We start from the raw sequence: 112,882 nt of genomic DNA on the forward strand, positions 1-112,882 counted from the left end.
GTAGGAAAAAGCTACTTGTAGAGGGGGCAGTGACAGGGAACGGGCAGATCACCGAGGGCAGGACCAGCAGCTGGGACAGCAAAGCTTTGGGCTGCCCCTCTGCTGCCTCCCCCCTGCCCGGGGAGCTGGGGACCGGGGGGTCCCTCCGGCGGCGGGGAGCCTGCACAGACACGGCCTCCTGCCACGCTGCCTGCGGGACGTTCTCAGCTCAGCCAGCGGTTCCCTTCTGAGGCTTGAAAGAAAGTTTGTCTTTATTTGTCCATATTTTGTCATGCCAGACTGCAGAGAGGTTAGCATCTTCAACTGGTTTTGTCGACGCTGCCCCAGCCTGAGTGAAGCATGCCCATTAGCCACCCCAGACCTCGTTAGGGTCTGACCTGGAGGCTGGGGAGGGGGAAAATGCACAGCATCGCAGGGAACAACGGGAAATAAAAGCAGCAAACCCCCCCATTTTTTCTGCCTGGGGTGCCCTGCTGATGTCGCCTCAGATGATGGTGTGCAGCCAGCGTTTGGGTAAGGGGATGGGGTTACTCTGAGCCCCAGAAAGTGCGGCTGCCTGCTCTGCGCTTCATTAGCCCTCATCCTGCCAGACGTGCTCTGGGCGGCATGACTCGCACTCACTGGAAATTCCAGCTTTTTTCTTTTCCCTCTGCATCTTCCCCCCGTGCGCATAGTTTGCATGCCAGGGGATGAGCTGCTCTGCCCACACGCTTTTCTGATTGTTTGGTTTGCGGACATGAAAAGATTGAACAACTTGTGCCAATGTACCGTGAAATCTAATGAAATAATTGCTGCGGGAGCAGGTGATGTCTTGGACTTTGGTCTGGAAAATATACGTATGTGCATGTTCTGCTATGGCGTAGCATGCCCAGTATCGTGTCCTTTCCAGCAAGAAACGATGGAAGATCTATAGGATGCCTTTGTTTCATGCTGTTATGCAGACTGTGCACACTCTAGAAATGGATAGTTCCTGCTGTCAAAATAACACACATTTTGTATCCAAGAAAGAAACATTTTAGTCTGTTAAGGCTGGGTCAAACCCCTCTGCTGCCTGGTCATTTGGGTTCTGATGGCACTGGTGAAACTGTTTGAAATCTGAAGATACAGTCCGGTTGTGGGATGCTAAACCCAGATGTGAGATGTGCCACAATAAGATAAGAGGGAAATTACTATGCCATTGAGGACTGGACGGTTTTGTGTAGTAAACATGCTTTAAAAGCCAAACTTTGCTAATTTTATCCGTACTAGAAATCTATTGTGAAAAAAAAAAAGTGATATTAAATAGTTGAGACAGGCAGAATTTGGCCTGGAATCTGGATTTCACATCGGAGGTTTTCAAAATCAAAGGAACAGATACAGTAAGATAAAAAGCAGTCTTTTTAAACAAAGGAATAACACACAAAATTTTCTATTGGGTTCCTTCTAATACCAATTCAGGCTTCCACTTTTATCGACCCCTTTTCCCCCCTCAGTTTTCCTCAGTCACACTAGATACCCCCACTCTGGTCAAGGAGCTGCTCTCGTGACAGAAGTAAATGAGGCATCACAAACATGGCCAATTATCACAGAATTGGCAACATCACTTGGGCAAACTCCAGCACCTGCAGCCGAGTTGGCCTGGGCCTGTCTCCAGTGCTGATGAATGAGAGAAAATGGAGTGAAAACAAAAGCTAGGATGCCCAAAGGGCCACTGCATGCTATGGGTGCTGTTGTGGTGCAGAGGGGGAAGAGGGTGACCCCCACAGATACAGGTTGGGCAGATAATGGCTGGAGTGTGGCCCTGCTGAGAAGGACTTGGGGGTGTTGGTGGGTGAGAAGCTCAACACGCCCTGGCAATGTGCGCTGGCAGCCCAGAAACCCCCCGCAGCCTGGGCTGCATCCCCAGCAGCGTGGGCAGCAGGGCGAGGGGGGGGTTCTGCCCCACAGCTCCGCTCGGGGGAGACCCCCCTGCAGTGCTGCCTCCAGCGCTGGGGCACCAACAGCAGAAGGACACGGAGCTGTTGGAGCGGGGCCAGAGGAGGCCCCGGAGATGCTGGGAGGGCTGGAGCCCCTCTGCTGGGAGGACGGGCTGAGAGAGCTGGGGGGGTTCAGCCTGGAGAAGAGAAGGCTCCGGGGAGACCTTCCAGCCCCTTCCAGTCCCTCAAGGGGCTCCAGGAAAGCTGGGGAGGGACTCTGGATCAGGGAGGGGAGCCATGGGACAAGAAACAGTGGTTTTAAGGTAAAAAAGGGGAGATTTAGAGTGGATCTAAGGAACAAATTTTTTGCTGTGAGGGGGGTGAGCCCCTGGCCCAGGTTGCCCAGAGAAGTTGTGGCTGCCCCATCCCTGGAGGGGTTCAAGGGCAGCTTGGACGGGGCTTGGAGCAACCTGGGCTGGTGGGAGGTGTCCCTGCCCAGGGCAGGGGGTGGCACTGGGTGGGCTTTAAGGTCCCTTCCAACCCAAACCATTCCATGATTCTATGAGGACAGACCCAGCTCTGGGATTCCCAGCCAGGCCTTGCCTGTCACCCCAGTAACGCCATGGCAGGAGTGGCCGGGCCCTTCCCACGGACAAGCCTCCAGCTAATGAACCCCAACACCGCCACAGCCGCCGAGCGGTGGGTTGGTGGGAGAGCGGGGAGACCGCCCTGTGTCCCAGGCTGACACCCGCTGCTCCTGAGAGCAGCAAGAGGCCGGAGAAACCCGCGGGGTGCGTCCCCCCGGCCTCGGAGCGCCAGGCACGGGGACTTCAGGAGGTTTTCATTAAACTTAGTGTGCAGGAGTAAAACTGGAGAAGATTACACGTAGACCCAGTACTGCCCTGAGCAGCATCCTGACATGTTTCAAACTGAGCCTAAACTAACACGGGATCATACATGTGTTTTGAATGTTTTTGGCATTTCTTTAGCGTGCTCGCAGTGTTTGTACTACTAAACCACAGCTTCCTTCTTTGGGGAAAATAAGAAAGGTCAGAGGAATATCTAATAAACACAAGCAGAAAAAAAAGCGAGACGCGTTTCACATCCTGCTGGAATGTAACTGAAATGCTTAAGCTACCAGGAAAGCACAGTTTGAGGATTTGCTCCGGTAGCCGCATGGTTGCCCCCACAGGAGCCGAACACCCCTGGCTGCCCCCCGCAGCCCCCGGCTTTGCTGGCACCGACACGCAGCCAGAACCCATCCTCTCTCCATCCCTCCTACCCCCGCACGGGGCCACGCCGCAGCACGACGGCAGCTTCTGCGAGCAGGGACGGGGACGTTGGAGACCACCCTGTCTTATGGGAAAGCGGATTTTTGGAAAGTATTTCAGTTGGGCTTCAAACATGAACAATGAAGCTAAGTCTGTGAAGTTTCATACGTTAAAATCTGACACAGGAATTTTTAGTGTGTAGAAGAGAAAAGAAAAAACCCTCGGCCTCTACATTTTCATATGTTTTATCCTCAGAAAAGACGATCTGGACAATCTAGCTTGAGCTTTCGCTGTTGCTGATTTCTGCATTGATCGGGCTAAGGAGTGCTTGCACCGGGCGCACCTGTGCCTTGTCCGGAGTTAAAACCTCCACAGAAGGCAGCGTTTGCCCTGCCTTTGCTTATCTGCAGAAAAGCTTAATCGCTCTTACTACTAAAGATGAATGTTTTATTCCAGTTTTGTCTTCTTTCGGTGCGTTTGGTGTGTATTCGGCCTCCTAGCTCTGCAAGCCAGGTAGAAGTTGTTGAAACTTTGGTTTACTAGTTTGTTTTTCTTTTTTTTTTTTTTTGACGTGTTAAAACATTGTATCATTATATTAAAGTTACTGAAACAAAACATTCAGATTTTAACAAACCATTACTGTAAGTGAAATAAACAACCAGCTTTGCTTAAAATGCTGCAGCCATTTATGTTTTGCATTTTCTTGCATCCAATCTCGCTTTTACAGTTCTCCCTTTCCACTCTAGTGTAATGGCCTTGAATAAGAGAAAATAGATGCAAGCATAGCTGCTATTTCTCTAATTTTTAAAAGCAAGCAAACGACAGAAAAACGGTGTGTGTCCCCCCAGTTTTCCTCAGGGAAAAGGAAAGAAATGAGACAGAGTCCTCTCTCCACTTCCTTTTTCTAAATTTCTCTTCCCCTACTAAGAATCCAAAAAGAAGAAAACAAGTAAAAATACAGTGGGAAAAATGAAGGTTTTTCTACTTATTTTTAAAATGAGAGATTAATTCTTAATACAAATTTTGTAGTAAGAAAGCCCTATGACAAAATTTATTTTTCTACACCATATTACTTGAATGTAACATGACGCTCTTAAAAACCCAAGAACTTCATTTATTATGGCAAACGGTTAGATGGGAGGTTTTGGCTGAGTCTGACGCGGTTTCATTCCTAGCACAGAGCATCCTCTGCTGTAGAGCATCCACTCCTGTCTCTGAGCCCCGCCGCCCCCTACACACGCCATCGTGGTCCTTCCAGTCCCCGCCAGCGTGTGACAATCCCATGCCCGTCAATGGCACAGGATGGAAAGAGGGTGAAAAGCTGATTCAGGAGTAGGGAGCCGGCACACGAAGCCCTCACCAGGTGTTTCCTCTGGCACATGGGGTCTGCCCTCTCCTGCCATGCCCTGGAGCTGCCGGCTGCCCCGAGTGGGGCAGGGGAGCCATCCACCCCCAAAAGCCTCCCCCGCTGCAGCCCATCCTGCTCCGGCAGCAGGGCGGTCTCTCCTCCCCATCGCACGCGCCCCAGCTCTCCGCGGGCACGGCCGAGCGGTGCGTGCGTGTGGATGGTGCGGGGGTGGCAGAGGACCCCCCCATGCCCGGGGAAGGGTCCTGCTGTGCGGGCGCAGGGGAAGGTGTCCCCGCAGAGGGAGAGGGAAGGGGCAGCAGCCGGGCCAGCCCAGGCAAGGGGAGAGACACCCGTCCTGCCGAGATGGCGCTGGACGGGCACCTTCACTGCACGAGAAAGCAGCTTCGGTACAAGATACCGTGTCTCTCTCATTCCAGTACCATTGCAACCGCAAAAATCACACCTATGAAATTTTATATTAGATGGATTAAGAGGAATTCACTTCAGTAAAACTTCGTGGGAGCAAATCTGGCCATTTTATGGTGTTTAGGTGTGAATTTTCCGCTTTCTTGGAGATGACTTTTTCTTGTTCACAACCAAAGCTCAAGCTTGCGCTGAGCTGGCACACGACAGTGAAGAAATCCCTCACCAGCCTGTTGTGACAGGGCAGAAGACAACCCTGGGGCAGCTCGAGCCAGCAGAGAACATCACAGGTCCTCCAGGGAGGAAGAGCCCAATCCTCAAATGACCGGTTTCAATCTGCCTCATTCAAAAAGGCTCCCAACAAGGAAATCCAGAGCCTTCAGTTTTGGTTTTGTGCACCAAGCTAAAAATAAGCCCCCAAATTGAAAAGAACGGTCAGGTGAACTCAGGGAATTTTGCCTGGTTTCCATCCAAAACCTCAAAGCCACTCAGGTCGTACCAAAACTCACACAGGTTCACCAAGAGCTCACCTGGTTTCCCGTTTCATTGCCAAAGTTCTGCATAGCTTTACAGGAATCCCAATTAAATCCAGAGCGAATCCCTTGTGAAGCCCTAGGTATAGCACTTCTATATTCTGCCTTTTTTGTATGCCTATACCCAAATCACTGCCAAATCGAGGCATCTATAAGTATTGGAAACACTTCAATTATTTAAGACTACATGCACAGTGGAGAGTCAATTAAAATCACTGACGTGCTTTTTTTTGTGTTGTAAGTGTTTCCATTTGGAAGCAATTCAACGCGAATTCTAGCAAAGCCCTTCAGAGCATATTGAACTGATTTAAAGAGTTTGCATCCAAAAAATTTGAAATTTAAACAATGAAAAAAAAAGGTTAAAAGGCGCATTAATGGTTGTTTATAAATCATGCCCTCAAATGTTAAGAAAACACACTGCCTCCCTTGTGGGCAGGAGGGAAAAAAGAGCACGGAGCGGACGCGCAGATGTGGCAGGGGATTGGGTGAGGTTTCCCAGTGCCGTGGCCGAGGTGCCCAGGCCGAGGGCTGCCAGGGCGGGCGTGGGGCTGTGGGCTCTGGCCACCGCACCGGCCGGGCCGGAGCTGCGCAGCCGCTCTCCCTCAGAGGTGCCAGACCCCACTGTAACCTGCTGCCGTGTCCTTGCCGCTCCCTGCCGGGACCGCTGCAGCCTTGCCGTGCTGACAACCTGCCAGACCCACCTTCAGGGGACACTTTTTTAAAAACCAAAATTTCTTCTGCTATTCGTTTTTTACATCTGATTTTTAGACTAGCTGAGAGCAAGCTCCACCAAGACAGAGCCTGGATCCAAGGGGATAACATTAGCACACCTGAACTGCGCTTTTTTTTTCTTTTCCTTGCGTGCACTTACAAAAAATGAAAGGGATCTGCTTTCATCTGTCTGAAAACAACAATTTCCTATGAAAGATCTTTAGCCCTGAGGGTGCTGTGGGTGTCTCTGCCCCTCCCCATCAATATTCTTTTGCCTGCACAAATGGAAAAAATTGGGGCAGCCCCTAGGCTATTAATACTTCTCCAAAGGTTTCTCTCAAAATAAAACAAAAAACAAGAGCACAAAACCCCCCCTAGTGACTGCTGCAGATTGCGTACGGAAAATCCAGAGACTTCCCGGAATTGCTCCAAATTCAAAGTCCCCTGGGGAAATGGGCCTTGTTTTATAACGAGCCCAGGAGCCAGCGGCTCCAAAGGGGTGGAGGCAAAAAGTCACAGGAGGAGATGCGGTGTTGAGGGAATTCATCCACAGGCTGTGAAGCAGAGGGAGAAAAGTGGGGACACGGGGAACGATGACAGAGCGGCTCTAGAACACACGGCAAGCGATACCCACGCCTTCGCCTACGCCACTTCCCTGCACCCTCCAGCCAAGCGCCGCCCCCTGGCCCAAGGGGCTGTGCCATGGCCAGATGGGGCCAGCGCCCACCCTGGGAGCCAGAGCCCCACCGCTGCTGGAGAGCGGGATGTCGAGAGCTGCCCTTGCTCTTTGGAAACAGCAAACGCCCCCAGCCCAGCAGCCGTCTGGGTGCTCTCGCCCAAAGGCTGCGGTGCTGCTAGCATCACGGGGAACGGGGGTCCAAGAAGATCTTTCGGAGTCCCAAAACGCTACGTGCCAAAATTAGAGGCAGCTTGGAAAATGTGCCTAGGTTAGATAAGTAACTCCCCTGGCAAGCACGGCAAAACCTCCCTCTCCCGCCTGCGCCCTTCACGCAGTTTGCTCACACGCGTCCAGGCTGCTGCTGGGTGTTTCGCTGGCACGTTTGTCCATCCGTGTGTCCTGCAGAGCTGCATAATTACCATTTAACAAAAAGCACCCATGGAAACTTCAGCTCTCTCTCCATTTGTGCAACTACATTTCATTCCACACAAGGACGGACACACGAGGAATCACCTCTGCATGGGGAAAAGGAGCCCTGTTCCCTGCACACCCATCCATCCCCTCCGCTCCTCAGCAGCCCTGCGTGCTCCTGCCCTGGCAGGTCCCTGGTGGCGCTGATGGCTGGAGCAGGGACCCAGGCCAGTCTCTCCGGGCAAGACAGCTACTGCAGAGCTCACGGCAGGTACAGCCACTGTCCCCTCGGCTGTCCTCTCTCGCTCTGCCAGGTGCTGCTGGGCTCCTCCGCTGCTGCCTCCTCCCCGGAGCCCCGCAGGCTGTGGCTCCCATCACCCAGCTCCCCTCACTTGCCTGCAACCAAGACAAACAAGAGTTTCTTGTTGCCAAGGATTTATCAGCCCATCAAGTGCTTTCCTGCCTGGAAGCATGGTTTTGTGTGACAAGTGCAGCAAGCGCAGGCTTTAGAGGGTTATACTTCTTCACGATGCACTGAGCTGCACACAGCGAGAGCTGTTCTCCCCCAGCCCCTCACACCAGTAAGGACTGGATATCTCCACAGACGGGTGCTTGTAGCATTAGTGAAACAGCTGCCGAGATCTCAAAATCCCTCCTGCATGGAGAATGCCATTACCAGGGTGGCCAGGAGGCAGCTCGGCTGGGTCTGTCCAGCTACAGCCCTCCTCTTCCTTTCCATCGTGTTCCTTCCCTGTCTCTGTGCTTTTCTCACAGCTCAAGCGCTGGAGGAGCGAGTCCTCTCTCCATTCCCATCTCTTCCCCCGCGAGGGCACAAGGTCGGTCCCAGCATGTGTGCTCAGACAAAGCCTCCTGCCACCTCTCCTGGCTTCCCCCGAGTGCTGCTGGCTGCCCTGCGCTGGCGCTCACTGTGCTGTTAGCTTTTTGAATCGTTTACGGCCAGGAAGAGTTTACCCCCTGCATTCTGCCCCAGACTCCGCAGGCAGAGCTTGCAGGGATGCATGTCCGTTGGCTCCCGACGGGAGAGGCCCAGCTCGGAGACAGGCTGGGGCTCCCAGCGCTGTCGTGGTCCGTGCTCGCTGGTGAGAACGCTGTGCTTGCTGGTGAGAACGCTGTGCTCGCCAAACCGCAGGGAAAACCGGATTTCAGCGCAGGGCTCTGCCTGGCAGGCCGGGACCATATGCAGAGAGAAGCCATATAAAGCTGAAGTGGGTTCCTTGGTGCAGTTTAATGGCAAAGGGAGAGCACGCGGGGAAGAGCGGGATTAAGAGCAAAGCAGTGTTAGATACTTAATGCCCCTGTGACATTTTTGAGCGCCTATCTGTATGGTCGTCCTGCTGGCAGGAGGGCATCTGAGTCCAACCTCTCAGCAGCATAAACATTGCTGAAGAAAACTGAATGAAACTGATACAAAACCAGCAAAAAACGCATCAGTGCTGTATCCACATGGTCCTTCCTCAGGGATACCCTGGACAGACTGATGCTGCATACTGGGCGAGCGTAGCTTTCCCACACTGGTTCTTTGCCCCCATTTTCTCCTGTCCCTTACCTTTCTCTCTACTTATCAGCAAAAGAAGCAGGGAGATTTCGCCCCAAAATAATAAAACAGCAATTTGCAAACAGTGCAAATGAGGGTGCAGCGGGCTACAGGCACGTGTGTCCCACCAGCAGAGCCTCATCAGTGGGATGTTCTGCCTTGGGATGTCACGCACTGGGCTGAGCAAGCCGGGCTAGCTGGAACCAGGATTTGGCACACGCAAGACAGAGTTCCCCATGGTTTCTGTACTTCAGGTGAGTGTTTACTTTTGCGGGGCAGGATGACAATCCAGGGGCCAGGCACTTGCTAACAGCTCTGTTTACAAAGCAGTTGTGTCATGCCTGGGGTCAGCAAACCGCTGAGAATTCTGCAAGGGAGCGGACCTTGGGGTGGATTTCCAGGGAAAACACCGCAGTCTCTGAGCATCAGACGCCAAAGCTGAGCCCTGAAGCCCCCTGATTTGCCATGACGAACAGGGACAGCTACAGAACCCGTGTCGTGCCAGTGCTGGGTGATGGCTCTGTGTGTGTGTGACCCCACGAGACGCCGGGGCCGTGCTGCTGCGCGGGAGCAGCGAGCAAGCAGCGGGGCTGCGCAGATCTCGGCTCTTTAATCTGCTCCCCTCCTCCTCGCTGTTATTTATGACTGTTTAAAGCACCTATTGAGCCCTGTCTGTAAAAGGCCTGGGTGCTTTTTGATCATGCCATGAATCTTTTCCTCGCAGACTTCTCCTGGACCTACGCAGTTTTCCTGAGGAGCTGCACACTCTTCTGTTCCTTTCAGAGGAGGAGTCCCAAGCGGGGATTACGGAGCTATAAAAGCGGAAGCGGACTGCTTGGCAGAGCATTCCTTGAGATTTGCCAGCCTAAGCACACAGATGTTTCTCAGATGGGTGAATTTGGAAATGAAGATCTACGTGGCATCTGTCAAAGGCCTAGTGTTTCTGATCTGTGACAAACACTGCACAGGATCCTGTCTGTCCTGCCAGGCTAACGCTGCACACAGCAGATCTACCCATCACTGAATCTAATCCCAAGTAATTTATTAATCTTCTTGTGCGCACTCGTTTGTACCTCATAATTCTCTTGTCCATAATGAAAAATTATCTCTCGTTGCAGTTGTCCTTCCAGAGCCAAGGAGAGGTGCAGCAAAGGCACCCAAATGCTTTTTGGATGATGGACCACCCCTTAACTACATCTTTGCCGCAGCAGCCCCCAAACGTGCCTGCAAACCTCCTTGGAGGGAGCTGTTTCTGAATTGTAACTGCGATTTCTTGCCAATTACCTTCTGCTCTGATCAGCTCCTTGAAGAAGTGACAGGCGTGGGGCAGGATGCTGGCAGCACCCCCAGCACCGGTGCTGCAGGAGAGGGAGCTTGTCAGCCTCCAACCAGTCCCAAAATGTCTCTTGGTGAGAGCAGGACTTTTACCTTAAGCAGCTGAAGTGGTGGCTGCACCCAAGGCTCGCCTCCACCACTGCCCGGGCCTGATCTGGTGTTCAGGATCCACTGCAAGGGCAAAATGGGCACAACTGCGAAAACTCCCGTGCCGGACCCACGGTAGCGCTTCCCCTTCGTCCCGGCACTGCTGAGGGGCCCCGCAGCCCCCCCCACCCCGCCTGCCTGTGGGCTCTGCACGGAGCTGCCATCCGTGCCGGAGCCGGCTGGCCCTGGGCAGAGGGGACACCACGTCCTGCTGCCGACGGGCCGGCGACATCTCACCTCGCACGGGCGCGAGGGCAAAGCTGCTCCGGCAGCACCCGCTCCGGCAGAGGTTCCCTGCTCCGAGCAGGGGCAAGCGATAGATGGGGGCAGAGAAGATGAAAAGGATGTACAAACACCAGAACACATTTGCTCATCGTGAATCCCGAATCATAATTCTTCACTTCGGAGTATGCAATAAAAATCCAACTGCAAAGTGCTTACAGTTGTTGTAATATTCTGTAAATCACGAAAGAAAGAGAAAAGAATTAGGCTACAGGTTTCTGAGGAGTTATGAATAATGGATTGTCAGCCTCAGTTCAGACCCATGCTAAAAATCTTTTTAACTAATGCATTAACTCTTTCACTGCCACTGCAGATGAAAGCGTTAGGGTCACAAGATGTTACAATTCCAACATCCTGCTCCAATTCATCCAGATATATAGTAGGTGCCTGTTGGACCCAACTCCCCTTTCTGCAGAGTGAGATTTCACATTCAAAGCTGCCGAGAGTGTTAATTAATCATTAGAGTATTGCAGAAAACATAGGGAACTCACATGCCTACATAAAAGTCTGACAAAAGTCATCAAAAGAAGCAGCCATGAAAAAGGGAAAGGGATTACTGGCAGTCCCTCATAATGATGCTCACAGCCCACAGCATGCGATTCTTGCACAGAGGCTAAGAAAAATGTAATCATCTATAATTGTCATTCAATGCTTTTTCCTCAAACAGTGCTGCCACGGGACTCCCTGGGCTCCCGCGGTACACTGCAAGTTGTCTTTACATCCGCTGCTGAGATAAATGCCCACAAGCAGAGAATCCCCCTCCTGCCCATTGCCCCGTGCCTACCGAGGTGAGCTGCGGCACAGCTCCGCACGATGGGCTGTGCCAGCACCGGGCACGTCCCTGCACTCACCGGGACAAAGCCGGAGCAGATCCCACCCTGAGCGCTCCGTTCTGCGCTCCTGGCTGCAGTGGAACGGTGCACTTTATTCAGTGACTTAATATTGTCCCTCTGCTCTGCTGCTTGGATTCCCTTCACAGGGGCTTCTGTGATTCCATCTCCACCCCTCAGAGCGCGACGCTCCTTGCTACGCTGTGGTGGAGAGAAGTGTGTGTCACGCAAAGGGACGGGGCTGGCTGCTCTGATGGCTGCACGGAGGATGCAGATGGTTTAGGCACGAGGTCAGCAACACATGGGTTTTGCAGAGGAGGCGAAGCGACACAAAATGCATCACGCTGGTTCTGCCACCTTGCACTTCTCCTTGGGGTTGCTGGTCCCTTTCTGCCGCCGACCTCTGTGGTCAGGGCACGCCCGGAGCCCCCTTATTCCTGCCTAGGAGGGAGCAGTGCCCGGCTGTACGTAAGCAAGGGGCTCGGGAAACAGGTGCTGGGGCCAGCAGGAATTTCCAGCAGCGGGACAGCAGATGAGTGCTTGCTAAGGTGACTTTGCCTGGCTCCTCATTTCTCGCTGCTGGAAACCTCATCAGACTCCTCGCATCGCCGCATGCTGGTGTCCTGCGCTGGAGACCTCGCCTGCTCCCTCCTGGAAGCCAACAGGCGTCAGAGCAGCCCTGGAGCAGGGGAGCAGGCGGGCCCGCTGCCAGGCCGGCATACCAGACAGCACGTCTGACCTCAGGAATATTGATTAACATGAGGACATGACTGTCTGCACAGTGTCTAGTGAAGTGCAGCACTTAATTTCATTCATGAACATTTTAAAAGGGCACAAATCCATCTGTGAGCCTCCCGAGCCTCCCGCTGTGCTCGCTCCCCCCTGCCCCGCCATCAGCCGCGGAGCGGGCAGGCACCGGGCAGCGGAGGTGCCATCTGTGGGGACCCCCCTCCTGCCACCGAGCACCACGGCACGGGCTGTGCTCCACAGCGTGTGCTCAGCTGCGCCAGTATTACCCGAAATATTAAAATAGCATAATGGTAACAGTAAATAACAATGCTTTGGCCTCATACACTTTTTGATCTGGGGATAACAAACATTTACAAGCAGAATTTAGCGAGGAACAGACCTTCCAGTGCCAACTGCCTCTGCTTTGCTCTAGACCACGTTGCCTCGCAGCTGAAGAAAGCAAGCAGCCCTGGCATGGTATTTATCTTTTATTTTTATCTCTGACCTGCTAGAGTTCATTCTGCAAGTGTACAGTGAACTACAGTTAAACTTTGCCAGACAGACGTGGCTGGCGAGGAGGGATGCTCACAGCCCAGTGCTGTCTGTGGAAGGCAGCTTGGAAAGGCCGTCCCAGGCGGTGGGTCACACAGGACATTCGTTTGCCCTCTCCGGCTGCAGGAAGAGCCGCACGATGAAGCTGATTCAAGCCTAACTCTGTCCCTGCTGCTCATTATAAAATAATTTCTGATTTCTGAATAGTACTTGCACTGCTGTTGTAAAAGCAGCTTTAGAAGCACCTTCCTGGGCTGTCTGTCACTAAGAGCTTGACCACTGTCGCTCCAGAAAGTCATAGCTCTCACCTGTCCCCTCAGCTGACAGTGTCACCTGTCCTGGCACAGCTCACAGCGGTTTTGAAAGGGAGTTGCATTCTACACTCTCTCTCTCATTGTGAGGAACAGGGACCCCAGCACAGGGACAAACTCATTAACCGGGCAGGGTGACAAAGCCGGAGTTGGGCTGCGATTGCTCTCAGCTGTTTGGCGTCGCAGCAGCACCAGCGCCGCGACGCTGCTCCCGGGGCCAGGCGAGCTCCGGGCAGCGATAAAGGCACTGGCACCAGGCACCGAACGGGGAAACATCTCCCAGCTCCCGCCGGGCAGAAGGTACGGAGCCCGTTACGGAGAACTCACGGCTGACAGACCACCAGGGGACCGGCTCTCCCCGTGCCCGGGGGCACTGCCTTCGCTACCGGGGGCTGCCGTGACACGGACGGCGCTGGCCGCTGACTTGCCGCGGCGGCCATCGCGGGGTGCGGGTCCCTGCCCTCCGCCGGGGGCGAGCCTGGCCGGGCGCCAGGGGCCGGCAGGGCCACAGCTGCCCGTTCCGACCCGGCCCGTCGGGGGTCCGCCGCCGCCGCCGCCGCCGCCCCCTCCGCCGCCTGCCGGCCGCGCTGCAGCGCCCCCTGCCGGAGACCCCGCGCCCGCCCGGCCCCGCCGCGCCCCCTGGCGGCCGCTGCGGGACACGCCGGCCCCGCGCTGCTGTGGGCGGGGCGAGAGGGGGGGGGGGGGCCGTTGCCGGTCCCGGGTCCCCACGGACCCCCCAGCACCCCGCCAGCACACGCCGGCGACAGGAGCCCCGCAGGAAAACGCCTGCCGCCGCCCCCCCCCGCCCCAGCTGCTGCGCGAAGGAGACACGGAGTTGCCGTTTCTTTCCCCAAACCTTCCCCTTCCCGCCCCTGCCACGCCGCGGGCGTCCCCCGCGCAGCCCCCGCACCCGGGGTGAAGAGGGATGGTGAACGAGGGGTGAGCAACACGAAATCACTCCCCAGAATAAAAAGTAAAAATCACGGTAAATCAGAGACAAAAGCTAAGACCACCCAAAACGAAGATACGTGGAAAACGTTCAATTCCGTTGTGTTCAGGGTAAGGTTCCCTTCCCGGGCAGGTGCACAGGTTGTGATAGATGAGCAGCGTGTGGGGAGATTTATGCACGTTCAAACCTCGTCTCCCTCCTCCTCCCCTCACAGCTTGCAGCTCCAACACACCGCGAGGTGCGTCACCACAGCGCACCACCCGCCATCAGGAACCAGACACAACTGACGGGGGGGCTTTAGGCTCTCACGGGTTCCAGCAGGACCCCGCCACGGCCGGTGCTGGGTGCCTGGCTGGAGGCAGCAGGTCTGTGGTGCATCAAGCAGCACAGGGGTCCTGGCCCGCGAGGGTCCACGGGGACGCATGCCCTGCGCAGGAGCTCACTCCGCCAGCAGCACGGAGCAGGAACGGCCCTGTGAGCCAGCTCTGCCCCCGCAGACCCGCTCCCTGCTCCCGCACGCGGCAGGATGGGCCGAGGTGTCCAGCTCCCAGGCTGCTGGGCTACGGAGTCTGCGCCCAAGCAGCTCTTCTTGGGAAGCAGGTCGTGCCGGATTAGTGATCTGCCTGAGCAGCCTGGCTCACCGAAGGGTCTCAGCCCCTCTCACCACAAGTGAAAATATTTCTGTCTCTCTTGGGATGGACAAAGGAATGAGAAAAATAAAATACCCTGCCACTTATTTTGCATTTAGCACAGCTGGGGAGACCTCTATTCCTGGGCGTGAGGCTTCGTGGAAGCGGATGGATGCGGACAGGAGCACCACCACGCAGCTCTTGAGCTTCGTGGTGTTCTTTGATGCCCCATTTCCTGCCCTCCCCTGCCCTGTGCAGGCCTTCTCCCACCAGCCATTTAAACTTATTCATGGCAGGAGATGCTTGGCCTTCAGGCACTCACCTGTCTCGGAAGAGCTATTTGGTGCAACAGCAGATGGAGAGAGGTGGGCGAGCACAAAATGGAGAACTCGAGGGGACCTGGCACAGATTTCTCTGGTCTCTGCTGTTCTACATTGGCCTTTAGCTTTAGTTACCATGAACAAAGTCCCCTCCTCGCCTCATCCACCGAAGCACAAGCGTTAGCATCCTTCCCTCATGCGCTGGTCCTAGACAACGCCTTGCACATGTCCCAGTGCTGCCTGTGAACTGGGCCGGTTTGAGGCACCAGTCCAGTTCACACTCTTACTCCTTTTGGGTGGCTGCTGCCCTGGAAGCCCTGCCCGACCCCGGGCAGCGCAGCCCCGAGCCCGGCAGGGTGTCACCAAGGATGAACCCGTCCCTCTCCCTCTTGGGAGACTACGGCGAGGCCCAAGAGCACCTCTGCTTTGGGAAGGAGCCGCGTGCTGCCTGCGACGCAGGGTGATGATGCCAAGGTCAGATGAACCATAAGCGAGCCCAACGCCTCTTGGGATGGGGCTACTGCGGTGTCCGGCCAGCCAGAGCCCACCTCCAGCCTGCGCAGCCCCCGCTCAACCTGCAACGCGCAGCAGCCACCGCAGAACCCACAGCTCAGGACCAGGTCCTGCATCAAGCAATCTAATAGACAACATGTATAATTATTATTGTTTACACGGCGTCAGGGGCACACATGCCTCTTTACAGGTTAATAAAGCAAAATGCCTTACACTGCGGTTTGCAAGTGCAGAGATTCTGCATTGGGAATCAGTAGGAATTACTCCTACAGGTGATACAGGAGAAAGTAGAAACACACGATACATCTGCAGCATACCGTACTCCCACTAAAGTTGCTATCTCTAGGCATAGAAATGTTCTAAGCCGTTATTTCCTGCAAATGCATCTGTTCGTGAGCGCCTACCAGCAGTCATCCCTGTGGTCGTGCGAGTTCGATGGCACCGATCGTCCCCGAGCAGGACGGGGGCCAGTCCCGTATCTCACACTGGTCAAGACGGGTTCCACTCTTTGCAGGGGGCAGAGGCGATATTTTGGACTGGAAGCCAACAGCTAACACAGAAGCCCCAGGAACATCAGATGTGCAAACCCAAACGGATAAGATATTCCAAAATAAACGCCGCAAGGTCAGCAGCTGACAGTGCAGAGTTGAGCCCAACCTGGCTGTTAATTTCCCGGTGACGCATTGGTCATTCTTATTCATTGTGATGTTCATTAGTACCCGGGGAATTCATTACTAAACACGCACAGGTTACCTGCATTGTAGCTACTGGAAGAAACAGGCACTTCTGTCCTCAGTTATATTTTACAACTGTAGTGACATCAGTAAAAAGCATTTTTGGATCGGATTTAAAACCGAAAAGTCAAGGCAAAGCTTAGATGCCGCAGTTGCAGGGAACTGCCACAAATACTTTCAGCAGAGCTGGATATTAAAACCTGTGAGCTTGTTTGGTCAGAGCAAAGTAATAAACCACTATGTTCAACCACATTGGAATGCAGGGGCTGCAGCGCGCGCGGTGATGCCTCTGCGCTGCCATGCCCTTTCCAACGGCGGCTTCACCCAAACTTTTCAGCAAAAAATCTGACGGAAAAGTCAATTCTGATGCCGAGAATACAGAAAACAACATTGCAAAGAGCAGCATGACCAAAAACTAATCATCGCGACACTTCAGCCTGTATGACCGAAGAACAAGAGACCTGTTGCTGAGAGGCAAAGGGCAGCTGGGCTAAATTAGCTGAGCAAGTTTGAGTCTGGATAGTGTCATTAGGAGAAAAGCAGAACTATGCCATAAACTCTAATGAATGCATTAATGGATGGCTTGTGCCTCTCAAAAGGGGAAAAAACGGTTTAAATAAAGTTATTAACACAGCCCACCTGTGTTTGGCTCTTGGACTATGTTGTTTAAATAGCCCATTAACTCTTGGAGTAACTAATCTTGAAAGTGAATATAGCCTTTCTGAAGTAGACATTTAACTGCATTCATATAATTCAATTAGATTGAGCATTCTTAGGCCAAAGCCAGTATTCTGGGCTTTCATCTCTAATAATGGTGCACAGACAAGCTCGGTTAATACGGTGTTAAAAAAAGAATTTGCATTTGCAATGGTAACCAGAAATAAATTGCTGGACTGAACCCTAAAACATCACATGTAATTTAAGCGGTATGAGTTAGCATTGTTATAATAATACAGAATTTAAAGGTTATATTTAATTTTAAAATCAGTATTACAAGAGTGAGCTGAGTTTTATGGCTCTGCCTTAAACTCACAAGGGAAAATTAATGATTTTTAAAAAACTGATATTGAGATAGAATTTATTTTCTGGGTACCAGAGCTCACGTCAGTTAACAGACAATACCCTGGACTGCTTCTGCTCGGGTTTTTGGGGAATGGGGAGGGAGTAAGGAAGAAGAAAAACAAGTCATGGCCTGAACAAGTCCTTCCAGTTAATAAATAGTTAAAGCAAATTCATTAGGAAACAGGAATTTTATAGATTTAGTTAAAGGTTTCTTCCTATTTATGTCACTGAGAAATGATAAAATTCCTTTTATCACTCTACAACTTGTTAATGTTTTACCCCAGGACCACTTCATCTGTAATAAACATCTTAACAAAATATGCATCCCTAGGGAGGAACCGTTAATTTCCTTAAGGCCTCACACATGTAATAGGTTTTTATTGCATGCAGGTGCTTTGCGAAATTGCATTGACTTGTAATAAACGTCCAGTAAAGAGCAGGTAGCACCTAAAAGGGGGAAGTGTTTGTGCACCTGTCTGAGGGGAGACTTCGCACACCCTAATCCTCCACGGGCTTCTCCGACTGCACATAGACATCACCGCGCCTCGCCTCCGCGGGCGTCCGCTGCCTCTGAGCACGGCAAGGTAAACGCTTGCATTTTTACAGTTGTGTTTAACCAGCTTAACAAATAAATGCTAGGTGAATTTAATATACATTCAAATATATTTACTGCCGTTTCAGCTAAAATTGCAGCGCAAACTACAATTGATTCAACACACTCTAAAGGACAGGGAAAATAATGCATGGCAGATATTCCTTTTCTTTTGCAGGAAGTTATCTGTGTAAGACTCTTCATGGAATTAATATATTTTATTAATCTGTTTAGAATTAAGTATAAAGAAAGTTCAGCATAATTCTTACCATTAATAACATACCTTAGGTGTTTCAATATGGATAGCTTTGCCTTACGTGTTTAATTTTGAAAGTTTAGTTTTTAAAAGCCATTTGAACAAAGATGTATCTATAGTTTTCCATGGACGCCTACTGCAGAGGGCTATTTCGCTCCTCACAGTAATTAATGGGAATGAAAACTGCATTTCAAGAGAATCCCCCTCTAGCAGCAGCACCGCGTACACGTGTCGAAGCTCTTTGTTGTTGAAGGAATTGCTTTGCCGACTCCCCGCGTTCTGTCGGAGCACTCGCAATACCTGCGAGCCCAGAGCTGCTGCCCCTCCCAGGGGAACGCGGTGGGTACATCTAAAGGACGACGTTTGCAGAAAAGTCGGGGGTTAATGTTCTGTGTCGCCAGTTGAGGCAATACTACAGAGTCTGTAACTTTGAGGAATTTCTAAGTTTAGTTACAAAGTCCAGAACTTACAAGAAGTTGTTCAGTAAAACCTCTGTGTATTTCCTTCCTCTGCCCCCCTCCCCCCTTTTTTTTTTTTGTCTTTCTAAATACTACTTCCCAGTGAAGGGATATCAAGGCAAAGTTGCAGCTAGAAGCCAAATAAAATGGTTCTGGAGATCCTGAGTGGCTCAGGTTAGAAATCTTTGGGGTAAGAGTGGACCAAAGGCCTTGGGCTGAGGCTGCCCAGGGCCCCAGGCGCAGCTTTGCTGAGGGCAGTGGCTCGGTCGCCCCACGTGCCCCTGGGGGAAGCGCAGGGCAAACTGCGTCGAAAGCTCCCGTGACGCTTGAAAATCCAAGTTTACTTAAAATTTTTACCCAAGCGTGTAGGAGTCCCTTTAACGGGACTGTCACTAAAACACCTAAGATGCTTTTACATTTCACATTTGGGCATTTTTGACAACTGTAACTATATGCCAGATTAAGAATTTAAATGTTTTGACTAGCCCAGACAGAAGGACATACACTTGATAGTCCAAAGCGTCACCTGAAATATTTGTTTAAGCTCATTAGAAGTCTGTAAGAATCTGAGAAGTATTTTAGGTGTGTGTTTAATTAAAAAAGTTATTTACTTTTCACTGACACCTTCCTGAACTGGGTACATAATGTAAAAACTCAGCTGTGACGTTACTGAAGTCAAGAATAACAACAAATGAATATACTAAAATGAATCCTGACTTCTCGGGGAGGGAAAATGTAAATTTACTCATTACTGAGTTGTAAGAAAACTGTTCTTATCAAGTGAGGGAAAGAGACAAATTTAGAGTCTTGTGTGAATAAATAATAGGGAAAAAAAGACTGCACAAAAAAATCTAAGACCAAAGACTAAGATGGTGAATTCTGAAGAAAATCTCCCTGAATTTAAAAGGCAGAGGAAAAAGAAACAATAAGTAACCTCACACCTGAGCTAAGATGGCAAAGAAATAAATCGTGCTGCAAAAATCAGGAACGCATTTAAAGGCATAAGTCACTGTTGGGCAGCCCAGGAACCCCGGGGGGGCTGCACGCTCTGCAGAGCCGGCCCCGGGCTCTGACCCCCGCGGGGGACACAGGCCCAAGGGGGACGATGGATCACGCGCGGCATCTGCGAGGGCTTGGAACACGCTGCGTGGGGCAGCAGAGGCGGGGGAGTCCCGGGGCGCGGGGGACGCTGCGGGGGTGCCCAGGGGATGTGGGGTCTCCTGCAGTGGGCGATGCCGGGGACGGGGCCACGGGCAGGAGCAGGAGGCGGCTCCCCCACACCCCAACACGCGCGGGCATCGCTGCCATCCCGCCTGCGCTGCCCTGTCCCCCAGGCTCAGCCAGGCCAAGTGGGGAGAGCCAAAAGGCAGCTTTTCTGGGCTTTTAGCCAGGAAAACCCGCCAGCGTTGGCAACGGGGCTGGGGAAGGGGCAGCCGAGACACACATCCCTGTCCCAGCCCATCCTGGAGATGATGACTGGTAGGGGCTGCAGGTGGAGCAGGGGGGTGCTGGGGGGACCCTGCAGTTCCCAACCCTGATGGAAGAGAGGAGAGAATGACTCCCAGGACCATGTTCACGATCAGTGGGTGCTCGCTCTGGGCACAACAAGAGACAGTGACACAGACAAGGACCCCCGTCCCCCTCGGGCAGGAGCTGGCGCACAGCGTGGCGAGCGGCAGAGCTCGCTCACTGCCTTCCTCCTCTTCGCAGGCTTCCAGCAAGCCCTGCCCAGCATGAGCCGTGTCCTGCGCCAAGGCCTGGCGAGGTGTGTTGAACCACAAATAGGCCAGTAAGACTCAACGATAAAAGGAAAAAAAGCTTATACTTCTCAGTAGGCAGCATTTGAGTAATTTTTCCCCCAAAATGGCCATACAAGTATTTCCATCCACTTGAGCAGCTGTTGGCGGCATCCCCAGGTGGTGCCGTGCCGGGGGCTGTGCTGGCCACGGGCACAGGGCGAGCATCCCCAGTGGGCACCGTGCGTGCCGTGGGCCGCTGGAGCCCATCCGGCAGGGAAACCCTCTCCCGCATGGAGCCCGTCGAGAGGAGCGGGCAGCCGGACTCGAGCATGGGTCCCCGGGAGCACCCTGTGACACAGGCGGGGGGTGTCAGTGCCACCAGCCCCTCTGCAAAACCCTGGCCAAGGCGCGAGTTTGTGGGTGGAAACAAGGAGCTGCCCCCACGAGTGGCTTCCCATGGTTTCTGGAGAGACAGACCCCCAATGCTGCCGGCTGCCCGGCTCAAGCCCCCCTCCTTTCCCTCCCCGGATTTCAGAGGGCGCCGCTGGCGCGGGAGGAAGGCAGGGGGGGTCGGCGGTGGGTGCGGGACGGGGCGAGAGCAGCAACTGGCGTTTCCTGTGGCTCCAACCGAGCCGCTTTTTAAAGGGGTCAAATCGTAGGAATGATCATCTTCAAAGAGAGAGGATTTAGAGACGCTGCCAGGTCCCGGCTCTGCCCGTCGCAGCTCCGAGCGGGCGGACGCGCTTCCTCGGCTCGATACCTCAACCCCGCATCGCGCGGGGCTGCCCCGAGAGCGAGAGCTCCAAATCCCGGTGGCTGCTGTTTCAAATATTCCCTCAGAAAAGCTTGACGCAGCATCTTAATTTTTCAAAGAAAAAAAACCCAACCCAACAACAACAAAACCAAAACAAGAAAAAACAGTCAGCCCCCTCAGCACTAAGGAAAAAATAGAGACAGGAGTCGTAGAGGCAAATGTAATTAGGAAACATATGAGAAGATTCAAAAAAGTTCAAAAGAATATGAGAAAGGAAATGTATAAAAAGTAAATAAAACACATTGTTTAAAAATGTTTCATATTAGACTTCCCCTATAAACGTTTTACTTTTTATTTTATAGATTTCATGCTATTCTAATCAACTTTATTTTTGTAACTTCACAACTGAAACTGCAAACCTTACAGCCTGTTTTCACATTTCTGGTGTGTCCTGTCAGTCTTTTATATCTCTCTAGATGGGGGGAAAATAAAGTCAATGAAGTGAGCCAAAAAATTCTAATTTCAAAACTTTTATAGAAATTTCTCCTGAAGAAACTCAGGCTCCACATCATGGAAAGATCATAAAGATTTGGTGAAAACAGTTCCAACTCCCAGACAAATCAAAGACTAAATAGTTTACTATTGCTTACGAAGAGCATGTAAACTTGTAAAGGATATTAATGAAGGTGTAAACTCTTACCGAGGAAAAACAAATCTTTGCTGTAGAGGACTGGGGTATTAAATAAAGCAAACACAACACCTCATCTGCCATGCCTTAAACTGCGCCAGAACATTGGAATTAGAGAAGCCAGGTAATCTAAAAAACAATTTAGAGATGCAAGGCTTTTGCTGGCCTGCAGTCATCTGGATGAAGGTTCCATCTCATCTTTACAATCAAAGAGTTAACTCTGATGTCCCAGCACACAAATAAGTAAATGTGGGATAATTAGGAAACAAATTCTGCAAACATCTTGAAAGGGGCTGGAGACCTTTGATCTTTATAGAAAAGAAAACATTACAATACAGCCTAGCTTTTGGGGTCTGCACACATTTTATACCAAGGCAGAGGATGGTATCTTTCTTAAAAATCAAGTAACACCTAATTCCATCATACCCTAATTATCTTAACTGATTTCATATGTCTAAAGGTATTTCACCAAAAGATTAGAGTAGAAAGAGGGACTGACAAAATAATTAAATATGCAATTTGCCAAGCTTGGGCAATATGGCTTTGAAATCACCTTTTCAGGAAGTTTTACAGCTTGTTCATTGACATATATATTGCAGCCTTCAGATTCTTATTTAAGCTCTTTTGATTACTTTAATGGATTAATACCCGAGTACCATCAATGTAAAGTCTAATACTCAAGCCTGTTTCTAATTTGCCAAAAGTTGCCTAGTTTCCTTTTGGTATTATGATAAGAAAAAAAATAATCTGCATCTTGATACATTTATTTTTTCTAAATCATAAAATTCCCTCTTCCAAAATAATCCTGTGAATACAGAAACAGGCCTGTATCTGGTGTCCTTTCTGGTTACGTGAAGCGCTTACGTGTTTTCTACAGTTGTGGTGACCTAACCAACATACACACAACCATCCAGACGCGGGGTACTGTGTTCTACCAGAAGAGTGCGGAATTGCCACTTTAATCCTTGCGGATTTAGTTTGGGCGAAAAAACATGTAATGAATCCATGTCTGGAGCCTTCACCACTGCACCATTTCATGGGGCACAGGGCAGCGCCCGCGCCGGTGCCCCCAGCAGAGGTGCCCAGCCCCGGCGGCGGCGCCTGCTCCCCTCCTGCCCCCGGAGCCACCGGGAAGCTCCAACGGCACCCACAGGGTGGGCAGCACCGAGGAGGGGTGACGGCCTCGCCGTGCACTGGGGTCTGTCTTCCGGCCAGACACAGGGAGGACGTTTCCATGCTCACAGCAATAACAACATTCCCGCTGTTCTCTCCTGCTCTGCATCTTTAGAGATGCAAAGTTTGCAGGAAAACTTTCCACCTCCAGTCTGTGACCCGTTAATGGAAACCATGAAAGGAAGCACCAGAGGTCAAAGCAAGAGTTGTCCGATCAACACTCTGACACTGGCCAGGAGCAAACGCCTGAAGCAGAGCGGTGCATCCCGTGGATGCTCCTCTGACACCCTGTGGCAAGGAGTTTCCTGAGCCACGGGGGGTTTCTGTGTCCAGCAGCCCTCCATGAACTTCCCTCCCAGCTCTCCTCACAACCCGTGGTGATGCAATTCACCATATAATGACACCCTGAGTGAAGAACCACCTCCCTTGGCTTGCTTTGCACAGCCCAACACAGAAATGGCAAACTTGTGCTATACACAACACAAACACGCACGCACGCAGCTCATCCACCTTCCTGGTATTTGAAGAGCCAGGTGGGGTTCTCCCACCCAAATGAAATGTATGAGGAACACTGCTGAAGTTGAAAGACATTTTATAAAATAAAATATATCTGAAGAGTTAAACGATTTGTCCAGGACACCCAGAAGCATCACCTACTTCAAACGCAATTCAGGCACGAACCAAGCAAACAACTGTGTGCAGGGAAAAGGCTCAAACACGTGAAGCAGTGAAGCTCGCTTTACCCTACCCAATTCACCTACCGAGGTTTCTTGCTCTGCCCTGCATAGGGGCAATCAGCCACCCAAAATTCCTTGGGAAAAGAGCCTTCTCCTTCTAACACTCCTTTGACAACCCCCCCGGGCTACTCAGGCAAGGCCCGGCAACCAGGGCTGACCCGGCTTCTGCTCCCGCAGCACCACCTCTACGGTTCAGTTCGAGCTTTGTGAAACCAAAAGGAAAGACAAGCTTTAAATATTTAAATAGAAGAGAAATTTAAGTTTAGAAATGCATGAGAGTGGGTACCAGAAAGGCGAAACATCTTCAGCCGTTTCTCAGGAAGCCAACACACATTCTTTAATGAAGAACAGTTTTTCCTTGAGATTTAACAAAATAATCTAACCCAAACCAGCACGGCCTTTGCCTCTTCCTGGAGAATTCCAACCTAATTATAAACTTCCTCTGAAAGATGAAAAAATATAGCTGGTACTCACAGTTTGGAAGAAGATGCAGCCAGCAGCAACTCTGATGCAGCCATTCTGCAAATGGCCACTAATTGGCTCACACCTGGAAGAGCTGATGAGAAGGGGCCCCCCCAGCTGTCCCCCGGAGCACAGCCCGCCTCAGAGCCCTCCTCTCAGCGCCGTCGCACCTGGGGCACTTCTGTGCGTGTGGTCACAGGGGCTTCAGGGGGCTCCTGGGTGCCTGGTGGTCGCTGCCCTTCATTCTCCTTCACGAGCAGACCCGGCTTTAGATCGTTGGGCTTGTTTTCCCACTCAATTTTTTCAGGTTTATTATTTCTCTGTTACACATTATCATGTGAAGCCATCAGAAATGACCCAGGAGAGAGAAAGGGCACTTGCTGACCACAAACACGTGTGCAATGCTCTTGGTTAGAAAGGCCGTCTGTGGGTTACTTGAGGGTCTCAGGGCACGGGATGGAGAAATGCTGGTGACTCGGGTCTTTGCTGCCCACGGGACGCTGCTCCCCCTCCTGAGGAAGCAGGAGGTCCCCAGGGCGAGCGCTGACACAGCTTCTCCCCATCATGGGGCAGATGGAGTCCGGCAGCAGGAGCAGCGCTGCCGCCATGGCACGGGCTGTGCATCGCCTGGCCACCACTGCCACCGCGGCACGGCCTGTGCAACGCCCGGCCACCGCTGTGCCATGGCACAGCCCGCGCATCGCCTGGCCACCGCTGCCACCGCGGCACGGCCTGTGCAACACCCGGCCACCGCTGCCACCATGGTGCTGCCTGTGCAACGCCCAGCCATCGCTGCTGCCACCGGGGAAGGTGCCGAGGGCTGGGAAAGCAGGAAAAGAATAGCGCTGCTTTGATGCCGAGACATAGTTCAGGGCCTGTTTGTTTATTAGTGTCCATAAAGTTTCACCAAGTGACATGTGTTAGGATTAAAAATATATGTAATGTCAGAAATGTTCCCCGGAAGCCACAGTTCAGCAAGTGCCTTTAAAAATAACTAATTGAACCACAACAGAGAGACACCAAACTGACCCGATCCTTTCTGTCTTTAAAATCATGTACTTACACTATATTTCAGGGTCAATTTATCACAACATGCCCCTTCCTCACTGGTGCATAGCAAAAGGGAGTGCACAGACATATTTATAGCAGTCACCGCTTATCAGATGGTATAAATATGTCTGTGCTAAAATAAATCACGACATGGATGTGGAGCTCAGTGACCCACAGCGATGAGGAAGTGTTGATGAGCACCTGGAGCCGAGCCTCTGCTGCGGGCACGGGGCGGGCTCCCCGCGGCCAGGGCAGGTCGGGATGGCAGGCGCTTCGGTGGGGATCCGCCGTGTTGTTTTCTTTCATACTTGCACCAAGGGGCAGATGGAGAGGATTAAAAGGAGCCTTCTCTGTATTCTCTTTTTCTGCTCATTCCTCTGTAGCTGTTCACCTAATTGCATTTTGGATATAATGAAGCTCCCCAAGACAAGGGTTTGTCTCGGTTTATCCCAGCCAGGTCTTGGACCTGCCTCCGGCGCTGTTAGTGGTAAGGCACCGGTAAGGCATGCCGTGCTCCTCTGCTGAACTGCTGAAATAATAAATGATTTTCCTAAACTTTTAGCTGTTACCAATTTACTCTAATCTCATTTGCACTGTTGTCCAAATTCTAAACATTCCCGCAGGTGAAAAACCCCATGGAAACTTCCAGATAGGGTGGGATTAAGAACAAAAACAACAAAGTGGGATCCCCACTAGCCATTGCTTTTAGGAGAAGGGTCTCCAGTGCATCCCCAGGCCCAGAAATAGGCTCAGAGGGAGCTAGCGCACAGGAGAGCTGCGGGCAGGCTTTTGATTCCGGGTCATTTCTTGCTTACTTGTGCATCTTGTGCCTCCTGCAGCCTTGGGAGACAGCGGAGATTTAAGGTTTGCCAAACCGAGAATACAAATGCATTGATTGATAGGAAAATCAGTTTAACTTTCAAACAGCAAAAAATAATAATCCACAAATCAGCAGAAGCCTCTGGACAGAGCTGCTGGCAGTGATGTACCAAGTATTCACGAAAGAATCACAGAACCTGCACAGAACCGGCTTGTTAAGGAGGTCACTTAGCAAGCAAAAACGCCATTAAACACTGCTGCGATAGAGCTGCAATGTTTCCTTACAGGGACCGTTTAAGGTAACGCCCACTCCTGGGCCTGGACTGTTAGGGCCTTCTAAGAATAAACTGATTAAAGAACATTTTGCAACCTATAAACCTGGTGCAGTTTAAAAGAAGGCTTTTAACCTTGGAGGTCTTATTTTCCTTAATAAGAAGTTGGGAAACCCCTTGCTTTCCCCAGTTTGATCAGCTCATTAACGGACTGACAATATCTCAGGAGCTGCTGATACTCAATGCTTTAATAATAACATCTGCTGACTTCCTCAGGGCCCTTTTCAGAAGAAATTAGGTGCAGGTTTGCATGCCAGAGAGTGCAGGGATGTCATGAATCTGCACCCAGCTGGGAAAAGCAGACAGGCTGAGAATCGCTGCTGCCCCGCAGTTACCGCCGCCAGCCCCGGATGGAGGAGCCGGGTTTGTTCCCCGTTTCGGGGCGCGTTCGCCCGGGGAGCGGTGCCTGCCCCGCGCCCCCGCCCCGCACCCCTGCCCCGCGCATCGCCCCGTGCGAGGCCGAGGGGGTGCCATCGATGGGGCTGGCAACTGCCGCGGGATTTTTTTAATCTAGTTTCCTAGGAAAACAAGGTTCCTGTGATCCCTGTGTGCTTGTCTGTCTGCCTGTCCTGCCCAATAACTTTGAACTCTTTTCTTTACTGATTTAAACCAGATTTCACAGAGAGGTAGAAGTCTCAAGGATAATTAAGTTCCTAAAAGTTTCATATAAGTAGGCATTTGGGCAGAAAAAAGAATTTAGAGTTAGAACAGGCAAAAAGTTTGCATTAAGGGCTTTGAGTCCATCGACTGGCTTCTGCCGACTGCGACAGGTCACCGCCGGGAGACTGTGGGAAAAGTTTTAGGTGTAGGTGGGAAGAGCAAAAAATCTTTGTATAATTCAAACAAACGTCAGTCGCTGGAAACCCCCTCCATTATGTCCCGTGCTCGTGGAACAAACTCATTCTCACGTAACCCCAAAGTTTGTACTTGATTTTGCCGGCAGTGTGGCCCAATTCACGGGTGCGATGGCTTTGCCCCACTCAATGGTGAACTTGTTGGTCACCATCGAATAAAAAAGTGGTGGAGCCCATTTGCTGCTTTCCTTGCTCATCGCAATTTCCTGCGGCTCAGCCCTGCTGTGGGCAGGGCGTTTTCCAGCGGCGTCCCACCGCGGCGGATGCCATCGGGTGGCTGTGCCACCGCGCCACGCCGGCTCCCGTCCTGCCCATGTCCTGCCCGGTGCCGCTGCTGGGGGAGGCGGGGGCGGTGGTGTGGTGGGTTCTGTCCCGCGGGTTCTGTGCCGTGTGGCCGAGGGCGACTCAGACTGTTTGTGATCTGGGGGTGGAAGGGAATTACGTACATGGGACTTTTTATACAGGTAAGAAAGGTGTTGTTCCAGAAACGAGTCCAATTTAGCAGCAAGTGTTGGTGTGCTGTCGCCAGGTCCTCGCGCAGTGCGTCTTGCATCCTTGCGCAGTGCATCCAGTGCCCGGAGCATCCCCACATCCCCGGGTCGGGACTAGGCAGGCAGTGTGGGAGAAGGTCCACCCAGCTGCAGTTACCGTCCCCTCTCCTCCCCCTCGCCCACCCGATGCCCTCTGCTTTTTGCCTAACGCATCCCCACCAAGCCCTCGGGTGCTCCTGCAGGACATGCCACAGGGAACGGCAATAACGGGCTTCTTGCCTGGTTTTTGAAGCAGGACTGTGTTCAGACACTCCCGCTGGGAGCGTTTCCCTGGCAGGGAAGTGACCTGAAATGACCTTACGGCACATCAGCTTTCTCGGGCTCCCTGTTTTCTTGACACTTCGGTGACTTTGTAGGCGCCCTCCCCCAGCTTCCAGCAAACCCAAACAACCCAAATCCCAACCCTTTGCCGTGGCCGTGGGAACAGCCCACTGGTGTGCTCCCAGAGCGGGGGGGCCGTGCTGCGCCCCCTCCCCGCGGGCGTTCGGCTTCGCCTCTGCCGCTCCCAACGAGGGTGAGCAGAGACTCAGTGACGGAGAACACGGCCCCCCAGGCCTCCCCTCTTCCCCCTTTAGGAAGATTTCTTAATATCCAGTACGAATTTTCCTTGTTACCATCCAAACCCGCCACTTGTGGTGCTCTCTGCCAAAGGCGCGGAGACGCACAGAGGGTCGGGGTCCTCCCTGAGAAATCGTGTCCCTCCTCAGCCTCGGCGTCTCCGCTGGCTGCGGCGCGTCCATCACCCTCCCTTTGCACTGAACAGTGGTGCCAAACCTGCCGCAAACCCACCCAAACCTGCCCTCATCTAAGGCACAACCTGCCCTTGGAAACTATCTGGTAAAACTTCTTAAGGTTGAAAATAAGATTTTGCCTCTTTGCTCAGCTGACAGCGCAGTTCCATTTGGTCAAAAAACTGTTCTGGGCAATTAGTATCTTTATTGTTCCATGTCAGATTATTTTAAATCATAAAACTATAAACCCTAAGCAAACCGGTGGGCAGACTCGCCTGTCTGACAGAGGAGTGGAACTGCCCAGAGGCGAGCACGGCCCTCGCGCAGAGCCACAGAGTGGTTCAGGCTGGAAGGGACCTTAAAGATGCTCTAGTTCCAACGCCCCTGCCATGGGCAGGGACACCTCCCGCTAGACCAGGCTGCTCAAAGCCTCCCGCCTGCTCCTGTCTTTGCTGAGCAGGGCCCGGCAGCCTCAGGCGATGCCGGGGGGCCGGAATCCCGCGCCAGGCACCGCTGCCGCCGGCCGGGGGCTCTGTGCCTCGGGGAGCACCGGGATCCGGGGCAGAGTCCCGCTGTGAACAGTTTGTTCCGAGTCAGCTGACAATCACTGCGTGAACCGTCAGCGTAATCCCCGCGGCTTCACACTGCACCCGCCAAACCCCATTGCCTCTCCTTCCCGCGGGGCTCGCGCCCCGAGGCTTCACCTGGCTGCTACCGGGGACAAGTGCCTCCCGCTGCCACCACCACGCACGGGCACAGGGCAGCTCCGAGCGCGGGCAGCGTGGGGCGGGGATGGTGGTGGCGGCAGTGGCAGTGGCAGCCTCAGGCAGCGTGGCCGGCGGGTCCCCGCTCCGCCTGCGCGTGAAGCCACCCAGCATCGGTTCTGCCCGGCCCGCTCCGAAGCACCGGGAGTTCCGGACTTTGGGTGAGGACACACGTTATTTGATTGCAGGTTTCTTCCCTTGTGTTCGTTTTGGTGGAGCCCCCGAGGATCTACTTCGGTCCTGCGGAACAATGGATGTTAAACCGGGGCCTTAAAATATATAACTAGAACTAATGTCTCTGAGATAGACTCAGCTGAGCGTACAGCATTTAAAGGCCTATTCCCGTAAAAGCCCCTCGCAGAGGATTACCTGGCGTTCGGTTTGGTCGGTTTTATCAGCAGCGTCTCCCGGCGAGCTGAGGGTGCCCATCCCTGCCCAGGTACAGCGCGGGCAGGCGGCGGCTCAGCCCGGCCTCCGTCGTAGGAGCTGGGGGGGGGAAGACCGTAAAATAAAATCTGGCGGAGCAGCTGGATGAATACTCAGTTTAATTTAAGATCCAACACTCACAAGTCAAACTACAAAGTGGTCCCACTTGGGGTATTCTCGCAGTTTTTGGTTTAATCGAGCAAAATTCTAGAGGTCAAATTTCACCCTCAGTAGAAGTACGTCATGAGACTTCCAGCATTTCTGGTGGAAAAAAAAAAACCAGCCTAGAACCTGTTTCCTCCGGAGAATTGCACTACGGTTTGATCGGGCTTTTTCTCCTTGACACGTCGCCCATTTTATTAACTTCTGCTTTGCTTTAAGAAGAGGTATCTACCGTTTTGCTTCCCTGAAGAAGCTCATAATGTTATAATTCAAGTGTCAGGACAGATTAGGTTAAATGTACTGTGTGATTCCCAAAGGAAAACAAACTTCCAAACATACTCTATTTGCCTTGTTACATGTCATGGATTGCATTAGAGCTGAACATGTAATTCTGTCGCCTAATGTGTTAAAGTTGGCATGAATTTTATTCTCTGTGCAAGGTGAGAAATTACTTAGCTAACAAAACATTTCGTTTCCCCCTCTTTGCGTTCCTTCTTTATGAGATTCTGAATGTGACATTTTCACAAAAAATCCCTGCACTTATTTGTGAAAAATGTATATTAAAACCAAAACACATCAAATGGAAAGAAATCACAGATGGTTTTATTCACAAGCAGTAGAATTAATGGCCTTCCCTACTCTTTATAAATATTGGAAGCAGATGAGTTCATTACTATTTCACTCTAATAAAGAAAACCTGCTTTATTTTGACAAGACATCTACTTATCTAGTGTTTCTACCGAATAATAAATCTATTTTCATTGGAAAATAAAAGAAAGGTTATTGATAAACAAAAACCTGCCTGAAAAATTTGTCAATCAAAAAAACCCCAAACATCTTTGTTTCTGACAGTGCAGAAATGGAATTCAAGGGATTTTGAAAATGTCACTAATTTTCAGAATAGAAAGTTTTGAAATGTTTACTTTGTGGTTGTCTTAAATTTTTACATCTTTCAACAAAGCAAGCAGAAAAGTGAAAACATCTGAAAAGGCTTTTGAAAAGAAAAGAGTCAGCACAAGCTGGATAAAGCTGTGGGCTCCTTTATCTTCGAGAAATCTGCACACATGGAGCGGAGTTGAGGACTTTTTTTTTTTTTTTTTTTAAACTATGCATTCAAACACTTCCCAGTTCACAATCCCGGCTACGCCGAGTTTGCCAGACCTTCAAAGTGCCGTTGGCAGCCTTTCCTGCGCCGGGATAAAACATCTTACCCTGGGGAAGCAAAAGCTGAGTCATTTTTAACCCCAAACAACATTCACTGATGTGGTCATCTTGTTAGTCATGGAAATCCTGTGTTAGTTCTATTTATGCTTCTTTCAACACTTATTAACCAAGAAGTGAGGAGGTTTTATTTTAAATTGCAGATGATGTTTATCCTCTCCAGGGCCATGACAATCAGTTACATGGCTTATCCATCATTGCAGAGAAAGGAAAAGATTTTGGGAAACTCCCCAGGCAAGTTAATTTTTAAAGCTGTGGGAGGGAGAGGAGAAAAGAAAACAAACAGCACCGAAGCCGGAGTCACACAAAGCCCCACAGGCCCGTCCCGCGCCGCAGGGGCCGCGGCTGCCTCCGACCAGCCCTCGCGCCTGCTGCTTCCCCAGAGACGGAGGATTTCCATGATTCTGCAATTTCTGGGGGGCAGGAACGGCCAGGAGACACCTCGCCGGAGACAAACGGCTGCTCTCGGTGCCGGGAGCACTAAGCAGAGCAGAATTAGAAATTTTCCTCAGAAAACAAATTCCGTGGATGATGGTCAATGTAAACCCACTCCGGTCTCACCCCGCGCCCCCCCCAGAGGCCCGGGCGGGTGGGTCCCCGCAGCCCTGCAGGTACCCGGGACCGGAGGTGCCACACGGAGGGGCCGTACTGAGCGAACGCCAAGTGCCCGGAGGAGCCGATGGCCCCATGGGTCGAGCACCGGCTGGGACCCTGCGCAGGGCGACGGCCCCTCTCGGCACCAGCTGTGCTCTTCGCTCGGCATCACAAACCCCTTTGCAGGCAAATCTAAATTCACTTTGTCCAACAAGGGACAAAGGCAGAAGAAACTGAAATGTCAGAGAATACTGTTCTAGCTGAGGGGGGAAAGATGGTTCAATGGATGGAGATTTCTGTTTTCACAACCAAAGAAATGCTGTTCAGGCACTGGCTTGGCCTCCGATGGCACTGAGGGATGCTGCAGGCGAGGCTCGGGGTTTGCTTTCTGTCTGCTTTTATCATCTCCGCCAATTTGTGCTTTTGAACCCCCTGCCCACGCTCCAGCTTTGGGCTGTGAGCAGAACACCCCCCGCCAGAGCGTGGCACGACGTCCGGAGTGGGGGGGCAGGGAAGGGGGAGGAGGCTGGCACTTCCCCAGGCTCCGAGCGTTGCTGCTGCTCCTCACGGGGACCCCCTTCCAGCTCCTCACCACCGGGAACAGCAGCTCTGCAGATTACGGCTGTTTCAGAAGAAACGCTGCAGAAACAGCAGAGAGATTTGGTGCAGAATTATTGGGTTTTTTTAACATTCAATAATTACCCCCAAATTCTGAGCAGCTGAATTAGGAAATGCAAAGATCAGAGGCTGGGCAGAAATACTGGGATTTCGGTCGAGCCTGGAGTATTTCAAGAGCAGAGGGATGCCAGAGGCCTGGCGGGGGAGGAGTGCCGTCACAGCAGCGGGAGGAAGGGCAGCTCCTGCCGTAGGAGAGTGGTCCTGGGTCCAGCCACAAGCAAAACCAAGGGCTGGGGGATGAGGGTCCTCCCCACAGTGCCTGGAAGCTCGGCCCCATTTCCAAGCAGCGGATTCCCGTGCCACGGGACAGGGCCCACGTCCAGTGGCAACAGCTAATTTGGCAGAAGTGGCTTTGATGTCCGCAGGCGTCACCCGCTCAGCGATGGCTCCGAGGCAGCTCACGTGCCTGCGTGCCGCACACCGACACGGGGAGGCGCGAGCCTGTGCGCAGGACAAGCCCACTCTGGTTTATGTCCCCCCCGCGCCACCTCCTCCCCGGCCGGGACATTCAATCAGGTGCCGGTGACGGCTCCCACAGCAGCTCCAAGATGCAGTTTCTTAGTTTTTGGTGGAACAGTGGTACTTGCTTTCAAAAGGAGGTTATAAAAACAAGTGCCTGAAGAGAATGTCGGGAACTGGGGTATTAATCTCCTTTAATTCAAAGACCACTCAAAATAAGCGAGACAGAAATATTGGCTGGGGTGAGAGAAGATGCCAGAGGTCGTATTGTGCACCACCAGCTCGGGTCAAGTTCAGAAGAAAAATTTAGCACAAAGAATAACAATTTTCAGCGTTAGTGGTGTGCTATTAGCCTCTCCCGAGTTGAGAAGTCCGTTTCCTCGGCAGGGGCTCACTGCCGCGGCCGCGCAGGTACCGGGTACCTGCCTGCCTGCAGCGACGCCGGCCCCGCAGCCGCCTGCCGAGCCGGCGGAGAGGGCTCTGCCCCGAGCCCAGCGCGGCCCTCACTGCCGCCAGCACGGTCCTGCGCCAGGTATTTCTTTTGCCAGGTTTTGCCTCAGGTAATCAGGCATCTCCCCACTGCTGGGAGGCGTCCGAAGGGACTTCACCCTCTGTCACCGCATGGACACCTGGCACCATGTCCCATCGCTGGAGCCGAGGCCCGTCCCGGCAGCGTCCCTGCGGTGCCCGTAGAGCGCTCGGTGCGCGGCCGAACGCGAGCAAAGCCGGGACACGCCACACAGACTGTCAGTCACAAAAGCACGGCACCTGCCCTGCAACCCGCACTCCCACCTTAACTTCCATCTCATAAACACAGCTGTAATTCAGCGTTGACTATAAAACCCTGTTTATTTCTGCAGAATCCCAGTTTATAATATTTGCATAAACCAAGACTGCGGAGCCCTGAGCTGGGCTCTCAGCCTGCAGAAACGCTCCCCCCGGCCCTGGCGCAGCCTCCATCCCCCTGCGCCAGCTCCCAGCCGAAACGCTGCACCAGAGAGCGGCGGCTGCAGTGGCCTCCAGGCAAAGAGCCCTGCCCAAGAGAGAGCCCCATCCGAGAGAGCCCCATCCGAGAGACCCCTGCCCGAGAGAGAGCCCTGCCCGCTGCCAGCTCACCGTGCAGCAGAGCAGGCAGCGGGCAGGGACCTGGGGGACAGCGGGCTGTGGTGAGGTATCGTGCAGCCCCACGCAAGCTGCACACTGCTGTCACCCACTGCACGCTGCTGTCACTGCAGCATGTGGCTGCAGCCGTCCATTGCTGCTTCGGCTGCAACGCCGGAGCTCCTGGCGAGAGCCGGCCCTGCCCTGCGCGGCGGCGGGGAGGTCCCTGGCACGTCCGTACAGAAACGACGGGGGAAGGACTGGCCACACACAAGCACACACACGTTAAAAACATTTAGTTCAAAGAAAGCTCGTGCTGACGAGTCAAGCCCGCGCTGGCGTTGCCAAGCTTCGAGGCTGACTCCATGACTTGAACTTGACTCCTCATAATTACACACAATTTTGCAGTTGATAATTATGAGTGACTAAAGTTGTTAATCTTTATAGAGGATAAACAAGTTGTTTCACCGACGTTGCCGTCATTTACTGTAGTGACACACTTGTTGCCACATATATTTGGGACATGGCCTGCGTGGCGATGTAGATGTCACGTGTGGTCCCTTACGCTCCAGAAAACGCCAAAGCTGAGCTATTTTGAATTCTGTCTTCTGACTTTGCAGCACACCTTTTGAGAGACAATTGGGACAGATTTTCCAGGGCTTTTTTTATCTAATTCCCAAGGACAAAAAAAACCACAGCCAAAAGCCAGTCACCTCCAGGGGACGGTGCCATCACCTCTGAAGGTGGCCCTTCAGATCCAGACGGTGGCTTTGGTTGGCCGAGAGCAGCCAGCACTGCGGGCAGCCACCGTGTCCCCAGCTCCCTGGGGGCTTCCCAGCCCCTGGCCCGCCTCCAATGACGCCTCTGCTCCTGCTCCTTTATTCCTCCTGTGCCTGCAATTGGGTCCCACCTTTCGCAGTATCCTTCACCTTCCCAAGCAGCTTGAGAGCGGAGGAAAAGGCGTCCCCGGTCTTGGCCCTCATGTCCCACCAAAACTGCTCAAAAAGTCTCCCAGGCAGAAGCAGAAGGAACCTGTTCAGCTGTGGGAAAGGAAAAAGCACCTCGTGAGTGAGTCTCACACTAAGGCACCCGCAACCCCTCTTCTTTCCTGAGACTCTCCAGTCCGAGGACTGTCACGTGTGATTTTCTTCCAGAAGCGGACAGGAGACGGGAAGGATGCTCCCCTCTGCAGGACACCACTGGAAACACCCACCAGGCCACAAACATGGTATCATACCTTGGCAGTGTGTCAGGCCGACCCCACACTGTTCTCGTTCCTCAAGCGCCTGTCGGGATACTCGGCCCGATGCCCGCTGAAGCCCGAGCTCACGGTCAGAAGCATCACCTGCACCACGCAGACCTGTAATCCCAGCAGGTGCCACAGCTACAACCGCTCCAGGGCGGCTCAGTTCAGAGCAAGCACTGACTCCTGTTTCATTCCTCCTGATGTTTTTAACTACTTTCAAAACGTCCAGGTTTGGGATCTGAAGAAGTCAATGCAACGATGGTGCAGAGGGAAAGGAGCGGCTGGTCCCAAGGGATGATCCTTTCCACTCCTGCAAGTCAGAGCTGGAGCGTTTTCAACTTCTCAAACTCCAAATTTAAAACACAAAGCACGTAGAATAAACTGATTAAACCAAGTTTTATTTAACAAATTATATTAAGAATACAGACTAAGTTATCACACAATGAAACTTCCCTTTGTAAAATACAGGAGGGTCATCTAAAATAAATATAAAACGTAGTAACATTCATAAGATTAATGCACAGTAAATTCACTTTCAATAACCCAACAAAATGCATAGCATCTTAGAAAAACATTTTGCAACTGCATAAAAGGTTTCTCTTCCATTTGCATGATGACATTTAAAACTGTTGCTGTTAGGAAACAATTTCACAATAAACGACCAGAATATCCAAACTGTTTGGTTTCCCTGTACTGAATGAATTGAGCAGCACCTTACTGAGCGTGTTTATCAGCAGAGGAGCACCCCCGGCTGCCCCACTGCCAGAGCTCCATGGCTCCGGGTAACACCGACGCCGCTCGCCTGCCCCGCTGCTGGCAGAGGTTCCCGGCTGTTCGTCAAGGCTCGAAGGCTGAGGTAATTATTTGAACGCAGCGAGACGCGCGTGCCCTTCAGGGGGAGTGAGAACGGCTCTTGGTGAGCGGCTCCGCCAGCACCCACGGGACGTCCCCAGTGCCACCCCGGCCAGAGCGGCCGGTGGTCGGGTCTGGGGACAGACCCCGTCTCGCCCGAGGGCAGCGGGGAGGTGAAGGCAAACGTGGGACCTGCCAGCTCCAAAGGCGCCGCACCCCATTTTCCCTCCCCCAAGGAGGTGTTCAGGACCCCACCACAGAAGGTGCCAGACCCGTGCCGCTCGCCCTCCCACAGCGTCCCACTGGCCCGTGCCGTGCCCACGCCAGGGCTCCCCCCGGCCCCGCGCGTTCAGGCCGAGGAGCTCAGGAAACCAGGGGGGGCAGGGGCGGGTGTGAAACCAAACAAGCCCAAAGCTACAGACTACCAACAACCTCTACTACACAGGAGGCGCGGGGGATCCTCGCCTACAACACCGTGGGCAAACGCAGGGACAGTCAAAGGAAAGAAGTTTGACAAAGTTTATTCCTACGTAACTACAGCTATGAGATGCTCCCACAGGGAAGGCACCTGCTACGTCTGTCCACACTTGAATTTTATCACAAAGTTCACACTCTACATTACTTTCTGGACTAATTTCTTGCCTTTCCATCGTTAACACATCAGACAGCACAGCCTGGCCTGGATGGCCCACGACTCATCTCGGCACGCTACCTGCTCCTGCCGTGAGAAATCCAGGAGGCAGCATGTCACTATTAATTCACATCAGAAGGTGTATTTTACAGTAAGCAAACCCCTCACTGCTGCTTTTCTGTCTCTGTTGCAGACATACGCTAATTTGGCAAACTAATTTCTCCATCAGCCACAAGATTAAGCTACCTAGAGACTAGTTTTGTTCTAGAAACAGAGGCAAGGTAGCCAAGCACATCTGGCAAAGCTCTGCAAATCCACTTCTGCTGCTTTCCAGTGACTCATCCCTCCCCTTAGGCTCCAGAAGGCTCCTCCGCAGCCAGACACCAACATCAGGCTCCCTGAATACTTATTGCCCAGGCCAATGCTACCACAGTCGCCTTTTGGACAGGGAGGGAGGAAGATGCAGAGATGCTGGTACTGGCAATGGCACATGCCGGCGGGGAGGGCTTGCTGCGAGGACGCAAGGACCAGCCTTGCAATGAGCTGCTGTGGGTACAAAAGTTATGGACCTGCAAATAAAACCTGCCTGTGGAAATGCTGACCTGATGCCCAAGCTCTTGGGAATTCAGAGGTGCAATAAAAAAGCTTCCAATAATCCGTGGACTGAGAAGATGACACACAGAGTCAACCACCCTGCACTGTGTCTCGCCGCGCTTGGAAGCTCTCCCCTTTGGAAATGCCCAGTTTTCCAGCCTTCGGTCAGCGGGTCCGAGAGCTTGGCTGGCTCTCGGCAGCGGTAGCTCCCTGCTCAAAACCTCTGTCACGTTTGTACCACAAGAACTGCGTTTGCACTGTCCAGTGCAGGGTATCCTTGCAGTGCCGCCGTGCAGAAACACACTGTGAGGATCAAACCAATCCCAAGTTTCTTTGCAGACGCACCCCTGACGCAGCTTTGCTAGGCCAGTGTACGAGAAGGAAGGTAAGAACCAACTATACAAATATCTCCTGAAGATTTCTTAGATGCTGTCGTAGCCGCAGTGTTTTGAGCCATCCAGTGTTTCTTGTAGGTCACTGAGGAGAAAGCTGAGCTCACCACCTCCAAGAAGGCTGAACAAATGTGACTGTTGCTATAAATACTAAAGCACCGATTTCAGCTACCGATGCCCTCTAAGCTAAATCTCCCAGGAAGGGACTCGAAGCTACACTCCTGTACCCAGGGGTGTACATACCCAGGGGTGCCCCACTGGACACAGGGCTCAGCAGCCATCCGACCCCGCTCCTGCCGAGCTCCAGCCCTGCCCTCGGCGTGGGAAGACGCGGCTCGAGGAGGGGCTCCTGGCAGCCGTCCCCACAGGAACTGCCTCTGGGGCTCTGCAGACTCTGCGCTGGCTGCCCTGCACCAGCCCGCGGCCCTGGCTCCTCCACCGCCAGCAACAGGCAAGGGCAGCTCTCTGCAGCCCTTCATCCCCAAGCGATGAAGGAGGCACCGCTGCGGACGGCGTCTGCCTACCTGCAGCGTCCGCTAAGCCACAGGAGAAGGATGCCATGGAAAACTACACAACAAATTACAAGCAGAAAAATAGAAAGACAAAAGATGGATGAGATGGGCATAGTACTACAGCATGGAGTGGATTTGAACTTCAAGTGAACCTGAGCCGAATGACCAGGCTGCCATGGTGTGTTCATTTGTCGATGTCGGCATCATCAATCTCGCCTTTGTGAAGCTTGGCAGCGAGGTCTGGCTTTGCTTTCCTGCAGGATAAATACGAACTAAAAATGGTGCTGCAACCTCCGAGTAAACGAGCACTTCCAGGGGGTCACCCAAACCTCCGGAGCTGGTGCAAATGGCAGAGCTTTAATTCTTTTGCCCATATACGACACACCTGCAACCAAATCGGCTTCTGCTTTCCAATCACACGGCCTTGCTTTACAGAGGCAGCTTTAGAAAATGATTTACCTGATTGGAAGAAGTTGAAGCAAAGACTTGGAATCAGTCTGTCCTGAATGTTACGGTATTTTGTGCTCATTATCTCAGGAATACGATATGGTGCCTTAAGACCAGAAATGGATCTTTGGACAAGAAATATTTTACATATGTACAAATAAAAAATACAAGCTGACAGTACAAAACCTACCGTTAGTCACCATTCTGTCCAACTAGAAAACGCAAGATCAATCAAAAGCAGTGCAAAGCGGGTCAGGGCACACGTATGACCCAGACTGAGAGCGACAATACTGTTATTTGTTACTATGGCAATTGCATTTCAATAGGGTTAGGTAATCAGTATTTTACAATATAAAAAGTTGTACGTTTTAACACTTACTTAAAAATTGCCATTTTGCTGCCATGATGTAGCTTTGTTCTACAGCAGAGACTTGAAAAAGCAGCACAGAGTCAGATGGGCACTTCTAAATAACTTATTACAGCAACAGACTTCTCCAAGACATGCATTTGGCTCGGGAGCGAGCTAAGGTCAGCGATCACAAGGAGGCGGAGGTCAGGGTTTAATGCATCCCGCTCTCCTCCTGCACTACGTCAGAGTTCAGTGCTTCCCGGCAGCGCGCAGGGAACAGGCACATCTCTTGTTTTAGCAGCCAGCGGGGCAAATATTGGAAAACTGTCCACAGCGACGGGCAGGTGACAGCATCCACCCTGTCAGCAAGGCCCCAGCTCCGCCGGCAGCTGCGGCCAGGGCGCAGCGGGGCATTGCCAGCACCCAGCCCAGAAAGAAACACGGGCCGTTTGTCGCTCTAGGTGCTGACGGGCACATGGACACCCTGTGCAAAGCGGAGGTGCTTCACCGCAGGAGCTGCAGCACAGCCTGTGCTCTCTGCGCCCTCCGCCCTGCCAGTGCCCGGGTCGAGAGAGGGCCCCAGGCAGGTCTGAGTGAGCGGCCCCGGCCCCGACAGCAGAAACAAGCGATCACAGTCCGAGGGTGAGCCCGGCCGCAGTGGAGCTGCTGCATGCCCGGACCTCGGCGGAGGCAGACGGGGCATCCGCCGCGGCTCGGTGCTGCCCGCTGGATCGAGCACCGCAGGGGCCTCCCCCCGCGAGGTGTGGAGACCCCATCGGCAGCTCCACGCCAGCTCGGAAGTATGGCCGGGGGCTTGGGGATTAACCAGCTGTATCTTTTCCTTATTTTTAGGGCTCGCTTCTGAGCATTTCTTGATGGTCCGTGAGTTCGCAGCTTGCTGTTGGCAAGAGTTTGTTACAGCTCTGGTTTTTGTGACTGTCCTGCAGCAGGGGTTATGAAGTGGGGACAGCTGAGGGGCTGCCGTCAGGGTCTCGGTCACGTACTCACATGGAGAGGCATCCACAGCAGCAAGGGAGGGTGGGGGCAGCTGCCGAAGGGTTGCGCAGTCCCAGGGCGTGGAGCGGCGTGTGCAGGAGGAGGTGGTGCAGCGCAGGGCGGGCGGCGATGGCCGGACAAGCGCAGGTCTGCCGGGACGGCCCCGGCGCCGCGTCCCGCTCAGTAGTATGCACACACACGCCTGCTCCAGCGCCGGCGGCCCCTCTCAGGACTGCGGGACCGGTGGGCACCTGGTGGGGCTGGGCGGCAGGCGGGCGGCCGCGCTCTGCTCCGTCCGGAAGCTGTAGTCGTACTGTGGGGAAAGCAAGAGAGGGGGAACCGTGGGGCACTGCCCGACAGCAGCCCCAGCCACGCAGACACGTTCCCTGGCCCATGCCCAAGAGCAAGCAGAAGAATGAGGTAGGAATTGTGCCTGGCAGCAGCCTGAGCTGCGATCTCGTCTCCCTGCCCCTCCAGGGCCGTGCTGGATGAGCCCGCGGCACCAGCCGACCCCACGTCAGTAACCGTCCGGGGTAGGATCCATCCCCCACCCCTAAACCCAGTGTTAACACAAATGTGACCACTCTCATCCTGTGCGTAAAGCACCAAGGTTCCCCTTTGCAGGCCTGATTTACCCAACCCGGTACCGTCATAATTAACATTTTCGGTTTGGCAAGGTGGGTGAAAACACCTATATACCCTGCGCCCCACAGATATCACTGCAGCTGGCTAGACGCTGCTGCAGCCCGCGGGACATCCCTGCCGCCGAGGGACATCCCTGCCGCCGAGGGACATCCCTGCCGCCGAGGGACATCCCTGCAGCCCAAGGGACATCCCTGCCGCCGGCTGGTGCAGGCCTGGCGCCGCAGTGCGCGTGGAGCGTGCCGTAGCAGTGCCATCTCGTGGCACGCCGCGGGCCGCACCCCGACAGCCCCAGGCCACCCTGGACGCTGCTGTGGCCCCTTGCCATGCCCCGGCAGCCCCAGGAGAGACCGGGGCCGCAGTGGCTTTCCCATGGCGGGCGGTGCGGCCGAAGCGGAGTGATGCGCCGGGGCTGCTTGGGCAGGAGTGGCACACGGCGCCGGCACATCCCCTGTAACAGCTCTGAAACGGACCATCCTCCCCCACATCTCCCAGTGTCCTGTTTGTGGCTCCTGGGATGTCACCGAGACATCGCCCTCTTCCCTTGGGCCAGGCCCGTTTGTCACCCACCACTCCTTGCCGGCCAGCCTGGGGCAGGGGACATGCTGCCAGCGAGGTGGCCCCACACTCAGCAACTTTGCTGGTGCCTGACCCTGGCCACCGCGTGGGGACAGGGCCACGGTGCCGGGTGGGCTGGCTGTGCCAGGGCTGCCACCAGCTTGTCCAGGGGGCCACGACCCCTCGGAGCTGCGGGAGGGCTCTGTGCAGAGCTGGCCCTGCTGCTCCAGCCGGCTGCCAGCGGACGTGGCCTTGGCCACCTCTGCTTCAGTGCCGAAGCCTCCTTGCCGTCCCGGTTCGGGGTGCCCAGCAGCCGTTCTAGTGAGCCCGGCCACCGCCGCCGTCCCCACCGAGGCGCCGGGCTGCCCCCGACCGCAGGGACCCGGCACCCGCCGAACCGACCCCGGGCGGAGCGGGGACACGCTGAGGGGGGGGGGGACGGACGCGGGGGCTGCAGGGGGGCGCGGGGCCGGCAGAGGGCGCGCGCGGACCGCGGCGCGTGCCCCCGCGCCCCCCGGCGGGACCGGCGCCTCGCGAGCTGCCGCCGCGCCGCGCGACCCCGCGAGCTGCCGCCGCGCCGCGTGCCGGCGGTGCCGCCGTCCCGCAGCATCTTCCGCAAACCCGGCTTTAACGGCAAACGCGTCTTCATTAATTTTACCTCAATGTCATGATGTCACAGCCAGCAGCGCCAGCCCCAAGCTAAATAAGCAATAAGCCTCATTTTTCAACACACAAACACATAAAGATGTCAGCTCAAACTGTTTACTAATTAACACTTAAAAAGACACAAATTAGATATGCGTGGCTAAGAGCAATTATAATCAAGACGAATTTCTCTAGTCATTTGGGAACTGAAAAAAATGCCTAATTGCTGGAACCAATGTTTTAAAAACTGAAATCATGCCAGTTAGCAAATATGTTCATTTAAAGAACATTTCATGTGACTACGCTCTGGAGAATTGACTACAAACATGAGAACAAGGAAAAATATTTCTGCATAAAATTAAAATTTTAAGCTCTTTTAGATTTACAACTTCTTCATTAAATATATTTGCAAAGAGCAGCCCATGAAAACTTGTACCAATTAAGTGGTTAAATGAACTGCCTTCCTTGTCAGTTTAAAAGGAATGATTAATATTAGATGCTCACTTTGCTAATTAGACTCTCTCCAGACTTTTCGCTCAACGCCAAGCTGAGGACGGGGGGCACTCGCTGCCCCGCCAGCGCGGGAGGCACATGGTGGCCGACGGCCGACCGCGCTGCCGACAGCCACGCGGCACTGCCGCACCCGCTGCCACCGGGGCCACAACCGGTGCCACCTGCACCGCCTGCCGCTCGGTGACATCCCCACACCAGGACAGGCAGGACCAGCGAGGAGAAACCCCTGCAGCCCTGCGGGGAGAGCCAGAGCAGCGCTGCTGGGGCTCTGCTCCTCTCCGCCCCGCGTCCACCTGAAGAGCTGCGGGCAAACGGTGCCCTCAGTGTAAACCCACCGTCACCCGCTGGGTTCACCCTCTCTTCATCCTCCCCTTCACGCGCTCCCCGGGCCCGGCCGCGCACCCCGGCGTGGCGAGGCGTGACTCCAGGAGCAGCCTGAGCGCGCAGTACGGGATTTGAGCCTACTCCCATCAGCTTTCCTGAAAGGATGGAGTCCCTTCCTTCGGCTCACCTCGCAGCGTGGAGGATGGGTGCACGCATCTGCAAATGTGGCGTCAGAGAACAATAACTCTTGGAATTCTTTGGGAATAGTTTTTGCAAGGCATCTAGCTCCAGGGAAAATGTTCTCGCTGCTTTGGAAATCCAGAAGATTTGCTGTAACGGTGCTATTGCTTGCAAGGGAAATAAAGCCATGCAGAAATTCACAATATTTATATGCGTAGCTATCTATGTGCAGACAAGATGCTTCATCAAGGAATATGGGCTGCATAATTATACTTTTCATTACTCTGAAACGCACACAGCCTGTATTGGAACAGGAGGGTGCGGGGACAGCCAGCAGGTATCAACTTCTCCCAAGGCCACACCAACGCCACTGGTGCCGGTGTCCCCGCGCTCCACAGGCCTGCGAGGGACAGGGACAGGGCTGCACAGCCCACCCCTCCGGGCAGCGCCCTGAGCTGCCGGGACCTCTCCCCGCGCGAGGCGGCACGCAGAGGGCTGCAGAAGCAAATCCAACGCCACTTTGCTTCCCCTTCAGTGAAAGGGACTAGCTGCCCCGCGGCCAGCTCTGGGGAAGGCGGCAGGCACACGCAGGAGCCACTAGCCCCAAGAACCCCCTGCTCCCAGCACTCAATGCCCTCGCGACAGACGCAGACAGTCCCCAACAGAAGCCACACGACAGGACTGCAGTGCCCGAGGCAGCAGAGGCTTCTGCCAGCTACCGTCCGCATGGGGCAGCATCTTCAGAGACGCTGTCGCTGCTGCCCTGGCCCAGCGGGTGCCTGGAAAGCCCTGGCAAACAAACACCTTCTTTTGGCACTCAGACAAAACTTCCAGGCAGGAGAAGGATGGATTCAGGAAACTGGACTCAGAAGCAGAATCAAAAAGTAGTGAAGCCGTGAGGAGTCAGCAAGTTTTGCAATGCCTTCTTCTTACCCTTCACCTTTAACCCAGCTGGTTGGCACAAGAGAAGATGTTTGGGACTGACGGTCCCCAAAGCAGCACGTGCTGCTGAGACAATTTTCATCCTGGTCCGAGACTTCAGCTGAGAGCACCATGCCACCCAAGTCATGCATGTGCCAAAATGCTCCCTCAGGAACACGAGACCATCCTCAGTTTGATGGCTGTCTCCTCCCTGAGCTCCTGGAAACTCACACTCACTGAAAGCGCCGCCTGTTTTTCCTGGGAACAAGTTACCAGCACCATCAAACTGAGAAATGATGAGGTAGTTTACCTGACATTGCTTAATCAAGTTCATTTGCTTCCCTGAGATACAAGAGCCAACCTAACACAAACAGCGTCCTGTGCGCAACGTGTTTTGTTAATAAATGAGAACGAAAGGTTACATGATAAAGACATCTGGAATTAAACAGAGGGCAGCAGACTTTGCCATTAGTTTAAACGCCTAAAGCATCTTCACCCAGCGCAGATCACAGAGGACATCCCTAATTCTGAGCTTACTGTTTGACTCGGCGTTGACTTTACCCACCAGCAACGACTTGGGAATGACAAGAGCAGCCTTTTCCACAGGGGAAGGGATCTTACAACAGAGTGAACGCAGCTCCCATGAGACTTTTGCTTAGTGCCTGGCTGGGTACCTACCTCCTTTTCGATTTCTGCAAGGGTTTTGATTGTGATGCCCAAGAGATCAACTGGCTGCATCTGGCAAGGAAGAAAAAAAAGAAAAAAAGTCAGATTTAGAGTTTGTTTTGGTTTGGTTTTGTTTTGTTTGAAGTCAGCAAATACTCCACCACCAGAGATTTCGAGGCACCATCTGTAAACACATGCGTAATCCTGTTTCTCAGGCCACCACGAGAGTGGAGCAGCAGAAGGCGGGTTAGGGATAACAGCTCTAACGCCTTTCTCCCTCAGCGGGGACAGCTGACACTCATCTCAGTGTGGCTTTGCACAGGTAGGTCTTCAGCCATCTCCCTGCCGCAGGGCGGCTGTTACTGCAACGCGCTTTGCATCACTCCATGGATTGCGTAGGGCCGCAGCACAGAGGTGTGAGCGGCGCCGGCTGCGGGAAGCCCCAACCAAACTGACCATATGGTGGCAATGGTGTCTAAAGGATCCGAGGGGAGGATTAGCACAATCTAATCTCTCTGCATTTGTCCTCGCAGCAGGGACTCCAGCTTTCTGGGAATAGTGGCCCATAAACAACCCTTTCAGAAAGCAATGGTTGTGAAAAACCGCGTCCGGCTGCACACGCAGGTTGTGTCAGCAGGAAGAAGAAAGCACAAAGCGGGAGCACAATGTGAAAAATTAGATACAGCTGATGGCTCGGTGTTTGCTGTAACAGCTTCTTGTAAACTGATTTTTAAAGAGATAGTATTTTAGGATCATATGGATTAGGGAACCGGTAATGGGATGCTGAGCCTTTGAGCTCTGGATCACCAATTCAAATTAGTGCTGGGCCAGTGACGCTCAAAAGTCACCCTGAATTGGTACCAGGGTTTCCATTTCATCTGAGCAAACCTGCCGTGCCCAGGCCGTGGGTGACACCCTCTGCTGGCCCCGCAGCGCTGGGCACCGAGCAGAGAGGACGCAGTGAGCAGCGCCAGGTAGCACCACGGCGTGACCAATGCCTTCAACTTCTGGCGGGCAAAAGCAAAGTGGGAAAGCTGAGCCCACTACGGCATCTCCACTGCAGGTTAAATCTAGGAGAGCTGCACATTTGCAGCTTTCGTTACAATCGATGCTAAGAAATGAGAAACGCCTCCAGCGCCGCAGGGTCCCACTGCCATTCCTATTTCTGATGGTGATAAGCCTTCACCTCCTGGGAGAATTCAGTTTTAGAAGAGATCCGGCAAAAGCCATTCCCACCCTATGCGGAAGTGTTGCGAAGTGCAGCTGTGGGGCACCTCAAGCACTGGGTATATATTAGGCCCCACAAAAGAAAAGCTCCCAGAAGCAGGCAATTTGTGTTGAGGCTTTGTGATCGTTCTCCATGAAAAGACGGATTTCAGACCCTGGGAGAACAAGGCAACTCACCCCTTCAGGAGCACAGGCAAACTTCTCCGAAATCATAAAAGGCACTCCGTCCATTGCTGAAAGGGACAAAATGAGCAGACACGTCACATTTCCAGCTGACTTCTGACATGCAACTTCCCACATTCCCAGTGACAGATCAAGCATTCATGGCACTGACACATGACTGATAGCTCGCAGAGTTCCTGCCAGCCTTTTCCTGCCTCTGCCCTGCCACTGATTTCCCTCTGCTCGAGACACAGCTGGGCCAGTCCCTACCAAATCAGGAATTCAGTGACCCCTCCCAGCTCTATCCATATACAATTTCATGGTCTCTATTTTGAGTCCTCCACTTTGGTTCAGCTGCCAAGCCAGGACAGTATTTGAAACCAAAACCAAATACAAATGGTTCAAGAGGACAGACATCTCTCCCCCACTGCCACAAAGAACCACCGGAGCGAACTCGGCAGCGTCTGAGCAAGAGGACACGGAACACGCCTGGCTCAGGCGACTTGTGCCTCCCCAAAGCAGACGTACGACGGCCCAGGCAGAACGAAGCCCAGCACCTGGGGCCCAGCACCCCCTGGCCTGGCTGCTGCCAGCGCGAGCTCTCAGTGACCTGCGGAGCTCAAACACCTGCGAATCGCAGCTGGGGGACGGAAACCAGCAGAGAGCGAGGGCAGACCCAAGGAGCCGACGGCACAGCCTCGTGTCACTGTGCCAAGCTCTCTCTGTAGCACAGCCTTAACGACACGAAGGGGATTGTTTGCCTTTATACTGTCTTGTGTATTCTTCTTAGATAGTGCAACGACGTGCGGTGTTTCTGTCTTGCTATCGCCACCTCGCAAACTGCACAGAAGCCTCCCACAAGACGTGTCAGTACAAGCGAGACACTTACTTTTAAAACGTGTAACTCAGCAATTCCTACACACGACTGAAAAGGGCACATTTCTGAGGCAGAGCGCAGCCCCAAATACACCTGCTTTATTTCAGTTACACCTTTAACATTTTAAGTCTTTAAAATGCAGCTCTGAAAGAAATCAAAACTTCAAACTAGAGCAAACTTAAGCCCTGAAATGCCCCCAAGTAATCCTCAAACAGGGTTTTCTTTCACAAAGCGTCTGCCCCCGTGAACCCAGCGTTTCTCTGCTTGCTCTTTGTAACTTCCCTCAGCACCAGTGAGTTACCAGGTTAGTGATTTAACAACAGTTATTTAAGAATCCTTGGCATTTTACATTTGCTTTGTATATTTTTGACTTAACTCCCCCCTCCACTAGAGTCATTTCATTATCAAAGGTGCTATGTGGCAGCCACAGCACTACTTGAAACAAAAGGAAACAGATGAAAAGCAGCATCACCAAACCCAGGAAGTTTTGAACCTGAAAGACCATCTGCGTTTGTTATCCCGACAGAAACCTGCTTTGATCAGTCGCACGCCAGCTTTTGTAAAGTAATTTAAAGACTAAGGCGCGATAAGCGCGCGCCCGTTCCCCCGCAGCCCCGCCGGACTGCTCCCTCCGGCCCCCGGCCCCGCGTCCTCGCACGCTCCAGCCCTGCCGCAGCTCGCAACCGCCGAGCGCAGCAGCAGATGAAAGCAGGGTGTGCCAAAGGCTCAGCAGCGCAATTAGCACTCTCCTAAACAAACGAGCTTCAACAGAGCTGTAATTAAGCAGGCCTGTAATTAAGTATATGCCCTTTATCATAACGATCATGCTTAAAAATGGCATGATGCATGGAAGTGTGTTATTAATGCTGCACTCCCAACGCGCGCGAGCGTGCAGAGGAGCCGGCGTGTCAGGCCCGTCACCGGGCTGCTGGTAAAATACATTAAAGGGAGAAATCGGGAAACAACACGCTCATTCACCAGCTCTTTTCACAGCCAGGCACCGCGAGTCATGAGGATTTAAATACCCACCACAATTCAGGAAACTTTACAGAAATACAGTGGCAGGCGGCCACCGCTGGCCGCCCCCCCAGCCCTGGGAGCGCGGCAGTCCCACTGCCCCGTCCCCCCCGCCGCGGCTGGGCTCCGGCGGCCGCGGTGCCAGCCCGGGCAGGAGCTGCTTGGGCACGTGAGGGGCTGCAGGCTGACGGCGGGGACCCCTGGGACAGGCAGGGAGCGGACGCTCGTCCCTCACCTCTGCTTCCTGGCTGAACAATGGCCCCGGACAAAGCAAAGGCTGCGCAGGAAGGACACCCCCGCATCCACACCTTGCCCTCAGAGGTGCTGCCCCGGGAGGAGAGAGGTTCCAAGGTGCTCCTGCCTGAGAAGGGATTTTTCATGTTCACAAGGACTTCAAGGGTGAGGGACTCAGCTTCCTTTTAGGAGTGTAAATCCAAATCCAAGAATATCGACAAATGCAGGGACAACTTGTTCCAGCACAGCGTTGAACCACCTCCCGATCACGTTAGCTTTTCTATCTTGCGGACGAGAGCGTGCTTCGCGAGGGCCCCATGCACCAGGCTGTCTGCACAACCCCCAGCCGCAGCGACGCATTTTGGCAGCGATGTCAGAGGGGAGGCTCGGCGCTGCGCACCCCCGCCACGCGCTCTCCCAGGGCCAGGCTACAGCTGGTCCCTCCGGATGCCCTACAGCGCACAGCTCCCGCGCAGCCCCGGCCCCGTCACCGCCGGTTCGGCAGCGCAGGCCCAGCCCCGGCAGACGCCTCTCCCCGCACAGGGCCTACGTCTCTGTTTCCCAGGAGGAGAACGGCCGTGCCGCACGAGCAGCGATGCTGCCCTGATGGGGCCGCACACGTGTAAGCTCGCGCTCGGAGCTCGTGTGGGTTAAGCCCTTGCAAGCAGGCCCCCACCGCACACCCGCTCACCGGGAGGTGCAGCAGAGGGAAGGCAGTTCCCGCAGGAAGCCGTCTCCAGGGCCAGGCGGGAATGAGCTCCCAGCGCTGCCTGCAGTCCGCTGGGGTGTCCAGCACCAGGGCCTGGCCGCGGGTGCCATCACTCCCACTGTGCACCGGGACACAGTACACGACTGCCGTTTACAGCAGCCAGTTAATTTCATAATAAAATTAAATGAAACCAGAACTGTAGGAGGCTTTTAATTCCATGTCCCTTGTTCTGATGTTGTGCTGTAAATAAACATCAGCAGCAGCCTCTGATTCCTCTCTTTTTCCTTTTTTTTTCCCCCCTTCCTTTGAAGCATTGCTGGCAGCCTCTGATGAGCCGAGCGCCGTGCTGAGATTCTGCCCGGTGTTACCATTTCCATGGGCGGCAGCAAGACTCACCAGCCAGGCTTTGGCCTGGAGCTGCAGTTCTTGTTTCAGTCTGGCCAAAGGCCACTGAAGGCTCCTCCACGTCCATCTGCACCACTTTGGAGACCAGCAGACGGTAACACAGAGAGATAAAAAGAATCGGTGCTGGTGAACGTCAAAGTACAGCTCTCCTTCCAAAGGCAACGTGTGCTCATTCAGAACAAAGAAGGTGGGCAAGGTCCCGTTTCTACAGCATCACCACCAGCAGCGTTACTCATACCACCACGTGACTAAGCTCACGCATTGACCCACCGTGGTTTCAACACCTTCAAAAGGCTGTAACTTTAAACTATTTTTAAAGACCTATCAACCGTTTGCACCTTGCACGCTTCACTTAAAGCCTCCTTGCACAGGTCGGCAAAGCTGCTCTTGCCCTCCGTGGCTCTGAGCAGGGCCAGCGGCAGGGCCAGCAGGGCCACCACCTCCACCAGCGCCTTGGTGAGTCCAGGAGGCAGCCAGTCCTTCCTGTGCAACTACACCCACAGCACCCACACCAGATTAGGGAGATGCCCGTGCTCTTCTCCCTCAAAGCAGAACAAAATAAAATGGCATTTCAGAAAGAAAGATGTTTTCAAAGGCCGTTTGCTGTTTCCCAGGAGCAGCTCCTCCCTGAGGGTCCCATCCAATTAGCTCAGTCGCTGCAATTAAATAAAAGAGTCAAAAGGTGCCAGTGGCCAGAGCCACCGTCCTAAAACCAAACCCTGAAGACCAGTGTCCCCGTGAATCCCTGACGGCAGGATGAAGGGCACCCAAAAGGGCACCAGAGCCACCCCCTTGGTCAGGGCGGGACCACCAAAAACCATGACCAACTTTTAACCGGTGGCTATTTCTTGATAATTTACCAAGCCTTACTCTCAGCCTTTAAAGGGCAGGCCACCAAACTGTGCTCTATAAATACAACTTGTTAGCTTGCTTAGAAATTCTCTCTTTAATCTGAAAAAGTACTGTCACCCTCCTCTAAGCACACGATAGATCCTGCCTTCTGTGCTGTAGACTCCAACTAAATCTCAGTTGTCAAATTAGTAATTCATCTTTCTTGAATAACTATATTTTTAGCAAAGCTACCAGATTTAAATAATCAGACCTGCCAATGCTACCCTAATTTAAACATGCTGACGAACTTTCACAGGCAGCATCAGCTAACATAATGACTTTCTGGATGACAAAGAACTTCAGCCTGTAGTTCTCTACACTACCCAGGGTAATAAGCACTTGTTCTTTTCTACAATGTGCACATAAAAGAGGAATCTAAATAATAATTGCTGTAATTATCTTGAAAAATATGTGGTGATTAATGGTGATTATGAAAATCTGTATAATTGTTCATTGAAATCTCCAATGATCAGATGCTTTCTTGGAACAGCCATTAACGAAGAACTTAGGAAGACAAAAAGCATCAAAACTCAAGCCAAGCTGCTGCCCGTCGGCAGCGGGCGAGGATGCGACTGCGCGCCCGGCCCAGCCTCACCCCTCCCGAACTCTCCGCAAGAGGTTCCGAGATGTCCGCGATGTGACGCGCGTGTCATTGCGGTTCAAAGCCCCAAGTTCAACCTGTTATTTATGCAAATAATTAATTACTCTTGTATCCAACTAGCAGTTTGTCGTGACACATTAATGACTTGATAGACTTCTATGAACTAGTGAACACAGGACAGCAGAGCGCTTTTATCGTCATTTAATTTAAAAACGATCCTGTGTGAAATTATCTAGTCGTGAGTGATGGAAGCATAAAGAACAGACTCAGCAAAGCTTCTTTTGGATCATTGCTTTATTAATGGTAACGTCAGGGAAATGAAAAATGCTAACATTGTCATATTTAGCTCCTGGGTATAGATGAATAGCTGCCTCAGTGCTTGGCGGGTTCAGTTTGCACACTGCAGTGAGCGCTAATTCTTCACACCACTATTGTGGGGATACACAGCCATGGAAGAGTTTATACACCTCAACTCCCAAGGAAATAACAGCTGTTTCTGCATTTAAATTCTCACCATAAGCTTTTATAGCTTTGGAGTTCTTTATTGCTATTTTTGCATGGCCTTTTACACTTGAATTTTCAACTGCTGATATTAAAAATATTTAAATAAATAAATCCCTTGCAAAACACTTTCCTGCACGACTTTGAAAACTAAGCATTGCGAATCCAAACCAACAAAAAAAGCCCAACACTGACTGTACTATTGCCACCTTTAAAACTTAAATGATCTTAGATTTCGGAGCAAGCTTTCTGTAATACTGCAAAAGTCTTCAGATTTTCCCCAGACCTGAAACACTAGCAGAGCGTTTATGTTTTACCAAGATGAATATCTCATAAACCAGCCTACAGCGATACCATAAAGCCAGCAAAGCTCACCCATTCAGAGAAAACCTAATTTTCAGCTAAATGACACCAGGGGAACTTGAAAGTGGGTCTTCACCAGGGGCTGGTAGGGAACGTGGGCATGGCAGCGCTGGGACCAGGTGGCTGCACGCACCCACCAGGGGAAGGCAGGGTTAAACCAGAGGGACCCGCGAGCCCCCGTCCTGCCTGGGGATGCTGCCCCCAGCACCCAGCCTGGCCTAGGGTGGGCACCCGGGCTCAAGGGAGGGCCCCTCGAACGCCAGTGCCACCTGAGGGAGAAGGCACAGCCCACATGTGGCCCTGTCCTCAGGGCGAGGAGGGCAAGAGACAGCTCTTGCCACCAGAAGCAGTGCCCTGCGTGGGGCGAGGCTGTGGCTCAGCCGCAGAGTCACCCCACAGCACACGGAGATGGCTCTGCCCTGGGGGACACCCGCTCTCTGCAATCGCGACTGTGAACGCAGGGTGACAGCACTAGGCTGGTGGCCTTCCGAGGAACAGGACAGGGACTTCCCAAGCCCTCGCAGGGCACGGGGGCTGCCGGGTCTAACACCCGCCCGCCCATCGCGGCTGCTCATGCCAGGACCCGCGCTGGGTTGGCTGACCAGCCATGGCGAGCTGGTGGGCCAGCACCGCGCTGGCCAGGCAGGGACCAGGACATCGCCCTTCATGCCCCATCCCAGCCTCTGCCCGCCATGGCCACCTCGACCCCGCGCGCACACACCAGCGCCTGCTGCGCGCCCGGCGCGAGCTCGGCACACCCCAGCCTCCACACCTGCGCCTGCAGGACAGCACGGGACACCTGCACCAACCCGGCACGTTGTGTGACCTTGGTACAGGGGGAAGTCATTCAGAAGTATGGAAAAAATGTTTTACAACAGTCTGCAACGCATCAAGGGAAGGACGCAAGCTTTTCAAAATAAACCGCACTCTCCGTAATGTAGAGCTAAGCCTCCTACTTCTGTATTTCTGTACACAGTCATTTAAATAGCAGTCTGAATAGTAAACATGTGTGTGTGCTCTCTGTGCTACCGTGCACGAGTCCCAGATGGAACACCACCACTCTGCCTTTCCAAATCACTAATGATAGCAAAACCTCAGGGGGAAAACAAAAGCAAACTCTCCCGCGAGCTCCTGCCAAGCCGGCTGCGATGGGGATCGCTGCGACCGCCCCGGGCTGCGCTCCTTGGCTGCAGACACCGCCCCCAAAATGCACACACTTCTTTCTTTAAAAAAGAAAAGTACCCAAACATTAAGACATTGACCTCGTTTCCTCTGGCTCCTCTCTGGTCCCTTTTCAGAGGGACTCAGAGCAGCCCCACAGCCGGGGACCCCCGGGCGAGGGGCAGGGGAAGGCAGAGCCACCCCCAGCCCAGCAGCCCCCCACAGCACGGCAAACCCGCCGCAGCCGCCGGCTCCCAGACATATTGCAGAGTGCGCTACCGCTCGGGCTCGCCATCTGTGCTGTTCCCACAGAGGCTGCCGTCGCCGGCTGTGCCGAGGGGATCCGTGGGTTGCTGGCCCTGCGCGGCCCCTTGTTAGTTGAACACGCTGACGAGAGGAGACCAGAGCAGCCGGGACGGTCCCACGCTCCGCTCGAGTGATCGGCGCAGTAGGCTCAGCTGGCAGCACTGGTGGGCTCTGCCCGCACTCCCGGCCCTGGAGGTGCCTCCAGCAGCCCCCGACCAGCCCGCGGCCACCTCGGCCCTCGCCCAGCTCCTCCAGACCTCAGCGCAGGCCGGAGCTCGCGAGACAGCCCCGAGCAGCGCACCCAGCTCCGGGGGAGCAGCAGCGCGCACCAGGGAGCTGTGGCGGCAAGCGAGGAAGCGGCACCGCGGCAGCCCCGTGCCAGTGCCCAGGGCTGGGCCAGGCAGCGGACGGCGGCAGCACCGACCCCCAGGATGCTCGGTGCGGGGAGCGGGAGAGCAGGGGCCTCCCGCGCTCTGGAAGGAAACCTCCGCCATGGGAAAGGTTTACAGCTTTCCTGTTCATCTTGAAACGACCTTGATTAAAAAACCAGACCTGGACTAAATTTTCATTTTTGCTAATTTGATTGTCAACCTTGATTTTCTCTGTTTCCTGCATAGCTCACGACATGGCACAATTAGTTCTTTACTGCTAGATCAAGCCACGACAACACTTGAGAAATACTCCTGGTTTTGATTATTTTCTTTTTTAAATAAAGTGAAGGTTAAGTACTGCATGGTGACGGCTAAGTAGTACCTCAGCGCTGCGGCCGTATCAGCACCAGAGAACATGGAGAGACTTCAAACAAGCTCTTCAAATTGCAAGTGTTTAGGAGCTCTTGATTTTATTATTTTTTAATAAAATGTCCCCTTTGAAGTCTCCGCACCACACTAAACTTCAAAGATCACACCTAAGCATGTGCTACTTCCAAGCAACAACCCTTAATTAATTATACCGGAGCAGATACAAACCAGGGCCCGGCGCGGGGCTGCGGCAGCGCCGGGGCAGGGCCCGCTGGAGGACGGGGCGACGAAGCGGAGGCACCGCTCCAGCCCGCGCACGGCCGCCGCGCTGAAGAGAAACACAGGCGCTTTTCAATTACTTTCAGCTCTGGCTGTAATGACAGACAGACTCCTTGGAAGTCATTAAACATGTAATGTCTGTCTGCCGCAGAGGCAGGGAGGCGCAGGCAGGACTGGGGCTGGAGCAAGCTGTTGCAAACAGCATCTCGGGAAGCACCCACAATAGCTGCAGTGTTCCCCGGCCGGTGGCTGTAAATCCTCCCTCTTGATGAGAGAAACATCCTGTTGGGGAACGGCTGCTTCCTCCCAGCACTGGTGGGTTTTGCACTTCAGTCATTCCAGTTCTGCAGGTTAGGAGCAGGGTAGGTTAAAGAAACACACTGCGTTTTGTTAACAATTTCTGGCCCTGGAAGCTTTGATTTCCCCTTGCTGAGACCCCCCCCGAAGGGGTGATTTCATACCACAGGGACAGGGAGGTTGTCACTGTGAGGGTACCGGGTCCCCCGACTCGGAATCCTCTCCGGACAGGGCCAGGGCACCGGGCAGCAGCAGACGCTCACGCTTGCAACGACTTGCTGCGAACTGGCCCACCACCAGCACTGTCACCTCCAGCTGTGCACTGGGCCACCATCTGTCCCACAGGGCTCCCTGGGGAGATAAGGGTGCACAGCACCCTCTCTTAACAAGGTTTTATTTTAAAGGACTTTTCTTAAACACACAGGCAGCTTTTTGCTTCCAGTAAAAGAAGGGAATGAAGACGGATGAGCTGTCCTGAAAGCCCCATGCTCTCCACACCGCGGGCACTGCTAAAGGGGAACGGAAAGCAGAAACTCACCACGAGCACGGCCACAAAGGCCATGACACCCTCGCCTCCTGCACACCGAATGTGGGCTCCCACCATCCAGGGATATAACACTCATCCAGCCAGAAGAGCCGTGCCACAGCCCCAGAGCCGATGTCTCCAGTGCAGGAGGGGACAGCAGCACGGCAAGGGCGAGTGCGGGAGAGGATGGCAGCATGGCAAGGGCGAAGGCCGTCTGCAGGAGACGGCGCCCAGCGCCGGCGTCTGGGGAGGACTCTCACCCAACGCCGGGGTCTGGGGAGGACTCTCACCCAACGCCGGGGGTCTGGGGAGGACTCTCACCCAGCGCCGGGGGTCTGGGGAGGACTCTCACCCAGCGCCGGGGGTCTGGGGAGGACTCTCACCCAGCGCCGGGGGTCTGGGGAGGACTCTCACCCAGCGCCGGGGGTCTGGGGAGGACTCTCACCCAGCGCCGGGGGTCTGGGGAGGACTCTCACCCAGCGCCGGGGGTCTGGGGAGGACTCTCACCCAGCGCCGGGGGTCTCCCTAAGCCGGACCATGGAGCCATGGCCCCGCAGAGCCACAGGCTCTTTTGCAGGAGGAGATCCACCATGCCACGCACAGCAACTCGGGATCCAGCTCTCCTAATGTAATTTAATTTTTAAGTGCTCAGAGTCATTAGTGTAGCCACATATTTCTATCAGGTAAATTTCATTTGCATATGCAAATTATATCTAAATACACTGCACCATTAATATGATCACTAATTACATAATAATAGTCACCAATCTCCACACAGATCAAACTTACAGTTTTGTAGCTATTAAGGAAATTGTGCTTTGTAATTAAGATAATCCTCATTTCCAGATGCTAATTAACTATATAATAATTAGCTTCTTTTGCTAATGCAAATTAAGTATTTTCATCCTTATTGGTAAAAGAGTTGCTTATCACTTAAAAAAAGAGACAACCTAGAAATAATCCCTCCTCCCCCTTAAAGGTGAAAAGGTAACCCCATTTTTATCAGTCTCATTTGCAAATGCAAATTAGCCCTGATTAATTGAGTCACAGATAAATGCGCCCGTCTCATAGCATGGACGGCTGCCCGGAGCTTCTCTCCTGCCCTCGGAGGAGAAGGACCACTGGTGGCCACGGGGTTGCCCACCCGGGCACAGCTCCTCTCCCGGTGGTGCTGCCAAGCCCCGGCCCAGTGCGCGGCAGGGAGCAGCTGCGAGCCCTACCCGGGCCAGGCCATGGCGTGCCTGTGCCAGCCGCCGTGCAGAGCCACGACAGCGCCCGGCTTGTGCCATGACGGCAGCCGGCTCGTGCCATGGCGGTGGGCGCAGGGCAGGAGCCCTCCCTGGCGCCCAACAGCCGCCCCGGGCCAGCCCGGCCGCCTTGGCAGGGCTCAGCTTCAGCGGCAGCGCATTCATCATCCGCTAAACCAATCCACCCGCTCCGCACCACCATTTGTCATTAATTATGCTAATCAGCAAACCATTACTCTCTGATGACACCACGGCACTTATTAGCTAGTTATGGCTTTTCAAAAGCACAGCTTATTGTGTATGCAAGTGCCGCGCATACATTAGCCTACAGGGAAGAAATGTCCAATTATGAAAAGAAGAAATTTGCTATTATCTCCTTCTAACAAACCAATTTAGTAATTATAAAAGTCTCTGAACTCAGAAGGATTTTTTAAGAAGAGCTGAGTGATGAAACTGGAGAATTTTGTTTGCAATAACTTTCCGAGTTGGAACTAAAGTGACAATAGGGGAATGAACAGTTTTTATTATCATAATTATAATTCTCGCATCTTAACTTCAGATGATCAAAAAGCAGAATTAATCTAAAAGCACGACTGTATTCAGCTCTTTCCTTAAAGTTTAAATTTATTTATTTCAGTAGATATACAACCAAATTATTGTAACTTGTTACAGATATTATCGCAGGTCTGGCCTATTCCCAGCCCGCAGCGCTACCCCAGAGGCGGTTATACGAGCGCCAGCATCCCCTGCTCAGCCCTGGGGACGCCGCGCCGTGAGCGGGACTGGCCGACCTTGGCGGGGCGCAGGTAGCGCGCGCCGGAGGGACGCGGGAGGCACACGCAGCCGCCCAGCGGGGACACGGACACAGCCCTAGGGCACCAAAGCGATGGCAGAGGGTGCCCGAGGCCTCGGCTGAAAACCAGCCTTGTTGGAGCACCCAGTTCATTTACCATCCCCGAGTTGTTTTGCTCACTGCGAGAGGAACACCACTAGTTTTAGAAGCTTAATATGTGTTAAGAGCTCATTAATATCATCAGAGTAAATGGGCCTATTAAAACATCTTTAAGCAATATCTGAACATAAATCTCCCTAAACTATATTTAATGACTGTACTTAAGATACATTATATGCAAGTCTTAATGAGACATTAGATAGCATTTTGAAGATTAAAATTAGAGAATCCATATAAAGTCTGTCCACTTAATGTAGCCTTAAGCTACACTGATGAAAAGCATTACTACCAAATTATTACTTCATTAGAACAAATATTTTCTAATCATTTCTGATTTATGCCATTAGTTGTCTCCATATATATTATTCGTATATATATAAGAGTATACACAAAACAATTTTCTAGTTCCACAGGAGATGGGAGAAATTTTGAGCTTTTTAATGGCTGAGTTAATTACTCGTCTTTTTTCTATTGAGTTAAAAATAAGCACTCTTTATAAAAGTCCATTTACTGTATCCCCACTTTCCTAATTTAATTGGAGATTTTAATTCCATTAACCACAAGGTCATTTTTTAAACACTTACTGGTTTGCTTTGCAAAGATTCGTAAGAGGGTTTAGTGGTGGTTTTGGCAGTGTTGGGTTGACGGTTGGACTTGATCTTAAAGGTCCCTTCCAGGAACGATTCTATGGTTCCATAAGATGTCTTGGACTCAGCCCCTCCGTGTCCCTTCAGCCCCTCCGTGAAGGTCCTAGCATGGCGGCAGAGACCCCAGGACGAAGCCCGAGGGACACGCAGGACCCTGCACCGCACGGCTGCTCAGTGGCGACGGCACAAACTCACGCACGGCTCCGTCGGGAGGAAGGCGGCAGCACAGCACGACAAGGGACGGGACGCGACATCAAAATTAACCAGGGCCCGCGGCAGCGCGTGAATGCCCATTGCTCCAGGAAGCCCTGCCCATGGCAAGCCCGCGGGATGGGCGCCCGCTGCCGGGACACGGCACGGCACAGCCCGGACACAGAGCAGCACTGCCGGGAGAGCGCGGCGGCGGCGGGACACCTCCTCCAACTACTGAGTCACCGCCAAAACGAATTGCAATAACCTTATTAGCAAGAGGGCTTTATGTGTGGTTTATTTTGTATAAACAGCTTTTCATTAGATAAATGAAGCCCAACAACCTTTATAAATGTTTTCAATTATGAAATTATGCCATTGAGATATCCGGATGACGATAATCAGGGAAAACACCAGTGACACCTCTTGATAGGAGTCAGAGCGTGCTGCCTGGATGACTGCTCCTCCCAATAAAATACAGCCTCGCCACACCAGTCATTTAAAAAAATCCCTCTTTATTAGATGAAATCTGTAGCAACAAGACTATTTTCATTTGTTCTGCCCAAGTCTTCTATCCAAAAGAGAGAACATCTCATTGTAACAATTTTGCATTTTTAACTGTGCAAATTAAGCATTCTTCATAAATAACAGCCTGGTTTTCTGCACTAGAACTCCTTTTTATTAGCAGCACAGTAACGAACAATGAGCAATGTGTTCTATTATTCTTTGTCAAATCACAGAATGCTACATTAGAATAACTCTGCTGGTCAATGTAATATAGTAGATTAAATTCAACTTCTGTGCAAAAACCACTGTAAAACAGCATGATAAGAAGGCTATAAAAAATTTAATTTTACTCCAAACTCCATCAGAAAAAAAAAAATGGTGTGAAAAGTAATTTTGCATAATCAGTACACGCCATCTGGAACAATTAACCGATTTCTATAGAACTATGAGGATCAGTCATATCTGCTTATTAAAGATCAGAAATTATACAAGTAATAAATCCTTGAAAAAACTAAGCGTACTCCCGCCTGTCAACGCTATTTTAACTTCAAATACTGAAGAACGCCTGATAAGGCTGAAAAGAAGAGATTAATATATGCAAATTACATCCAGCATTTAAAATCCCCAACAACTGTCTCCGGTTTTCTGTCCCTTATTGCTGCCTTTATGTTTTATTCATACACCAACTCACCTGTCACTTCATAAGCTATAATATTATGGGGGTATTATTAAACAGCATAAAGCCGTGCTTTAATTGGAAAGCTTCATTGCATTTTCCAATTATTTGGAGTAAATTAAAAGCAGATGCACATAGTTTAATAAGGAGTCTAATATCAGTTCCGGGAAATCAAAATTCATTGTCATTACTATGCCGTGATAGTTTTGCAAACTGTACTCAATTTCTGAGGTTTTGAAAAGAAAATCTGTCTGTGCAATCTGTTAATTGTCATTCGGTTAATAACTGTTTAAATATCCAAACCACAGAGTGGCTTCCTATTTAAAAAAAATTAAACTACGGCACTCCGAAAAGCAAAACAAACCTAGCGCAGCCGGCCGCAAAGGTTGTGCTCGCCACGCGTCCCGCCGGCTCCTCCTGCGGCGGGCAGGTTCCTGCCAGCAGCGCCACGAGCACCGAGCTGCACCCCTGCCCTGGCGGGGCTGCACCGCAGCGGGGTCCCCCCGGCGTCACCTCCCGCCCTCGACACAGCCCCGCTCCAGCCGCTCGCCGTGGCTGCGCCCCGCACGCCGCGCGGCGTCAACGCCTGCGCCACCACCCACGCCGCCGCCGGGAGAGACCCTGCCGTACACCTGCTCATGCATAATTCACAGCGTGGGGGCAGCAGCCAGAGAATCCTCCCAGCAGAGATCAGCCGGCAGCTTCCTCGGAAGGTGACGTGTGATCCCAGAAAAGTGGGCAAAGGCTGTATGCGTGGTGCGGTACAGCGGGAGAAGGCACGCCACGCCGGCCTCGCGGGACAGCCGAGGGAACACGGAGCCACGGCCAGAGCTGTCGCGCTCTTGTGCACGTACGCGGCAGTGAGGAGATGAAGATAAAGAATGCCACTTCGGACAAGAGCAGGTTAATCAGAAAATCACACGTCTGAAAAACGACACGGGCGGGAGGACTCGTGGCTTCATCTTTCACCGTTTGGGCCGAGCCTGCCCGAGCGCAGCACGGATAACCCAGCAGTACCCGGCAGCTGCAGGCACACAGGGAATCGGCACACCATGGATGAGCTAATTTAATAAGAAATACACTTTTTTGAATCTTGTTAAATACAGTATTAAGTAACACTTACATTTCCCCTCCTGAAATACGCAGCTGCAGCATTTTACAGGAGACTTCAGTCTCCCTGAACTGCTGGATATTAATAGAGCCTTTTATATTTTGAAGATTATCCAGGTCTCTTAGTCCAAATTGGAAATTGCAATAGGGCAAAGAACAGGCTGACTTTAATCTCAGCCTCAGTAAAGAGGTTTCAATGCAGAATAAAGCTTGTGTCACAACTTGTCTGTTTTTTTGGACCATCCTGATTAAAATTCAGTGTCACAAAAAATAAATTTAGTTCCGCTTCTATTCTTAAGAAGCGCAAAGAACACACACGTGGGAATCGGGATCGACAGGAAAATGTAGCACAGAGCCTCCCCCTTTAGAGAGCGGAATGTACTAAAACACTCAAACAGAGGAGGGTATCGCAAAACCACCAGAAACTATGCTGGAAGATGAAGATAAAAGCAATTCTTGTGCAGTGATCCAAAAAATAGCATCTTCCTTTTTTTCAAAATTACCTGTTTTAATAAAGCAGACACACTGTGCCAAGTGAACCATTTAATTATCTGCAAAAATGATGAAGCAAAACAATAGTTTGCAAAAATAAATGACTAACCTCTGATTAAAACGTCTGTCCTTATTACATACAGATAAAAGATACAGTATCTTTTAAAAGGAAATGTACATTGAAGAGAAGTAAGTGGCAGCTGTGGCACAGATAACCTGACATTTTGCAACAAGAAAGAAGCTGACATATGGGCACCGAAATGGAATGAAATCTTAATTTTTCTTCCATTTCTTAATCTAGAAAGACCTCAGAAAGATTTCTTTTGTAATTAAATAAAAAAGTGTAAAAACAAGAAAAAAAAAAAGGGGGGGGGTACAAGCAACGAGGCACTCGGAGTCCCTCGCTGAGCAGGGGTAACACAAAGTGCACCCCCAGCCTGGCCCCGCAGCGGGGGCTCTGGTCACCCTCCCGGGGCACCCTCCAGCCCCCCCGGGCAGCCCCGGGCCTCGGAGCAGAACTGTCGGCCCCGCTGAACACGCGGAAGGAGCTCCGGAAAGGAAGGAGGAATCTGGGAGCAAACTGCTGCCGCAAGAGCGGCGTGTGAAACAAACGCTTCCAACAAAGCTGCCCAGAGAAACCACAGCTGCCCCCCGCCAAGACCGGCATCACCCAATACAGAACAGCAACTCCGTTTCCTTTTCAGGAATTCACTGGCTTTGATGTTTTTCCAGATCATTACCAGCAGTTTCTACTCTCTGCTGCCTCCAGAGACCTGGGTTACAAACCAGTGCAGATGAACACCAAGCCCTGCTGGATTTCCTACCCGGGCTAAGGAGCATCCCCCTCTTCCCGCAGCGGCCCCGGGGCGCCGACCCCCGCACCCCCTCCCGCGGGGAAGCTCCCCTGGGTGACCCAGGGGGTCCAACTCCGACTGGAACCAGCGATTGCAAACGCTTCCCGCCCCAGCTGCAGCCCGACCCCCCCACCTCGCGGCCACGACTTCCACCACTCGCCTGTGCCCAGTCACTACCCGCGGCCCAGCAGAGCGCGCACAAACCCGTCCCGCTACCCCGGCAGACCACAAAGGGTGTTCTGACCTTTCTACAAAGTGTCTTAAAGAGGAAAATAAATATTTAAATATCAGAAAGAATTATTTATATTTGAAATGTAACAATAAATAAACATTTAAATAAATAGTTACCTCCTTAAGGTAAATATTTAAGGTAACAAATATTGGTGCACAGTTCCAAAATAAACAAGCTGGAGCCCTGGAGACAGCATGCTACCTCTGAGAGCTGCCCACAAAAACATCCTTCTTCAGGGCGAGCTGGCAAACACGCGACAGCCGACGCCAAGCGGCACCTGGCTGCCTTTCCCTTCCTTGATGCTCAGTCCAGTTTCTCTGGGAAAAATACTTCCCACAAGCAACTGTGTTGACAACGTGGTTAAAGACAAATCACAAAATAGTACTTTTAAGATAAGAAATATAGATAAAGGCATTCCTGCATCAAATAACTGCTTTGAAAACACGTCGCTCCTAAGCAAACGGCCGGCCGGTATTGCAGCCTGGAACGCTGCTTCCCAGCAGATAAAGTGTGTGACACGTCCCAGGATGTGACATCTCGGGTCTGGCACTTGTGTTCAAAAAAACGAAACTCCGTCCTACCCAAGGGTAACTGCGATCACCTTGTTATCTCCCAGTTGCTGCTAGAACAACCACCCTTCACGACAGGATTATATGACTGAAGTTACGTTTCTGACTACGAGACGACAGCTGTAGCAGTATCTGTAAATTCATACACTTGCTTCATACACAAAATTGGGACAGAGAGGCTCTAATTACTTTGTACGCACACCGTGACGGGCCTGTGCAGAAGTACCTGGTACGCGCCATGCAACACCATTTCTGTCTTGACAGTCAGAGCAAGTCAAGAGAAGGTGCAATTATCAACTATCCTATATTCCAACTCCCTAAGTTTGTACGCTACAACCGACAAACACATCCACCTGCAACACGACTTGGAAGTTGGGTACAGTAAAATTTCAGGGCAAAAGACGGCCATCCTACCCAGCAGCGCACAGGGTGCCACACCGAAGCCAGCAGCGGCTCTGCCCACCTGACTTCAGCAGGGAAAGCCTGCGCTGCGGGGAGGGACGCGCCTTGGAGCACCCCGTGACACCCCAGAAACCACAGCTGAGCCCGTAACAATCTCATTTTGCAAACTCGGTCACTAGTTTCCAGCCCAACACCCTGCCACGTGCCCTGCAAGGTGCACGAGGACTTTTTTCCATCCCTAATCCTCTCTCTGAGACAAGTGGGCTGGGCACGTCTCAGACTGGCAGGTCGAAAGGATTCTGAAAGCGCAGACGCAGCCCCGAGCCGGTGCGGGACGGGAGGCTCTGCCAGCACTGTCCCCCCTCAAGAGGTCGTGCATGGCCGGCGGAGCAGCCGCCACGCTGCCGGCCTCGTCCCCAGGCACAGACAGCTCGCGCCTGCAACCGGAATTTGAAGGGGGCTTTCAATGGAAAATTTTGTAATTCGAAAGGTTTACGTTTCAGTGGCACTTACACAGCAGAAAACTTATTGGAGACAGGATGCCCAAGAGGCACCAGCATACTGGTGTGAAACACGCTGTTTATTAACTTCAGGGAGCTACGGCAGTATCTGAGCCCATCCAATTAGCGGGGCCTGCAGGAGTATTTGCACTCCTAAATCTCTTGGCTTCTGAAAGGGTTAAAGCTTATTATTAGCATATAATTTACAGGTCCTTTCTCCCAGGAAAGAAATAATGCACAGTAAATGCCACATTCATTTTAATAATACATGTTACAGTCTGTGCCCAACATCTGCACAAAGGTAAAGCAGACAGATTTTTTTGACATGTCCCACTCTGCCACCCAAACACAGGCTTTTTGTTTCTTAAGTGACGGAAGGTTTAATCAAGAAAGCAGGCAATTCATCAATCGAAACAAGGCTGCTCGCACCGCCCTGACAGCACACACATGGTTTTATACAGAAGAAACCTGGCCACCTGTCAGCAGCACCTTTTACATCAGGATATACAAATACACCGAGTGATCAATCCTCCAAGCTCTTCCCATCCGTTTCTTCGTTTTCTTATTATATTTTTCTTTATGCTAGATGTTGCGCTCATTCTCTGCTGGGATAGATGGGAGACAAGGCAAGCTATGGCTGTTTATACACTATCATAAAAATTTATATACCCTTAGAGTGACTTATTTCCCTTCTATTTGAGTACCATTATTATAAATAATTTTTCACTTCATTCAGGAATTTTCCCTGTACGTTATTATCTGTGGCTGCCTGAGAGGGCTCCCTCTCTCCCTCACTGTCCTTGTGGCTCTGATAAGCCAAAGCAATATGCAGCCAGAAGATGCTGAAGGCTGAAATGAAGGCAGTATGTAGTCACAACAACATCTTAATTAAGCTGAAGGCCATGAAGAAAGACTACGCTGTGAAATACTGAGCAGTGTCTGTCGACAGGTCTGTCTGGAGCGAGGCATTCTTCTTCCAGCAGCTGCCCGTTCCAACGCGCACATTAAACCTGTCAGCTCCCGGCAGCACCCAGACACCTTCTGCACACCGGCTTAGGAATGATTCTGCCTTTCGGTCCCGGGTGGGATGGGAGCCTCCGGGCGCGGGGGGCAATGCCAGCAGCACAGGCGGCAGCACTGCGCCGCAGCGGCACGTGGTGGGCTCCCGGCAATAGTTTCCTATATGCACCTTGTCAAAGACTGATTCATTAGTTTACCGTGCAAAGAGGAGTCTCCCTAACTTTGAATGTTTCATTGCCAAGACTGGAAACAACAAAAGGCTGGTTAAAAACTGTAATTACTACTTTCAGGTCCATTTTTTCCTCGACTCCAGCTTTGTGATAATAATTATATTACACACCCCAAGGAATAACGGGACAGTTCCAGTGGGGATCTGGCTATTTCTGCCAAAGTGTATTTTGAGATACAGAGGAGGCTCAACAGCCAAAATTCACTTCACCTTCCATAAATAGGCTATACCCCAGATGGAAGTGTCCTTTTCATTGACTACTGAGAAAATCTTGGGTGTCTACAGACAGAGAACCGAGACCGTGGTGCAGCTCTTAATTTTCCCCTCCATTACAGCCCACCCTGTGCCCCCACAAGAGCTCAGACTGAGGCAGTACCAAAATTGGAAGGTAAGAGACGGTTTGTAACGGCTTTTGTTTCCCTGCGCCAGCACCAGGAAACCTCCCATTTTGCTGCGAGCCAAGAGAGGGAGCCCGCAGGCTCATCCATGCACGGTAGGGCCGGAGCGGAGTCCTGCACCCACCGGCGCCCCGGTCACCTCACCCGCCACGCTGCCCGCTCGCTGCCGCACACCTTCCCCGGCATCAGGGCCCGCAGCAAAAGCACGCTGCAGCCAGGACCCACCGTGGCAAACCACCTCCCGGCAGAGCAATTAGGGACGACAGTGGAAGCGCGTTAATAAATTTCCCGTTGCCATGGCACTGCAGCGAGGCACTCGCATTGCGGCGCAGCTAAAACGGACTGGCTGCAAACTGCACCGACGTAACAGGAAACTTCGGAATGGTTTCCACAGCGCGTCTGGGGGCTAATCCACCTCGGCAACGTGTAAGCACGCAAAGGGAATTGTCCCAGCACCTCATCACAGCTGCTGAAAAGGCAGCAGTGGTCAGGAGTTACGCATGAAGATCCCTGCCAATGCACAGGATGTTTCATATGACGAGACCCTTTGCTCAGAAAGGATCGCAGCTGCAATAGCCATTACAGCACACGTATGCACAACAGCTTGTATAACAACGTGTCTGGAGGAGAATGTGCAGTTGGGGGGAAAAAAAAAAGTTATATACTTGGACTGAAACGTGCTCATGCAAATGTGGACTAATGCCATGCCCAGTTCTGCAGGCCTGTTTTCTGCTTTGCCTATCGTTATCGTATCTGGTAAAGCGTTCAGGTTCTTTGCAGAACGGGCACCTTTCCAGGCTGCACTGCAAGCAGAGGCCGTCTGCGGGAAGCCCCGGACCAGAAGCGTTCTCGCTAATATCCACGCAGAGTTGCTGCCTCGCTGTTTGTGCATTTGATGCTTTCTCAGGAGAGAAAGCGCAGCTTCCGTCCTCCATGCAGGACCGTCTCACGTGAACGCAAGAGCATGCCTTCCCTTACATTTCTAAATCTATTAGGGCAGGAGAGTAACAAGGAAAACGAGTACTGACAAGAATTATGCAATTGTTATATTCCATCTATTTAGGAACCCGAAGCTGCAGTTTCAGTCAGAGATTACCTTTTAAATAACCCTTTGATTATGGTACATGAATTAATGCCATGTTCCCATGTTAGAAGTGTCACTCACTATTAATAGCAAGAACCTGTGAATGGCACATTTTTGCCATCTTCTCTTCCCTGATTATGCACAAGCACTATCTATTGTACAGCCCACTGAAGCCACTGCTGCTTTTTCTGGGTTTCCAAGCTGTCCTGAAATCTGAAGTTCTCCTTCAGCCAGATGAAGGGACTGTACCTTCATTAGGTTTTGACAGAGTCAGGTTTAAAGCCAATATTTTTCTCCTCTCGCAAAAATGACATAACAAAGAGAAAACTGTGGCTAAGTGTGATTCTACCACGCCTATCACAATATTTGTTCAGGTGTAACATTACTCCAAGAAAAATAATTCTAAGGAAAACCCTCTTGCACCCCAGCACTCCTCGGCTGAAGCCCAGAATACGAGCCAGCCCCAGCGCAGGAGAGGCAGGTGAAACCCACTGTTGCACCCCAGCTGCACCTCACGTTTTTCTTTAGTTTGCAGAACCAAAAGCCCTTTTGCTGTGGTTCATGAGTAGCTTCCAGACCACACAGCTCTCGGCACACCCAGGAGTGACAGACTCCATGCGGTACAAGGCTGTAAAGCATCCCTGTCTCTCACTCCCAGAGGCATTTCTTCCCGGGCCCAGAGCACCAGGCTACGCTCTTTTTTAGCTCGCTCCTCCTTGCAGAAAGGCAGGACCCGCTCCGGAGGGGCAGAGCTGTCAGGGGCAGCTCACAGGGACCCCAGCTCCAAACTGAACCCCCTGTATCATCCTGACGCACAGTAACAAGTACCTGTACCTGCAGGGGCGAAGGAGTGGGCTTGAGCCTCACCGCTCTAGTTAAATACACATTTTCCCTGCAGACTAGTACTAGTTAAAAATAAAAAACAGCTAAAATATTCATTGGCAGAATTTTTTTTACACAATGACACCTGGAAACTATCACTAGCTCTAGCACTTGTATACTCGCCTGGAATGGTGAACAGAGAGAAAGCTGCAGCTAGAGAGACCAAGCGTGCATGTGCAAGCACACGCTTCTTAAAAATAACACAGAACCCCCCCATATCCTAACATCCAGTTTCAAATTTGCCCTAATACTGGCAAATCTAATGCAGTACCAGTATTCAGAATATAGAAATTAGAAAGAGTAAACATCTCATCTTTTTTTAACGTGTCTGTTGAGTGTAGCAAAGAGCAGTGTGTACAAAACTCATTCTTGCTAAGCAGGACAAAGCCTCCCGTGAAATGGGCAGAGATGTCGTCTCTTATGACTCACCTGTGAGACCATGAAAAAGATGAGGAGGAAAGTTTGTGTCAGTGTTGCTTTCCATCACAGCTCTCCTCTAGCACCTCTGCAGGCAGCAGCAACCCTCCCCAAGGGCTGCGATCGGTGATGAGTACCATTTGCTGCCAGTAACACGTGTGCCTGGGCACTTTCTGGGGTCTCTCTGCACCCCTTCTGCTCCCGATATTTACACAGCACCACGGAAAAGCCGGGTGTGTGTTCCATGGGTACCACACACGGGGCTGGTTGTGTGAGCAGGGCTGCTTTGCTTGGTTACACTTCTGATTACACAGAAGAGCAGAGAAACCATTGCGTGCGCAGCTTACCTGATATGGCATACAAATTTGAGTGCTGGTGCTCCAAGTCCAGGCGAGTGCTGTGACTTTTCCCTCGAAAGCTGGCGGGAAGCGTCAGTGAGATATGTCTAAGGAAGAGAGATGGGAAACGGAGATGATGTTACTACAGAGTGGAAGATGCTGCTGCCATCGGCTCGCTCTTGCCTGATGGTTCCAACCAGGTTAAGCAGCAAACATCAATTTTAACAAATACGAAGAGGAGGCCAAGGCGGTGATTCAGCCATTACAACCAAGGCTGGTTCAGATGTTTTACCGGCTCCTCAGTCCAGCTGTGAGCAGGGCTGTCTACACCCCAGCGCAAACCCCCTCCGCGCCGCTGAACACTGGACTCGGCCAACATCCGAAGCGCCAAAGGCAGCCATCCCCCTCCGGCAGGACGCGGAGGCTCCTTGCGAGCCGGCACCGGGGACAGCCTGCGCATGGCTGGGGAGAGCCATTCCCCCCGCACCAGCCTCAGACGGCATCGAGAGCGCGGCCAAACACCCTGTGGGACTCAGCCGCGCCTCCTTCAAGGTAGAGAGCGTTAACAGCAAGTGCTCTGGATTTATCTGTGCCAAAAAATTCTGAGTACATTCATAAATACGATCTTTGAAACTCTCTTGATGACGAAGGCCTGCCCAAACCTACCCAGGGCCCGCTGCATGCTCCCGCGCTCCCCGAGGCAGGGCCGATGCAGCCCCTGAGCAGAGGGAAGCCAAATTACACTCATCACCTCTAGCTGCAGCCCCACGGCCTCCCTCCCACCATCGCCCTGCTCAGCATTCCTGCAGCAGAGAGATTTGTTACACCTTCCATTAAACCTTCCTAGGAATAGGAAAAAACACAGCTCATGGAAGTGAAGTTGAAAGTATTTTCAGCGGTTCCGAGCCTATTAAAAGCAAAACCCAGCACACGGCAAACCTGGACATGGGCTAGAAGATGAGGTGGGCGACCTTCCCAGGACCAGGCGGTGCAGGAGGGTGGGATGTGGCACTCAGCGAGCCCCGCTCCTGGCAGGCCCTGGGCCCGAGCCGGGGCTGCACGCAGAGCTGCCAGACCTGGAGTCATGCGGTGCCAGGCTCTGGCACCGCAGACGGACCTGACAGACCCACGGACAGGACAGGACCAGCCAGTGGTGGCACCCTGACAGCAGGACACAGCCCAGGACAGCTCAAGCGGGGCTGCTGGCCATGGGGGACATGGCACTGCCTCCGCCATCACGGTGCCCCCGGCGCGGCCAGCGTGGTGCCCAGCCAGCCACGGGGCTCCCCTGAGAAGTCTGCCAGGAGAAAAGGCTTTTTGCTAGTAACCGCTACTGATAGCCCACAGATTTCCACGCTTTGATGAGAAAGTCAGGCTTTTTCCCTTCTAATTCAAACCTGTATTTTTCTAACGCTGATCCCAGGTCTGTGTGAAATTTTTATAAAACACCGTCATTAATCTTCTGGACCCCATTGCCATACGTAATGAAGATGTTCCCTTTTCACAGAAGGGCTTAGCGCAGCGCGAGAGCCGAGGCAGCAGCTACTATTTCCCACCAGCGAGAGCTACTGGCCACGGCCAGACCCCTGGCATCGCCCTCCTGCCCGGAAAACCTCGTGTCCTCCCCCAAACGCCCTACCTGCGAGAAAGTGCCTGTGCATTCTCCAGCAGAGCATCAAATCCACGTTCTTAGCTAGCAGGTTTTATCTATCGAGCAAATCATCTGGAAATTATCTGCCTTTAAAAACAGCACACATTTTGTGAAGAACTATGTATTTTTAGACCGTGATGCAGCTGATGGTGAACAGCACGGATAAAATAAGAAAAAGCAAACCTCAGTTTGAGTTTGCTTGTGCTTCCCAAAGCTCTTTCTAACCAAAAAAAGATGGTGTGAAAATATTTTCGAATTTGGCTAACAGTTTGCTGTTTAAAACACAATCCATATGAGTCTCTTTGCGAGCAGAGGCAGGTTTGTCATGAACACACTTTAAAACAGAAGACCAGTGCCTGTAGGCATTACATGCTTTTCATTTGTTTTTTAATAGCAGTATCCAAAAATACTTTCCGAGGCACCAAAACAGCTAAACAGAAAGACTTTTGAATTTCTCTTGCTTGTAAGGGGGACTGCTTTCTTCATCCCAAACAAAACAGCAGGAATTGGTTTGGAAGTAAACAAAGCAGATCTACATAAAAAGCCCATCTCTGAGCAGAGTATTTTAAAAGTTTCTACCAGCTTCTGCTGCGGGAGAGGCTGACCCCCTGCCACCCCGCCAGCCCTTTTCTGCAGCCCAGGCTGCGAGAGAGGTGATGAGCGTCCCTTCGGCCAGAGGGGACGGTCCCACGGGTGGCTCGCAGCGGGCACCGCGTCAGCGCCAGGAAGGGGCCGTCGCGCAGCAGCCTTCCAGTAGAGCTACGAATCCTTCCTCTGCAAAAGGCTTTCTGACCCAAGTCCCCGGTCGCCACTGGTGCGTCTGGCAGCTCACACAGGCACCAGGCTTCCCGATCGCCATATGCTGAAGCGGTGCGCACGTTCCACGCGTGTAATTAAAATGAATCGCTCGCCATCCGAGGGACTGTGACCACACACGCACAAATCGGTGGCAGAAGATGACGTATCCAGAGCTCGCTGCCTAACTCCACAGGGTATCCTCTTTGCTCTCCATTTCAGACGTATCAACGCTGGAAGACACGCTGAGGTATCCCCTTGCAGCAGGGGAATTGCACGTGCCCCATGTGGGGACGCGCCGTGAGACCTGCTCTCAGCAGACCGGCACTCCTGTGACCGCTCCTGGGGCTGGCGAGGAGAATGTGCCGGCTCAGCCGCTGCCAACGCCGGCTTAGCAGCCCCGGGGGGCTGAACGCGGCTGTTTACAAGGGCATTTGTCACGACAGCCCATGTCCCCCCTTCCATGGCCACTTTCCATCTCCGAGGTAGGACGAAGGGGCACTTCATCACTCCCACCGAGCTGCGCCCAGGAGAGCTGGGTCTCTCCAAGGAGAGCATTCAGCTGCAAGACCACAGGATGGAGGGCAGCAACTGCTAGGAGGAGATCAGCTCTGCCCTTCCCTTTTTTAAAAGCATGACATTGTTGTAGGGAAAAATGGGAAACAAAGTCTAATTTATTTTAAATTAATGCAAACTTTGTCCAGGATCAATATAACTTATACCTACTAAGTTGATTGCATAATGCATTTTCCTTATGTGTTGTGAAAGCCAAATCATTTTGCATTGTAGAAGACAAAAAAAAAAAAAAAGAAAAAAAGGCTGCCATTGAAAAGGAAGAAAATCCCAATTACAAAGTCCCCAAGTTCCTAAACACATATCGTGAAAGTATGTGCAGCTCTGAGGCATATGGCAAATCAATTACTAGTTTAAATTTTAAAACAAAAACATGGTAAATGTGTTGCAGAAATAATCAAGAACAACGGTTTGGTTTAGATTACAGCGGCCACTAGAGTTTTGAATACAATTAATCATCATTCCAGGCAATGGGAAGCCATATTGACACTTATTCCTAATTTGAATATTTAATTAGGGTGAAGTTCTTCATCAAATTATCACAGAACTGGGAGGAAAGCCTAAAAGATTTAAACAATTACTACTTTAACCCTTCACCAACTGCTCACCTGTGAGCGCAAGAATCTTCTCCCCATTCTGCAAAGCAAGAACCTGCTCAGGCAAGAGGAAAAGACATCTTTGAAAGACACTACCAACACCCTGGGAAAGGTACACGGGCACTTGGCATCCCGCAGGGCTGCTCCGGAGATGCCAAACTCACACAGGCTTCTGCCCACCTGCGCTCTGTGACCTTCACCACAGCAAAGCTTTCAGGCCAGATCTCTATTTCAGCATCAAGTCCGGTTCCTATTACAGCTTTAGGGTTTTGGTTTGGGTTTTGCTGGGGTTTTCTTTTGTTGTTTGGTTGGTTTTTTGGGTTTGTTTGTTGTTGTGTTTTTTTTTTTTTTTTTTTTAAAGCCTGTCCAGAATCATCCGCCAGGTTGACACGTGGAGGGACAAACCCTCTCCTGAGGGACACCGCAGCGGCCACCCACTGGCTGTCCTGGCGCAGCCGCCCGGTCCTGCCTGCCCCTCTGGGGGCTCTCCCAGCCCCTGCCCCGCACCGGGAGCTGATGGGACCGGACCCACTGCACCTCCCGCCACACTGCAGGCTCCCTCCCTCCACACAGCTCTGCCTCAGATCACTCAAACATCCCTCTATGTGCTGTATTAACCCATATAAGAAAATCTCTTTTAATGAGGAGTGATACAGTTATGAACTCTCTAGAGCCATAATTAGAGCAAACTAATTGAAGTTGTGTTTTGACACACTTTCCAAATTCACGGGTACTGCATGACATATTCACAACACTACTGCTGCACAGCCATGGCGACAGCAAAATCATTAGGCTAATAACGCTTATTTGCATTCTTATCATGCCAGCAGCATGCCGTTAAATACTGCTTCAACCAGTGCTAGTTTACTCTGAAAGTTTCCACTGAAAGATATTAACAGTAATTATTAGTACTTTAGTGGAATCTCTAATGTTAAGGAATGGCAACTCACGTTAACTATCCCCATGCCAATTATTTTCCTTTCGAACTGTCACAAAAAGCAGCTTTTTGCCTCCCCGCTGGATGAAAGCAACAAGGCGGATCTGGTGCTGCCAGGAGGGACAGACGGACGCCGGCCCCAGAGAGGCTCCTGCCCGCTCCCTCTGATGCTGAAACCACCCTGTTCCAGCACGGGTTAAATACAAAAAAATATTTTTCCCCAGCAGACGATAATTTCCAGGCAATTTAGGATGAAACAACGGCAACAGCACAGTTCAGGACCGGGCAGATTTAATTACTCTCTTAACTTCAGTTTTTCTTTTAGTCTTTAAATCTACAGAACAAGTCTACATACGACAGCAACAGAAGCAGCACGTGCTGAGAGAGATCCTGCACACGCCAGCAAAGGTAGTTTGAGGTCTGTGCACATTATGGCCACTTTTTGAAAGTTTTTGGAGAGAAACTCGCATAAAACAGGCCCAGGAATGCCCGACAGTTCCAAATCAGTTATTAAGAACTGTCTGCAGGAAGGTGATGAACTGCTTTTGAAGTTACGGGGCAAGTACTCATAAAAAGTAACAGAGGATCATAAGGGGAAATGCCAGATATCAAAGGATGCTTCATAATTCATATAAAAATATCAACAACGCACAGCCAAAAGAACGGTACGTTTTCACTTTCCAACTGGACTGGATGAGTGCAGTGGAGAAATCAGGCAAAACTTTTTAAGAACTGCCCCACGTAATCAAATATATTAGAAACCATACTGCATGCTGCAGATGAATTGTCCTGTTCTTTGATGTACCACTGTCATGACTACAATTTATTTTAAACAAATTTAAGAACAGCGCTGCAAGAACTGCCGTCTCATTGGAACACCTTCAGATAAAAAGAACCAAATCGTCCGCAACGATGGCTTACGCAAACATCACGCCTCATGAAAAACCGAGGACGGAACAATTAAATTCCAAGCTGTAGAAAGCTGAAAACACGCCTACAAGAAGTTAATATCAGGCTGCAGCTCTCAAGAAACATAATCCAACCTGAACGCATTGCCTCTGGAGGGAGGAAAAAGCCCGTTCCCGAGAGAGGAGCTGCCCGAGCTTCACTGACAGGCAGAGGACTCTCAGCAGCTGCTCACTCTACCAAATGCATCTTCCAAACTGCAGCTTGCAGACAGCACCACAGCAGATACCTACGGCTGCGGCGGCGGCCAGAATCCCATCGACAGTATTTATTCACAGCCCTTAACTTTTACTGTGCTCAGGCATTGCGATGCCAGAACACCTACCTCATACTCCAAAGAACTGCAATGAAAAACAAAACTGTGAGGCAAGAATCACCTCGGGTAATGGACTTCATTCCAGACAATCTATTCTAATCGTGTAAACCAAATATTTAAATACTTTCTAAAACCTTCCTGACCCTTTCCCTAAAACAAGCAACATATGGGCTTACCAAGCATTTCATCTCATTCCAAGCTACTAAAATATCCTGTTTCCCAAAAATCAATGAGAGCTGGTGGTGCCAGATTCAGATTTTATAAAAGCCCAAATGCATGAGAGAATGAAAAAGGGAGTGAGTGATTCTTTCCACTTTTAGATTTACCCGTTTCATTTTCCCAGCTGTAGAAAGGAAGAAGGGCTGTCCACAGCACACGTACCCAGCGCACTCCACACAGCACGGCGCTGCGCATCCCCCTCCCGAAACACCCCGCCGCGAGGACAGAGGAAAAGGATGCTGCGCTTTCTGTCAAAACTAAAGCCGTCACCAGCTGAACGGAACAAGCCCCGACGATGCTAACAAGGGAGCATGATCTGCTGCAGACCAGCAACCCAAAATGTAAGGCTTAATGCAGAACGAAGCTCCTGCAGCTTCCTCTATACAGGGATTAATTTAGATCAGAGGACTTAAGTAACCAGGATAGAACAGCTGCCAAACAATAGCAAAACCCCAACAAGTTTAATTTACGCTGCTTGAAAGTCTGAGCTGCAGCCCATTAAATTGTTATAGGCAGAGGACTGCATCAAAGAACTAAGACCTCATACTGTAAGCATGAAGTGCTTATGAAGTGGTTGTCGGAGATGAGCAGCGCGGCGTCTCTGGAGGCTGCAGCGGGAAGAGCGCAGCTTTCCACATCCTTCACTCCCCGCTCTCCAGAGTCAGGAGTTTTCAGATAATGAAGCAGTAGGGAAAAATTGCCAAACAGCAGAAATACTCCAAAAAGATAAATTACACACGGTGTGAGCGTCCTCAGTTAGGATTTTAAATTCCGTCAAATTAATCAGCACAACAAAGCCTGGGCTGCCGCATCTGAGGAGACGCGTACCTGCGAGGGGAGCCCCTCCTGGGGGGGCTGCGCGGGGACCCCCCCAGCCCCGGGGTGCTGCAGGCCCAGCCCAGCTCGCAGGGAGCAGCGACACCCCCTGCAAAACCTGCTAAACAAATATTCCACATAAAGACTCATTTGGGAAGAGCACGTTGTCAGCACTTTGCCAGTAATAAATAATGACAGTCCAAACACTTTACTAAAAGCAATAAACTCAAGAAGTGTTTTGGAAAATGGTGAAAGTGATTGATTTAAAGAAGGAAATATCTGAACACAACCACATGCACTTCAGGGTGAAAGCACAGATTACAAATCAACAGTGGCAGAGATCATATTAAATAGCAGACAACACAGAAGTTTTAGGGAAAAAACGCTCAATTTCCCTGCAGGGCTTATTTAACAACTGAGTATATAGCTTCTGTGAATGAATACCTTCGGTTTGTGCTTAATGACCTTACGCTATACCCTAAAGAAAATATGCCTCCAGGAATATTACTATACCAGGAACAGGGCTCTATAAAGAAAAATGACTCTACGGATATCGAACCCTCTTCACTCAGAGCACTCCACAAATTTTTCAATGCATCCTCAAAATCAGCTAAATCAATCAAACTTCTTCTAACTACAGTTAATGTCTCTCTCTCTCGGCTGCTGCAAGGGGTTCTTGTGCCTGGAAACCACTCATATTGTTTAAACATTTTTTCCTAATCATCATTTTCTACCACTAAAATACACTGGACTGTGACCAATTTTTGCACGTCTTCATCCAGCTGAGTTGGACGCGAGCCATACGGTCAGTGCCGTTTCATAACAAATTCCTTATGGGAAACAGGCCCTGGATAAATGGATGCCAGCACCCCGTACCCACTCCAACCATCCTGTTCAGATTTGCACAGCGTACACGCATCACGGACATTTCATCCTTAAATTGTGCTTCTTACCGGCCCACTGGAATGGGTCTACGGAAACACTTCCTCCAAGCTTTAACTTATTATTTCAACCTCATTGGGTTTTTTAATCCATAGCTACTGTGATGTGAACCCAGCCCTTGTACCATCCTTGTCCTCTTGTAGGGTACATAGTTTAAAAACTAGGGATATTGTGCTGCATTGCACAAGTGATCTGAGCGTTCAAGCCAAGGAATCTGTTTTATTAGTTGTAGATCAGAAGGTAGTTTTACTTTAGAGCTCTTTTGATGAAACAAATTAGAAAACATAACTCCACCAAAAAGGGTGCATTTGGTAGAAAGGATGAGACTGTCAGAAGATCCCACTGGCAAACCAGAAACATCCATCCCAAAGTACTCCTGATTTGGCAGCATCTGCTTCAGATGAAGGCCTCGAAGGTAGACCCCCACCACGCTGCGAAAGCATCCTGGCCATCAGGCTACCCGCGGTGTCTGCCTCCAGCCCATGGCAGCCTGCTCAAGTCTTGGCTTTGTTCCCCGCCAGAGCAGAAAAGCATTGAAACCCTGGAACCTCTTCCTCCACAGACTCTCCATAAAATCTATTTTAAATGTCTTAAAGAAAAAAAATTAGAATTGTTATTTATAAATAATATTGCTGCTACTTAAAAAATAGGGAAGGTAAAAGGCTTCCCACTTCCCTTCAATTAACCCAGTGCACAGAGTAAGGCTGGCTGGTCGTCAGCGCGAGTTCAGGTCTCCAGCACACCGGGCTGGTGGAGCTGCTTTATTAGCTGCCACCTATTGCACATCGTCAGCCTCCAGCAAAAAGCCACACACTGATCACTTTCCAAGCTCACACGACAAAGTCCAAACACCATTAATAAATCAATTTGAAAAATCAGACTTCTCTGCCTAGAAAGGAAATTCTTACATTCCTTAACATTAAGCTCCACTGGGAGCTGAGGACCAGGAGCAAATCATTTCCCTTTTCTAAGGAGGGGTAGCATGGCTATTTAAAAGGTAATTGGGAGCACGGGAGGAAAACTTACACATCCTACTCTTATTTCAGGGGTTTAAGTAGGGCAGTTGCTATCTTCTTATCAAAGCCAGAGCAGCACTTCCCCGGTGCAATACTCCTGCCAGATCAGTATTTCAAGACCCGAGCACTTGGTGGCACAGACTGACCACGCTCAGAGGACGGAGAGGGTGCGGGGAGGAACGGCTGCCAGCCACGCTGCAGACCCACAGATGCGAGGGATGTGAGCTACAGCAGAAACGAGCTGGTTCTGTACCTTATTAGCCATGCGGATCAGGCAGGAGTTACAAGCACAGCAGCCGTATGCTGGGGTCCCGGCTCTGGCATGGCACGCAGCCCAGACACCGGGCAGGAGGCAGGGAGAGGTGCGATGCTGCTGGCCCTGGGCATCGCTCCTGGGCCGGGGCAGAGCTGCTGCAGGCAAAGTCCGGAGGGACTGTCACCTCCTCTGGGACAGAGCAGCCCTGTGGCCACACTGGTGCTGCCGTAGGCGCCAGTACCCCACCTGTGGCCCCCCCCAGCCAGGGCAGTACAGAGCACCCACTGCCTTTTCCAGCTGGGCCCCACCTCCAGCACCGGCAGCCCAGTCTCTCGCCTGCCCACGGCAGGCATTTTGTACCGCCTGGACACAAACCCCCTGCACCCAGGAGGCCTTGCCTGCTTCCCCCCGACTGTGACCGGCTGCCGTGCTCCAGCTTGCCTGTCGTGGTTTAGCCAGGAGAAAACCGTGCCCCTTAGATCCGGCAGGCTTGTGCCAGCTCCAGCTGTCCCTGTGGCTGTGTGCACGGGAGCCACACGGCACCAGCGCCATGAGGCTCTTGGGGAAGCGGTCACCCCTCTCCCCATCCTCCATCTGGCTCTGCAAACTGCTGCCTCCTTCTGCGGGTGCCCATGACAGTTCGTGCCTGGCTGCACCAGGAGCTCCATGTGCAGAGACCTGACCAAGCCACTCAGCGTTCCTGACTGCCACCCACCAGGACGGCAACTCCCTCCCGAGCTGCAGCATGCCCGCACTGCTGGCCTCTCCTGGCCGGGCCAGGTGTCCTGCCAGCCCTGCCGCCTCTCCTGGGCACCGGGCACACTTGGAGGTGCGGCACTCAGGGCTGACACGGTTTTCTCACCCGTGTGCCTTTCTGGTCGACTCGTGGCTCTGCCTCCCAGACAGCGGCAGGCACCACAAGCCCCACTGAGACCTGCAGCTGGGGCTCACCTGCCCTCTCCCCTGCCCCACCGCTCTGGTTCTCAATTAGAACAGCCATGGAGAAGTGCCACAGGCATCCCAGGAAAGCAACCAGAGGGGTTCTGTAGTGCTCAGCCACACTAACGCATGATATGAATACAAGCGGACTGCAGCAAGATCTTCCTTCTCCCTGGTAAGCCATTAACCTTTCCGATGACAGCCCTGCAAACTAAATGACTGAACGATTCCCGGGGTCAGCACGAATCTACATTTTCAAAACCTGACATCAACAAGTAAAAGTTGTGACTGAATCCCAGTCTTTCCGAGAGGAAGATTAAACGCCTGTGACACATCATCTGCAATCAGAGTGCTCCGTTTCCCAAAGTATCCGTCACAGATTGATAACATCCACGCAAAAACTTAAGTGCAATTATGTCTGTCACTGTAAAACACACTTCAGCAGTACTGACTGACATCTTGCTTGCAGCTGACAAATTGTGAGAGGGCTGTTTGAATGACGGTGGTAGAGACTCCTGCAGCACCTTGGGAAGGGATGTGAAACGCACTCCCCAACCACAGAAGCCACAGGGGCTCACAAAGCTCCGTGGCTGTGACGGAAGCCATCGCGTAGGCAGCCACAAGGCAAAATGGTTCGAGGTTGGCTCGGGGTACATTCACAGACGTCAGGGACCTGCTCCCAAAAGGCTGGAACTGGACTCACGAGAGAGGAGACCGTCACACACAACCCGTGCTCTAGCCTACTGCAACAGAGCTTGAGGCACCCAGGGGCTGAGCCACAAGACGCTGCTCAAATGCCCCTGAATGAACTTTTCTCCAAGTCCAGCCATGCACTGGCAACCACCGATCCAAGGGCTGGGTGAAGCAAAAGCATGAAGAGGGCCAGGCGAGTTACCCATTACTAGCACCTCTTTTGGGGAAGGATTACCTTCTTGCTCCCCAAAGCCATGTCACCACGCAGGACCCAAGAGCGCAGGCCTTGAACACGGAGCAGAGGCACCGAGGAAAGTCACATTAAACTCCCACTGGTGACTCAAGTCAACAAAAGCAGTTCTTTAGAAGCAGCCTTCTAGGATGGGAAACTGCAAGTGCATTTCTCCAGGCTGCCAAAAGTGCCAAGAAGCTGTTGCAGGATTTGGAGAGAAAAGACAGTAAAGCAGCTTGATGCCTTGCACAATGGCACGGTTGTGCTCCACAGCACAGCATGCCATCCTCACCGGGATGCGCAAGGGCTGCCGTGAGAGACCATTAAGCCAGATGCCTGCAGTAGGAAAGACCAAGGAGAAGAAATGGCTGAAAAACAACATATGCAGTCCAGCACGAATATCAAACAAAGCCTCCCCTTGCGCAGCTCTGACTGCGAGCCGTAACCCCGCGACACGAGCTGCGGAAGCAGCATTGCTGACGTGCAGCAAGCTATGGAGGTCAAACCCCTGACACATGACACAACTCTGATGTGCCGCCATCCGCTGCCATCAGTAACTGACATCATGGAGCAGAGGCGAAAACGTGGCTGGTGCAGAAATAAGCATCTCCCACAGTAAAAAGTCTTCAATTTAGGAAGGTTTTGCTGTGCAGAAGCTCACTGGTGTGTTTTACCGGTTTAGTTTATATCCAGTGTTAGCAATTGTTCCGGAGCACCCAAGCATACACTCTTGATTTAAAATTATTTTATAGTGGTAGACAGCAACTGAAGAGAACAGCCTAACGGCAGAATCTCCATAGCGCTCTCCATTCGGCACTGCTCACCGATTTTCTCTTAGCATTCATGGCAGCATCAGAATAACTCACTGCTGTTCCTGTCAGGATATATCCACACGGAATAAAACCACAAACTGGCTACCAGCGTAATCTCATCTCTCTATGGTGATGTAAAAATAAGAGGTTACTTGTGACTACAATCTTCCACAAAATATTAAGTGTTGAGTAACTTACCACATTGCTGATAAAGTATTAGAAAAGGCTCTCAAGCAGTATGTGTTCCCCGTAATAATGAAATATTTGCAGGATGTACCTTTATATACATTTCTATTTCTTAAAAAATATATTGGATAATAAATAATCAGAGTAAAAAAAGAGACATGAAAGATGCTTTGAATGATCAGGCTGGTGGTGTAAAAGTTACCTGTAAATCACGCGCAGGGCATGAGAGTGGAGCTGGCTACAGACAGGTGGTTTTTACTAGGAGGCATTAATGTAACATTCAATTATTCCACTGCATACTGGCTGTTTTAACTCAGCCAAATTAGAATACATTTTATATTGACTATTTTGACATTTGCTTTATTTGGCAAGTAAAACAAAACTGATCCAATTTCCTTGCAGCCATTGTAAACCATAAACTGTACAACAAGAGGTTATAAAATATATAAGCCTTGTAAACACTTCTTTTCAGACTGTCGCTGATGCTCTGAGCTCTAATTTTGGCCCTGTTCCCAACAGCTCTGACGCTGCTCTGCAGCCTTCCCTGCTCGGCCATAAAGTGACCCTTCCGCACTTAGTGATTAAGGACCGCCATTGACATTCTCTTGCTATGATAATTTTTTCTCTTTATTGTGGAAATCTGCCCAGGCAGGAATTTCTTGCAGACAGAAAATGAAGATCTGTGCCCTAAAATCAAGACATCTTTTCCTCTGATCTCACATGGCCTGTGCCAGCATGTAGCTTATGTCCAGCGGAGCTTCAAAACAGCGTACCAGGTCCCAGTGGGACAGGCTGAAGTCTCCAGCAGACTGCTGGCTTTTCATCTCTTTTGCCTCCGTTTGTGTTTGAGAAGCAAGACAGCATCTCTGCCTGCAGCACACCTGACAGCACAGGACAGCAAGCAGAGTGCCGTGGCGTGGCAGGCGACCGAGCACAACTCTCAGTGAGAGAAACGCCCAAATGCTTTGGAGAGTTCACAGAGCCACCACAAGACAGTAGATTTAAGCCTGGGTCATAGGTGAAGGCTCAAATGTACACGCCTGCCTTACAAAGATATCCGATAGCTTTTTCGGGAACAGTTTACAGCAGTTCAAAAGCGTCGCTCTCTGAAATGACCTGTAAATCAAGACTCCAAAGGACATGAGTATTTTCCACCCATACGATACAATACCCTTTGTATACAAACCAATCCCCTTGGAATTCCTCTCCGCTGTCTCCTTCAAAATTCTAGCTCTCAACAGTTACTGTAATCCTGTAAACTGTATCTGCAGTGTACCAAATGCCTGGTGCAAGAATACATGTTCGCTTAATTAAGCAAAAGCCCAAAGGGACCCATAGAGAGCGTGCTGTGCCCTGGCAATCGCGCGGCCCAGAGCTCAGTCCGCGAGCCTCAGCAGTGGGAGCCCGTCTCTCTGGATGCTGTGCTCTCATCGCAAATGCCAGCAGTATAAAGCACTCACTTTAACCTCTGTCTGGGTTAGTCTGTTGCTTAACACCACTCTGCTTTGTCCAGAGAAATCCAGCAAGTAAGCTGTCAATACAGGACTACTGTTACATGCCAGTATACACACAAGTGCACACATTAATACACACACACACAAATATTGTCTATAATACAGGAAAAACAATTTGGGCAGACACTGGCCAAAGCGCTGCTCCTGTCAGTCACCGCAGGACAAGCGGTCTGCTCTGCACACTCAGGGTCAGTTGGGTCCAAGAAAAGAAAAAACAAGGCCAGTACTTCAAACCGCGAGTGGGCTGACTCTGAAGAATGAGCAAAACTTGTCTCCCTATACATTAAAATCTGCATGAGTGCTTCTCCCTCCCTGTGGTCAAGGAGAGAAATCGACTTGGCTACAGTTCTGCCCCATCCTCCAGGGACAACCCATGTGTACTTGTTGAAAACTACAACATCCTGCAGAGTTCAAAGCAAAGAAAAGGTGTGGTTTGCTGTTTCCCTTCCTCTGCGGGCTTTTTCTTTCTTCTGACTTGTTCACCCATATGTCTTTATGCAACGACAGCCAAAGGAACTTCCAGTAGGCAAATACTTGAAAGAACAACACACTCCCTCACTATCAGCTCATGCCATGTAATCATTCCTAGTGAAGCGGTACCCTGCTCTTGATTCTGACAGGCGAGGTTAGTAACAACACACCACACAGCAGCAGGCAGAAGGGGCTGGAAAGCAGAAAGCTTACCTCGGCAGGTTGGGAGCTGGTGTCGAAGATGGTACTTGGGAAGGAGGAGTTGCAGGCTGTGAAGATTCATGGTTGCGTGGAACTTTGCCCATCCGGTACCAAATGCCCATGTTGTTCAACTCCCTGTGCAATCAACGCAGAAGACATTAATGCTCCAAGCAAATGCTGCACAGTACACAAGTATCAAGCACTGACGTGTTTCACAAACACCTTGGTTAGTGAGAACCAGTCTAATTGGAGGAAAAAAAAAGGGGGGGGGTAGTTAATTTCTATCTCAAACCCAGTAAACACTTGTACTTATGTAGACTTTTCTAATGACAAGCTTCAGCTCTTACAACCTACTACTTAGTAATTACAGGAAAACAGGGTGCCGAGCCTTTGCACAACCGAATTCATGACAACAGCTTCTGGAGCGAGGGGCACTTACCCTATGAAGGTGTACTGAGGAGGGGCTTGTTTAGATCTACCCAGGATTCGGATATCGCAGATCGCTGCCTCTGTAGAATCTCGAGGGATGAATTTAATGCACAGCCTCTTCTTTCTGAAAGCTATTTCTTCTGCAAAAACAACCCAGGACAGAGGGTGGTTTTTATGCAAGATTAGGGTATAAGTGTTATTTATTGTCTCTCCAGATATTAGGCAGGTAATTATGGCAGGAACTGGAGCCAAAGAACAGATATATGTCAGCAAACCAGACAGTGCAGTGCCAGTCAGTGACTGGAGAAATTTCCTATCAGGAGCTCTCTGCACACTGTGTGAGATTTGTTATTAGGCACTGCGATAAACCAATACTCCCTACTACCCTCTGCAGAGAAGATAAGACATCACGTATGCCACAGCGTACTGCGCCACAGAACAGACACGGCAGGTGATTCTTCCGCTTCCACGTACTTCTCACATTCACTTTCTCTTTCCAAGGTAACGTTTGCCTTACCAGCCTGGATAGTCGTATCTAAATATTCCTCCCACAAGCATCACCTCTAGGAACATTCCTGGAAGCTGCTGACACAACCGGTCAGTTTATTCTGCCAAGTGCTTCCAAACAGCCAACCAAACCGAGAGGAGGAACAGGCAGAAAAGCAGACTGACGTGCAGAGGGGCTAACAGTAAAAGCTCTCTGCCCAAATCGCATGCATATTAAGTGCTAATGACCTCTCCTGACTCAGCGAGCACTGAAATGATACTCCCGCCGTGTTTGCCCTGGTATCTTTGTAGGAATAAACCAGATTTACAAAGCAGTAATTGCTAGGACCTCCTACGGGGCACGTGTGCTGCACTGCCCTGTGTTCAGAGGGTGGGTGAACCTGCTGCACGGCCCTTTCCTGCTGTGCACCTCACAGCAATTTCACTTGCGTCCATGTTATCCATCAAGAAAAACTCAAGCCCATCAGAGTTCAGGCTTATCTGTATAATGAATTCATGCATATGCACGCTGTCTGCCTGCATGCAGATACAATCCACATCCAGCTATGGGTCAGCCGCACGACGACGGGTGGTGCTGGCACACAGACAGATTTGTGGTGCTTGGAAACCATTGCTCTACCTCACCCTAGAGAGTCTGCGAGAGTCTCAAGGGGAGCAAGGTGAGGTTTCTATTTGTGAGCACAGGCACTTGAAAGGCACGACAGAAGTCTATTGATAAACTGAAAATCTAAAGTGCAGATACTGAATGAAAATCTGGAAACAACCAACAAGTACAAAACAAATGCCTGCAAAATAAAACCCCATCAGTTTAATATGAAAAAATATCCTCCAGTTTAAAAATGTGCTCTCACTTCAACAGATGGCAAGCAGCCCTGTCTCTATAGGCTCCTCCTGCTTTGTAATCCACACATCGGAGAAAGCAATCCATCCCGGCCTCTGAAATCTGCTGTCACACCAGCACCAGTAAATGTACAGGCAGCGCGAGGTGTGTCACAATACAGCATCTGTGCATGCAGCTTTGCAGCTACAGTGCTGCTTTTTAGAGATGGTAAATACCTGCACCCCTGAAGTCTAGTCTTCTCCTGCTTTGGAAAGCTAGGGCTTTTATCTGAAGTGCCTAAAACTGATTTTAGGAGCCCAGCATTTAAGGCTTCCACATTTGAAAATTTTGTCAAAACCTAGTAAGGATTACTATATTTAATATACTTACTACAAGTCAACTGTCACTTAGATTAGATCACGGAAACACATACAACCACAAATTTTACCCCGAACAAAATCAGTGCCTCTTATTTGACTTTCACAGTAAGTGCAAAGCTGGCTGTTTGCGTTTGTCTCTTCCACACTTGGCTAGAGTCTGCAGTCTGTAGCAAACTTGGTTTAGGAGCTGGATTCATTAATTACACATGCTTAACCAGAGTTAATTTTAAGTAAACGTATTATAAACAGTCAATCGAAATGTGTTCATTCATCCTAACAGAGGCAGGTATACGCACCACTTCACTAATACAGACAATGCCTCTGCTGTAGAGATTGTATGGGTCGCAATCCAATGCATTTTAAATTAGTTATGAAGTTTCATTCCACCTTTCCACCAGGACTTTCACAAGAATTGCAGCAGGACACGGTAAGTGTCCAGCACTCCCAAGGGCGAGCAGGATTTTCTGACAACTCCTCCCTGCACCACACGCGCCCAGGAATTCTGCAGGGAAAGGGGAGGACCCAGGGGAGTGGGAAACGGGCTGCAGAGCCTCTCACTTCTAGCTCACAGTTCAAATCAGAACCAGGTCAGTAGTGACTGAAAAACCATCCTCATTTGCTGCAGACCCAGATGACTTATTCCCTGCAAAGCAGGCTCGTATAACTCCTTTCCACTCACAACTAGGCTGGATTTCATTACTGACGAGCCCTGGTACTGGCCCTGCTCTTGAGTAGCAGCTGTAGACTCAGCACCCGCGCATGGTGTGCTGCCGCCCTTCCACACGCAGCTCCAGGGGCTCGTCCCCAGCCTCCTCCATGCCGCAAGCCCAGAGCCCTGCACGCCTGCTGACAGCAGAGTGCTGCTCCAGACCTGGCTCCAGCTGCCGTGAGTCTCAGGGGATCCGAATACACTGTTTGGGAACTGCTGGCTTAGACGTTGCAGCAAAGCCATTTCTGCCTCACAGAAATGAGGATGGTATTTTCCCTGGACATTCCACTTGTGCCTTCTCTCAGCAAGCGCAGCCATTCCCTGCTGTTTCATTGCAGCCCAGAGCTGCCCCCAGCCATGCACACGGAACCCCAGAGAGCAGCAGGGCTGGGAGCATCCCTCTGCCCGGGACACAGCCCTCCACCACCCAACCCACAGGCACCCATGCAGCAGCTGCTCCCAAGGCACGGGACTGGAGAACAGACGCCAGCTTACGAGTATCGATGGTCTCCTGGATGGGGATGAAGCCCACAGGTAAAGTGTCCTTGATATCGATGAGCTTCATATCAACCAAGACGTTGCCTAAATGACTCTTTGGAGAGAAAAAATAAATAGGTGACTATGACAATTTCACCAAATTCAAACCCAGCTTTTCTCACCTGCTGAGCCCCAAAACACCTTGTCATTGTATCTGGCCACCAACTTAAAAAATGGTAAGGAGGTACCAAGCCAACACTTGCAATTGTCCTCTCTGCAGGAACTACATGATGATTGATTAGGAGATACCGGACAGCTTTCAGCATTTACAGATTCTCACACCTCATCCGCTGCCATACTTCTGGATCCTCGGAAGCACAAGCAAATTCCTCTCTTTGAAAACATGGCAGTTCAAAGTATTACCTCCACCAACTCACCCACTAAGCAGGTCACCTGAGTTCTCACACACTTTACATCTACAATAGCAACATGACATTTCCGTGACAGTAACAGCAGAAAGCATTACGGGAAGACGGTTCATGCAGACACAGCCAAAGTTATTACATGCATTAGCTAATTAGTACTGAATAGACATGGTTCTAGCTCCAAACGCAGGCGCACTCCAGAAGAGCAGGCCATTTGGAACAAAGAACTTCATTTGGAGTCCATATGAATTCTGAACTGATGCCTCGTCCTATTAATCAAGGCTTGAAGAGCTCAAAACACAATTCAGAATGACAGCCTCCACAATTGTTTAGAGACCAGATTTTCTTTGCAGTTCTCGTTAAAGCCAGCATTGCTGCCAATAATCTGGATTCACGTATGGAAGAAAAACACTGTAGTTACTGCACAGCCTTTATAAACAGAAATGCAATACAGAACAATTAAAATTTCATCCTAAGCCATCAAACCACATCAGCGTGTTTTACTGCTACTGGTTGCTAAGTATCTCCTTTAGTTTTTTATCTGGCAGAGTATTTCAGGCAAACCTCCACTCTCTGATTATTACACTGAACTATCTTAAAACATATTTAAATTTGCAGGGGAGATCAGGTCTGAGTTGATTTTTTGGAGGTTCTGCATTTCACGCCCTCCTGGCAAGGAGTTGTCCCACTCGTGCAAAGTGGCCAAGGCCAGGCAGCCCCCACATGCCTCAGCCCCCACTTTGGCCAGGGCAGCTCAGAGCGAGCAACGCTGGATGCTGCAAAGCCTCAATGTATCAGTTAACATGGTCCTGGCACAGCAAATAGTAGAAGTGGTCGCTGCTGAATCATCTTTCGTGTTTTATTTATCCAAACTGTCTGGCTGTGTTACATCAGCGTGCAACTTCCAGCTGAACCAACCATCATTCCTCCATCAACAGCAGACAGGTAGGAGAGATGCCTCTGATAAGTTCGTTAGCTGCGGAAACGCGGGGAGTCAGCACCGATGCTCTGCCACACACCCAGGAGAAAAGGGCACAAAGCCTCCCTGTTTGAGAGATGCACCACTCTGGGTCTTCTCACCATGACACTCAAACACCAGCAACGTCCTCATAATCTGTCAAATACTGGAAGCTGTTGAGAATGATGATTCTGATAAAGACACACTACAGACCGTCTCCGTTATAAACCTGAGGTGCGTTAACTCTGCTAACTACAATGTGTTCTTTAGGACAAATAGTTCCCAGTGTTTTGTTAAAAACAAAAAAACTCTGAGCAGTAAAACTTCCAACTGAAAGCACAGCACCACATCAGTGCCCAGGTGAGAGGAGCCTCTCCGTCCTGGATGAGGACACTGCTACTGGAGAGGACAAAGGCCTTTTAACCCACTGAGGTCCCCACTCAGGCAGCACATTGTGCCCCTGCGTGGCTGGAGAGGACTGGGAGGGGAGGGAAAGCTCTTGCTGGGCTAACTGGGGACAAGGATGCTGCTCCCTGCACAAGGGGAGAAGGCTGTTCCCCCCTGGTCTGGTCCCCTCCTTCTCCCAGCCCATCAGCCCACTGCTATCCATTGGGTATGGCCCACGGTGAACCACACAGTGAACCGAACACAGGCAGCGGTGCCCGCAGGCTGCTGCCCAGGAGCGCTGCCAGAAGCGCCCGTGGGTCTAGTGTGCCAGTGATGCAGGGCTTGAAAGAACCCGCGTGCGGGACGCAGCGACTCGCGCCACAGCTCACACACCAGGCTGCTGGGCAGCTGGGACCGGCAGTGCTCCACCACACTCCTTTTAATTCACTCCTCATCAATATGAAGAACATATTCCCAAACCGTGCCGAGCAGAGGATTCGTGCCAAAAGCCCAACAGGGACCCACGGAGGGTTTTTGCATTGTCTTTGGTAGCCAGCAGTTGCTACTATCCTGTAATTATTTCTGACAACCTCACATTTAAGGTAGCCACAGATAAACTTAATACTCAAACCATCACAAATCTTTCTGTTTAATACCCTCCCTGCCTATTCTGGGGCTATTATTCCTGCTATTGCAGGTACTCCAGGATGAAAAGCACAATTATTGTCCATTCTCCCCAGGAAGTGATATTTCCCATAGCTCTGGAGCTTTATTTTAATCTAGAGGCAAGCAGGGAAGCGGATGGAATAAAGGTCAAACGCTGCAAATTGGCAGCCCCCGGCTTTCCTGTCAGGACCCACGATCAGCCTCTGAAGTCGCAGTCGCTTTTCTGTTCTTGTCATTGGTGAAAGCATGAGTACAAAGTGGTATCTCCATACCCTGACAACTGAGTCACTGTGAATAACCAAAACACGACGAAAAGCAGGATTACCCACTAGATGGAGTGCATTCATTGTAGAATTAAATCGTTCCTCCAGAAAAGAGGAAGTTTTCACACTAGCCTCAACCAAAAACACAGTAGAAGGCATCAGGCTCTCACTGCACATGGCCTCCTCTCTTCCAGAACATGTGGGCAGACAAGCGCCACTAATCAGAAATTAACTTATGCTTAATAGCCACACTGGAAGATTACAAGAGCGTGGTAGCAAACGCACAACATGGGCAAGTTTTCAAGAATCAGCACCAAAAAACAACATAAAAAGAAATGCTAACCCGACAGAAAAATCTGTGATGCCCCTGGATTCAGAGACTAACATTTCCTTCATCAACACTACCTGCAGCATTTGCCTCTCTAGGTAGAGTTAGAAACTCGTCAGGAGGATGAGCGTGAAGTGCCCATTGCTGTATCAGGAAATGCTGTCGTGAGGGGGTTGCTGAAATGCAAGCATTCCCTTTTCTGCTGCTTTTATTGCCGATTTTGCCAGCAATTTCTTTCCATGAAGAACATAGACAAAATGCAAATACCTAGCCATTGCAGTTTGCCTCCTGACTCACCCAAACTCAGTGAAATGCCTGCTTGAATTATAATTGGCTCCATAAAATGAATCACCTTATGGGTAAGAGCATACCAGGCACAGATGCAAATCATGCAGGCACTCAGCAAACACACTTACATTTTCTTTTGAAAATGATCTTGTGAAGCACAGGTATCGTGTGACCTTGGATTTAAATAAGCCATCTTTCCAGAGGTCAGCATCCAAGCCATCTGCTGTTTGTGCAACCTGCAAAGAAGAGACAGAGGGAGAGAGGAGACATGTGAGCCAAGATAAAGTTAATATATGTGCAGTACTTCTTCCTCAGACCTCTTCTAATTAACGGTAGCCCGAACTCTCACAGCATCTCATTAGTTTCTTCACGAGGTGCGGTGCAAAGAACTTCCAAGAGGAGGTATAAAAAGAAGTTCTAAAAAAGCTGCCTCTCGGGAGGCCGTTGATTAAAGATGCTCTGACAAAGGCTATTCTAATGAGGCAACAGCAACTTTGGTTACAGGCTCTAAACAACAGTTTGGAAAAGTCAGCATATCGAGGCTCTCATTACCACCCTACACGCGAGGGCACACTGGGGCAGGCTGAGAAGAGGAGGGCTCTGTGTAGACAAAGCACAGAAACTGCCCAGTCTCGGTATTTTCTTCACAGAAAAGCCACTGACGAATTCCGGCTCCCAGGCCCAAAAGCTGCTTCCAGCAGCTGGGGAAAGCCCTGCTCAGGCGCAGACTGAGCAGCAGTGCCATGTGCGAGGATGCACCCTGCGAATGTCCCTCTCCAATGCAACCCCACGAGTGAATCAGTGGCGCACACCTCACAGAGGGCAAAGGAAACAGACCCCGAGCCCTCCACCGAAGAGACGCAGGCACGAGCAGGAAGAGAGCGGCAGAAGATCTCACCTTCGAGCTGACTCAAGCGGTGGGCACAAGGCAGCCCCACGCCCAGGGAAAAGGCTCTGCTCTGTCCGCAGCTGGGCACTCGCCCTGCAAGGTGTGAGCTCTACGAGCCTCTGCTCCAAAAGGTTTGTTGTTGAATAAGAGAGGAAACAAGAGGGAAAACACAAGGAGGAGGGTAGCAGAAATAACATCGCCCCACCAGACTAGTGCCCGACTGATGGCTCCCAACAGAAGACTAGTGTGGTCTGAAGCTACGCAGAAGCACAGCTGAACTTCTGCCTAACGCCTCTCAGATGGGGGCAAACGGCCCCGCTGCAGCTCTTCCAAGTCTAATCTTACTGAGTCGAGTAAGACCTCGGCCCCAGAGCAGCCTGATAACAAAGAGCTGACATTCGTTGTTGCTGTTTGCACCCATGTTTTGTCGAGCAGAGACCCTGCGCAGGGCGCAGGAAGCAAGAGATGTGTGCTGACAAGACCCTCCAATTATCCAAAGTGCGGGAGAGAAAAGCATGTTTATGGTCTGATCAGCAAAGGAAGCGAAGTGCATTGGCTGCTCTTCACATTTCGGCAACTGCTGTCCACAAGCCCCTGCTCAGCTCAAGCACACACGGCTTTTGCAGTCAGGCTTCTGCAAAAAACATGCATTATTTTTAAACAGTAAAATTTTAAGGATTTTGGTGGGTTTCTTTATTATTCCTTGAATTCAACTTTCCTTAAGTGTTAGTTTATATAAAATCCACATGCATCTCCCTCCACTATGGGTAAGTGAAAAGATATTCAGAAAACAGACTGCTTAGAAAAACTGTTAGCATATAGGGACACTTAGCTTGAACTCCAGCCCTTGTCAGAAACAGTTTGAGGGAATACAATCAGATTTAATCACTTTGTTAATTAATACGATTTGAGTTCTCTGTTTCAGTTTTCCTTGTGTTAATCAGTTTTGTTTTCTTTGTTCCCACATTAAAGATGCTCAAAACTCAACAGGCAGCAATAGACCCTGCAGCTGTAAAATTGGTGCTATGCAAGTTGCTGTCAAGTGTGCTTTTTATCTAACCTCTGTAAGCTTTAGGAAGTTTACGCTACTAACAACAATACCAAATAATTTCTGAGGTGGAAGTACATCACTTCAGTTGATATCATCTCCTCTACAACCCACTGCCCAGGGCACAGCTGGATCACAGCTGGCCGAGACCTTCGAAAGGCCCCCACGCTGACACTGCCGCCCCTCTGGAGGGAGGGAGGCCTGGCACTGCTTTACTCTGACTTAACGATGAAAAAAACCCCCAAAACTCCAACACACACCACACATCCTGTTAGGAACAACCCTGCCATTCTAAACCATCAAATATCTAGTAAAAAGACCCAAGATGGTTCTGCAGGGAGACACAGCAGTGTGGCACCCGACCCATCTCCAGGGAGACGCAGCAGTCCCCTTCCTGCTCCTGCCTCTGCCCGATGGCTGGCCTGGGCAGTGTGGGAGCCGGGCACCGCCGGCACCCAATGGCAGGACCCGGGTCCTCGGCTCCCGGCAGTGCCAGGCCTGGCCCAAAGCGCTGCCCCTTGGGGACAGGGTCCCTGCCGAGCAGCCGCTCGGGCCCCTCCAGCTGAGCTGCCGGTCGCTGCCCAGCTGCCTGCCCCGACAGCCCCAGGCAGGTCGCACCATGCCCCTGGAGCACCGGAGCAAAAAGCAGCCGGGGGTAAGGGCTCGCCAGCCCCAGGGCCCTGCGGGAACACCAGCAAAACCATTTCTGCTTCTGTCGAGATGCAACAGTCGCAGGCGATGTCCCCAGCAATTAACCCTGAGCGCTGTGCCTCCGCATCATCCTGCTGAAGACTTTTTCCAAGCCTGCAGAATGTAAGCATGCATTAACTTGTCAGAAAACTCATGCGGAAAGAAAACAGAGCAATATAAACAGGAACTTCTTACATCATCTGCTGGGCTCCTGCAGGCAAGGAGGATCCCCACCACTCTCGAACCAGAGCCTGGGCAGCACAGGATGGCAGCGTGCCCTCGGTGGGGCAACATGGAAAGGAGCCAACCTGGAGAGGTCCAGAGACCTGCCCAGCAGGACGGGTGCTGTGCAGCCCTGGCTCACTGCCCCCTTAACCTGGCAAACAGGCAAGGAACGTGAGGGATGGAGGACCCAACACTGGGCACCCAGTGCCCCAGGCACAAGGAATGGTCCTTCTCCTCATGGAGGTGGGGGAAGACACTCCTCAAGCATGTGCCACAAACAGATGGACTCGATGGAGTGACATCCAGTAAGAAGGTGACCCTCCAAGTGTGGGGTGATCTACCTGCTGCCCAGCAGTCAGTATGGGGTTACTGCTAATGCAGAACAGGCCTTTGGCAAACGGACCCACTAAACCACCTGCCCCACGGCATGGGTCTGCCCCACTGGTGGAGCACGGGGCCGGCCCTGGGTGAGCAGCACGCTCAGCGCTCGCCCCAGAGCAAACCCCAGCATGGAGCTGGTGTTCAGCTCACAGCAAGCAACGCAACTGCACAGCAACCACACCTCTCTCCTACCCCAGGCTGCCTGCTCCTACCTCTCCTCCCTTTCCTCCCCACCCATGCGCTCAGTCTTGCCAGTTTGGGCAGATTTTCAGGAATCTAAGTTCAGACACACTCTGTACATTTTGGCAAAATCAAGTCTTTGGTGCTTCAGCTGTTAAAAGACCTGGCTAGTCATTACAACCATCAGTAGCTGTTTCCTAAGCAGACACAAAGGCAATGGAGGTTTCTGAGTAATTAAAAAACTACTGAGGGGGAAAAAGGTCTCCGACCCATTCACCAAGATTCCCCCAGGTCTGGTACCCTGGGCTCTGCTGCAACACCAACTCCAGCTGGGCGGTATGCCGAACCCCAGGGCTCCATGAGAACCTGGAAAACGGAGCAGGACATCCCCTGGGCATTCAACTTACACCTGGCTTCCAGAGAAGTCACAGGGCAGTGGCAACCCCACATAACACATGCTGTTCCAGAGCCCTGACTCACGCAGAGGAGCCACCTTCCCAGACACCCAGGCAGGGAGAGCACAGCCCTGTAAGCCACTGCCCCATGGGTTTGGGCACCAGGACACCCTGTCGCATGAGGCTGGCACTCAGAGCGGCCCCATCACTGCAGGTGCCGTGTATGGAAAGGACTCCAATCGCAGCTCACAGCATCCAGGCGCAGAGCCGGACTGCTGATTTGCTGTACACGAGGCTGAAGGAGTAAGCGTGTGGAAGCCATGCTTGGGGTAAGCCAAATGCAGACAGCAGGCACCTCCCCACGGCCTGCAGCCGGCACTGCTGGCCCCAGGGTCAGAGGAGAGCTCCTTGTAAACTGAGAGGAAGGCAGAAGAACCAGAGGAAAGGCAGCCTCCTCCCCATGCCCCCTAGGAGAGAGCGACCCACATTCACAAGCATTATTACAACACCACCATAATTGGATTAAGCCACAGGAAGACTCTTTTATCTTGTTTAGTTTAAACTGTGTTAGCGCTGAAGCTCCCTATTAAACCACAGACAGGCTATCTGGGGTGAACGCTCTCTCTGCCCAGTCATTTAGGCAGAATGCAATTCTGTTATCACAACTCTCACATTGTCCCGTGCTCCTTTATCAGGCCAAGCAGCTAATTACACAGCCTGGCTCACACAGGTAATCAACACTCAGAAAAATGCAGTAAATGCAGAAACCTTCCAGGTCTTTAAGGAGCCTTTTCACAATTCCCTCCCTCGTGTCCTTACTTCAGCCTGATCCATTTTCTTCCTTCTCACACTGAACAGGGTATGCAATGATCCAGAGCTGAAAAGGTGTGAGCAAAGCCCCAGGTCAACTGGTTTCCACTCCCGCCCACGCAAGCTGTGTGACTCTGGAAAACCAAGATGTGATGTCACACAGTTGGAACAGGATACAGAGAGAGGTGAGCAGACGGACTACGGGCCAAATCTTTCTATATAGAGCTCTGCAAGGTCAGTATTTATGATATTTCACTGTTTGGGACACTAGTCTATGGGGAGAAAAATCACGCTGTTGGTTACACCACAACTATTCCAAGGAACAAGCAGCTGCTAAACAGTGACCTCCCTTTATCCATTCACATAGTCAGCTCTGCTGTATCCAGCTGCTTTTTCCTGTTTCCCAGCCTCCTGCCAAAGCCTAGTTTAGAGGTTTGCATCCTGTCCATCAAAATCATCTTTGCAGTTTCAGCTGGATACAAAACCCTTTGCTTCCCACTCTGGAGCTTCTCATCATCATTGTGCAGCGCTGATATGTGGGATTAAACAGCTGATGCGGGATCCATTTATTCAGAGATATAATTTGTGCAATACTTAGGACTCCTCCAGGATGAATGTTACTAGGATTATTAAATTTGCATGCCACAGTGGCCAGCTGTTTCTGAAAACCCCTCCTCCAGGTAATTACACTCCTCTGGAGTGGCACAGATGAAGTAGCACGATTGTACCCACAAACCTCCACTGAGGGAAGGCACTAAGTGCTGCGGGCTGAGAGGTGGGCAGCTGGATATCAAATTACTTCTTAAAGTACACATCTGAAGGCAAGCCCTCTCTGGAAGAGATGCTGTTCCCAGCGAAGTAAAGCCTCATTAGTGCAGAACCAAAGCATTAGCAACAGCAGCTGAAACAGCTCTACTTACTACATCATAACCCGTCGGTGCTCGGTTCCGGGATGCGACCACACCAACACCCGTGATGGGATCCATCGGCAAGTCGGGCAAGGCATCTGAGAGGTCTCGCACTTCAGGCATTATGGACTGATCCTGAAAGAAAGGACTAGAATTAACGGGCTGCTCGGCAGCATACCGCAGCAGAAGACAGAGAGCACCGAGAGCCTACATGCATGCCACAGTGCCTGTGCTGACACACCACAGACTGCCAAGTCAAACAGAGGATTAGGCCAGACACACCTTCTGCACTTTCATTTGCTTTTGATAAGAGGGTACATTTGTGCAATGCCCAATAGGTTTGGAATTTGGGCCAGCAGCCCCTTCTGAGATTAATTTTGATGTTTCCAGGATACTTAGCATGGGCTGGTTTCCATCTAGCAACGATGGGAAAACCCAAGCTCACTCCCTTTCCTCCCAAACAGAGAGCAAATTTCATCCCTGAGTCAGGCTGGTTGAAGCAGCTCTGCCATTTTAAGCAGCAAGAAATCTGCTCCTAATGCCTTCATTGGGAGGTTGCCCATCCACTGCGGGTGTTAGACACGCTGGGGGTTCCCCTGCGAGTTGTCAGTCCCATCGCACCCTCCTGAACCAGACCATTTTCATGTAGCAGCACAGATGTATCTGGCGCTGTATGCGAAACCGCACTTGCTGCAGAGAGCCTCAACACCAGGGGAACACAGATGAAGCAGCACGGGATGCTCTGATGCAAAGCAGACAGAGGCCTTGAAGAAGCCTGAGCATCTTCCAGGAGAAGGGAGCCATCACCAAGTACTTCAGGGGAGGGGGATATGCACAGGGGGATAGAAGCAGGTAAGACCAACTAATTCCGGAGAGATGCTGTGGCAGGAAGCAGGAGGAGAGAACAAGAGAGCTGCTCATACAACTCGCTGAGGAGGAGAACGGGGAAAGGTGCCACTGCCTGAGCATGTGGTCTCCTGCAGAGGCAGCCAGTTAGGGCAAGTCTTCTCTGGCTTTCAGGCAGGAATGCCCCAGGAAACCGCCCCCCACGCACCCCGAGATAAAAGGGCAGTGCTTTGTGTAAACAAGCGTCACTGCTGCGCAGCCAGACAAGCCGTGAACCAGAGCTACCTAATTCAATTCCCTCCTCAGAGCAATTAAACCCCAGCATTTCTAGGCCATGTAGACAGCTTGTTACTTACTGCTTCTAGAAAAGGCAGAGGTGAGTGCTGGTGCCAGTGGGACCTGGGTTTACACTTCACAATGCCCAGTCAGAACAAACATCGTGCTGCAGGCAATAAAAAAGAGCAAGTCTGGGCCCTATGTAAATAATAACAATGTCACACCAACAGCCAGACTACCTGAGGAGTCCAAAGCAACAGAAGCTAGTGACCAGTAATGGGGAAAACACTATTGCCGGTGAACCAAACCCAGGAGAGAGCTTTGCTTCGGCACCTAGACAAGCACCCAGCAGGCACAGAGCAATGCAGTCCCACTTTGCTCCCTACGCAGTTGAAGCCTCCGAAGCATGACTAGAAGCGCACACCGAGTCACAGGGGCTCAGCCTCCCCTCCCAGAGGGCTCCCTGTCCTCAGGGCGGGCGAGGAGCAGAGGACCCTGCCACAGCAACGCCAGCGGCACCGGCACAGCCCAAAAAAGCTCGCACCGCTGCCTGCGCTGCTCCACCGGCTCGGCCAGATACCTTGCAAATAATCCAGAACCCATTGCCTTAAACGCGCAGTATCAAGCAAACATAATGTGAATTTAAGGAAGAACTCACAATCTGTTCTTCATACAGATGCACGTTTTCTGAAACTTTTCCAAGTCACTCTCAATAATGCAATGACTTGTTATTACACATCGGGAGGAGCTGGGAGATAATGAATGCTGATAGGAGCTTCTCTTAGGCCATTTTGAACTGAAATCCAGGTAAGTGAGGACACTCCCCAGCACACTAAGAGCACCGCACAGCAGGTTCCAGCACAGCTGCACCAAGGGGAAACAGATCCACCTCCCCGGCACCTCTGGCCTCCACCAAACCTGCCCTAAGTGCCAGCTGCTCTGCAGAGGCAAGGACGGCCGGGATGGCACCAACACCTCACCTCAGGGGAGGAAGCAGAGGGGCTGAGCCCCCTCAAAGCCCTGGTGGCCAGGCAGCCCCAACACTCCCTCCTCTTCCGCAGTGGCGATGGCAGGGACGGGATTAACACAGGCCGGGGACCTGCTGCCAAATGCTGCCCATGGTCCGGCTGGCCACACTGGGCCTGCTGCGGGGAAGCCCAGCAGGACCCCGAGCAGCAATGTTGGCCTGGGGAAAGCTGGGACAAGGCCCTGGGGGTCCCCAGCCCCACTGCAAGGTCGGGAGGGGAGGGGGGGAGTGTGCCTCTACCCATGGCCTGGTGCTGCTGGGCTGGGACCCCCGGCCTGGCAGGAGGAAGAAGGGTGCCTTTGTCGGAGGCCTTTGCGGTCCCACTCAGCGCAGCAGGGGGAGGGGACACAGCATCAATCCCCACTTTGTGCCGGCTCACACAAAGACCCTGTATGGCGGCGGCAGCAGCCGAGCACAGAGAACGGGGCTTTCCGCCTCGGGAGGGCGGGAGGCGGAAGCCACGGGGTGAGACGCCATGCAGCACCGGCACAGGGCCCGCAGCACCACCCCGCTACAGCAAGGGCCCAGCGAGCTCCACGCAGCCAGCACCCTCTGCCCAGAGCTCAGACCATGCCCACAGCCGGCAGAGCATCCGCCCAGGAAAGGAGCTGGTGGGCACGTCCTACCCCGGCCACTGCCGCACTGCACGGCTTTGCCGCGCCTGGGCCCCACTCAGGGGAGCTTCCGCCCAGGAGGGTGGCACCAAGGAGGCATCTGGAACAGATACGGAGCAGCAGCAATCAGTTTGTGCACTCCGATAAATGTTTTTGTGAACTCTGCACAGGTCAGAGGGGAGTCTCAGGCCGGGCAATCATACAGACGATCGGTTACATTGCCCTTCTCCCCCAGGGTGCCTGCAAAGTTTGGTTTCTTTTCTATCCCGCCTTTGAACTTAAAAATAAAAAACAAACACTGAAAGAACTGATTAAATTAAGGAGCAGGATTCTATAAATACTCCTATTAGGCAGCTTGTTATTTTAATAAAGTTCTCTTTAAACAACACACATTTGACCTATACACCCGCCTAACATCATGGTGGCCAAGAACTCAAACCAGCTGACCAGGAGACGGCCTTTCACCATCCAGTGCTAAGCGGCCTTTGCCGAGCTCTGCAGAAGGGCCTCAGCCACTCCACCCACTGCGGGGTTATTCTGGGAACAGCCCAAAACAATTAGAAGAACATTTTTCCCATTAGTAGGGAACATGCTCCCTGGAGGTCATTCTCAAGCAGGGCCACATCCAGCCCCCAGCACGCCCAGGCAGCAAAGAGAAGCCGGATGCGAGCCCTGGGGCAGGAAGAAGCTTCAGAACTGCTTGGACAAAGCCAGCAGGGAAAGGATGTGCCTCCACCAGAGAAAGTCACCCTGCATCCTGCTGGCACCGGACCCAAGCAGCACATGGCAGAGCAAGGCAGGATGGCCGCAGGATGAGATGCAGAGAACGGGCTCTTGGCACGCAGCCGCCACGCTGCTGGCTTTATCACAAACGCTTCCCCGCTTCCCGCCCCCTCAAACCAGCCGTGCCATGGGGCAGGAGGCACAAGGGTCTCAAGGATCTTGATGCCTGGCTGCAGCAGAGGCCTTCAGGGACCCTGCCAGCCTCTCCCACAGCCTTCTTCCCTCTGCCGTCAGCCAAGGCCCTGCTTTACCTTCTTTGCCTCCTCCCGCCCAGGGTTTGGGGGAACCACTTGCTTCATGTGGCAGACCCAGACTGGCCCCAAAAGGCCCCTGGCACAGCCCCCATCCTGCTCTCTCAGCAGCGCAGCAAGGCCCCCTGCTCCAGCCCAGCAGCGATGGCTCCACGGGCCGCAGCACACGGAGCGGCAGCAGAGACCAGTGCTGGGGTGCCCTGCAGCAGACAGAGCTGCCGACCAGGCTTCCAGAAGCCTTTGCACCAGGGAGTTTGAAGCCAGCGGGCTGATGGCCTTTTACACACATCAGACCAAGCGGCACTGTCCTGCCCTGCCATCCCTGACTCCAGAGGCTGCCAGCCTGCACAGCAAGCCACCAGGTACGGGCAGGGGAGAAGAGCACAGGCAGCAGGCAGTGACATTTAGTCACAAAGCCACACACGTACAGTCCAGCCAGGGTCTCAGTTTGATCCCCCACCACACAACACTCATTGGTGCTCCGCTCTGGGTCCTCCAGCACCTCCTTCAACCCGCACAGCGCATCTGCTCCCTAGATGTGCAACACGGGCCCGTGCTGCCCTGGCAACGCAGCTCCAGGCAGCTGCCTCAGCACCCCGAGTCCCGCACCCTGCCGAGACGGCAAAGCCCAGGGGAGCTCATCACCCCCAAGGGGGCTGTCCTGCAGCCACACGCCTCCCTTTCTCCCAGCACCCCCACAACTGACTGTTCACGTCCCTTTCACTCACTCTCACCCATTCTCTCGCTAGCTCATCTCCGCTTTTATTAGTTTATCCTAGGCATACTTTTCTGCTGGCTTCACTGTCCGTTTCAAGTATTCCACTGAGGTGACTGACCACACACACTGCTGGGCTTTGGCTGGGACACATATATAGCAAAGGAACATGTTTTCAGAAATAAATGTATTACTGACAGTTTGGACAGTATTTTTCCCTTTCGGTGGTCCTTTTCAACAAGTTAGGCAAGTTCAAGAGCTGGTGGGTACATGATCAGATCAGGCCTGATGATGTATTTGCCACAGAAGCTTCACGCTGCCAGCAAAGCGGGTCAAGTTCTGAAGTTAAATAGCAAGTGACTTGGAGAGAGAATGGTCTTATTGTTTCTTCCTTCAACTAGAAGCCCTGCACTTTGACACAGACTTGCTCTTCCCACAGGCAGAAAAGTATGAGCTAAGGCAAAACTGGAAAAAAATTATCAACTACCTCACTGAGTTCCTGCACCCTGCAGGAAATAATCCCATCAAACCAAAGCAGACACACTTCTAAAACCCTCGCTCACATGCTCGGGTTATCGCTCCATCATTTTGAAAAGGCGGTAGGTACTGCTGGCACAACGCGGGTTGCTTAGAAGTTACACTGACGTACTCCTCCGCATGCCCGGTCCTCCCACCGCGTCCGGGAACAGGACACAACCCCAGCCAATTTTCTATTTCTGTTCATGGAATAGGACATAGTTTCAATCAGAAAAACAGGAGATCGTGGCAGGATGCAGGGTCAGGGCCCTGGAGGCCTCCATCACAAGCAGGCAGGATTTCACTTTCACATTTCGCCCCAAATGAAGGTATGTCTGGAATCACCCCTGCACCCAGGTTCCCATCTTCAAGACAGCTGTCCCATATCAGCTGCAGAATCTCTACAATTTGTGACCAAACTGCATGGAAACAGGAACTTAAGTCATGGAACGAGCAAAATCGAGAACTTGTATTGCTTCACAGTACTTCTAACTATGGACACACATTTGTGAAGAGTGTCCTATTTCAAACCAAAATAGGTTTCTGTAGACAGATGACCTTGCACCAGGGCAGCAAAATTTGAATAACATTCAGTTCAGTTATTTCTATCTTGGCACATGTGTGAATAAGTCCCTGGTGGCCACAGGAACCCTTGAGCCTGGGATTCACTTTGTCAGAGCAGCACGCCCTACAAGACCGAAACATTGTATGTTTTACTTCACACCTCCAGAAGCTCAAACTAAGCCTTTGTCCCAATATGGTGAGGAAATCTACTGGGTAAGGCTATCTCAGCTAAAAATTACAGAGACAACACTGCCAGCCTGCCACATGATGCGCAGACTCCACTAAGATATACGTGAGCACGTTCTCACTCAGTTAAAATAAAACACAAGATGGAGAAACCTGCATTTTAGCCTGACCAGCTGCACACCTGCTGAAGCCCAGCCCGTCTTGTGTCAGCAAAGGACTCTGCTTGCGTTGCCATGACCAAACTGTCAATGTCCTAGCTCAGAGAAAGCAGAGAAAACACTGAAGCTTGGTGGATCTTTGAGAACCTCTGCAGAAACCACAGTGAAAGCTCACAAGCCTCAATAACACAAGAGGCGAGTACATAAAACACAGGCAGCTCAGTATCACTGCTCCGGCCAGCACTGCAAGGAGAGTGTCCACATTATCACCTCCAGATATGCAGAAACCCGAGAACTGGTGAGAAAAGCGGGCAGTCAACTAAGCCCACGCTCTAAGCACTTGCAGCAAAAGACCATGCAAAACACAGGGTTTTTGTTATTTTCTCTGAGCAGTCACTAATATCTTGCAGTAGACTCCTGAGCACGTCAAGGTCACCAGGGCTTTGCCCCAGCGCTGGTCACCGACGCCGACCCTGCTACCGACGCCAGCCCCAGCAGAGCCCTTCCACCTTCCCTGGGGGCACCGGCAGCTCCGGACCAGACCCCGGCCCGGACACCCGCTCGCCGGGCGGGCAGCGCGGCCCCTCCGTGACGCGGAGCGCCTGCAGGCCCCGGCCCGGGGGGCTCCCGCCGCCCCTCCGCCGCGGGCACCCAGGGGGCTCTGCCCCGGCCCGCAGAGCGGGGCCCTGGGCCGCCCGAGCGGGTGGGGGTCTCGGCCGGCCCGCCCGCCTCGCCCGGGGCCCGGCCGTGCGAGCGCCTCCGCCGGGTCCCCGCGGGGCCGGGGGGGGGCGGCCGGGCCGGGCCCCGCTCTCGAACGCACCGCCCCGCAGGAGCCCCGGGCGCCCGGCCCCCCGCCCGGGAACGCGGCGGCCGCGCCGGGCCGGGCCGCGCCGAGGGGCCGCGGCGGGTCGGGGGACACTTAACTGTTGCCCGGGCGGCGGGCGGCGGGTCGCGGCTCCCCCGTCGCAGGCAGAAGCAGCTCCTCATCGCCCGGCGGGGCCGGCGCGGCGCGGCCCGGCGGGAGGAGCGGCGGCGGCGGCGGGGGAGCGGCCTGCGGGCCCGGGCGGAGCGGAGCGGGGCGGGGAGCGGCGGGCAGGCCGCGGCCCGGCCCCACGCCCAGCCCTCGCCCGGCGGAGCGCGCCGTGCCGGGCCCCGCGGAGCGGCGAGGCTGGGGCCGCAGCGGCGCAGCTCGGGCTTCCCCCGCCGCCGCCGCGCAGGCCCCCGCCGCTCCGCGCCCACCGGCGGCCGGAGCGCGGCGCGCGGAGCCCAGGGCCCGCCCCGCACCGCGACCCCGGCCGCCCCAACCCCCCCGGCCCACGGGGCACCCACTCACCGGCGCTGCCTCACACCGCCCGGGCACGGCCCACGGCGCAACCGGCCCCGCAGGCCGCCGCCGCGCCCGGCCCGGCCCCACCCCCGGCTCGGCGGGGCTCTGGACCCCAGCACCCCCGGGCAGCCGGCCCGGCCTGCTCCGTGCCGGTGCCAGCAGGCTCGGGGCCCCAGGGTCAGCGAGCCCCACGCCACTGAAAATTAAACTTCATGGAGAAAACGATTCATCCACTGACCTCTGCTTGGGGGAAAGCTCCTCGGCAGCTTCTCCTGGCTGGTGGTCTCCCTCCGCGCGAGCTGTCGTCCTTCAGCCTTTGGGAGATGGGCCGTACCAGGTGGAAAGAGCTGAATAACCGTAATGTGGTCAGCGTAACCTCAGTCTTCCTCCCCAAACAGACTACATCTAGGAGATGGGCAGCAGCTGCTCTGTGCTGATGAAGGGCAAATGGTGTCAAACCAAGCTAGTTTTCTTCTTCTTGAGTAAACAGTCCCTGGGGTTAGGGGATAAGCAGCCTTGGGAGCTACCTCGACTTCAGTAAGATATGCGATGCTCTCTCTCACCGTGGCCTGAATAATAAGCATGGTCCAGAGAGGTCAGCGTTTGCCAGGCTGGTCAGGTAGCCAGAAGCTACGAGCAGCTCAGAACACATCCTGCCTAACCTGATGGTCTGCAGGGGTCTGGTGCTGCTCAGTATTACCACATGCCAGCGACGAAATTGAGAACACGCTTAGTAAATTGGCAGATCATGCAAATCACAGCATAACCTGGAGCAGTAGCATGGCCTGGAGCCATAATCAAACGAACTAATGCTGCAGCTGTCCTGCGTTTGGTTTTGAGCACCTTACCTCAAGGAAGGTCCTCAACCATAACGTGGAGAGCAGCAGGATTGGTGTAAGGGTTGACATCAATGGCCTTTGATGCAAGACTGAAGGAGCTGGAGCTGCTAATGAAAAAATCCTGGGGTGAAGAATAAAATAAAGGAGTGAGGAAAAAATGTTAATTTATAGGTAAATTAAAGAGGAAGGCAGTGACCTGTTCTCCTGTCCTTTGTGGCTAGACTGAGAAGTGGTGGGTGTGAAGTGCAGCGAGAGATTCCACAAAGGTAAGGTGGCAAACTTCACAATAGCAAAGACAGCGAAGCACAGCTCGGAGGGGTTTTTATCACTGGTCAAGTTGAAAGCCCTCCTGAAAGCACTTATCAGACATCACTCAGTTGTCCCCTCAGGGCAGGGACCAGGCAGGATGTCTTTTCCTTGAGCTGCTTTCCTCTGTTTTCCATGACATGCTGCCTCACGGTTTCCTTTGTGCTGGAAATGTGGCCTCTGTAGAGAGATGATGTCACCCAAATTTCCTCCCACTTCTCTTTTGCCCTGACAAAATCAGGTATCATCTGAAGGGGTGGCACGTTTAACGGATGGTCCATCTCTGTTACTGGGTGAATCCTTGTCTGATATCCTGCCTTTAACTACACCACTAATTCCCAAAAAGTCCTGATTTTCTTTTTGCTCAGATTTGGTCATCTTTTGAGGAACTCTGTTTAGTCTGTTCTTTTCCCATCCGGATAACGGTTTGCTTCTTCCATCCTGTTTGGACTCTCTGTCCGTGTACATCCCTTTAGCCAGGCTGAACTGAGCAACAGCTGATTCCTGGTGTCCCACTTACTCCTAGAGACAACCCTGGGCTGGGAGTAAACCTTCCTCCTGTCCTGGCTGGTGCTTCTCTCTAGTAAAGCATGTTAGACCAGTGCTTGCTGAACCGGGTAATAACTGGGTATTCTGAACTACGTCCCTATTCCCTCGCTGCTTGACCGAGGCTTTCTGGCTTCCACCGCACACAGCCCTGATGGCTGGTAGTGGCTGCTGGGTCCAAAGATTAAAAAAAAAAAATATATATATATTTTGAGTGATAAGGAATACAATGCATTTTTTTTTTATTTGGAGAGTAATTTAGAGAGAAGGAAAGATGATGCCTGGTGGAAATGAGAAATATATGTCCCATACATAATATATGCCCCAAATGCCCTATTACAAATACAACAAGATTTCCTGAACTGGAGAAGTTGTTACACATTACAGTGTGCTAATGCTCCCCCACGGAGATGCTGATACTGAGAGAGTCTTTAGTGTAATAATATTAAAAATCCTAGAGTTTCAATAAGATCCTCCCTGCTACCACGGCGGTAGGAAATGAATTGATTCCAAAGGAAGACTCTAATTGCTGCTTAGTATCCACGAAATATTCTAAGATACACTGCAAAGATATATCCCAACGTGTCTGTGGTGCGATCGGCAATAACATTTTTTCCAAAGGGACAGTCACTTCCCAGCACAGTGAAGCTGCTGCCTCAGTGTTACCCTCGGAGAAGCCGCCCGGAGCCGCTGCTGCGCCCAGGGGGCTGCACAGAGCAGGGACAGCTTGGGCACTTCTCCCTGCCTGGACCTTTAAACCCTGGCAGAGTCGGGATGCCAGGAAAAGGCACCATTGTTCTCTCTCCCAGAGCATAAGCACGGCTCTGCGTCAGCAAATACTTGCACACTCGGTATTAGGTACATGAATAACTATACTGGAGTCGGTTAATCTACCAGTGTAAAGTTACTCAAAAGCATAAGTATTTGCAAGTATAATGTTTTCCTCTGAATATTTTACATAAATCTTTTCCAAAATGCATTTATTTACTTCTGTTTATTCAGAGCATGTCTTTTCTCACGAGTTCTGCAGTCACGTACATGCTGTCCAGTTCGTACCAGTGTCTTGTTTTCAGGACGCTGAATAGGAGGAATTTAAGTCAGTCCTGGCTGCGACGCCGGAGCTGTGGCTGAACAAACAGGGCTCACACATCCGTGAGTGGATGAACGCCAACATTTGCATCCTCCAGAACACCGTTCCCAATAAGCGTGCCTGCTAGCCGGGTTTGTCAGCTGTGCACAACTTGCTCTGTCTGTGTTACCCGGCTCCGTCCGACGGCAGCAGCACGGCTTCGCTGGGCAGCAGCAGTGGTGCCAGGACGGGGACGCGCAGCACTGCTGGATACGGGGGCACTGGCCCAATGCTGCTTCACGGTCCCTGGCTCCCAAGGGCAACCACCAGTCAGGTTTCACCATCAAAAAAGATCCCAGTTTGCAGGCGGAAACACTCCGACCAACTGTGAAGGATCCTGCATCCTCATCCTGACTGTAAGCTCGAGCCCTTATTTGTTTGAAATCCTTTACATTGCAGGAGTTCATCTCTCTCTGTAGCCACATTTAACGTAATGCTGCATTTACCTTTTTCCCCGTGCCTGCCTTTAGGGGAAAATCAGCCCAGAGTTTAGTTTCCTGCTGGAGCGGCTGCAGGTACTGGCTCAGCCGCTGCCTGGTGTTAAGGTTTCTTGGAGGTAGGTTTAACCTGCTGCCTCTAACTTAGCACATCAAAATGTCTCTTTGCAGCTACAACTTCCCTTCTATATTTCTGTTTTAAATCTTGATTATTCTGAAAGGAACAAAAGAGTCCTCTTATCTCCTGTGCACGTTTTAGTTCGGGCCCCTCTGTGAGTGGGAAGGCGGTGGCTGTCCCTGTATGTCCAGCCCCGGTCACCAAAGCGTCCCTCAGCACAGACCCCGGCAGGGAGAAGGTGGGGAGCGTGCAGCTGCCGACCAGGTGTGCCCTGGGAGGGCTCTGGGTGGTTTTGTCTCTAGCGATACCCAGGCAGGGGTGGCCAAAAACCCTAAGAGTTACCGAACTTCCCTCCGCCTGTCCTCAGCATTACCCAGAGCCCAGCCCTGCCCCAGGAGATCAACAACGGCAGAACTAAACCCCACTTTTACAATAGGGGTAAGTTCTTAACTAAAGCAAACAAGGCACTTGGAAGGTTTTTAAAGACCTGCAAACTCTACAGTGGGCACCTGCTTTCTCCTGGGATGCATGGGGTTGCTTTTTAATAGAGATCCCAAAGCCTTTCAGGTAGCAACACGATCCTGAGAAGAGATGCGGGGGTATTTTGGGAGCTCGCTGTAGCCAGAAACCCCTAGACCACCCACCAGGTTCCACAGCATTTTTGCATTTCATTTTACTTCGAGTTTAATCTTTTGTTCTTGTTCAGCAAGGCTGTGTAGTATTTCCTGCAGGGAAAATCGCTCACTATTTTACTACTGCAGTCCTCATTTTTGGCTGTCTGACACCGCGCGGTGCGCGTCCCCACTGGCAACCAGGCTGCAGCCCAAGCCCAGCTCCTCACCAGCGGGACCAGGCACCCACCTCGCCTCGAGCTGCGTGTTTCTTCCCTGCCACGTCTGCTCTGACCCTGTCCTCTGTCCCTTTCCGTTGGGTCTGGGCACCACACTGAGGAAGCCCGTTCAGCCATGGTTAAAAGACATCATTTCTGAATTTGAGCTGAAGAGTGAAGTGGCACACAGCATCGCCACATCTTTAGTTTTGGGGCAACGCACACAATTCTCATGTGGCAGCCCGTGGGCTGTTCCCAGCCTGGTGGCACAACTCCCAGCTCTGCTGCCTACCCCACAGTCTCTCCCACCGCCCACCTCACCCCCCTCCAGCCGCAGCTTCATTAGCGAGTGTGCTGCGTGACCCCAGGATGGAGTGGAAAGGGATTTTTAGCAGTGCCCAGTGTCTGTGTGAGCCCACGGCTTGCAGACACCTTCAGCTGGTGCCGGGTTGCAGCATGCTCTTTACAGCACAAAGCAGCAGTGCTCGGCCCACTATTTATATATTATGGGTCGTAATATTTAAGTGGCCTGGCTATAACCCTGTAACTAGTTTTCCTTGACAGAATGAGTATTGCTCAGCACATACTAACAGCTGTCTGTAAAACACATTTATGAATTGTTCATAAATTTCCCGACAGTGGCAAACCCCACCTTGAGGCCCCCACACTGGTGGGTGCTGCCTGTCCCCCTCCTGCCGCTGCAGGCGATGCCAGCACTGGCCACACCCTGGGGATAAGGAGCTTGGGACCGCAGTGGTGGGTGGGTGCTGGGGGGAGCCTGGGGCTGGGTCCCTCCCGCCTGGCCCGGGGCACGCTTGGGCAGACCCCGGCCCCACTCTGGAGTATGGCTCATCCATATGGGACATCAGCACGGAGAAAATAACGCCCCGCTCGCTGAGTGATGAGTCCTCATCCCTGTTTCTGTTCCAGCTTCGGTCCTACCTGGCAGACAAGGTGTCCCGGGGGCAGGAGCACCACCTCAGCCCTTGATGGTGGGTAGACCCCAGCAGAACGGAGGGCTCACTCCCCTGCGCTGGTGTTGCAGCTCCTGCAGCAGCTATTGCTGAGTCCTGAGGATACGCAGCAGCTCACGCGGGAGCCTGCATACAGAAAAATGCCGTATTTAGTGTTATCAGCTCCTCACTTAGCCCCGGGTCAGCCAAGCACTAAAACCAGCGTTCAGTCTCAAGCACGTGCTTAACCAGCCCCTGAATTAGAGGGACGGCTGCGGGGTCAGCGACTCGATGGCAGCCCCCAAGGAAGGAGCCTGTGTCTGCTGGCTGCAGTCAAACAGCCCCAACAGGAGCGGCGAGGCCACCACCGCGTCCCTGCTCTGCCAGGCTCTGCAGGAGGGCAAGTCCCTCCCTGTGGGGCACATGGCCGTGGGGCTAGGCGCTCTTAGACAATGCCTGCACCCTCAGCGCTGGGTGGGTTCAGAGCACGGTGGGCACAGGGTTGAGGCGAGCAGGGTCCCGGGCCACCAGCCCTGACTCCTCTCCCTAAGGGGGGGATCATCGGACACCCCAAAATACACTCGCTGTGGGGCAGGGGAGGCACTTACCCGCGTGCGCAGGTTGGTTCCTGCTGGTCCCTGCAAGCACATTCCCAGGACCCAGCTCCGGCTGGCAACCGACTTCCTCCATTCCCACCACACAGCGCTTCGGAAAATATTGTTTGCATTCGCTACCTGGAGCATCGCACTCACAGGACACGAGTGAGCAACGCCTGGAAAATTACTAAAATAGCCTTTGTGGAAAATTGCTCTGAGCTGTTGTTTCAGGGATGCACTCTGGAACAGATGAAGCGATCTGCAAAAGGCACTATTTCTTTATTTATTTCCTGTTCACTTTCCTACCCCATAGTTGTTACTAAACAGCCCTGATGCTGTATAGGTAAGCCCTCATATTTGTATTACATTCCCTGTTTCAGTTATGATGTACACAAGACCGCTGCTAATGATAATTGTGATTGCCCGAGCACCCGGTGACTGCTCCGGCCAGGGCAGACGTTCAGCCTTACCCCCGTCCTGGATTGACCAACACAGCGTTAATTTATCTTTCAGTAATTTTACTTTTCAGTAAGGTCTCTCCTAATGCTTTGGAAAACTGCATTTTTAGAAGACTCTAGTGTCTGAATTCGTGAAAATATTTACTTTATAGCCAGGTCTGCTGTGCAGGTTTCAAGGTCTCGGTGTTTTCAAGCTCACCAGGTGCAGGGACAAGGAGGAGCGAGACCTGGGCACTTGACCCAGTCTGGCCAACAGGGTTATTTCATACCATGAACAGCACATTCCATATAAATTAGAAAGTTTGCTGTGTAGTGTTCTCTCTCCCTTGATAGCGTCGGTCCAGGGAACTCCTTGCTCCCGTGCTGGAGCCCAGAGCCCTTCCCTTCCTCCCAAAGCCGCAGCGTTGGCAGTGTCCCACATTGGCTGTCCCTGCAGGGAGTGCGCGGCTTCTGCTGCGGGAATGGGCTGGGTATACTCCTTGTGTATTGTACATTAGTACCAGGATCAATACTGGTTCTTTAGTATTATTAACATTAATTATTTAGTATTATTCTAGTAAATCCGGTTATATTTCAACCCTCAGGTTTCCTTGGTTTTTCCTAATTCCCTCTCCTGGGTGGGGAGGGCTTATTGGGTAAGAGAATAATTGTCTAAACCACAATAAATTTTTGCGGGTCCCTCGAACCCTAACACCCCATAGGGAAGCTGAAGGCATTCCTCAGCTGCAGAGATGGTCCTGGAGGAGGGACTCTCACCAGCTCCCTCCCACCACAGGGAAACCAGGGCCCGAAGCATCCTGTGACCTGCTGGGGTCACAGGGAGCCACTGCCCCGAGGTGGCACCATTTAATGGCAGGAGGCTGAAATCCAAATCCGCGAGCCCAGCTTTGAGGTCCTGCAGGCAGGACCGGCCCTGTTTGTTCTGCAGAGACACCCCAGGACTGAGGCACAACTGCTGCTACCCCCAAAGAGAGGGCAGAAAGACCGCCATGCGGCTTAATTACCAAGGAGCACCACACATCCAGCTCCTCAGATTATGAATAATAGCCACAGTGAGATGGAAACCTTTGCTTGAATAATTTTGAATGATGAACACATTTGGGGAAATAATGTTTTCTTTGCAGGCCTCCTCTGATGAAACACTACGGCTTGCCTTGCTTTCCCACTCAGGGCGGGCACCGTCCTGTGGCACTGCCGGCAGGGAAGCGGGAGCTGGAGTGGGCAGACCCCACTCACCGCCTTGCCACGGCCGCCCCCGGGGGAAAAATCCTCGGACAGCAGCTGTCTGGGCCCAGACACTGCTGTCCCAGGGACACGCCAGCAGCAAATGGCATTCAGATGACCGGGTGCTTGCATGAAGGAATGCCAGCCAGCAAGTTAATAGGTGACCATTTTGCAGGCAGTGCTGGGAAGCTGGTCACGGTTCAGCTGCCTTTGCAGGACTTACTAATGCCCCTTCTCCATTTAGCCACACGGGACCCCAGAAACACAGCTCTGGTCTTCAAACTCCCCAAAGCAGGGCCGCAGCCAGCACCCTTCACTCCTCTTAAACAGAAATAAATAACTAACATACTGGTTAGAGTGCCACAACTGGAGAATTAATGCCCCCTGTTCCTGCCCCACGTCCCACCGTGCAGCGCACACAGGAGCAGCAGCATCGGGTAACACCGCGGGCCCCGTCCCCTCCTGCAAGAGCACATCGGCTCCCTCCGCCGCAATTCCCAGGCCAGCTGGCAGCATTAGACACTCCTGCTTGGCTTCTTGGCTACTGCAGCTTGTGCATATTAGCACCCCAGCGAGTTTCTCATCCGTCTGACAGGACTCAGTGTGGATAATGATGCCAAAGTCGGTCGTAACTGGACAATTACAGTATCACTGGGAGATCAGGAAAACTGCAATCCAAATATCCTTAATGAAGCGCCAGCGGGAGCAGTGAGAGCCTCCCCAGCCTCGCCTGGCTGTCCCCAAACACAAGGTCACCCCCCCAAGGGCATCACAGCACCCTCAGGCGAGGGTAGGATCCTGCCAACTGAATTTCGCGGCTGAGGCTCAGGACCAGAAACGGGGGTACGAGCTCAGAAATGGGGTCTCCATGGGGAAACCTAAACCCGTCGTGGCCAGCGGTCGAAGCAGAAGCTCCAGCTCCGCTGAGCAGTTCTGAGCCCCACCGCGGCACAAGCACAGGCAGAGCCCCGTGCCGGCAGCAACAGCAGGGAAGAGGCTTTAATGTCCTCCCAGCTTTAGTGATACCTGAAACATCACATCTGTAGGATCCCTTTAGCAAAACACACTTAATCCTTACAAGGAGAGAGACAAAACCAAACTGAAGCGCATCAGCCAGTTCCCTCAGAGAGATTTCTGCATCGCTGGGAAGTACAAGAGGACGGGTATCGTGTGATGGGAGAATTTACAGATCACCCAGCATCACTAATGAGAAGCCATTCTTTGAATACATAATTTGACATCCCATTTTATTTTCTTTCCAGCTTTGCGTTTACTCCTATGTAAGTTTTAAGGTTTTTGTTCCACAATTACAGGCCTGCGGTTCCCTCAAAGCACATCCTGAGCGCGCAGACACTTCTGAGGCGGGACCGCTCCCCTGCTGCCGAAATCATCAGTTCCTTGCTAACCAAAGGGAGGTTCAGCAGAGAGGAGAGCGGCTTTCCTTTGGGGGTGTAATACGCCTCAACAACGCGATAATGAGCTGACATTAGAAAGAGAAGCTTCCAGCTCCTTTCTAGCCGAGAGGATGCTTGTGCCAAGCATAGCTTTTATATGGAAAGCGGTGCATTTTTTCAATGTAAATATTTTAAGAACAGTGTTTTATAAGAGACAAAAGAGAAAAAACCTCACCTGAGTTTAAGAGGAAAGCCTGTTCACAGAGTTTCTTCTTTTCCTGTCAGAGACCTTGTTGCAGGACACTCTGCTCCCTCTGTCTCGTGGGATTTATTACAGTAACTTCTCTCGTATTTCATCTCTTGGCTGTTCCGTTTCTCTCACTGGTGCCACCCTGCCCTGCGAGAAGGGAGGAATGGGCACCTCGGCTGCGTGCCCATGACAGGCATCAACAAGCCCCTTCCCGGGGCCCGGCTGGGTGGGGAGCAGGTCCCTCTGCCCCAGCGACAGCGCAGAGCTCGGGGCTGCAGCAGCACCGCAAGTGCTTGGGCAAGCGCGAGCCACATGGGCAAGCTTGTGTGCGCACATGGGCAAGCACGAGCATGCAGAGGTGCTGGGGCTCTGCTGAGGCAGCCGGGCAGGGACCCTGTCCACCAGCTCCCTCACGGCACCGCAGCAATGCGAGCAGGGCTGGCCATGCCAGGGTCACCCCCCATACACCCCCCGGCAAGTCCATGGGATGGGGCAGGTCCGAGGCCACGCCAGGAAGGTGACCCACAGGTTGGGCCCAGTGGCTGCTGGGCAGGTCTGTGGGGACAGGGCTGGCCAAAGCCCAGCCGGTCTGCTGGTCAGGGGCTGGACCACAGGGCCCACGGGGCCTGATCCCCACACAGCACAGCTCAGGGGGGCTGGGGGCCCAGAGCTGAGCTTAAATGGGCTCCTGGGCCCAGGTCAGGAGCATGGGGGGCCCAGGTGGGGCTAGTCTGGGCCATTAGGGCAATTAGTGCCCCACACTCCAGGTGGAGCTCCCCAGGAAAACACTGTCATGTCCCACAGGTGTGATGAGCTGCGCCTGTTCTCAGCAGGACAGAAGCTGTCAGGTGTAGCTGTGACAGCCCGCCGAAGGAACCCCAGTTATAGCCATGCTCGGGGCACCCTGCCCGCCCTCTCCGGTGACACGGTGACTGTAGACTCTGACCCTGTGTCTGTAAAAACCATCTGAACTAATCAGAGACAAAACCCTGTGAGGTCCCCGGGGCGCCCGGCGGATGGGGGCCTGCTGCTCCCTGGCAGCGCCGGCTCGGGCCCCGGCAGCGCCTGGAGCAGAGAGCCCAGGCGGCTGCTCGCCCACACCACCGCGCTTGTGCCAGGGCGGGGGCTGCCCGAGCACGAGCCCCTCGGGTTTCTGGGGGGACGTGGCCGTGCAGCATGTTCCAGCGGGTGCCCTGTCCCTCCATGGCAGCAGCAGCTCACATACCTGGGCAGCAGAAAAAGGGCTGAGAAATGCCTTGTGCTACCCTGCCCCATGTATTGCTGTTTTCGTCTTAAAAGTGACAGTAAAACAGCATCCATATTACGGTGACATTAGCAGAATAGCTGCCACAGGGTTGCCTCCTGCTTTATGCTTTTCAGGCAGAGGCCAGCAGCAAGAGATCAAAAACTGTTTTTATGTTGCTTCAGAGCGGTGTCGGCTCAATGAGCCAACAAACCCTGCAGTGCCGGCGCGCGTCCTGCTAGCGCTGCTTAGCACTCGGAGCATTAAATTATTGACAGGATGCTGCTTGTGAACCTGCAGCACTCCTGACCCAGATACTCGTCGTCACTAAACCTGGAAGACAGAAGTCTCCAAAATGTCAAATTTGCTGAAATATTCATGTTGTAAATACAGATGGTATAAAATCTCCAGCTAGGTTACAGCCTGCGTATTTACTTATGTCAGCTCCACTACCGAGAGCGAATGAGTCACAGCCACTTTATTAAATTCACACGCAATAGCAAGGAAGGCGACGCACGATGTTGAATGGGCTTTAGGTGACACAAGCTCCTTGCATACATTACCGCCTCCAAGAAAAACCGCTCCTCTCCTCTCTCCGCTCTGACACAATATTAACTCTGCTTTCCCCATTGCCCTGCTGGAAGCAAGTCAGAGCTGCAGCATTATTTCCGCAACAGAAGGTGCAACAAGCAAATGGGCATTAATCCTGAATAATGGATCCAGCGATGTCAGGGACGAGCCTCTCCCGCTCGTGGGGAATGCAAAATTCCGGAGCAGGCGAGCGCTCCCGGCCCAGCCCGGCAGGGGCTCAGGCCACGGCAAGCTTTCGGAGCAGCGCAGAAGAACGGTCCTTTTGCAGGATTAAACCCAGCTCCATGATGGGAACAGAGTCTCTGTCCCGGGAGGATGGGTGTAGGGGAAGCTCTCGATGGAAGGCCGGCTGGGACCCTGCCCTCTGCCCGCTCCCTGAACCAGCCTCTCAGGGGGCCCCTGCAGCCACCGCGCGGTGCCGAGCTCCACAGGCTGGGTCAGCAGTGCCCGGGGCGGCAGGGAGTTCCCCGGGGGCTGTTCCCCCAACCCAAAATGCATAGAGACGCATCTCCCGCAGGGACCTGACTCCCACCACCAGCCACAATCCTCCCATTTAGGTGGAAGCGCAATTTTCCCTATGCCCCATCATCAGTGACAAAACGGGTGAGCAGATGCCCCAAGTTGCTTGTTTAGAGCCTGTAGCTTCCCTTCCCGCTGCCTGCGTGTTTGGGCAGGAGAAACAGCGGATCAAACCTGGATCTGCCGCGGCGATACCGAGTTGGGCCGGTCCCAGTTCATGCAGGAGTTAGCACTGGAGTCACAGGACCAAACTCCCTCCTCCTACAGGCAGAAACGCCTTTGGTGCCCACCTGATGGTGACTTAATTCTTTTTAAGGGCTCCGTAGCCAGGCTGGACCGTGCGTACTGTGCAGAGAGGCTCACGCCTTCCCACCGCAGGGTCCCCTGGCCGGCAGCGGTAGCGTCACGATGCCGTCCGCCCTCGCTCGAGGAAAAAGCCAGCTGCATTTTCCCCGACACCACGGGGAGCTGAAAGGGACGCCAACTCCCAGGAGACAGCTTTGATGGAAACCGTGACGAGCAGCAAACCGGAGGCTGCTCCTACCAAAACCGTTTCCCAGGGGG

At 52.2% G+C, this 112,882-nt stretch overlaps 1 protein-coding gene across 6 annotated transcripts; it reads right to left on the minus strand.

Moving 5' to 3' along the window:
* Window positions 1–39,913: 39,913 nt before the first annotated feature.
* Window positions 39,914–101,010, minus strand: MVB12B (multivesicular body subunit 12B). 6 transcript variants are annotated; one of them, XM_063352775.1, is made up of 11 exons: window positions 100,893–101,010; window positions 94,826–94,911; window positions 93,636–93,758; window positions 88,226–88,333; window positions 84,801–84,897; window positions 81,900–82,029; window positions 81,473–81,595; window positions 67,339–67,436; window positions 45,693–45,748; window positions 44,301–44,360; window positions 39,914–40,152 (listed from the first exon to the last, which is right to left on the minus strand). In XM_063352775.1, exons 3-11 carry the CDS (start codon window positions 93,744–93,746, stop codon window positions 40,066–40,068), a joined length of 870 nt encoding a protein of 289 aa, XP_063208845.1. In that variant the 5' UTR covers window positions 93,747–93,758; window positions 94,826–94,911; window positions 100,893–101,010; the 3' UTR covers window positions 39,914–40,065. The 6 variants fall into 6 exon arrangements, with proteins under 6 accessions (XP_063208845.1, XP_063208842.1, XP_063208844.1 ...); XM_063352772.1 differs by lacking the exon at window positions 100,893–101,010 and adding an exon at window positions 100,484–100,638; XM_063352774.1 differs by lacking the exon at window positions 100,893–101,010 and adding an exon at window positions 100,484–100,541 and having other exon boundaries at window positions 94,826–94,943.
* Window positions 101,011–112,882: the final 11,872 nt, after the last annotated feature.

This window comes from Chroicocephalus ridibundus, chromosome 15, assembly GCF_963924245.1.
Source record: "Chroicocephalus ridibundus chromosome 15, bChrRid1.1, whole genome shotgun sequence".
Lineage (NCBI taxonomy): Eukaryota > Metazoa > Chordata > Aves > Charadriiformes > Laridae > Chroicocephalus > Chroicocephalus ridibundus.

Bases quoted from the DNA above. Each gene is read 5' to 3' on its own strand.
- MVB12B (XM_063352771.1), bottom strand. From the start codon at position 100,546: ATGAGGAGCTGCTTCTGCCTGCGACGGGGGAGCCGCGACCCGCCGCCC. The intron at 82,030-84,800 runs GTAAGCTGGCGT...TTGTTTTTGCAG, and splicing joins CCAGGAGACCATCGATACTC to AAGAAATAGCTTTCAGAAAG. The intron at 81,596-81,899 runs GTAAGTGCCCCT...TTGATTGCACAG, and splicing joins CCTCAGTACACCTTCATAGG to GGAGTTGAACAACATGGGCA.